Source organism: Malaclemys terrapin, chromosome 7 (assembly GCF_027887155.1).
Source record: "Malaclemys terrapin pileata isolate rMalTer1 chromosome 7, rMalTer1.hap1, whole genome shotgun sequence".
Taxonomy (NCBI): Eukaryota; Metazoa; Chordata; order Testudines; family Emydidae; genus Malaclemys; species Malaclemys terrapin.
In genome coordinates, this window is record NC_071511.1 from 32,289,567 (window position 1) to 32,405,740 (window position 116,174).

General features: G+C 55.5%; 4 protein-coding genes across 7 annotated transcripts in view; 3 read left to right on the forward strand and 1 right to left on the reverse strand.

Moving 5' to 3' along the window:
* LOC128840303 (uncharacterized) overlaps positions 1–11,656 on the forward strand; it is a 24,276-nt gene extending 12,620 nt beyond the window's left edge. Inside the window, exons 11-20 of the mRNA XM_054034132.1 lie at positions 2,702–3,148; positions 5,806–5,909; positions 6,269–6,423; positions 6,853–7,021; positions 7,343–7,466; positions 7,708–7,826; positions 8,604–8,821; positions 9,296–9,404; positions 10,015–10,218; positions 10,634–11,656. Of these exons, the coding sequence (XP_053890107.1) occupies positions 2,702–3,148; positions 5,806–5,909; positions 6,269–6,423; positions 6,853–7,021; positions 7,343–7,466; positions 7,708–7,826; positions 8,604–8,821; positions 9,296–9,404; positions 10,015–10,218; positions 10,634–10,706 (1,722 nt within the window). The 3' untranslated portion in view covers positions 10,707–11,656. The remainder of the gene's footprint in view (positions 1–2,701; positions 3,149–5,805; positions 5,910–6,268; positions 6,424–6,852; positions 7,022–7,342; positions 7,467–7,707; positions 7,827–8,603; positions 8,822–9,295; positions 9,405–10,014; positions 10,219–10,633) is intronic.
* Positions 11,657–16,433: 4,777 nt separating this feature from the next.
* On the forward strand, positions 16,434–54,625 carry ATG2A (autophagy related 2A). Of its 4 annotated transcripts, none has more exons than XM_054034752.1 (42): positions 16,437–16,719; positions 22,949–23,111; positions 24,118–24,261; positions 25,273–25,375; positions 25,798–25,960; positions 26,311–26,457; positions 26,703–26,799; positions 27,991–28,155; positions 28,708–28,850; positions 29,074–29,158; positions 30,137–30,374; positions 30,865–31,024; positions 33,034–33,132; positions 34,180–34,353; positions 34,511–34,763; positions 35,483–35,585; positions 35,909–36,068; positions 36,517–36,659; positions 37,335–37,495; positions 37,842–37,999; positions 38,584–38,734; positions 39,594–39,787; positions 40,280–40,360; positions 41,473–41,579; positions 42,254–42,346; positions 43,181–43,251; positions 43,780–43,856; positions 44,249–44,419; positions 45,632–45,758; positions 46,077–46,300; positions 46,582–46,811; positions 46,900–47,035; positions 47,293–47,487; positions 47,977–48,078; positions 49,816–49,900; positions 50,282–50,468; positions 50,969–51,041; positions 52,108–52,190; positions 52,472–52,593; positions 52,960–53,114; positions 53,648–53,800; positions 54,018–54,625. In XM_054034752.1, the coding sequence occupies exons 1-42, from the start codon at positions 16,549–16,551 to the stop codon at positions 54,252–54,254; spliced, it is 6,084 nt and encodes a 2,027-aa protein (XP_053890727.1). In that variant the 5' UTR covers positions 16,437–16,548; the 3' UTR covers positions 54,255–54,625. The 4 variants fall into 4 exon arrangements, with proteins under 4 accessions (XP_053890730.1, XP_053890727.1, XP_053890729.1 ...); XM_054034754.1 differs by having other exon boundaries at positions 46,116–46,300; XM_054034753.1 differs by lacking the exon at positions 16,437–16,719 and adding an exon at positions 17,561–17,734.
* Positions 54,626–57,950: 3,325 nt separating this feature from the next.
* On the reverse strand, positions 57,951–69,086 carry LOC128840520 (inositol-trisphosphate 3-kinase B-like). Its single transcript, XM_054034612.1, has 8 exons — positions 69,001–69,086; positions 65,423–66,010; positions 62,087–62,171; positions 61,291–61,504; positions 60,810–61,014; positions 60,282–60,383; positions 59,864–59,935; positions 57,951–59,488 (listed from the first exon to the last, which is right to left on the reverse strand). The coding sequence occupies exons 2-8, from the start codon at positions 65,861–65,863 to the stop codon at positions 59,249–59,251; spliced, it is 1,359 nt and encodes a 452-aa protein (XP_053890587.1). The 5' UTR covers positions 65,864–66,010; positions 69,001–69,086; the 3' UTR covers positions 57,951–59,248.
* A 7,480-nt stretch (positions 69,087–76,566) lies between these two features.
* On the forward strand, positions 76,567–92,627 carry LOC128840688 (atypical kinase COQ8A, mitochondrial-like). Its single transcript, XM_054034988.1, has 15 exons — positions 76,567–76,670; positions 82,320–82,465; positions 83,582–83,866; positions 84,178–84,244; positions 84,749–84,826; positions 86,056–86,178; positions 86,464–86,549; positions 86,697–86,837; positions 87,302–87,383; positions 87,728–87,821; positions 88,172–88,313; positions 88,633–88,740; positions 89,722–89,787; positions 89,978–90,064; positions 90,594–92,627. Exons 2-15 carry the CDS (start codon positions 82,328–82,330, stop codon positions 90,870–90,872), a joined length of 1,776 nt encoding a protein of 591 aa, XP_053890963.1. The 5' UTR covers positions 76,567–76,670; positions 82,320–82,327; the 3' UTR covers positions 90,873–92,627.
* The last annotated feature ends 23,547 nt before the right edge of the window (positions 92,628–116,174 follow it).

Consider the following 116,174-nt stretch of genomic DNA (forward strand, 5'->3'; position numbering starts at 1 on the left):
TTCCACACCCTAAAGAAGTGGGTCAAGTGCTGGCTACTAGCAGAAGGGAGAGGGGTGTCTGGTGATATAAGCACACCCGTGTTACCCCTGTGCTGTGGTAGGAAATGAGATCCCCTAGGGGGACGACTGGAGGGGACAATCTATCCCTGGATACCAGGTGAGTCTCCTGTTCTGATCATCCCAGACAGTAATCACCAATCTATGTGGGGTGGCAGGGCTGCCGAGAGCTGGTGGACAGGTGTAGGGCTAGGGAGGGGTAGATTGGGGGCACCCCAGGGATGGGTGGTTGGAGGGGCAGAGATGGGTGCCCCAATGGCTGGGGTGGGGCAGAGAAGAGGGATGTGCAGTGATAGATCAACAGACCCACAGTTTAGGTTGCAGGGAGAGGTGAGAAGTGCATGTGGGTTTTATCCAGGGTGATTTTAGATGATCTCCCAAGTTTGCTATGGGGCTGGCCCTGGACTGGAAGATCTCCTTGGGCTGGTGCCTGCAGGGGCATTCCTGGCCCCGATCCCTCCTGGGGGTGTAGGAGGTGCCCCCTGCCCACAGAGATACCACACTGCCCACCCCCAGGGTTGCCAGCTGGAGAGATGACACGGCCAGCTGAGTGCTGTGGATGCAAAGCAGAGCAGAGCCCTGACAGAAGCGAAGTGGCGATGGCCTACCACACAGGAACAGAGCCCCAGCTGTTCAGCAGCATGTGGGCTGGCCGATAGGGCAACGCCTTGAACAAAAGGGGCCACTGATGTGGGGTGCCCAGAGTGACACCCTGGCACTCCAATATTCACCACTGTCATGTAATTAGGATATGTCTTGTACAAAGTATGCCGTGTGAGGTATCGTTCTAAAAGTCTTGATCCGCCAGACAGTAATATCTCGTTGGATTGTATGTTCTATCGTCATATGTGAGTTCTGAAGCTTGGCTATGTATGTGTTACTGAAACATATCCTGAGGTTGAGAACACCTACAAGCAGCCTTTCAGGTACAACAGTAAAAAGGCCAAACAATGTTAATGGCTTATTGAGAAAATACACACAAGCACAAGGCTTACCCCAGGAACTGCGTACAATAGAAACCTCTCAGAGATAGCACTACACAATGGGAACTGTTTGACCCAGGTCACAGCAAAGGAGCTTTCCAGCAAGTGGGGAGAAGATATAAAAGGGGGGAAATGACATTATGAGGGGACCTCACTCTCTCTACAACAACACACCTGGAAACTCCTGAGGAACAAAGACTGAACTGTGGGAAGTGATGGTCACAGGCTAGAAGGATTTTTAGACTGTGTATGAAAGCCTGGGAAAGCCAAAGCAACTTGTGCCTAAAGAATTTGCCAGCCTATTTATCACTCAGGGTAAGAATTTGCTAATTTATATCCTACCCATCTAGTGTGTTAAGCTCAGTTTGTGTTTTTGTTTATTTACTAAAGTAATCTGCTTTGTTCTGTTTGCTATCCCTTATTATCACTTAAAATTTACCTTTTGTAGTTAATAAACTTTTATTTCAAAACCCAGTTTGTGCAATTCATATCGGGGGGAGGGAAGCTGTGCATATCTCCCTCCACATTGAGGGAGGGGGCGAATTTATGAGCTTAGGCTGTACAGATCTCTCTATACAATGAAAGACAATCTGATTTTGGGTTTACACCCCAAAGGAGGTGTGCACTTGAGTGCTGGATAAAGTCCTGAGCTGAATCCTCCCACAGAGCTGATTTCAGTCTGTGTCTGCAGCTGGGTGTGGCCTCACCTGTGTGTGTGCTGGAGAAGACTTAAGGGCCTGGCACAGCAAGGACAGGTTGAGGAAGCCCAGGCTGGTGGAACGGGCGGGCTCAGTGGAACTCCAGCTCATCAGGTGGCATCCTGGAGGGGGGGTCCAACCCGTCACAGGGAGAATAATCTGTTTGGATAGTCAGGTCTTCTAGACCGGGACTATCTTTCACTGTGTGTCCATGCAACATGATGGGGGCCCTGATCTCGGTTGTGGTCTGTGATGGACCTGGCACAATGGGGCCCTGATCTGGGTTGGGGTGTGTGGAGGACCCGGCACAATGGGGCCCTGATCTCAGCTCGGGTCTGTGCCGCGCCTGGTACAGGACCTCGCTCATTCTCAATCCAGGTCTCTAGGCTCTACCCACCCACAAAATTCAGTGCCAGGCAGGGGGAAGGCTGCGATGGGGGTCTGCTCCCATTCTGGTTAAATCCTCTCCCACCAAACACAACGTTCCTGTCTGTTGCCCATTGGGTCTCTGTGGCTCATTAATGCTGCATGCTCTCAGAAGCGTCCGTGACATGGGGGAACTGGAGCGGGACTCAGTGGATTCCACAGCTTCCGATCATGTGAGCCATCACCTGGGAATGACTATCAGTCACAGGGGCAAATCAGAACCCAAGCCCTAGAAGGAAATGCCCCAGTATCCCATTCCCCACTGCCCCTACCAAGCCAGCACCCCGCCCTGGGACTGGATTGCTGCGAGCACCCCCTAGAGAGTAAAGGGTCTGTGTCCCATTTACCATTTCGTGACCCGGCTACTTGCCCATCCCCCCAGCACCTTAGTAGATGAGTAATGCTTCTGAGAAATATGTCCTCTGCTGGACCTTGTTCCCTTTCCCACTTCCTCCACATTCTCAGCCTCCCACCTGACTCTGCCCTTGATGCTGGTCAAAGATTTACCAGGGCCAAAGGCTGGGCTAGAGAACATAGACTGACTGCTATACGAGTCAGGGGCGCTGGAGAAGAAGAGCAACCAGGCAGTCAGGAAGAGGTTTCCTCACAGCCTCCATGCCCCCTCGTGTCCAATCGGAGAAGGAGCAACGTATGGGCTTCTTCCAAACCATCCTTGTCATCCTGGTCTTCCTCCCTCTCCTCATGGTGGCCTCCCATAATTTCCTGCAGAACTTCACAGCTGCTGTCCCCAGGCATTGGTGCTACATTCCGGCGGGAGACAATGACACCACAGAGGTGACTGGAGACCTGCTGAAGATCTACATTCCTATGGATGGCAACCAGGAGCCAGACAGGTGCCTGCGGTTCAGCACCCCACAGTGGCAGCTTCTGGCCCCCAATGGCACCAGCACCAATGCCACTGAGCCCTGCCTGGATGGGTGGACGTACGACAGGAGTGTCTTCAACTCCACCATCATCACGGAGGTACAGAGCGGAGCGTGAGGGATCATTCTAGGGGAGCGGGGACCTGGCTGGTTATCTATCCATCCACCTATCCATTCACCGACCCATCTATCTATGTCCCCATCGGTTTTGTGCTCTCACCCATAGTATCTGAGCCTGTCTCATGCATTAGACTGGCATAGCAAGGTGCCTACTGGAGTACATGGCATCTCTGGCTCTCCTTCCTCTTGGGGGCATACAGACTGTGCTCGATGTAGGGGGCTGTTGGATCAGTTTGGTGGCAAAGCGTTATCTAACAAGCAGTGGGGCTATCGGGCTGTGGCTTAGCTTCATGTCCTCTGGAAGTTCTCCCCTGGGCCTGAACCACAGTCAATGCCAGCCAGGAGGTGACCCAGGGCGGGGCTTCTGAGACAGCTGGAGGTGGAAGGAGCTAGCCTGGAGGCTGCCTGGTTGGCCAAGCTCCATGATGACTCAGTGAGACCCTGAGATGCCCTCTCAGAGGTTTCATCACCTAAGCAAGGCCCAGCTAGTTCAGTAGTTGGATTGGAGACCTTGACGGAGTGCCCAGCTTCTCTGGGGAGCCAGGCTGGGGGCTCACTAGGGGCTGCTATTCCTGTGGAGTCTGCACTGATTGTGCTGCTGCAGGGAGAAGGGGAGTGGCTCCCTAGGGGGTGCTCTCAGTGCTGACCCCAGCAGTAGGGGACGCCGTGCCACAGGGAGCCAGCTGGGTGGCTCAGCAGGGGGCACTCTCCCCTCTGAATTGGTGCTGGCCTCAGCGTGGCACCAAGAGGCTCTGTGCTTCAGGGAGCCGGGTGGGGGGACCTAGTAGGGGGCACTGCCTCCTCGCAGGCCGTGCTGACTCCAGTACCCCAGCACAGTGCTAGGGGGTGCTGTGCTGCAGGGAATGGGGGGGGGGGGCTCAGCAGGGGCTGGTGTGCCAAGGAGCAGCGCCCGGGCTCAGTTCTGCTCTACAGGGTGGGCACTGGCCAGTCACCACTAAAAGGGGGTCATGAGGAGGGAAAAAACTTGTTCACCTTAGCCTCTAAGGATAGAACAAGAAGCAATGGGCTTAAATTGCAGCAAGGGAGGTCTAGGTTGAACATTAGGAAAAAGTTCCTAACTGTCAGGGGGGTTAAACACTGGAATAAATTGCCTAGGGAGGTTGTGGAATCTCCATCTCTGGAGATATTTAAGAGTAGGTTAGATAAATGTCTATCAGGGATGGTCTAGACAGTATTTGGTCCTGCCATGCGGGCAGGGGACTGGACTCGATGACCTCTCGAGCTCCCTTCCAGTCCTAGAATCTATGAATCTAACCGCACAAGGAGCGGGAAGCTTAATATCCCTCCCCAAAAGATGGCACCTCTGCCTTGGCATCACCCCTCCTGGCGCTACCCAAGGGCCTGTGCCTCTGTGCCCCTCCTGCCAGCCCACAGGGGCCTGCTGTGGCAGAAATTCAGCCTGAGTCACCCCTCTGAGAGCCGGGATAATGGATGACAGTCCTGGTGTTTTCCTTGGCGCGGATCCTGTGCCAATCCCTTCTCCTGTTCTTAGCGCACCCGTGACATGTCATGCTGCCAGCTGCCCCATGCCAGCTGGGTTACACAGTAACCCGCTTGGAACAACACATGAGCCCCTGGTCCCGGCCCCACCCATCATTCCAGACCCCAGATTTGGCAGGGGAGGAGGGACGCTGTCCTGTCCCCCCAGCCCTTGTGCGGGGCTGTGGAATCTCAGCTCCAATCCTGGCTGCGTGGACAGCGCCACGCCAAGGCGGGGATAAGGGTTTTGTTGGCAGCAATGAGTGGTACACGGGAGTGTGGTGGAATCAGCAGGGCATAAAAGGGACAGAGGGCATTTAAAGGGCATGGGTGCTGGCAGGCTTGGGCAAAAGGTGTGAGGGTCACAGGGCTCAGGTGGGCATGGGAGCTACAGGTGGGCATGCAAGGAAGGTTTTGGGTGGCACAGATGGGCATGGACAGCATGGGCAGCTGGGATGGCACAGGTGGGGGTGGACAGCAGGGGTGGCACAGGTGGATGTGGACAGCAGGAACTGCAGGGGTGGCACTGGTGGGGATGGGCAGCTGGGCTGGCACTGGTGGGGATGGACAGAAGGAACAGCTGGGATGGCCCAGCAGGGCTCTGACCAAGTGGGTCCAGGTGGGTGCAGGTGAGCTCAGATGGCCCAGTGGCAAATGGGGAAGGGGCACAAAGGGGCACTCAGAAGCCATCAGTGGCTTTGGATGGCACAGGAGGGTGCTGTGGTTTGGAGACCAGAGTTGGGCTCAGATGAGGCTTAGGTGGAATGGGGGGAGCTCAGAGGACGGAGGTGGGCTCAGGTGGGCATGGATGGCACAGTTGGGGATTCCTGTCATAGACAGGCATGGGCAGCACAAGTGTGTGTGGGTGGCACAGCTGGGCACAGACTGATGTGGGAGGCTCAGCTGGACATATGCCTGGCACAGCAGGGCCCTGGCCTCTAGGTGCTGCCAGGGTACAGCTACTAGCCAGGGCTCAGGTAGCTCAGGTGGGCAGAGGAGACATAGGTGTGGTTCCTGACCCTTTGTGCCAGCTGTGTCCCTGAAGCCCATCTGACTATGCAGTCAGCCCTTTGCCCAGCAGTGCAGAGTGCCATGGGGCACCCCTGGATTCACACCCCTCTCCACACTCCTCCCCAGTGGCACCTGGTCTGTGGCCAGCGCGCTCTCAAGGATTTTGCCCAGTCCATCTACATGGCGGGGGTGCTGGTGGGAGCACTGGTCTACGGGGGCCTGGCGGATAGGTGAGTAAAACCGTATCCCCCCTCCCTTCCCCTCTAGATCACCCCATGGGCTCATCCAGCCTGGTATTCCGCTCCATCAGCCCCATGGACCCATCCAGCCTGTTATCTCCCTCCCACATCAGCCCCATGGACCCATCCAGCCTGTTATCTCCCTCCCACATCAGCCCCATGGACCCATCCAGCCTGTTATCTCCCTCCCACATCAGCCCCATGGGCCAATCCAGCTGGGACCCCCTCACACATCAGCCCCATGGCCCATCCAGCCTAGTATCCCCCCATCTGCCCCCCCAGATCAGCCCCATGGACCCATCCAGCCCGTATCCCCCCTTTCTCCCATGGTGGTGTCTCCCCTGCTGCAGACTAGGGCGCCGGGCAATGCTGCTCTGGTCCCTGCTGCAGGTGGGTGTGATGGGCACCGGTGCTGCCTTCGCCCCCAACCTGGCAGCCTACTGCGCCTTCCGCTTCTTCAACGGCATGGGTACCTCGGGCTCCATCCTCAACGGCAGCAGCCTGAGTGAGTGGGGGAGGGCCTGGGGACGGGGAGCTGGCATGAGGGGGCCGAGTGTGGAGGTTGGGGGTGGGGGATTGGGGATGTGTGAAGAGTGGGGGACATGTAAGGGGAGATGTTTGGGGGGGGGCTGGTGGTGTGGGTTGTGGGGGAGCTATGATGGGGGGCTTTGTGTGGGAGGGACTGTGTGGGATTTTGGGGGGCTGTGTGGCAGAGGGAAATGTGACGGAGGTTGTTTGGGGAGGGGAGGGAAGTGTGTAGGGTGTCCTGGGGGTGGGCTCTATGTGTGGGTGCATGGGGGACAGCTCTCCCCCCACTGCCCCACCCTGGGCCCACCCAGCACAGAGGGGTGCGGGGTTGAGCCCTGCTCCCCAAGGTTGGGCAGGCAGGGTGAGGTTGGAGGGTGCCGCGTCTCACCCTACCCATCACCCCCAGCCCTGGAGTGGATCCCATCCCGGTTCCGGGCCATGGTGTCCACCATCCTCGCCTGCAGCCTGACGCTGGGCCAGCTGCTCCTGGCTGGACTGGCATACGCCATCCGTGACTGGCGCCAGCTGCAGCTGGCATCCTCGGTGCCCTTCTTCCTCTTCTTCCTCTACAGCTGGTAGGTGCCCTTGGGGCTGAGGGGCATACATCCACAGGGAGCCATGGCTCCAGGCAGGGATGGCATTATGGGCTCAGGAGCCGTAGGACTCTGTGTCTGGGAGCCCAGAGGGGGCCCACACCCCATGGCACACCCACGGTAGCCTGTCATCTGGTCCAAATGGAGACCTTGCAGCCCTGTTCCCCTGAAAGACCAACTGCCAGGGAAGCACAAAATCCCAGATCTGTTGCCCAGAGCCCTGGGGACATGGGTGCCTGGTCTTCAGCCGGCACCATGCCCTCCTCTCTCTCTCTCTGAGCCCCGGTCCAACCCCCCCCCCAGGTGGATTCCAGAGTCCGTGCACTGGCTACTCATCAACCACAGGCCTGAGATGGCACTGAGGAACCTGCAACGGGTGGCCCGGATCAACGGCGAGAAGCTGGAGGGGGAGGGCATCTCCCTGGAGGTGAGGGGCACAGGGTACCCTGTGGGGTCTAGTAGTAAGAGATGGGGTGGGGCTGGGAGTCAGAACTCTTGGGTTTTATGCCTGACTCTGGGAGGGGAGTGGGGTCTAGTGGTTAGAGGTGGGGAGGGCTGGGTGTCAAGCCCCAGGGTTCTCTCTCCCTGGATCTGCCCATCTCCCCCTCTGGAGAAGAGGTGTGATTTCTCCATCCTGCTCTCAGCTCCAACCTTCTCTCCCTCTCCAGACACTGCGGCTGGAGATGCAGCAGGAGGAAGAGAGCTCAGGGCCCTCCCAGTGCTCTGCCCTGGAGCTGTTCCGGACAGCGCCCATGCGTGGAGTCACCGGCTGCCTCATGCTGGCCTGGTAAGGGGCTCCCCTTGCCCCCATCAGTACCCCCAGGCTAACAATACTAGTGCGATGAACTGACTGGGGAGTGTGGTTGCACCATTGTCTCCTGTTGAGTGGGATTCCCATGGGCTTAGATGGCAGGGGGCAAGGCTTTGGGGAGCTATGTGTCAGAGCCACTATACTGCTGGCCAAGGAGGGGGATTCCCCAGGGCTTAGATGGCACAAGGTGAGACTTAGGAGCAGAGGAGGGGGATTCCCCTCGGGCTCAGATGGCAGGGGGTGAGACTTAGGGGCAGCTGTGTGTCAGAGCTCCTGTACTGCTGGCTGGAGGATCTGAGTTCTAGACCCCATGCTGCTTAGCCCCCCAGAGGATTCCATGGCCAGGATGGGAGCAGAGTGTTTATCCCCACAGCACTGACTTAAGCTAAGAGGAGGCATGCGGGAAGCTCAACTTTGCTTTGGCCCCCAAGTGTTTGGGTTTGTAATTAGGCAGGGAGTTTCTCCAGTGGGGGAACCCCCTGGAAGTAAATGTGGGTGTCACCAAAACCCTGTGGGGATCCCCCCATGTGAACAGGAAAGTCTCCCCCCACCCCAGAGCATCTGGAGACAAAGACAGACAGAAATGGGGAGGGAGAACCAGACAGACCGGAGGACGGGGAGAGACAGACATGAAGGGGAGACAGACGGAAGAGGGAGGGAGAGACAAACAGACGAGAATGGGGCTGGGAGACAGCCAGACTCTCTCCCCATTTGAGCCCCCCTCACCCCAGTTCTCCCCGCCCCATACGGCAGGTTCTCCAACAGCTTCTCTTTCTACCACCTGGCCCTGGACCTACAGCGCTTCAGGGGCATCAGCATCTACCTGGTGCAGCTGATCTTTGGCGCTGTGGACATTCCCTTCCGCATGCTGGTGGCCGTGGTCGTCAACCGCCTGGGGCGCCGGCTCACGCAGTCTGCCTGCCTGGTCCTGGGAGGACTCTTCATCCTGGCCAGCATCCCCGTGCCGCATGGTGAGACCAGGGCATTCGGCCAAGTCGGCATAGCATTCCCCGCTGCCCTGGGCTTCACCAGCATGCAGCCCAGCCCAGATCAGACCCAGTAGCCCCCACTCCCTGCCATCTCAGATCAGACCAATGGGCCCATCCAGCCTGGTATCCCGTCCTCCCTGCTGTGCAGGAAACTGAGCCAGTGATGGTGCGATGGAAGCTGGGGTGGCTTTGGTGGTGTGAAGGAGGTTTGGCCAGTGGCCGAGATAGTAGCCCTACAGGTGGCCCAGGGGACTGGTAAGTGACCAGTACCCCAGCCCAGCTATGGCGCCACGCAGCCCCAGCGTGGTGGGTTTGGTCCTGGGCTGCCCATCACCCAATGCTGGGTCTCTGAGTTAGTGACAGGCACCCCCAGAGCAAAAGGGGATACAGCGCATTGGGGTGGGGGCTCTTCTCAGCCTGATGCATTTTGGGTCCTCTTCCCCTCTCTCCCCCTAGACATGGAGGTGTTGCTGATTACCCTGACTGTCCTGGGAAAAGGGCTCTTCTCCTCCTCCAACAGCTGTTCCTACCTGTACACCATTGAGCTCTACCCAACTGTCATCAGGTTAGTGGGGCGGCGCCCTCTGCTGGATAGCATCAATGGAGGCAGCATTGCTTGAAGCGCAGGGAGCAGGGCTGGGAGTCTAGTGACTTGGGATGTTCAGTCTAATACCCCTGCATGGTGAGGAATGATGCCCTGAGGCCCAGCCTAAGGGTCCCATTGCTCAGGTCCAAGATGTCCCTCCCTGGGGTTCCCCCCTCATTCAGCTAGCTGTTCCAGTCCCTCCTCAGCTGGGACATTGCTGAGCTCTGTGGGTGTTTCCGCTTGTCTGTGCCCTCTGGTCCTGCTGGGGCAGATCCTGCTGAGCCTCCCCATTTGGCTGGGACACTCCTGATTTCAGCTTCCCCCACCTGGGGTCTCAAGCGGCTGCTTCAGTGTCCCATTGGGGGAGCCCTGGAACTGTGCCTGGGGCGGATCTTGATGGAGGGAGGGGAGGTGGAGCTTAGAACTGATGGGTCTGGAGTGGGAATGAATAGATTTGACTGCCAGGGGGTTATGCAAATAAACAGTCATTTATTCATAAAATATGCAAATTAGACCATCTGCTCATTTGTATAAAGTATCCAGCCTTAATGGGATTGCTCAATTCTCTGTGGCTTCCCCTTGTCCCCAGGCAGACAGGGCTGGGGGTCACCAACATGATGGCCCGGCTGGGAGCGGTGGCAGCCCCCATGATGCAGATGACCCAGGCCTTTGTCTCCTTCCTGCCCCTGCTCCTGTTCGGGGCAGTGCCCATCACAGCTGGCATCCTGGTCAATTGCTTACCAGAGACCTTGGGGGTCCCACTAGCCAACACGATGAAGCAGGTGGAGGACAGGTGGGTATGATGGGCACTGTGTGAGGGCTGAGGGCAGGATTGTGTGTGTCTGAGCATGAGTGTATGTGCGCGAACATGAGAGTGTGTGTACATGGACACAGGTGTGTGAATGTATGATAGATAGATGGATGCAGTGTGTGTGGATGGATAGAGGGGTGGTGTGTATGAGGACGGCTGGATAGATAGCTGGAGTGTTTGGGATGACTAGGGGTGTGTGTGTGTGTGTGTGTGTGCATGGCGATGGATGGATAGCTTGCTATCTAGGAGGTCTATATGGGGATGGATAGAAGGACAGATCTTAAATACTTTACACAAGTCTTGGATGAAAGGACAAAGAGTCATTAATGATTAATTGTTATTTTTAATGATCCAGCTGTTTGGTGCTTTTGTTCTTCTCTTCTCCCTTTGTTTTCAGAGCAAGAAAGAAAAGGAGCAAGAAAGAGGAACTGAGGAAAGAAGCCAGGGGAACCAAGGAAACCAAATTCTAAATACAGGCTCTTGTGTCAGGCACTGGACTGGGACGCTGGAGACCTGACTTCAAATCCTGGCTCCCTGTGTGATTTGGGGCGTGTCACTTCATTGCTTGGTTCTCAATTTCCCCATCTGTAAAGTGGGGCTAATGATGCTTCCCTGCCCCATGGGGGTTATGGGAATAAATCTATTAATGTGTGGGAGGCTCAGATACTAGCATGATAGGCCCCACTCCCGAACTAGATAGATATAGAACCAGACAACCAGCTTTTTATCACAGAAGCAAAATCTTGAAAGGGTCCTTTTTATCTAGGATTCTACAGCTTGGATTTTTAGTTTTTTGGTGTTCGTTTGCCACAGGATGAAGAGGGGAGACATTTCTTCCCACTAGACTGACTGTAAACCCTTAGAGAGCTGGCATAATTAACTCTTTCTGGCACGTATCCAATACTACCGTGGAACTGACCTTCTTGCAGTGCTTTTCACAATTGATTTACACATGGCTCATCACATGGCAAATGCTGGAGCAGAATTGGTAGATTGGACTTTGAATCAATTTGCTTAGCACATATTAACGTGACAGTGTTTTATTCTGTATACTTAACCTTTCTCCATATCCACTAGCTGCATGGAAAATCCCCTTTGCTAGGAAGGGTTTTGACATGGAAAGCCTTTTGTTTGACCTCTGTTGAAATGCACCTATTTAATATTGCTGCCCCTCAGCTCATTGGTTTCCTATCAGAGGAGAAGTAAGTGAGACAGAATCAGTGGATATTTTCTTAGTGTAGCTTGTTTATCCCCTGCGCTATATGCACCAGTCCTGGAACAGAGGTGGACACAAACAGCACTGCAGACAATCCCTTCTTTCTGTAAACTCCACCCAAACACCCATGCCCAGTTCCCTGGGAGCTGCTCTGCCCCCCAGAACTGATGCGGTTTAAAAAGATTAAAGCAAAGAGCAAATTCTCTTGCTGCTTGCAACAGCAGCATATCTGGAAAGAAAATAAGTACATCACAAAACCAACAATGATACAGTGTGGCTTCAAAGACTCAATGCTGGGGAAAATAACTTGTAAGGCTATGTGTGACAGCGCCATCTGGTGACACTCCCCCTGCCATAGCAATATCAGCTGACCAGAAGCCATGCTGAGGAATCAATGGGATGCTCTTCCTCCTGAAGTAGTACTGACTGCAATGGTCCAAGACTGGGGTTTGTATGGACTGTATGCAGCGTGTGTTTCCTATGTTAAGTAGCCAGGTGGGAGAGCCACCTGCTAACACCCTGGGGTCACAAACTGGTCCAATCCTGGTTTCCAAATGGGCACTGGTTTGTTGTGATGGGCTCCAACTGCTGGATCCCACATGCTGCTCAGCCCCCTGTCTGGGTCTGATCCCTGTCCCTGCGCAGGGTCTCCCAGGGTTATACCCCATTTCTGACACTCTTCTTGAGCAGTGGGACTTCAGCTGCCTAGACCCTGGAAACAGTGCCCCAGTCCTCCTGAGTCCCCAAGTTGCTTATATATTTCTCCCCTGGCGTCTACCTGGCTGTAGGAACCCTGGTTTTCCTAGTTACACCATTCAGGGATAACTCAGCAGCAAAGGAAGGAAATGCACAGATTTAGCAAAGGAATTTCTTATGCATGCGTGTGAGCTTGCACACAAAGCAGGGCTCATTCCCTCCAGCCGGGGGCAGCAGGGACGCACGCACACACACGCAAACACACACATACACACTCTCTCTGAAAGCGTTGGAGAGTTACAGGTCTATGGGAAACAGCAAACTCCTGCACCACATCCCCTCTCTCTAACCTCAGCCCCCTTTACAAGGCCCTGGGTTTGGTCCCAGCCCTTTGTGGAGGCAAGCGTTCCTTCTGGGCCTTGTGTCTGTGGCCTTGGGCTTCTGGGAAGAGCAATTCCCTTTGGCATTGCCGGTAGCTACCCGATTGTTTCCCCAGGAGACAGCCATTCAGTGCTGATGCCCTTTGATCACTCCGTCACAGCTCACAAACTCTCACAGCGGGTGTGAGTGTTCAGAAGCTTGCATTGGTATTTGGGATTTGCATTTCAGCTGTGCCTAGGAGCCCCACTCATAGGACAGAGCTCCATTGTGCTAGGTGCTGTACATTATTATTTCGTTGCTGGTGGAGGCCAGGCTGTACATCTGATGAGAAAGCACAGCATCATGTTACTGCCTGTGATTTTCCTAAGCAGCAGCAGGTGGCTCCACAGAGCTTCCTTTACTTGCTGCACCAAATTGGCCTTATTGTAGTGGAAACTGGGCTCTTCCGGTTTTCTGAATTTCCCCATAATCCAGAGGGTACTGCCCATTGAGACCTAGAACAGTCCCTGAAATGTTGGAATTGATTGTTCCCTTCTGGCCACTGATATTGTGATCGCTGAGGAGCCTGTGGAGTTGCCTGTTGGAGGCTGATGGAAAATAAGATTATTATGGTTAGAAAATAAGATGACTGTGACGTTCCCCTCTGGTGTTATCCGGACTGGTGATCTGCTACGTCACTCCAATCCTTGACTCTGGGAGCCAGCCTTACCCTGCCAGCCTAATCCACCACTCCTGGGCTGTTCACGCACAGCCTCTGGCATGTAAGCTGCTCCTTGGATTGTGCAACCAAATGACACTAGCCAATATCTCCGGTCCCAGACACAACCCTAGGAAACTCCGTCTTGCAGTGTCCAGTTATGCCCACTGGATGCAGCAATCTTATATGAGTTCATGAATTTAACAAAGAAATTGATATGTACCAGGCTTGTTATCCCAAGGGGAGCCTCTGACACACTTCAAACCAAACGCACTGCTTCAGGTAGAATAAACAAACAAATTTATTAACTACAAAGATAGATTTTAAGTGATATGAAGGCAAAAAGTCAGAGTAGTTACCAAAAGAAAATAAAAGATAAGGACGCAGTCTAAACTCTCAACTCTATTAGACTGGGCAACGTCTAGATTAAGCAGTTTTTCTCACCCCATTGGATATTGCAGTCCTTAATATACAGTTTGTTCCTTAAACCTGGGCCAATCTCCTCTGTTGGAGTCTTGTCTTCTTCTCAGTGTCTAAGTTGCTTGCAGCGAAGGGGGGGCAGGAGAAGGGCCCAGTATGTGTCCACTCCGTCTGTTTTATACACTCTGTCCATGTGTTTGGGGAGCACGTGTGCAGGCATGGCAGGGGGGCATTGCTGAGTCTCCCCAAGCAAGGTTGAGCAATTCCCTGGTGTGGCCTCATGCAGGTGAGTCATTGCATTGTAGCTCCCTTGCTGGATGATGGCTCTTGATGGGTTGTTTGACACCCCGCCTGTAGCCTCTGGGGAGCTAATATCTGGCTGATTCCGCAATTTACAGCATGTTTTAGTGACCATTATACAACACAATTCTCATAATTTCATATGCAATAATGATGTGCATATATGGATAGAGAAATGACTTTCAGCAGATCATAACCTTTCCCCTGATACCTTACAAGGCATGCTTTATATGTAAGATCACGATTATATGAAAATGAGAATATGGAGGTTACAGTACGCTCCCCCAAAGTATAGAATGTCACACTATTGTTATTTGTTCTCTGTACTGAAGTAGCGCTAGGAGTTGCAATCACGGACCAGGCCCAATTGTGCTAGGAGCTGTACAAACACTGAACAAGTATAGGAAAGGAATTGTCTAACCACAGCTGAAGCTGCTGCCCATCGTGAATTCTCCACAATCTTCCTGCTTTCCTTGTGGAAGATTCGGTTTGTGGGGTTTTGGCAGCTGCCAGGAGAATTTGGGGAGACCATAAGATGCCACAGCATCCCCGCCATGTGCCATGCTGCTGCCTGGGTTGTCATGATGTTGTTGTGCTCGATGCTGCAGCAGCGTATGGACACCAGCTTGTGATGCTGTGCCACAGCGAGGGCACTTTGCATGTGCTGCCAGGGTGACATTTCTGCACTACCACCGGGAGGACATTCTAGTGCAATTGGGTGATGTTTTGACAATGCCTCACTGGCTTTTATCCATGCCAATTATTGACATTTTCCTGGGGTGCAACGGCATTGTAACAACACAATGCAGCACTATGACATCACAACACAGCTAATCACAATGTGATATCAGAATGTGACATAGTGACATCACAATACAGCAATGTGACATCATGAGGAAGCACACTAACATCACAATACAGCTAGCATGATGGTATCACAGTCTCACACAGTGACATCATAATATAGTGCTAGGACATTGCAAGGCAATGCAATGACATCATAATGCTGCACTATGACATCAAAATACAGTGCTATGATATCACAATGTAACACAATGATGTTACAATGCAGCACTATTATTGTTGTTGTTCATCAAGTTTAGTATGGTAGTGCCTAAGGACCAGCCAAGAATGGCACCATTGTGCTAAGCCCTGCACAAACAGAGTAGCAGGCAGATTCTGCCTCTAAGATCTTACAATCTCAATAGATCAGACAGACACAGCACGGGGGAAGGGGTATCCTACACAGGCAGAGCAATCTATGTGATGGCAGCAAATAGCATGTTAGTTTAATGATTTTGGGGGGATGGGGAGGTTTTATTTTGGAGTGGAGAGGCTAAATGGGAAGAAAGGTGTAGAAAAGGATGATGGGGGGACAGGGCAGGGGAGGAGATGGTAAGAGAGACAGGTGTAGAGTGAAGCAGGATGAAGAGAGTGTGAGGGAGGTAGAGGGTTAGCGCAAACAGCCAATCAGCATATGGCAGAGAAAGTCCAACCAAAACTGTGGGCAGTTCTCTGGCTGTCCAAAGGTCCTTGTTTTGGCTCTTTTTGTTCCTCCCAGCTGGAGTCTCTGGTTGGTTTAATAGTTTCACAGAGTTTAAGGCTAGAAGGGACCATTAGATCATCTCTAGTCTGAATCACAAGCCAGAGATTTCACCCAGCTACCCATATATTAAGCTCAAATATTTTAGTTAACATCACAGCTAAAGCATTTCAGTCCTCAGGAGACTGAACTGTTATGTTCTATAGGCATGGCCCTGGCTGGGCCCCATTTTATTATGGCATCGCAGGGAGGTGAAATGACACCACAAAGGAGCACAATGACATCACCACACAGAATGATGACATCACATTCCACTGAGAGGACATCACAACGCTATTGCATCCTGTTAAATCCTGGCCAATGTTTAATTGAACCTTTCCCATCCCTCACCATGTCCCCTTCCAGGCATGGTATTATCTGGGGCTCTTGGCTGATGGGCCAGTGGCTAGGCTGCATTCTTAGGACTCAAAAAACCCATGCTCAAGTCTAGTCTCTGCTATTTATTTCCATGTGACCTTGGGCAAGTCACTTAGCCTCTGCCTTAGTTCCCTGTCTGTAAAATGGGGCCTTAGGAACTATTTCACTCCACTTCCTGTTATTGGCCACTTCCCGCATGCGTTGTGGGGACGGGTGGGTGGCACCTATCTGGCACTAAGGGCGTCACTTTCTAGCTCAGCCCACTGCGCCCATGCGCAGTAAGGAGGCGTCGGGATCTATTTAGCGCCCGGAGAGTCCATTTGTTGTTCTGGTCAGTGGGACGCATGCTCGGTCCGAGCCCCTTTTACAGCGGCATAAACGTGCGCACACGCAGTCTCGCTCTCTGGACTCTATTTCATTCCTGCCTGGGTCGCTTTGTGGCGCTTCCCCGCGGAGCCAATCAGAACAGAGCGAGAGGTGACGAGCTACATTCTGCCAGCCAACCAGTGCGGGGCCTGCCCTGCCAGCGGGCCAGTGCTGGGGGAAAACAAGCCGGCTGCGGAGCCGGGGGGGCAGAGTGAAGTTAAGGCGGGGAGGGCGCACCCCGGGTCGGGTAGAGCCGCCCCCGTCCCTCACCCAGCCATGTCCCGCTGGTTCTTCCCCTGGTCCAGCTCCATCAAGAAGCGGGCCTGCCGCTACCTGCTGCAGCACTACCTGGGCCACTACCTGGAGGAGCGGCTGAGCCTGGAGCAGCTCAGCCTGGACCTGTACCAGGGCGCCGGGGCGCTGCGGGACATTCACCTCGACATCTGGGTGAGGGGCAGGGATCAGGAGTGGGGTGAGGGGCAGGGATCAGGAGTGGAGGCGCTGCGGGACATCCACCTCGACGTGGGGGTTGGGGAGCTGGGAGGCCGGGGGAGCTGGAGGGGAGGGGTTGAGCTGCACGACATCCACCACGACATGGGTGAGGGGGCTGGTTGGGACTAGGGGAAGCCAGGGCGCTGGATGGGTGTGGCTGGGATTGGTACCGGGGGCTGGGGAACATCGACCTCAATATATGGGTGAGGGGCTGGGAACTGCTGGAAGGGTCCGTATCTGGGGTCCAGGACACTGTGGGATCTTGGAGAAGGACCGTGTGAGCCCAAGGCGGAAACAGGATGCTGAGGTGGAGGTGGGGGACAAGGTTGGTTGGGGTGGGGCTGGAATCTGTGCTGAGGCACTGGAGCTGGCATGGGCCTAGATCTGTAGCTGGGAGCTGAAGGGGAAGAGGGGAGAACCAGGTGATGTGGGAAGCCCAGATGGAGGTCATATCCCCTGATCCATAGGGGTTGAGGGCCTGGGATGGGGCTCAGGGAGGAGGAGCAAGGACCTTGAGAGGCATCTGCCTGGATATGTAGGTGAGGAACACAGGGCAGCGTGGCTCTGTGGGGTAGGAACCAGGTGTATGCAGGGCCAGAGAGTAGACTGGTGACTGGGAAGAGAGGGGGGGTGCGATTAGTGACAGTGACTGATCCCACCAGGAAGAACTAGCTTCAGGATGGGTTGCCACCCCTTGTGTGTTTCACTGCCTCCCACCTGCCCAGGCAGTACTCTATGCTCAGGGTCGTGTCTCTGAAATGCCCAGCTTATAGAGCAGTAACTGCACTGTGTGTTTTTGGGAGGAGGGGGGATGGACCACTTGGGAAGTGGCCTCATGGAGGGGTTGAGACAGGGAAATACCTGGTTAATCCTTAAACTCCCACCCTGTGTGCTAGGACGGTCCGGTCCGTGGGTTGCTGATGCTGGTATATTTCCATGGCCTGTTCCTTGTGGATTTCATTTTCTGGAGGTGACGTTCCATTGAGCCTATCTGGCCAGTCTCCTTGCTGATATGAGACAACCAGGAAAGGGCTGGACAGACAGCCACCCACCCTCTCCTAGTCCAGTGCTCTGTCTCCTACCCCTATCTAGGCTGATATGGAGCTAATGCTAGAAGTTTCACCCCCACTGCTGGGGAGCCCAACTCTGTAGTGTTACCCCATGTGGGGTATGTGCTTGTATTTGAGCCATTCACCCACTTAGCCCACCCTTACATTTCTTCCCCTGGTTTATATTAGCAGCAGTGCTGTGCCTCAGTTTCTCCACCTCCCTTGGAGCTGGGCCACCCTTCCTTGTCTTCTGCCCCCCTTGGGTTGGGGGAGGGGCTGCTGTAGCTGCTGGGTTAATAACCTTGCTGTCACCCCAGGTGTAGTGTCTTGGGGAAGTGGGGTATGTCCCTGAGTTGTGGGTCATGTCACCAGGTCCCAAATAATAGCCTAGCATTGTGTTGTGGTGAGTGTTAGGGCCTGGCTTCCAGTGCCCCACAGTGAAGGGAATGAGAGGACAAGGAAGCTGCATGGGGCCTGGGGTGTGTTGATCTTGGGGAGGTCGGGAGGGAGAATCAGAGTGGAGCCACTCAGTGAGGCTATAGCTTGGAACTGAGGGACATCAACAGAATGGGGGGAGAGAAGAGCCTAGGGGGCTGAGGGATGGGGTTAGGTCAGTGGTTCTCACACTTTTGTCCTGGTGACCTCTTTCACACAGCAAGCCTCTGAGTGTGACCCACCCTAATAAATTAAAAACACTTTTTAATATGTTTAACACCATTATAAATGCTGGAGGCAAAGCGGAGTTTGGGGTGGAGGTTGACAGCTTGTGACCTCCCAGGTAATAACCTCATGAGCCCCGGAGGAGTCCTGACCCCCAGTTTGAGAACCCCTGGTTTAGCTGCGTGCAGGCATGTGGGAGGGACACCAGTGCTGTGACTCACCTTTGAACTCTTGCAGAGGGGAGAGCACCCCCTGCTGAGTCCCCACCCCACTTTCTGAAGCACAAGCTATAACAGGGGAGGGCTGGGAGCTAGAATGCCTGGCTCTGAAGTGGTGCCCTCTGTGACCTTTGCCCTTCCCCTCTGTGTGCCTTGATTTCCCTGCTTGTGCTCGCTGGTGCTAGGAGGCCCTCAGATGGAGGCGCTATATTGCGAGTGGCTTGGTAATGCCAGTTACTCTTGGTTGTGCCTAGCTGGTTGCTGGGGTTAGCCTTGCACCGCAGGTGAGGCTGCTCTGCATGTATGTATTGGTGGTGTACCATGAATACAGAAAATGCCAAAGGGGGGAGGCGAGAGTGTGGGTAGGTGAGCGATCAGACCCCAGGGCTGATGAATGCCCTGGGCTCACGCCAGCCCCGGAGCTGCTAATTAATCTGCTCTGTGACTCAGGGTTTCCTGACTCATGCCTGGCTTCAAAACAAGCACAGAGCTTCCCTGTGGGGAGAGGAAGAGGGGTGGATAGGGGAGGCATTGTCTCTGATTGGGAAACTGAGGCACAGGGGCTGTACCTCCTAAGGGCACACAGTGAGTTAGCAGGAGAGCTGGGATAGAACCCAGGAGTCCTGGCTCTCAGCCCCCTGCTCTAACCCAGTAGATCCCATCAGGAAATCTGCTCCCTCTTGTTCTCTGCACTAGCCCAGCCCTGCCTTAGTTTCCTTGCCAGGTCGGGGGGTGGCGGTGGGGGATGTTGCCATTTTGGGCTGGCCAGCCAGCCCATAATCCTAGTGCCAGTGAGTACCGCCCCTTGCACCGAGGTGGTTGTTGTCCTACCTGCTGGGGAACGGGGCTGCTGGCCTTCATGAGTGGGTTATAATTAGCAGCTGCGGTCACTGTACACCTGTTAGAATGATGTTTCCCTGGCATGTTGGGACTGGCCTTCTGTGTGTCCCCACCACCACTACTGTGTCCCACTGTCCCTCCTTACGTGCCCTCCCCTCCCTGCCATGTCTCAATCACCCTCCCTATTCTTGGCTTTCCAGGAAGCTGTTCCATGAGGCACAATGCAGCCTCAGCTGGCTGCCTCTGGACTGGCTGCCTCGTTCTGCTCCTGTTGAGCTGTGTGTGACACATGGTGGCAGTATGGTCTAGTGGCTGGGGCACTGGGCTGGGAGGCAGGACGTTTGGGTTCTAGTCCCAGCTCTGCCACTATCTCTCTGTGCCTCAGTTTCCACTCACATCATTTGTTTCGATTGGAAGCTCATCAGGTCAGGGACTGGCCATCACTGTCCGTGTGGGGGCTGGTGTGATTGGGGGATCCTGAGCTTGGTCTGGGGGTCTGTGTGGCTCCCAGCCCAATGGGGGCCTCTGATTTGGGTTGAGGGGGTCTGCAGTGCTGGGGGACCCTGATCTTGTTTTGTGCAATGTTTGGCCCCATAGGGGCCTTGATCTTGGGTGTGTGTGGGGGGGGGGGGAGGGGGGGAAGGGCAGGGCTGTGCAGTCTCTGGCCTGATGAGGAGGGTCTCCGATCGGAGTCGGGATCCCAAGCATCAGAGGGGTAGCCGTGTTAGTCTGAATCTGTAAAAAGCAACAGAGGGTCCTGTGGCACCTTTAAGACTAACAGAAGTATTGGGAGCATAAACTTTCGTGGGTAAGAACCTCACTTCTTCAGATGCAAGGCACTTCTTGCATCTGAAGAAGTGAGGTTCTTACCCACGAAAGCTTATGCTCCCAATACTTCTGTTAGTCTTAAAGGTGCCATGGGATCCCAAGCGTTATTGTCAGAATAATCCAGTAGCCTTAATACTTAGCATTTCTATGAGGCCTACAATTAACTAGCTGGAAACCCTGTGCAGACAGCCTGCTACTTCCTCTGCTGAAATGGTTTTGCAACCAAGTCACCTGACCTCCCCAGCCCTTGTCACCAGAGTAGATTTTAGAACAGCAATCCATGTCATCTGGCATCAGAGGGAGGATTCCCAGATAAGAGTGCAGCATGCAAGAATCAGCTGGCCGCTGGTGACATGCAGCCAGCTCTGGAGTGGGGCACTACAGGGCATGTTAGCCTAGGACAGGAAGTGCAGCTTGAAGTGCCCAGGGTATTTGTACCCTGCTGGAATGTGGACAGGCCAGTTGGATTCACACACTTAGCCACTCACCATTGAGGTTAACGATGAGCCCTGAAGTGGAATCTGGCTGTTCCAGGCACTGGGAGGTTGTGAGCTGCCTCTGCTTGGAGGAGTGGGGAATACAGTGCTGAGTCAGCTCCCTGTTCACCAAAAGGAAGCAAACTGCAAGCCAGAACTCCTGGGCCCTATCCCTGGCTCTGGGAGGAGAGTCTAGTGGCTCAAGCGCAGGGGTGGCTGCTGGGAGTCAGGACTCCTGGGTTTTATTCCTAGCTCTGCCCTGGCTTGCTGGGTGACCCCAGACTCCCTGCCTCAGTTTACCTCTTCAGAGAATGGTAGGTAGCTCTCGTCCCCTAATGCCCCTACTCTACTTGCACTACATTGATGACACCTTCATCGTCTGGACCCATGGAAAAGAAGCCCTTGAGGAATTCCACCATGATTTCAACAATTTCCATCCCACCATCAACCTCAGCCTAGACCAATCCATACAAGCGGTCCATTTCCTTGACACTACTGTGCTAATAAGTGATGGTCACATAAATACCACCCTATACCGGAAACCTACTTACCGCTATACTTACCTACATGCCTCCAGCTTTCATCCAGAACACATCACACGATCCATTGTCTACTGCCAAGCTCTAAGATACAATCACATTTGCTCCAATCCCTCAGACAGAGACAAACACCTACAAGATCTCTATCAATCATTCTTAAAACTACAGTACCCACCTGCTGAAGTGAAAAAACAGATTGACCGAGCCAGAAGAGTACCCAGAAGTCACCTACTACAAGACAGGCCCAACAAAGAAAATAACAAACGCCACTAGCCGTTACCTTCAGCCCCCAACTAAAACCTCTCCAGCGTTTCATCAGAGATCTACAACCTATCCTGAAAGATGATCCCTCACTCTCACAGATCTTGGGAGACAGGCCTGTCCTCGCTTACAGACAGCTCCCCAACCTGAAGCAAATACTCATCAGCAACCACACATCACAGAACAAAAACACTAACCCAGGAACCTATCCTTGCAACAAAGCCCGATGCCAACTCTGTTCATATATCTAGTCGAGTGACACCATCATAGGACCTAATCACATCAGCCATACCATCAGGGGCTCGTTCACCTGCATATCTACCAATGTGATAAATGGACACAAATCTGACATCAGGAATCATAACATTCAAAAACCAGTAGAACACTTCAACCTCTCTGGCCATTCAGTAACAGATTTAAAGGTGGTAATTTTGCAACAGAAAAGCTTCAAAAACAGACTCCAACGAGAAACTGCTGAACTTGAATTGATATGCAAACTAGATACTATCAACTTAGGCTTAAATAGAGACTGGGAATGGCTGAGCCATTACACACATTGAATCTATTTCCCCCATGTTAAGTATCCTCACAGCTTCTTGTCAAACTGTCTTAAATGGGCTATCTTGATTACCACTACAAACATTTTTTTTCTCCTGCTGACAACAGTTCATTTTAATTAATTAGCCTTTAGAGTGGGTTGGGCAACTCCCACCTTTTCAAGTTCTCTGTATGTATATATATCTCCTCACTATATGTTCCATTCTCTGCGCGTCCGAAGAAGTGGGCTGTAGCCCACGAAAGCTTATGCTCAAATAAATTTGTTAGTCTCCAAGGTGCTACAAATACTCCTGTTCCTTTTGTAGGTAGTAAAGTTACCTTTAATACTTGGTATGATGCTTAACTCGTCAGTCCTTCATTAGGGAAGGTTTGAAGGGGTAGGAGCCCATGGGAGTGCAGGAGCTTAGTGGTCTTAGCAACAAGTTGGAAATCCCTTGGCTCAGAGATGCCACCAGTTTGAATCCTGACAAAATCACTTTGGGGCCTGGAGGTTAAATAAATTTGAACTCCATGAAACTGTCTGCTGAGGGCGGCTCTGAAAACTGACATCTACTTTCTCTGCTGTCTTTGGTCAAATAACCCTGTGCGACAGTGAAGGGAATATCTGGCTTCTGCACCCCACCCCAGAGGTAGCTGTATCAGCGCTGGGCAAGGGATGCTGGTATAAATAGCCCCCTCGCCCCACCCCAGAGGTAGCTGCATCTCTGTCCCAGGTGAGTGGTCTCTGTCTGAATGCTCCTCTGTTCTCCCTGCAGTCGGTGAACGAGCTCTTGGAGTCAGTGAGTGCCCCACTGGAGATTGTGGATGGCTTCATCAACAGCATCGCGGTCACCATCCCCTGGTCGGCGCTGGTGACGGAGAACTGCACCGTGGAGGTGACAGGGCTGCAGATCACGTGCCGGCCCAAGTACCGCAGTGGTGAGAGCTGGGTCTGCGGGGCTGAGGGGTGGGGCTGCTCCCAACCTCCCCCTGGTGTAGGGACATGACCACAGCAGCCTGTGCTCTGGCTAGTGCCTGCTCCCCATGCCCATTAGGGGTGTTGCTCCTTTAGCTCCAGCTGCGGAGGCCTGAGTTCTCTGAGTGTGTGGTCCCAGGGGCAGGCCTGGCCCAGGGAGTGCTGGTAGCTGGCACTGATGGCTGGTATCTTAATTTGCTGCTGTTCCTCCCTGCAATGCAGAGGTGCTCAGCATCTCTCGCCCCACTTCCGCATTTCCCATAAGCCCTGGTGATGGTCAAAGGTCACAGCGGCCAACTGTGTGAAGTGGGGTCCCCCCCATGCGAGTTTTGCCCTGCTACCTGCAGGAGAGGTGGTTTTAACAAACCTCTTGGGGATCCTGCCCCCATCCCAGCCAGGGTCTCTGCTAGCGCAGCACGTGGAGATGGGCTTCACCCGACATGAGGGCTCCGGGGTGGGGACTGACCTCACTAACTGGGGTTCCGGGAGAGGGTGGCTGCTTCTGGAGGGTCGTTAGCCCTTTCAGAGCTGGGGGCTGCTTGGATGCCAGCAGAAATAATTAATAGGGGGCTCTTAAAATTGCTCCTACAGACATCTCTCCCCACCCCCTGCCCAGGGTGAGAGTATGAGCCCCGCCCCCATCACTGCCAGGTGCTGCACAGACCCATCCAGGCCTGAGACCAGGCCCCCTGGGGCCAGGTACTGCACAGACCTAGTGAGAGACAGTCCCTGCTCGAGACAGAGGAAGGATTATCCCCAATTTTAGGTATGGAAACCAAGGCCTAGTGGCTAGGGTAGCCTGGGGCTTGGATCCTGTTTCTGCCTGAGTCCCTTTCCTGTTCTGTGCATTTGTTTTGCGCTCTGAAGTGGATGGTGATTGTGTGCTTGGCCTGCCTTTGGTGGATGGGGCTGGCAGTGCCTTCAGGGTTCACTGCCCTTCAGTAACGAAGTGCCCCTCTGTTCCCGCAGCCACCCCGGGAACAGAGTCTCAGAGCTGGTCATCATGCATGACCACGAGCATGCAGCTGGCCCAGGAGTGCTTGAAGGACCAGGCTGAGGAGCCCCCACAGCCTCTTGAGGGCCTCGAGATGTTCGCCCAGACCATCGAGACGGGTGAGTCTCTCCCGGGATCTTGTAGGGCGGGAGCCAGGGGGAATCTGATTGCTGCTGGGAACCAAGGGGCAGGTGGAGACCCAGGAATGGAACTTGGGAATCCTGACTCCTAGTTCCACCCCTGTTCTAACCTGTTAGAATCCAGTCCACTTAGAGCTGGAGATTGGGCTCGGGGGTTCTGTTTCCCAGCCTCCCGTGCTCTAACCCACACAGACCCCACTCCTGTCCCAGAGCAGGTAATAGAGCCCAGGAGTCCTGGCTCCCAGTCTAACCACTAATCTCAGGGGTAAGCAACTTTCCTTGTCTAGTATAAACTCAGAGTAACATGTATAGAGGGGTAGAACAGTGGTCTCCAAAGTGGGATGCGTGCACCCCAGGAGGTGAGCAAGAGATCTTTGGGGGTGAGTGGCAGGAGGCGTGCTTTTTATTTTATTTTTTTTGCTTTGTCAGTTTGGGCGGATTCCGAGCGCTTTTTTTTTTTTTGCTTCGGCAAAAATGGTAGAGCCGGTGCGGCAGGGGGTGCGTGCTCAAAAATTTTTTACTGATAGGGGTGTGTGATCAAAAAAGTTTGGAGACCACTGGGGTAGAAGATAGATAAAATGCTCCCAAAACATACCACTCTACTGCACCCCCAACCTCCCCAAAAGGAGTGGTTGGAGAGAGATTGTGGCAGATGTCAGTTGTGTGGCTGAAAGCCAGATAACCTGCCCTCCATAGGAACCAATATGGGACAAGGAGAGAGGTTTAGTGGAGAGATCCCTGGGGTGGGAGATAGTGTGACCTAGTGAGTAGAGCACTGCAGTAGGAACTTGGGAGACTTGGATTTTATTCCCAGGTCCGTCACTGTGACCTTGGGCAAATATCTGTGCCTCCATTTCCCCATCTGTAAAATGGGGATAACAATACTGCCCTCCTCTGTAAAGCACATTGAGAGCTACAGATGGAAACAGAGGTAATTACTGCAAGATGGTCCCTTAACGTCTCTGGTTCTCTCTGGCATCCCCTGCCCAGTGCTGCGGAGGATCAAGGTGACATTCCTGGACACCATTGTTCGGATGGAGCACGTACCCAGCAGTTCTCAGACTGGGGTGGCCCTGGAGGTGCATATTAAAAGGTAATGGGGGTTCTGATCCTGAGTGTGGAGGGGGCTATCCGATGAAGTGTGGAGAAGAAGACTGTTCCCCTGGGGATCCTGTCAGAATTTGAGCTAAGCTGAGTTAAGCCAGGCTGGTACCTGGATGGGAGACATCCCAGGAGGAATGGGGTGGTACAGGGAGCCATGTTAGGACTTCAGTGAGGGGTGCTCTTCCCTCTTTCAGTGCTTTCCTGATTCTCAGCATCCCTTGCTCTAACCACCAGGCCCCACTCCCCCCCCCCCCCCCCCCCCAGAACTGGGGATAGAACTAGGAATTCTGTCTCCCAGCCCCCCTCACTGCTCTAAGTGCTAAGTACTCAGCTGTCTGAGGCCACCTTTGGCCCAGCTCTGGTACCCATGTGGCTGTGTCTAACCCCGTCCCCTGTGACTCGCTCCCCCAGGCTGGATTACTGCGATGAGGCAGTGAAGGACCCCAACCAGGTGCTCCCAGTCGACATCCACCAACCCCCGGCCTTCGTGCACAAGATTCTGCAGCTGAGTGGCATGCAGCTGTACTACGAGGAGTTCCCCGAAAGCGCAGCCTCGCCTGTGCCGGGCCCCCAGGTACCTCCAGGCACAGCCATGGGAGGGGACAGGTGGGCCTGCTTGGGGGAGGGGAGTGGGCCTAATGTATAGGAGTTGTGGCTCCCAGCCCCCTGCTCAAACCACTAGACCCCACTCCCTTTCCAGGGCTTGGGAAGGAACCCAGGAATCCTGATCTGAACACAAGGCATGGGATTGTAAGTCAGAGCTTCTGGGTTCTCTCCCCAGCTGTGTGCGTTGGCAGCTCGGTATTGCCTGGCTACCATGCGGGGAGAGCCCACTGAATCATTTTGGGATGGGAGGGGCTGCTGGTCCCAAACCAGCCTCATCCATTTGTAGCAACCAAACTCTTCTCCTTTCCATCTGCCCAGCCCCAACCCCAGATGAGCGAGTCGTTGTCCTCAGCCAGTGGAGAGGCGCCCGAGGGTCCTGACCCTCCCCTGCAAATCGGCAGCTGTTCTGGCTACATGGAGATGAGGATCAAACTCAAGCAGAACGAGGCCTTTCCCGGGCCCAGGGTGAGAAACATTGGGTGGGGGGGATCCCATCCCCCCTCCTTTTTCCCAGCTGAAAGGGGGTCTCATGGAGATGTGGCACAGTGCACCACCTACTGGTATTCGCCTGTGGAACTCACTGCCTCAAGAACATCCTGTGGCTGGGAGGGGAGCCAGACTGGATGGGCCCATTGGTCTGTTCAGTGGGAGCAGGGGGGAAGAAGGAGGAGGAACCTGCCTAGTGAATTCTGCTTGTCTCCTCTCCCCAGCTGGAGCTGGATGGGAAGCTGGGATCCCTGCACCTCTTAGTCTCCCCCCAGCAGATTTTCTTCCTGCATGACCTGCTGACAGCACTGAGCGTCTCAGGTGAGCCATCGCTGGAAGGTTATTCCACCCTTTCCTCCACCCCGGCTAAACACAGCTCTTGGTAACACCTAGAGAGGCTCCTGGGTTTTGTCCCCAGCTCTGGAAGGGGAAGGGGGTCCAGTGGGTTAGAACTGGAGGAGGCTGGGAGTCAGGACGCCTGGGGAGAGGAATCTGGGGATCACCACCTGGTTTGCTGGCTTGATGCTCCTTCCATTGTGAGAATCTCTGAGGAGCTGCTGCTGTGATCTGGGCTCAGCTATCCATGCCTAGTATCCCTGTGCCCCTGCTTTTGGGGCTTGGCTGTCTGTCTGGGCACCATATGCCCCTTGCCAGCTCTCTGGATGCTCTGCCAGTGACAGGTGCTGGCTGGGCTGCAGCCCTGTCTGGGGTGGGTGCCAGAAGCTTCAGCCCTTTACCCGAGTTTGACCCCTGCAGGCAGTTGAGGGAAGCTTCTTCTGATTGGCTGCCTGACCCACTTGTCCACCTCCCGGGGCAGAGCAACCAGTCAGAGCTGCTGAAGGAAGCAACCTGAACCATTCCCCCAGGAGGGGAGGTGGAGTGGAGAAGAGTGGTCCTAAGGGCTCGCCCCGTGAGAAAGGCTTGGGTGAGCTGAGGGGAGGAGGGAGCAGAGAGAGCCCAGCACCTCAAGATAGCTCTTCTCCTCCCCTCTCCCTCCTTGCAATGCCCAGGCTGGGAAAAGGGGCTGGGAGGAGAACCCCAGGAGGAGCTGAAGTGAGGCCACAGCAGATGGGGCTGGGGGAACAGGTTTGATCTGGACTCTGGGGAGGCAGAATTAAGTGCTGGGCAGGGGAGGAGCAGGAGCAGCCTCTGCTGCAGGAGCTCTCACCCCCCGCCCTACGTCACCTTACCTAATCAGGGGGTATGGGCAGCGCTCTCCCTCATGCATGGAATGGGCAGGGCAAGTCCAGAGACAGACCAAAGCCGTCATCTTTTCAAACGTCTCGTGACTCTTGGGGGACTGACCTTTGCCAACTTGCTGAGATCAGTACTGCCCTTGGGGTGGGGAGATCCTCGCTTAGCGGGGCTCAGCTGTCTCTGCCTGGCAACCCACGTGCCAGTGGGATCCAGCCCAAGCCCCTCTTTCCCCACCAGTACCCCAGCTGGTCCCCAGGGGCTATCTTCTCTCAGCACCTCCCTAACCCCCACGGCTCCTCCTCTCCCCAACCCAAGAAGCCAATGGCCTACAGGAGAAGCTAAGCAAGAGCCGCCCACTGGACTCTGAGGACCTGAAGCTGATAGAACATGATCTGAGCCAACAGCTGCACGGGGGCCAGGGCTTGGGGCCGGGCCGGCTTGAGGAGGAGTTGGAGAGCTTCGTGGGCCTGGAGAACAGAGGTGACGTCTGGGCGAGGCGCACTGCGGGAGGAGGGGTGTCAGTGCTAGACTCTGCACTACATCGTGGCCTGTGTGCTGCAGACAAACCCCCACCCTGCCTGGGAAGCCAGGATGAGGAGCCTTGGCCCTTTGGCTCCAGAAGCAGCATAGGCCACTCCCACTTGAGCTCAGGGAGGATTTCCCTCAGCTGGCAGCAACAGCAGGTCTCTTATCCTTTGTGTGGCCCTGCCGCTGCAGGGCGATGGAGATTACACACTGGTGTACTACAAAACCAGAGCATGTAGTTGTGCAGCCCGGGACTCTCACTGAGCTCTTCTGGTGCCCCTCAGTCCCAACCCACCGTCTGTGTGTTATCCCAGCCCTGCTCCCCTTTTGCCCCAGCTCTGCTGGTGCCTCTCAGCCCCCTTACTGTGTGAACCCTTATATGAGGGCAGCACTTTCTGGTGTGCCTGCCCACATGCTGCACGGTCTCCCAGTACAACAGGCTGCCTGTCCCTCTGCTGGGGCTCTGCCTCCCTCCCATGACCCTGCTTCTCCCCCTTTGCCTTCCAGAGATGTTCTTCTCCATGGCTGCCATGACGAGCAGCGTGACCTCCATGCGCTCAGTCAGTGATCTCTCCGATATCGAGCTCGACTCTTCTGTGCACAGCGACTACAGTGCCTGCCCCCTGCAGCCGCCTTCCTTCACACCGGGGGTGAGAACTCGCTGGTGGGGGGCAGAGTGGGAGGGCATAGCTGGCAGCATCTGGCACTGTTCCCCCCTCGGCTCCCCCCCTTTCCCGTGTCTAGAACCAGGCAGAGCCCTCTGAAGCTGTCTGTGCCTGCTCTGCTCCGTCCCGAGAGCACCTTGCTGCCACCAAACCTCGTCTGTCCCCCCTGGTCTGGCTCTGCATCCCTAACCTCCGCTTCTCTCTGCAGCTGATCCTGAGCAGCCCCAGGCGCTACGGCCGCTCCCCCTTTGCTGCTACGCTCCCGGGCCTGCAGGGCCTGAGCAAACTGCCAGGTGAGTGGGGCCCGTCCTGCTGGGTTCGTGCTGCGCTTCAGTGGGGAGCGTGGGGTTCCACCCAGTGCTGGGAAGGCAGTGGGGTTGGGGTTTGGCCGGGTAGAGCGGCAGGGGCTGGCAGCCCGGACTCCTGGGTTCTCTCCCAGGTCTGGGATGGTAAGGGGCTCTAGTGAGTTAGAGCGGGTGGAGGCCTGGGAGTCACTGCTTCTGGGTTCTATTCCCTGCTTGGGGGGCTGCAGGCTTAGAGTCCATCCCTGAAGCTCGCTGACTGTAGAAGGCTTCCTTCACTCATGGCTGAAATCTGACTCAGCCATCTAGGGGTAAGTGTACACACCTCTGGGGTGGAGCGTGGGCGCTGTTTATACAGGGATCCCTCACCTGACGCTGAGATGCAGCTGCCTCTAGGTTGGGGCATGGGGGCTGCCACAGCCAGGTGAGTTTGAGAGAGGTAGAAGGCAATAACCCCCAACTGGAATTTGACTGGGGCAGCTAGGTTAGTGCCTCACCCCTGCGGGGGATCAACAAGCAAGAAGGGCCTCAGTTTCCCCCTCCACCCTGACCCTTCCCCTTTGGAAGACCATACCTCCATTGGCCTAACCCCTCTTTCTCCCTGCGAAGTTCTGGGGCCCAGGGCTCCTGGGTTCTATTCCCATCACTGGGCTCCCACCAGCCCCTCCTGCCCCCCCCACAACTCTGCCATTGCCTGGTAATCCCAACCTGCAGCCCCTTCTGCTGTGGGGCATCCCCTGCTTGGAGGGAAGAGTGCCCTAGCAGGTTTCCCAGAATTCTCTGGGGGTTGGTTGTAATGCACCAGCTTTACCTAGCGTGGGAGACCTGGTGTGAGCCCTGCAGTGGGGAGGATGGCCAGTTGTAGTCCCTTTGCTAGCCAGACTAGCCCAGGAGTGTTGGGACTAGCCTGGGGGGTGGGGCGCTCTCACTGCCGGGACTGTCTGATCCGAGGTGCCTGATCTGTTGCAGGCAAGGCCCCCCAGCTGCCCTCCCTGGAGAGCCTGCGGCCGGAGACGCTGCTCAGAGTTACGGTGGGCGGCCTCACCCTGACGGTCCCGCATCAGTGCCCTGGCCCGCCTGCCCCTCCCCAGCTGGCCCAGCGTTTCTTTGCCGAGTTGGCCTTCTTCAAAGACTCAGCCTTCGGTGGGCGGGACTTTGGGCATCTGCGCCAGTGCTTTGAGAAGGCCTGTCCTTGCAGTAACCTCAGGTAGGCTGGGTGCAGCTCCCTGCCCCTCGTGGGGGACACACAATACACCCTGGCTGCTCCCTACCCCAGTCTGGGGCGTGGTGCGGAGGCAGGTACCAGAGGATGTTTTAGATGTATGATCTCCAGGGGACTGGGGCATTGGGAGGTGGGGTCAGCATGGATTGTGAGGGGAGGGTACGGCACCCCTAGTGCCATGCTGGGGTATTGGGGCTAGCACTGATTGGGAAAAGGAGAGCACCCCCGTTCCATTCTGTGCAGCACAGTGCCCCCTAGTATCGCTCCTGAGGCACTGGGGTAAGCACTGACTGTGAGGGGACAGTGTCGCCCCCCCCCCCCCCCCCCCCCCCCCCAATCCTTGAAGTCTCCCATCCTTGTGCTCACTGTCCCTGTGCCTGCTTAGCTTGTAACATCTGCCTGGGCCACAGCACTGGGGCTGTCAACCCCCCCCCCCTTCACCCCCTGTAGGCTGACTCCGCCTTCCCACCCCCAGGCTTACTGGAGCAGCCCTACAGGTCACCTGCCAACAGAGAGCAGCTGGCTCCCTGCGTGTGCTCAGTTCGGAGGTGAGCTTCGGCATGCTGGAGATTCTGGAGTGCCTGTGGGCCAGCGCCAGCCCGGAGCGCAGGCAGCAGAAGCCGGAGTACACAGAGGTAATGGGTGGTGAGCGGATGGCAGAGCCACACCCAGGGCTGAGCACTGGGGTCATGGCTTTCCAGCTCTCCTCACTTCTGACCTGACCATGGCTGTTGCTTGGAGGTGTCTAGGGGGATGGGACCTCAGCCTGCAGTCATGGTGTGCTGAGCCCAGGGTCAGGGCTGGCTATGGTGGGGAGGATCTGTTTTGCCTGGGAGTGGGGGAGTGCTCCTGCTATCTGTACTCCATGGGCTCTGCCTGAGAGGAGCAGAAGAGCACGTGCAAGGCAAGGATCAGAAGGGTGTGAACCCCAAGGAGGGAGGGGAATTATTGTTGTGGGCAGGGGGAAGCTGGGCCAGCTGATACCCAGGCAGGGCTAAGCCGGTGGTATCCTAATCCAGAGGGTAAAGGGCAGGGGTGAAGTGTTAGAGCCCTGGCAGAGTCACCCCCAGTGAACACCCAGTCACCAGGCTGGTGCATGGATCCAACCTTTGGATCCCACATGTTTTCAAGCTCGCTGGGCCTGAGCAGCGTCCAGTTGCTGTCTCGGTCCTGGCCTTGCTGACACATTCCGGAGGTGCAGACTCCCTTTCTGGCCCTTCTCCTTGAGAGGTGGGGTGCTGCTGCTCAGTGCCGTGGGCCCCCAAACCAGTGCTGACGCTTGTCCCACATCTCCCCAGTAGCTTATGCATGCTGCTCCCAGGGCTCTACCTTCGTGAGCTCTCCGGTTTATAGATAGTTCAACCCTTTGGGACCATGTTGCAGTTAGAGCAAGGGACCCAGACTTCAGAAAGGGACTCCTTAAACCCCCCTCTCCACCCCCAATGCACACTCTGCTCTTGGACAACACAAGAGAGTTCGGATCTGTGGACGAACACACAACACCTGAACGCAATCCCTCCCTCCGAGCCCTGCCCACTCCTGAGAGTCTTTTGGGTTCTGGTCAGTGTCATTCAGGGAGGCCAGGGCCCTCCTGCTCCGCTTCCTGGTTCTGCAACGGCCTGGTCCCTTGGCTAAAGCATTTCTCTTTGGAAAGCCATTTCTGACACCGCTTCCTGCCTCTCTTCTCACGCTGGGCTTTTCCATGCTCTGGCACTGCTGGGCACAGGGGATGTTAAACATCCATGACAAAGAATGCCTCACTGGTGAGGAAATGGAAGCAGGGAATGATGAGTAGGCGTTGGATCTACCTGGATCCGTAGATATCTTGTGCTGTCTGAACAGTGATGGTTGCAGAAATTGTTCTGCAAGTCTGTCTGCTGCCTTCCACTATCACGTGTCCCAAAGGGTTAAGCTATAAACCAGAGTGCCCTGCCCACAGGTGGAGTTCTGGGAAAGGGCCGGTGTAAGCTGCTGGGGTATCTTGGGGGAGGGAGGACAAGGAGACTGTGGGCCTAGGGAAGCTGGGCTGCAAGGTCCCACTTCAATGGAGGGGTATCTGACAGTCTGTGCCCAGGAAGTGCACCAGAGAAGCCAAGGACAGGGATGGTGACTGAAGCCTGCACAGACCCAGGGGAGCTTAAAGCCCATGGGTCCAAACACAGTAGCCTGGTGTGTCCAGCAGGGGGCGCACTGCCTCGCCAGAAACGGTCTATTGAAAGTTGATAGCCCTGTTTCAGCTTCTCAGACATGGTCTGTTTTCTGCCACAGACCGGAAGGTCTAATCCACATGGACTGTTCCAATCACAAACAGCAAATGGAATTCATCAGTCTACGTAGACTTATTCCCTTAATGGTTACAGCGAGATCCCTGTTGCATGGTACGCTGGACTGGCTTGGAGAACAGACTGTGTGTGGGCTAAAGGAGACGAGACCTGATGACTCTGTCCATTTTTAGGAGCGGACCAGGCCACCTGAGCCTTCTGTCCCTGACAGCCACTGTGCCAGCACCTGATGGGATGAAACCCCTCCCCAGAGAAGGGTGGGTGGGTGTGGGGCAGCTTGAATCCGTTCTTGGGGAAACTGACCGAGCATCTCATGTTTGGACCTGCTGCACAAGCCTTCATCCCACCCCTTCTCTCTACAGCTAATGACCTTCAAGAACCCCAGTGCCTTCACCTATAACTCCTCGGCCCGGCCCTGCGCCCAGATCCACTACAAGCAGTCCGAGAAGCTGCCATCCAAAGTGAGCAGCAGCCTGAGGCCGGAGGGTGTCTTGAGATTCAGTGCAATTGGCGTATTTTTCTCCCCCTTTGCCCCACTCACAGGGACCAGAGCCATCGCAGGCTGCCGCTTGATGGCATTGCACTGGGTCCTCGCAGCAGGGAGGTGGGGGGATGCTGGCTGCCCTGGGTTATTGGTTTTGCTGTGATGGGAGCACTCCTGGGAGCATTGGTCCTGTCCCTCTGCCTGGGAGTGGAAGTTCTCATGAGGTCAGAGCTTTGTTGGTTCTGCCTGGCTACTATTAAATTACATTCCAGTAACACTTGGAGTCCCCAGCTGAGATGTGGAGGAGGAGGGAAAGCCCCATTGTGCTGGGCACTGCACAGTCGCAGTGAGATGGTTCCTGCCCGAAGAGCTCAGTCTGTTTAGACAAAGGAAGGGTTATTCTCATTTTACAGATGGGGAAACTGAGGCAGCAAGTGGAGAAGTGACTGGTCCAAGGTCACACAATGGAATAGTACCAAAGTGTCCAGAGTCCAATCCAGTCCCTTAACCACATGCCCACCCTTCAACAATGTGCCTGAATGGGTGGGGGGAGAGGAGGTTGGTGCTCTGTTGGCTTGGCCTGCGGATGGCAGGAGCTCTCCTGAGGTTGGTACTCCATTGGCCTGGCCTGACTGTGGCAGGAGCTGTCCTGTGGTCAGTCGGCTTGACCTGACATGTGGCCAAGTGCCAGTAGGTCTCAGTTCCACGCGCTGGGACCTGCAGGGACACGTAATCTTACACAGCCAGATTGGTGGGGCTGCATCAGCAGCAGAGGAAGCCAAGCAGGCAGAGACAGAAGGAAGCCCCAGCCTCCCTGGGTGACCCTAGAATAACACATTGGCAATTGCAAGAGACCCTACAATAATACAACAGTCTGTACAGTCCCAGACGACCGGGGCCAGCACCTGAGCTTCCCCCTCACTCCGGTGCTCTGTAGAACGAACCCCCACCCCCACATAGAGCAGCATCTCCCCTGGCTGGGGAGGCGTTCCCAGGGCTCCGATGGCTCTACCTCTCCCTGCAGAGCAATCTCAAGAAGGCTGGGGCTAAGCGAAGCTCGGAGCTGTTGGCGGAGCTGGCAGAGTTCCACTCTGATGTGGACCTGGGTGTCCTAGACCGGCTTGGGTCCCTCCTCCATCTGGCAGCATCGGCGTCCATGCAAGATCAAGCCCCTGGCCTCCATGCGGACATGCATGTGGTGAGTGTGGGGGATGGAACATCTGCCAGGAGGGGGCGTTGTTCCCAGATGGCTGCAGAGGAGGAGGTGCTTATGCCTGCAATGGGCGGGGGACCTGGAGGGAGACCAGGCCCCTGTTAATCCTTTCCTCTCTCCCCCTCTTGTGGCTGGGTGCCAGGCAGAGTCTCTCCATGCCCCCGAGAGGCACACAACCGTGCGGCTGGCAGCACCCAAGGCCACCCTGCGCTTGCAGTTCCCAGTGCCGGACCTGCGGCCCGAGCCAGAGCGTCAGCCCTGGATGGAGAAAGCTGTGCGCAAAGAGAACCTACGACTGGAGCTGACTGATGTGGTGTTCCAGACGGAGCTGCGGGCAGGGCCAGGGGGTCATGGGGAGCCCACCCGGCTGGAGGTGACCTTAAGCGACCTGCATGGTGAGCATGGGAAGGGCTGAGCTGCAAGGCCTTCTGGGAAGTCTGTCGCTGACCTGAGTGGTGCTCACTGTTCCCTATGGAGGTTAGGAGGCTGCTGTAGCCTCTGGGCTAGTAGACTTGGACAGTGGCTGCTCTGGCTCTAAGATCCATAGGTCCAGGGTTGGGTCCCTGCTGCCAACAACCCTCCCGGGGGTGTCTTGTTCCCCTAAGGGACTGGAGGGCAAACCCAGGCTGCAAGGACGAGGCACGAGGCCCACAGGGACCCCCTCTGTTCAGGTTGAGTTGGGGGAAACATGGGGCCCCATGTCTCCTGCTGTAAAATAGGAAGGGGATGTTTCTAAATGGATCCCTCTTGGTTTTGTAGACCCTACAAAAACTTGAATGCTCTAACCAGAGCCATCCTGACACCGTTCTTTATTCTAACCAGTAGACTGCCCTCCCAGTCTGCCAGATCCAGGAATAGAACCCAGGAGTCTTGGTTTCCACTCCCACCTCCATTTGCTTTAACCATTAGACCCCAGAACAGAACCCAGGAATCCTGATTCCTGTGCCCCTCCCCACTCTGCTCCCACAGCTGAAGATGGGATAGCCAGGAGTTCTGCATCTTTACATCTCCCCCAGCCCCCTTACAAAACCCTCCCAGGTGTAGGGTAGAAGGGCAGTGTTTGGGAGGGGGTGCGGGTGTGTCTGGGCACTGAGTCAAGCCACTCTCCTTACAGGTCTATACGAAGACGGTGAGACGCTCTCTGTACCCTGCATCCGGGTGAGCAAAGCCCTTGACCCTGCAGCCAAAGGACCGGGCAAGAAATACCTCTTCCCAAAGTGAGTCTGCTTTGGGGGGCTGATCTCCCCACCCCATGTGCACCCTGGTAGGAGCAGCTCCCTCCGCCAGAGCCCCTCCCATCCCACCAGCTCCTTCCCTCATCTACATCTCGGCTGATTGTCATCCGATCATACATCGTCTGGTTTCATGGAGCGCCCCCTGTGGTGGTGCACAGGGTTGGCGGGGGGTGGGGAGCTCAGATGTGTTGGGGGCAACATTTCATTGCAGCATCTGAGACGGGGGCAGGTAGCCCCGTACGGGGTGGGGGTCTACATGGTTCACCCTGTGCCCTCTGACTTTCCCTCCCACCGGCCCTGCGCAGGATCATGGTGACCCTGACCCCCCAGCACAGCCTGTCCCACTGGGACTTGGCGATGGACAAGGAGGAGATGGATCTGTCAATGGTGGAGAGTCCCTGTGAATTGCGGCGGCCCGAGCCCTCCCCCTTCTCTTCCAAAAGGACCATGTATGAAACTGAGGAGGTAAGGGGGGTGGCCCTCCCTGGCGCTCAGTGGGGAGGCGATAGTGCTGAGGGTGGGAGCATGGAATGCCCCCTGCCTGCCAGAGGGTCTGATCCCGCCAGGAAAGGCGTGAGTGGTCTCTTTGGGGCAGGTGGCTTGGTTAGCCCACCAGGATACAAGGAATGCAGCAGGGAGGACCTTGGGTGTGGGCTGAATGATCCTGAGGGAGGAGCCAATTGGGGTTCTCAACCCCCTTCCATATCAGGAACCATATCTCAACCCCCTTTCCATCTAGCTTGGGCTCTCTCCTCCCATTAACCAGTAAGGAAAGGACAGGGGGAGGTCATGACCCTTTACATGGGGGTCCCAGCCTCCATGTTGAGAACCCTCCTGTTTAGTAGTTGGTTGGCCAAAGCAGGTGCCTGTTCCTTTAAGTCTTTAACCCCACCTGTGCTGGCTTCCCCCCAAGATGGTGATCCCTGGAGACCCTGAGGAGATGGCAGATTTCCAGGCCAAGACAGTGGCTGCCTCGCAATATGCCCTAGAAGTGACCCTGCCAAGTGTCCACATCTTCCTGCCTAGCAAGGAGATCTACGAGAGCATCTATAACAGGTATCGGGGAGGGATGGGAGGGGACATCTAGCTGTGTATCCTGGCTGGCAAGGAGCAGCCACAGGGCCAGGCAGCCTCTAGGGATCAGACCCTGAATCCTCCCTGCCTGCCCCCTGGACTCTTGACCTCTGCAGAGCGGGGCACTGGCAGTGCCCAGCTCACGTGGACCCGGCCCTGCCTGTGCTTGGGGTTGGAAGAGCTGTCGGCTGGGGCGGGCCAGGCCTGAGCAGATGGATCCCAGGTGGCCCAAGGCTCCTGGGTTCTGGTCCCAGCTTTGCAATGGGCTTGGCTTCTAATGGTTGGTGCAGGGCAGGGCTGGCAGTCAGGGCCCTTGGGTTCCATCCCCACCTCTGCTGCCAACTTGCCAGGTGATCTTGAGCAAATTGCTTTCTGTGCCTGTCTCCCCACCTGCAAAATGGGAGATGGCGCCTATTGAGTGGCCCATCTTGTTCCCTGCAGCACCCTAGAGACACCCTGTGAGAATACTCGGTGGTAAGCTCTCTAAGGCAGGGGCCGTCTACTTCTGTGTCAGTACCAGGCTCAGAACCAGGCAGGCCAGGTCTATAACAAACACCGCTGGGCCTGGGGAAGGATTGGGGGTGCTTTGAGGGGCTCCTGGGCTAGGGGAGACAAAGGCAGTTGTGGGTGTGAAGCATCTTTCCTTTCCTTCCCCAGGATAAATAATGACTTGCTGATGTGGGAGCCAGCCAGCCCATTCCTTTGCTCCTCCGGGCCTGCGGGGGGCGCTGCACCTGGGACCTTCTTCTCCAGCCACCCGCCCCCTCCCAAGTATTGGCAGGACAACTTCAAGATGTGCAAGTCTGCCTTTAAACTGGGTAAGGAGCCAAGCCCCTCCCCCAAACCTAGAGAGAGGTTCCTATCACCCGCACTGACCTGTGAAGCCTTAATGGAAATGGGGAGTGAAGGATTCTAGGTGGGGAATAGCATCACGGTTGCTTGCTTTGTGATGGATGCAGGATAAGGAAAGGGGCTTGTGGGTCCAGTCCCCAGCTCTGTGAAGGTAGCAGAGGTCTAGTGGTTAGAGCAGGGGGCTGGGAGTCGGGACTCCTGGGTTCTATACCCAGCCCTGACGTGACCTTTGGCAAGACCTGCCCCTCTGTGCCTCAGTTTCCCCATGCAGCGAGAGCTGCCACTAACCCTCCTCTTCCCTGTCCCCGTCAGACTCGGACTCTGAGGATGAGGACTCTCACTTCTATTCAGTGGACGAGGCGGTGGCTCAGCGGAGGAAGGGAGAGCAGCTGAGCCTACGCCAGCAGAGCCGTTTCTCAGCCGTGGTCTCTATCCTGAAGGGCAGGGTGACGGCTCTGTGCGAGGCCAAGGTGAGGGCAACCCCCAGGGACCCACTGCCAGGCCATCTCCTCTGAGCCCCAGCTAGACAGGGCCTGGCCTGGGCACTGTTTGGATGGGAGATCTCTGGGTGCTGCAGGGAGCAGGGGAGCGGAGCCCTTCCCTCTGAGCCAGTGGGGGTCCCAGTGTGGCACTAGGTGGTGCTGTGCTGCAGGGACCAGGATGGGGGCTACTGCTTTTCCCTAGAACTGAGCTACTCCTTCTAGTGTCCAGGGCAAATTCAAACCTAGGTCATTCTCCTCTGCCTCTCCAAATGCCCACCTGTCACCCTTCAACTCCCTCTGGAATTCCAGTTAGGTACTGGGTCCTTCCCTACTGTACCATGCTGCTGTGTGCTGTTGCTGTGTGCTGTTTAAATAAGCCTTGCACCCCTCCTCAGAGTTGGCTGCATCTGAGCCCCAGGTGAGGGATCTCTATATAAATAGCCTCACATCCAACCCCAGATGCTGCTGCTCCTCGGTGCTGGGTGACTGTTGCCATTTGACCCTTTGGGATGGAAGGACAATGGTCTGCACTGGGGCGTCTGACCCTTGTCCTCCTTCCCCTCTGCCCCCAGGGTGAGGCGGGGAAGAAGCTGGATGACTCCCATGGAGAGATCGTGCTGGATGTGGACAACTGCACCATCTTCAGCGTGTCCCAGTACAAGGGCCAGGAGGAGCTTGGCTACCTCTGTATAGAGTCTGAGAGAGTCACCCTTTATCATAAAGGTACGGTTCAAACTGCGGGGTGGGGGGGTGGGGGGGAGCTGGGAGTCAGGACTCATGGGTTCTGTCCTGAGGGGGGTCTCGTCAGTTAGAGTGGGGGTTCTGGTCCTGTGTCTGATGAGCTGATGCAGTGGGGGCTGGGAGCCAGGACTCTCCCACTGAGCCCTGGATTCATACCTATCCCCATGTAGTGGCGGGGCCCAAGGTTACAGAATAGATCCCAGGGCTGCCGAGTCGTAGCCCTGCTCCCTGGCACATTGGGACCCATCTGCCTTCTTCAGAGCCCTCTGGGGGACGCTGTAGGGATCTCATGAAGTGCTGTGGAGCAGGGGTTTCACTTGGCCCATCCAGTCCAAAGGGCAGCAGGTCAGGCCTGCGCTGCCCTCTGTGCCCAACCTCGTGGTGACCTCCGGTGGGAGCAGCCAGTGGGCCAAAGAGGCAGCTGGGCTAAGGCCTGCCAGGAGGCAGTTCCCTGCAGTGGGGATTGCAAAGGATGAGGCTCTTGCACCCAGCGGACGCTCAGAGTGGGGTGGGGGGACATCTAGGGTGGAGGTGGGTCTTAAAGAGACAGAGCAATGCTGGAGAGGGTGGGGATGCAGCTGCAAGAGTTAATACAGAGGTCATATCAGTAGCTGTCGGAGTGGGTTACGAAGGAGGTCAGGATCATTACCCCCCATTTTACTTAGGGAGAGAGGGGCAGTGACTCTACCTGGCGTCACCCAGCAGGCCAGTGGCAGAGCTGGGAACATAGCCTAGCTCTCCTGAGTCCCAGGCTAGCGCTCTGTCCCACAGGGCACTGGGAGAGGGTTGGTGGGAAGGATGGCTGGCCAGCCAGCGGGCCAAACTCTCTCTGTCCCCTCAGCTGTGGTAGAGGACTACTTCCTGGCCAGTCGTTTGGAAATCCCCAGCTTCACCCCCCCTGACAGGCTGCACCCCACAATCTACTCCTCGGAGGAGGGGGTGCTGAGCGGGCTGGCGGGTGGCAGGAAGGACAGGCCCCTCAAGATGCTCTCGGCTGCCATCCGCATCAACCTGGACTTGAAGAAAAACATCAAGGTATCTTGCCTCCACTCTCAGGGCTGTGGAGGAGGGGAATCAGCTGGGCGGGCTCCCTCTGCTCCCCCTTCTCCAAACAGGCTAAGAGCCAAAGCAACTTCTCCCTGGGATGCTGCATGTATTGTTTAACTTAAAACATCTCAGCGCCAGTTTTCATCTTGACTTGTCTGTTCCTAGAGGCTATTTCCCTGTAGGATTTCCTCTGTTCCTTCCACACCTCGGAGAGCCACTGGGACGGTCCTGTCTCCCTGTGCACTGCCCCCTGTGGCATGAACGGCCATGGGTCTGGATGGGGGGGCCCAGCTGGGGTGGATTGGCATGTGGGGGTGCTAGAAGCCTGCTGGTCTGGTGGGTTAGGTGGGAGATGTCCTAAGGGTGTTCATAAATGGATTCCCCCCATCCTGCCCCTTACAGAGCCTTTCCCCATCTGGGGGGGTCTCCCTGCTTTTTAACTTTGCTTCCCCAATCTCCCCTTTTGCAACCCGAATCCAGGAGTTCCTGGTCACCTTGAGGCTCGAAGGGGCCACCATGCGACATCACATGGCGCTGACCAATCAGAGCTGGTACACACAGGTACGTCCTGAGCCGGAAGTACCCGTCCTGGAGTGAATAGCAGAGGGAGCTCTGCAGTGTAGCAGCCATGGGGCTGAGGGAGACTTGGGGCCAGGAGTGGAAGCTGGGCCAACACCAGCGTGGCTATAAGGTGTGGAACTTTCCCAGGGGACAGATTGGATGCTCCATGGCTTGGACTCGCGCCCTGGTGTCCAGCTAAGGGGAGTCAAACTCATTCATTGGGCAGGGCCCAAATCTCTGTTTAATTGTGACAATTCTTGCCCCTTGCAGGCGTAAGCCCCCACCCGGTTCCTTCCGCTGCCATAATCAACAGTGGAATAGCTGATCTGGACCAGAGGGGGCATTGCCCAGTGGTTAGGGCGTTTGCCAGGGACTTGAGGCCTGGGCTCAATTCCTGGCTCTGCCATAGGCTGCCTGTGTGACCTTGGGCAAGTCTTTGGGCCTCTTTTTCCCTACTTATAAAGTGGTGATGGAGTGAGGCTGGGTGTCTGAATGGCTAGAGCACTGGACTGGGACCCGGGAGACCTGGATTCTATTTCCAGCTCTGCCACTGGCCTGCTGTGACCGTGAGCAACTCATTTTGCCTCTCCGTGCCTCAGTTTCCCAATCTGCCATGGGGATAAGAACCCTGCCCTGCCTCCAAAGGGTGTTTGTGAGGATAAATCTGGTACGGATTGGGGCCAGATGAGAGAGTGTCAAGTGGAAAGGTCAGCTCTGAGACTAGCAGGTCGCTGTGTCACTTTCACTCAGTGCAGCTCCCGCATCTCTCAGCCATTGGTTTAGGCTCTTGGCAGACTCAGGCAGTTGCTATGAAATTGGTTATACTCTAGGCACATGGAGGAGGCTGTGAGGCCTAAAAACTGACTCCTTTTTTCATGAAAGCTGAGATTCTGGCCAACACAAATGCATTGGCCAGGCTAGATCTGTATGTCTGACACCCCTGGTCTAAAGAGAATCCTCCTAGTTCAACCACAGGGGACTGGGGCTGGATGCAGGGATCGGGGAGCGGGGGAGGTGTCCTCCAGCTCAGGGGATCGGCACTGGCCTTTCTGCCCCCATGAAGACCTGGGGGCAGGTCTGGGGTGCGCACGCTCACACTCTCGCTCTTTCAGCTGATTGACTTCCTGGACGTACTGGACGATCCGATTCTGGGCTTTGTCCCCCCAACGGTCATTACGGTGCTGCACACCCACCTCTTCTGCTGTGCGGTTGACTACAGGTACTGAGGGGAGCAGACGCGAGTGGGTCGCATGGAGAAAAGGGTGGCTGTAAAATAGGAGAGGCCCTTGGCTGTGTGTACAGGAGGAACAGAGGTGAGACAGAGAAGTTAGATTGGCAGATCTGGTTTGAGGGAATCCAGACTCCCAGGTTCTGTCCCAGCTCGGAGAGGCAAGTGGAGTCTAGTGGGTTAGAGCAGGGGGGTCTGGGAACCAGGACTCCAGGGTTCTATCCCCAGTTCTGGGAGGGGAGTGGGGTCTTTGTTAAAGCAAAACCTGGCCTGATCTCTGCTGTCTGCTCTACTTCTTATCCTGGCATCTTGGAGACTGGATGCGCTGGTGGGAGCCTCTGTCACCTTGAGATAGTCTCAGGTGGGACAGGAACAGTGGCCCGGCCAGTGAGGATCAGAACAGAGCTCCATCTGGTTCAGTATCCTGTCTCCGGCTGTGGCCAGTACCGCATGCTTCAGAGCAAGGAGTAAGGACCCAGCAAAGGGCAGCTGTGGATCATCTGTCCCCTGTGAAGGCTGCGATCCCATCTTGGGGCGGGGGGAGGAGTGTGGGGGGGAGTGGCTGTGGGATAACCCTGCCGTGCGGGGACTCTTCCTGGCTCCTTTAGCCCTCCTATCACACCCCACCCCCACACTGGTTCTGTCAATACCATCTCGCCCCTCAGGCCCCTGTACCTCCCCGTCCGTGTGCTCATCACGGCCGAGACCTTCACCTTGTCCAGCAACATCATTGTGGATACTTCGATCTTCCTGCTCAGGTAGGCGTCCTCCAGCTGGGGACAACCCAAGAGAGCTGCCCTCTCCAGGGAGGGCCTGTCTCTCCCTGGGCTGGTGAGATCAGGGGGCTTGAGACCTGTTCTCTCTGGGCTGAGCACAATAACCAAGTGTTGGCTTGTGTGGAAGAAGTTGGGGTCAGCAGCTCTGGAGCTGCCATCGTGCGGGTGCCTGGATGCCATGGTGGTGGGCGCAGTAGAAGGAGCCCAGTATGATGGAATTCTGAGTGATTTCTCTGCCTATGTCTACTCCAGTTACCTGGGGTGTAGCCGTGAACTGCTGGGCCGGGTGCGCTTATTGCAGGAGTCTTACCCCAGCTCGCACAGTCTCTTCACACCAGCTGGCACCCTGTATTCCATTCCCTGCCCCCCTGAGCCAGCCAGTCTCCCCACCCTCGGGCCAGGCAGAGCCGGCACCGCTAGAAGGCCCTATATCCAGTTCTCCATCCTCTCAAGCCAGCCAATCCCACTGTTCTGGGGCCAGATCAGAGCCAGCGCCCCTAGAGAGGAAAGGCCCGTGTGCCATTCCCTGTCTTCCCACCCTGGGCTGGATTGGCACCAATGCCCTCTAGAGGGGAAAGGACCCATGTCCTATTCCTTGAGCCACCACTCCCCAGCGCTTACTCCCTTGGCCAAGGGTGGGAGACAGGGTCTGTGTAACAGGGCCAGAAGGCCCTGCTGATACCTATTGCACTGTGTGGGGCCCTTGGGTTCATAGTTACTGTACAGTGATGGACAAGATCTTGATTGTACTCGATCCGGCTGGCATGTGCCTACTGGAGGGGCGGCAGGGTTTAAGTCACTGTCCCCTTCCCCCAGGTTTATTCTGGATGACTCTGCCATCTACCTGTCTGACAAATGCGACGTGGAGCTGGTCGATCTGCGGAAGGGTAAGAGCTGGACGGGCCGCATGTCCGTCCTTCTGCTGTGCTCTGGGCACTGAAAACAGCAGCTATTTGAAAGGCTGCTGGGGAGCAGCAGGTGTCCCTCAAGCATCATGCCCCCATAGCCCCTTAGGCTGGGCTCTCGGCAGGTCTTTCAAGCTAAGCAAGCTTGCACCTGGTCAGTATTTGGATGAGGGAGCTGGTGCTCATAGCCCAGCGTGGTGGCAGGCTGCTCTGTAGAAGACACTCCGTATTGCTTAACAATTTTCCATCTGTGGATTTCAAGGGGCTTCCCAAATGTTTGAATGGATTTAACCGTCCCCCGTCCTGGGTGTGTTAATTGCTGCAGGGAAACTAATGCCCAAAGAAGAGGGGGGAGGACATGCCCAAAGAAGAGAGAACATGGAGCAGAACCCAGGAGTCCTGACTCCCAGCCCCCGCTGCTCCAACCCACCAGGCCCCACTCCCTTCCCAGAGCCCAGGATAGACCCAGGGATCCAGTCAGGCTGAATCTCTGCTCTCCCTTGGCCTCAGATTACGTGTGTGTCCTGGACGTGGATCTACTGGAGCTGGTCATCACCACGTGGAAGGGGAGCGCCGACGGGAAGCTGGTGAGGCTCAGCCCAGCCAGAAAGGGTGGGGTGGGGGCAGGCCTGGTAACTGCAATGGAAATCCCAGGAGAGAACACCACCCCCCCCCCCCTCTTTAAGAGGTGACTGCGCAGGGTGGGGAGGACACTCCATGTGGCCGAATGCAGTAGGCGGGTGACTTCCCAGCCCTTCTCGTCCGTCGCTGTAGCCTTGCGGTGTGAGAGTCTTCTCCAGTGCAGCTTCTGGTGTTTTCAAAGCAGCCTTGCTGCGTTTTGAGCCTGTGGGACCTAAGCTGCCCCACCTCCCCTCAGGAGCCCTGTGCTGACCTTTCCCAAGGATCTGGGATCCCATTGCTCTAGCTCCCCACCCCAGTATGACACGTGCTGTCTCTCATTTGCTTTGTTCCACCCCAGACCCAGCCGCTGTTTGAGCTGCGCTGCTCCAACAACGTGGTGCATCTCCATACCTGTGCCGACTCCTGCGCCATGCTAGCCAACCTTATCCAGTACGTGGTCAACCACGGGGACCTCCACCCGCCACCCCGGCAGGACAGCCCAACGGAGATCGCTGGCCAGAAGGTGCAGGTAGGGAGAGGAAGGCTGGACTGGTGTCATCCCTAGCTGAGAAGGTCAGGCTGGCTTGGTGCCTGGATGGGGGGACCTGCGTGGGGATCTTCCAAAGCTCTAGCTAAGCAGGGTCACGCCAGTTCAGTGCCTGAATGGGGGGCATGCTCAGGGATCTTTTGTAGTTTAGGTAGGTGGGGCTGAGCCAGTTTGGGGCATGGCTGGAGGACTGAGATCCAATACCTGAAGCTGCACCAATCAGAGGAGAAATAAGGCACACTTTTTTTCCCTTCTTTTTTAGCAGGGAGAGATTCACCATTGCAGCAACTTATGCGGGGTGGGCTCCAGCCCTTGAGGGTCTTTAAATCAAGACTCTGTGTTTGTCTCTGAGCTACACTCTAGCTCAACCATCAGATCTGGGCTGGATGCAGTGATCTCATGGGGAAGTTCTCTGGTTTGCATTTTGCGGGAGCTTGGACAGGATGATCTGATGGTCGGACCTTAACAGCTGTGAAGGAAAGGCATATGCTGGAGGGACGGGGGCAGTTCAGTAGGTGGTGCTCTGCCCTAGCAATCAGAGCAGACTCTTGCGGCGCTAGGGGGCACTGTTCTGCAGGACAGCAGGGCCCAGGGAGTGTTTCCTCTAATTTTTTTACGTCCACGTGCGGAGCGAATTTTATAACAAAATTCATGTGGTGGGGGTGGGACCGAGGGGTTCAGAGTGTGGGAGGGGCTCAGGGCTGGGGCAGAGGGTTGGGATGAGGGCTCAGGTGGGGCTGAGGATGAGTTTGGGGTGCAGGAGGGGGCTCAGGGCTGGGGCAGAGGGTTGGAGTGCGCGGGAGTGCAGGCTCTGGGGTGGGGCCAGGCATGAGGGGTTTGGAATGCAGGCTGCCCCAGGGCTTTAGTGAGGAGACAGGACTCCCACCAGCTCTCTCTCCCCAGCTGCGGCAGCTCCAGCTGGGCTGGGCTGAGGGAGGGGTTCCTCTCCCCCCAGCCGAGGCAGGTCAATGCTGGGGCCGGTGGGGCTTAATAGGTGGCTGCGCAGCTTAGAGAGAACTTGGCGCAGTAGAGGGTGTCTCCCCTGGCCGTCAGCACAGACCCAAGTGCCCCCGCACAGTGCTAGTGTGTGCTGTGCCCCAGGGAGCAGGGTGGGGCTGCTCTCCCTTGGCAGTGCTGATCCATGGGTACCCATCACTCGGTACATAACACCCCCTGGTTCTTGTTGGCCCCCAGCTGTCAGAGAGCCCGGCCTCGCTGCCCTCCTGCCTGCCCGCCGAGACAGCCACCATTAACCAGCGGGACCTGACTGACGCCCTCATCGACACCGACCGCAGCCTGAGGGACCTTACATTAGAGTCTGGTAAGGGGTGCCAGTGAGAGCCTGGGGAGCCGAAGGGACCGTGCTGTTCCCTCGCTGCCTCTTCAACTCCTTGGGGGCCGCTGGGCACGGTGGGGGGCAGAGGGGAAGGGTTGGAGGCTGGGTGGCATGTGGCTGCATCACTCCTGCTGCAGGGCTAGAGAAATGTCACCCCTAGCTCCCAAATCGTCAGCTGGCTGAATGGGCTAATCTGGGGCTGGAGGGACCTGTTGGCCTAATCCAGGGCAGGGTGGATGTCGGGTGGGATGGCAGGAGTATCTCATTGGGGTCGATCTCACCCATGTCCCTCTCCCCTCCCAGGAGAGGCCGGGCAGTTGCATCAAACCTCCCCCGTTTCAGTGTATCTCTTCCCAGGGGAGAACAGTGCTGGGGGCAAGCCCTGCCACCCACCCCCTGCAGCCCTGCCCCCGACCCCCATGGAAGTGGGGCTAGATTTCTGCTCCTCGGAGGGCAGCGAGGAGGAGAGCGAGGCCACCGACAATGACGACTTCTGCATCCTGGACGCACCCGGCATGGGCATCCCAGTAAGGGGAGGCAGAGCCCATGGGGGCCGAGGGCAATGGGGATGGGAGACCGAGGGGAAGCTGTGAGGCCTGGGGGGCTATGACTGATATGGGGTGGGGCTTTGGGGTCCATGGGGAGCTGGGAGGGAGAGGTTGGGGGTGGGGCAGGGCTGGGCTGGGTCCAAATGCCTGGACTTTTTTTTAGGAAGGATGAAGTAGTGGGATATTGGGGGCGGGGCTTGGACACCTGGGTCCACTGATTGCTCTGAGGCTGCCTCTGTGTGTGTCTCACCCACCCCCAGCCAAAGGACGGAGAGCCAGTTGTGACAAAGCTGCTGGAAGGGCCAGTGCCCATCAAGGACGGCTACTTCTCGCGCCCGCTGGGCAGCACAGACCTGCTGAAGGCCCCGGCACACTTCCCATTGCCCGAGAGCCGGGTCATGCTGCGTGAGATCTCAGTGGTCTGGCACCTTTATGGAGGGCGGGATTTTGGGGTTGGGCGTGCCCCCCCAGGACATGCCCACTCACCCAGGTGAGACCTTGCTACCTGGCAGGCACAGCCTGCCCTGGGGCTGGGCTGGGCTGAGCAGCTCTGACCCTCTCTCTCCCCCACCCTGCAGGATGAGGCCCGGCCTGTCGAGCGCCCGCAGCTCCCCTTCCCGCTCCTCCATGGCCAACCGGCCCCAGAACACCTGGCGCACACAGGGTGGGACCGGGCGCCTCCATGACCTGCTCATGGAGATACAGCTCACCAAGGTGAGGGCGGGGGTGTGTGCGAGTGGGTGGGGCTTACGTCCATCCCACAAAGGCTCTTCTGAGGATCTCCCTACCACAGGATAGCGGCTGGGTAGGCCCATTGGTCTGACCTCCTTGTCATAGACATGATGTTCAACTCCCCCGACGCTATAGAGCCGCATTCTGCTCCCAGCCCTTCTGCAGGGGGGTGTCTGGCTTGGCAGGGACCCCCCCCCCACATGCTATCATCAAGCCTTAGCCTCTTCCCCTCCCTCCAGGTGAGCTTCCAGCATGAGACCTATCCCAGTGGGGCAGAGAAGCTGCCCACGGAGCTGGAGGAGCAGCCAGTGTCGCGGCAGGTGTTCATCGTGCAGGAGCTGGAGATCCGGGACCGGCTGGCCTCCTCCCAGATCAACAAGTTCCTCTACCTGTACACCAGCGAGAAGATGCCACGCCGGGCCCACTCCAACATGGTACTGCCAGGGGGCTGACAGAGGGATGGGTAAGGGGCAAGGGGTGGGGGCTGGGGTGGGATGAGGGCAGATACTAGGGAGTTGACATGAGGTGAGTGCTGGGGCTTAAGGAGAGGTTGTGGGGTAGGATCCAGGCCTGGGTTAGGGGGAGTTCTGAGGGCTGTTGATGTGGGGCAGCCACTGCAGCTGGGGGATGGGGAAGGTATTTGGGGTGGGCATGAAGAGAGGGGGTTGGGGTGGGGTGGGCACTGCGGTTGGGAGGGGGGCAGTGAGCTCTGTATAGGGGTGGGCTCTGGGGGGGAGGGGTGGGATCTGGGCAGGGAGAGGGTTCTGGGGGGAGTGTTTTGGTGTGGGATGGGTGCTGGGGCTGGGTGTGAGATCTGAACTGGGGGAGGGCTGGGGTGCTTGCTCCATCCCTGCTGAGGGAGGGCAGTGGACCGTACACCTCCCTTCCTCCCCCCTGTGAGTGATGGACATCTCCCCTCACAGCTCACCATCAAGGCCCTGCATGTCTGCCCTGAGGCCGGGCTGGGCGGCCCCGAGTGCTGCCTGCGTGTCTCCCTCTTGCCGCTGCGCCTCAACATCGACCAGGTGAGGGGGGGCTGCAGATAGCTCCATGGGCCCTGCCTAGAGACTCCCTGCCCTGGCCCCACACCCTGGGGGAGCCCTGATCCAGATACATCTCCCCTCCCCCTCCCCCCCCCCCCCAGGTCCCTAATGACCTGGTTCTGGATTCAGACCAGCACCCCCTCAAGGGGAAAGGCCTTGTATGCCAGTTCCCTGCTGTGGGGCTGGATCAGAGCTGGTGCCCCCTAGAGCAGAAAGGCCTGTGTCTACAGGTATGAATGGATCAGCTTTCTCTCCTAGAACTCAAACTTCCTGGGCTTCAGCATTGTCCCTCCCCACTCCCCAATCAAGGGTTCCCCCACCTCCCACCCCCTCCTTTCTGAATGATGGGCTCTGACTCTGCCTGGCGCTCCCTTGGCCTGAGCGATTTTCCAGCATCTGGTGTCTTTCCGAGTTATCGTCTCCAAGAGGAGGAGAAATGGATGATGCGAGGGGGGGCAAGTTCTCTGTTGCAATCCTGTCTGTTTACAAAGAACGTCCCCACAGTCAGGGGTGAAAGTAATATTAAATTCTTACCGGTACGGGGGCCAGCTCCAGCTCCAGCCCCCGGAAGGGGCAGGGCCTCAGGCAGAAGGGGTGGGCTGGGGGATCAGGGGCTCCGGCAGCAATTTAAAAGGGTCTGGGGCTCCAGTGCTGCTGCAGCGGTCGCTAGGAGCATAGGCGCCAACTTTCCCCGGCGCCGGTGGGAGCTTGCGCCCTCCTGGCCCTGCCCCCCACCCCTGCCTTGCCCCCATTACAACCCCTTCCCCAAAGTCCCCACCCTAAGTCCGCCCCCTCCCTGCCCTATTGGACCCCTTCCCCAAATCCCTGCCCTGGCTCCACCTCTTCCCGAGCGCACCGTGTTCCCCCTCCCTCCCAGCTGTGCAAAACAGCTGTTTGGTGGCGCAAGCACTGGGAAGGAGGGGGAAAAAGTGGGCAGGCGGTGCGCTCAGGGGAGGAGGCGGAGCGGAGGCGGAGGTGAGCTGGGCGGGGAGTTGCTGGTGGGTACTGAGCACCCACCAATTTTTCCCTGTGGGTGATTCAGCCCCGGAGCACCCATGGAGTCGGCACCTATGGCTGGGAGTCCCGGGCTCTATTAAATCGCTGGCCCCGGGGCAGCTGCCCCTTTTGCCTCCCCCATCGGCGGCCCTGCTGGTAGGATTCCTACCGGCAGAGCTGCCGACAGGGAAGGGGCAGCGACGTTAAAACACTGCCGCAGCAGCGCTTTAACATGTGCTGCGTACGGGATGGTACCGGCTTCTTACCGGTATGCCGTGTACAGGCCCGCTTTCACCCCTGCCCATAGTCCTGTGTCCCTGATCACAGCAGGAACGAACAGCTGGTTCCTTGCTCACAATTTCCAAGTCTGTCTCTCCAGCTAGCCCGATGTCCAAGGAGCTCTGTCCCCCTCCTGTCTTCCAGGGCCACACTCACCTCCGCTTCTCTCGCTGTCTCCTGGCTCTCTGCCTCGCACACACACCCAGCTTGCCAAGCAATCCCCCAGCCCCTACATTTGCAGGCGGTCTGGAAACCCCACAGGGCTCAGGCCTGCGGCCTTGGGCAGTGGCTTCTATTGTTTCCAGCTCTTTCCCTCATAAAGGGGCTTAACTTCTCCTTCCATTTAGCCTGAAAGAAGGGTAATTAGTGCAGCCAGGTCTGTGACTGAGGGCTGTCCACCGTCCAGTATAACACTGCCTGTTGCTGCCTCTCCCCCCCCACCAGGATGCCTTGTTTTTCCTGAAGGATTTCTTCACCAGCCTGGCTGTCAGCATTAACCCTGTGTTGCCCATGGAGGCTGGGACAGAAGGTAAGTTGAAGAGTAGCCCAGAGGTGCTGGCTGGCTCGGGAGGGATAAAGCTTCCTCTTCTGAATCTTTGTAGCCCCGGCATAAACCTTCCTCGTGCTGGGGAAACTGAGGCAGGGGGACAGACTCTCGGGCCACGTGAGCATCTGGCCACACCAAGTGTTACAGTGACTATAACCTGGGCTCCTGACAGCTTTTCATGGGCTTTGCCCGCTACACTACCACCTGTCACCACAAGATGGGGGTGTTGCTAAGGCCTGAGCTGCCAAGAGCATGTACAACCTGCTGAGTTAGAGGAGGAACCTGAGATGGGCGGGGGGGGGGGAAGGGAGGTGAAGCCCCTGCTCCTTGACCACCTTTTTTTCTCTCCCCTCCCCCCAATAGCCCGCCCAGATCCAGGGGTCCGAGCCAGCCCAGCCACCGAGTCCGAATCCCTGGGGAAGGAGCAAGAAGGGAGCCGGGGGCCAGGGTTGGTGGGGGTAGAAATGACAGCTTCTGTGGAGACCACACTGAGCGAAAACAGCTCCTCCTCCAATGCCTCGTCCTCCACGGACCAACCCATCTACTTCAGGTATGAGATGCTGCTGCCTCTGGGGTGGGGCGCAGGGGGTGCTGCGAAGGGGAATCTTATTTCAAATTGAAGCGGTGGGTGGAGGAACACGAGGGGTGAAGGAGGCAGAACAGAAATGATGGAAGGTAGAATTACGGCCTGGATCATGGGGTTTCCCACCGCCTGATCCGTAGAGGAGGTACCGGGGGGACCATCAATGACCACGCAGCAGCAGGACCTTAGTTACACATTTTGTCCGGCAGAGTGCTTCATATTGATCTCTGCTCCCTGTAGCACAGCGCCCCCTAGCACCGCGCTGGGGTCAGCACTCACTGCAGGGGGAGAGCGCCCCCTGCTGAGTCCCCACCCCGCTGCCTGCAGCTCCAAGATTTTGGTGGTCTCCATCCAGGCTCGGGCCCTGCTTAGCATAAGATCTGTGCCCATGAGGTGGCCCGGCTGTAAGTCCTGCCCCCTCGTCTGCCAGTCTCTCTAGCTCTCTGTCCCGATTGGTTGATCCCCAGGGAGTTCCGGTTCACGTCAGAAGTGCCCATCTGGCTGGACTATCATGGGAAGCACATGACCATGGACCAGGTGGTAAGTGGGGCTGGGGCAGGGAGATGCCAGTGAACCTCTGGGTGGGGCAGAGGTGGCAGGTAATCCCAGACCCCCGCTCCCTCCACAACTAGCCAAAGCCTCCTGCCTCCTGCTGGAAGGACTGGTGGTGGAGAGGGATAGTGTTGGATGAGCTCTGTGGCTTGAGTGCAGGATCTGGCCCTGGGTAGGAGTGGGCTTGGGGGTGGGGGTTGGTAGTGGGATGGCATCTGGCTCTGGGGGAGGGGTGGATCTGGCCCAGGGTGGGGTGGGGAGCTCTGGTACTAGTGGGGGTTGGCGTGGGGCAGGCTCTAGAGTTTGGGGGTGGGGCTGCTGCTCCCTCTCTGCTGGGTCTGGGGGTGCAGAATCCACTCCTTTGGCTTATTGTCAGGTGGGCCTTAATGTAGCCCCAGGAGCTGGCACTAGAGGGGGCAGTGGAACCCTCTGTGATGCCTTTGACCCTTAGGTCACTAGTTTGAATCCTGCTGGGGTCAGGGTGAAGTTAACTGGTGTGGAACAAGTTAAGGTGGTGTCAGTTGAGATCAGACTGGCCTAGGGAGACTCCATCAAAACTGACCCTGGTTGCCTGGGCTGTGGGGACAGAGCTAACCTCTCTTGTCACCGGGGGATATCTGGAGGGTGGGGGTGGAGACATGCCTGCTTTTGGGGAGGAGGTGGCGGTTCATAGGAGGTGTAATCCCCATTCTACAACTGGAGAAACTGAGGCAAGGAGGGCTGAGTGTGGGAACCAGGTTTAGAAGAGAGGAGTGCCTAGCTAGCAGCACTGCTATTGGGGGGAGGACATTGTGGGTGGGTGTGTGGCACTGTGGGGTAGGGCAGTGCAGGGGTGTGGGAGTCATACATAGATGGGAGCAGGGGAATGCAGGGTACACATGATATGAGGGGAGTGGCGTTGGGGGGCTGTGCATATATGGGGGAGCTGGATGGAGGTGTGGGGGATGGGTTTGGGATAGGGAGTGTTGGGGAGGGGGGATGCAGGGGTGGGCTGTAGGGAGGGGTGTGGGCCGTGCATCAGCAGTGCTTTAACCCTTTCTCTCCCCCTCTTCAGGGCACCTTCGCCGGGATCCTCATCGGCTTGGCCCAGCTCAACTGCTCTGAGCTCAAGCTCAAGCGCCTCTGCTGCAGACATGGGTGAACTGGGGGGCCTGGGATGTGCTTGGGGGGCAGAGGGAGGCGGAGTCAATGCAGGCAGAGGGTGTGGTCTGTGCCCGTGCAGGGCTCAGACTGTGGGATGGAGCTGTCTGTTTCTGCCCCGCTCTCTTACCCTGACTGGCACTGCTGGGGCCTGCTAGATGCTGGGGAGGGGGTGGGGTTCAGTCTGTAGCGTAGCTCCAGGGCTTAGTCCTCTCTAAGAGGACATGGTGGGGGCGCCTCATTCTTTCCCACAATACCCTCTGTCTGTTCCCCACCAGGCTCCTGGGTGTGGACAAGGTGATCAGCTACGCCCTCACTGAGTGGCTGACGGACATCCGCAAGAACCAGCTGCCAGGCATCCTGGGTGGTGTGGGGCCCATGCACTCCGTCGTCCAGCTCTGTGAGTTCCTGGCACAGCCCCCCCTACCCCCTCCTTGCACAGGGCCCCCCAGCTTTCTGCCAAGCCCCTGTGCAGGGAGAACCACCTCACTCTAGGTCAGGGGTGGAAGGCATGGGGCAGGAGGAAGGGAGATGGGGGCTGGGGTGAGCGTGGAGAGGTGGGAGGTAAGGGAGATGGAGGCCTGGAGCGAGTGTGGAGTGGGTGTTGGGCATGGGGGGGGGGGCCCCAGTGTGGTGGGGGTGATGGAGGTGGGAGGAGAGTGGGAGGGTTGAAAGGGTGCTGTGCCCTGGGGGGGCTGTTCTCCTGTGATCTCTGCCCTTGGGGTTCCCCCACTTCAGGCTAAGCTGGCCTCTTTTCCTTCCCCAGTCCACGGGCTGCGTGACCTGTTCTGGCTGCCCATCGAGCAGTACCGCAAGGACGGGCGCATCATTCGGGGGCTGCAACGCGGGGCTGCCTCCTTCGGGACCTCCACAGCCTCAGCCGCCCTGGAGCTCAGCAACCGCCTGGTGCAGGCCATACAGGTGAGAACCCTCCCTCCCATCCATCCATCCATCCGTCCACAGCTTGGGACAGGCCACTCCCCACCCTGGCACTTTGGGGCGGGGCTGCAGCATGGCCCTATCCAGCCAGCCTCGAAGGTGGGGGTGGGGAAAGGAGCAGGGGTCTGCAATAGCATTGGAAAGGGCTTTTCACGTACTAAGCCCTCCATCCTCTTGTCATGAGGGAAACTGAGAGGGGAAGGCACTTGCCCAAAGTTAGTGGTAAAGCTGGGAACAGAACCCAGGAGTCCTGGTTCCCAGTCCCCCACTCTCCTCTAACCAGCTAGCCCCTACTCCCCTTCCAGGATACTTTCTTCTTGCCCTGAGTCCATTCTGGCTCATAGGCCAGATCGGGGGGGGGGGGCGGGCAACTTGGAGAGTGCGTGTGTAGTGGAGTGGGGACTATGGGTATCTCTGGGGGGAAGGGGTCTGTGTGTATGGGATGTGGGGGGGGTCTCAATGGGGCGTGCTGTTGGGATCTCTTTATCTCTTAATGTACCTACCCACCTCCCCAGGCCACAGCTGAGACAGTCTATGACATCCTGTCTCCAACCTCCCCTGTGACACGGACCCTGCTGCATAAGAAGCACGCCCGGAAACTGCGCCGGGGCCAGCAGCCAGCTGACCTCCGTGAGGGTGTGGCCAAGGCCTATGATACCTTCCGAGAGGTATGGTCCCTCCCTGCGCTAAGGCCCGTCCCCTTCTATGCAGGGGGCCAAGGCTACTCCTGCCGCTGGAGATTCCCTCCTAACCCTGCCGGGTGATGGGCCCAGAAGCATTAGGGTTGGGAGTCTTACCGTTCGGATTCCAGTTAGAGCTGGTGTTAGGTACTTCCACAGACTAACCCTGACCCCCCACTAACCGCTCCCCTTTGCTCCCTTGCAGGGCGTGATTGACACAGCCCAGACCATCTGCGACGTGGCTGCCCGGGGCCATGAGCAGAAGGGCATCACAGGGGCGGTGGGCGGAGTCCTGCGCCAGATCCCTCCCACCGTGGTCAAGCCCCTTATCGTGGCCTCGGAGGCCACCTCAAACCTGCTGGGGGGGATGCGCAACCAGATCAAGCCAGATGCCCGCAAGGAGGAGTCTCTCAAGTGGCGGCTGGAGGAGAGCCAGGACTGACAGGGTACAGACTGTGCCACGGAGGCCAGCCCCCCAGACGTTGCGACAGCCGGCCATCCCCTCCTCCTCTTCTGGGGGGGGTGCCAAATCCCACCCCCTTCCAGGAGCTGCTGGCCCCTCTGACCAGGCCATGCCAAGGACACAGTGCGGCAGGGACTGCAATTCAAACCAAGGAGCCGTAGTGCGAAGGGGGCATGTTGTCAACTTGAGACAAGGGGGGGGCCCTAATTTAACTCCCCCCACTCGTGGTCGCTTGGGACTTGCTTTTATACTGATCAGCCCCTTGAGTCCTCCCCTGCATGATCCCTGCAGCCCCCTTCCCCCAAAACCAAATGAGGAGACTGAGTATTAAAGGAAGTGAGTGGTTTTCACTTGGTCCCTTGGCCCAGCTTTTTCCAGCCCCATATCCTTCACCAAGGGCCAGGCAGCCTTTGCGCGGGGCTGGACATCAGATCACAGGGAATTAAGGACCTTAGTCCCCCTCTTGCCTCAGTCCCCAGCCACTGGCATTGGGGGTTAACAAGATCCTTGGCTGAAACCATGTGCCTCACCTGGCCTCGGGTGGGGGATGGTGGCCCTATTCAGGGGTGGGCGGCCCAGATGCCTGTCCTGCTGCTGGCAGTGCCCACATGAGGAGCTATGTTCTCTTCTCCCCCCCCCCCCCCCCCAACTTTAGTAATGCCCTGCTTCCTCCTACCTGTGCCAGCCCCGTTGTCGCTTTGTTGTGTTGTGGAGCTGGCTGTGCAGCCGCTGGCACGTGGCACCGGCTGGTGCCACTGCGCTGCTTTGAAAGAGTCACCCCCTTCGCCCTCTTGGGCTGATACCGAATAGCCTGAGTCTGTCACTGCAAGGCAGGTGTTCTGGGCCTCAAACTGTCCTGGCACCGCTTCCCTGCCCCCTCTCCCATTTGTATCCCTCCCTGGAGCGCTGCAGAAAGGTCCCTACAGACCCGCCAGCCCGTGGAAACTGGTGCCTGGCTTATTTTATCCCTAAGGGGGTGCAAGTAGGAAACAAATCTGGCACCCCCCACCTCCTACAACGGGCTTGTACCAATTGAGTTAAAGGAGTTTCTCTGTCAGCTGGCAGTGGTAATAGGCTCTTATCCCCTAAAGGCCTCATTTGCACCTTGCCCAGGCTGAACGGGGTCCTATCTTGCCTTTGCCTCAGGCATTGGGGAGCTCTGCATTGAGGGGCAGGGCCTATGCTTTGGGACAGAGTCAGTTTCCTGGGGAAGCCAGGGGTAAACGGAAGGGGGGTGTCCCATAATTCTGTCAGTGCATGAAGGTGACTGAGGGAGATTGGAGGGCCCTGCACCTTCCCTTTCACCCAGCTGAACAGTCCAACACTAGAACCCTCTTCCCCCTGTCTGTGTAATACTGAGCTTCAGCCGCCAGGGGGAGCAGCGGTGTTCTGTGCTGTGGGCCTTGGCTGGATGGTGGCTTTGGGGCTGGATTACCCCCCCCCCCCCCCCAAGCAGGTGGCAGACTGGCACGGTGGAGGTGGCTGCTACCCTGGGTTGGTGCTGGGGGAGTTGGACATGGTGGGAGTAGGTAAGGATGCACCCTCTAGCATCTTTCCTGGCTCGACTGCTGTCAGCAGCAAGAATCTTGCAAGCCCAGGCCCCAGTTCAGCGCCCAGGAGTGGAGAAACCAACACCCCCACTTTAGAAATCCGGGTCTGCCCTGTGTGGGTGCTTCAGCTCCCAGGCCCCATGCCTGCTCCCTACAGTGGTGGTAAGAAACTGCAGCTGTGTCCTAGCCTCTAACCTGCCCTTGGTTAAGGGTGATTCCCCTCTCCTGGTCGCCGGGTTTCATGGTGTGTAACACACATTCCCATGCCACGGGTGTGGAAGTACTGAGTGTCCTGTTCGATGAATCAAGGGTGGGAAGGGTCAGCCCTGTGTCATGGTCAGTTTAGGGAAGAGACTGTGAAGGGATAACTGCATCATGGTCAACAACATACGTGGGGCTGGGAGGTGGGCACCCTGGGGGTGAACCCCTGCTCTGGCATAGGAGCTTGGGAAGTGCCTGCCGGTCTCTGCGCCTATAGTGCCCACCAGCACTGCCAGAGGGCTGAGGATAAATCCTGGAAAGATGGCGAGGGGCCCAGATACTCCAGGGAGTGGGGGGAGGGTGGATAGGGTCTCTGGTTGGTATTAGCCAGGAGCCTCAGACAAGATGCCCAGCAGGGTCCTTTCTGGTCCCAGAAATCCTTGTGTTCCTTTCTCTGGGGTCTTTGTCCAGTGGAAGCGACTCCCCTTTCCAGGCAGAGACCTTTAAGCCAGGAGGCAGCCTGAGGAAAATGGCCCTGGGCTGGGAAAAGCAGGTTTGAGCCTGAAGGGGGCAAGAAGTTTTTAGCACTGGGAGCTTAGATGGTTTGGGTAGATGGGGGGGGGGGGGGGGGTGGCACGGCAGGTGGAGTGTGCCCACACTATGCCTGGGGGGAGCTGTGTCTCCCTGGCCTGTGCCAGCTGTGTAAGGGCGGGTTGATGGCTCCAGGCACCTGTATGCACAGCTCTGGAATGAGCTCGTTTCCCTGGGTTTTTTTTCTCTCCCTAACCTGTAACCTTGGCAGCAACAGTCTCCATGGCAACACAGCCTGTGATTGCAACCCTCCCCCATGCAGCTCTAAAGGTGGGGGGGCCGGCTCTGGGGCCGTGTCTCCAACAGGGGCAGGCATGAGAACAGCCAGCGCTGAGAGCAGGGGCCCCCTCCAGCCCGGGGGAGAGGATGGCTCTTGGTTAAGGAAGCAGAGGTGGGGCTAGAAGCCAGGAATCCTGGCTCTGCTGCTCTAACCACTAGACCCCTGGCAGGCATAGAACGCAGGAGTCCTGGTTCCCCAGCACATGCAGGGAGGGAGCCCTTGGCTGCTTCCCCCACCTTCCCGGCTGCCCTTGGGCAGCTGCTGGCACAGCCCTGGGTCTGGGTTTGTTTGGGCCTTGGTATCCATGGTGACGGGGTGGGGAATCCTCTGGAATGTTAGCCAGCCCTGACCACACAACATGCCTGCAGGGAACCCCACATGCACACAGAGAGAAGCACTTAGGGGGAATCCTCACACACTGCTCCACAAAGCGGCCCAAGCCCCATCTTCCCACAAAGACTCTCCTGCTGCACTGTGCTAGGGGGCCCCCAGCACCCACCCCTTGCATGTGATGGGCTAGTGCATGCAGACCTATGCACCCGTTCAATCTCTGTGGGTGTGAGAGACACAGAACTGTGTGTCCTGGGGGGTGAGAGATGATAGACGCTTGCTAGGTGTGGCTGAGGGACAGCACATGGGGCTGATAAGATTGAGATATGCGGCTGCGGTGGGGAGCTGGGTGGCTGACAACGGAGAGCAAGTGGAGTTGAGTCTGTTGAAGTGCAATTTGTGGTGTGACTGTGTGTGTGTGTGCGTGCACAAGCATGCCTGTGCAAATGAGAGGATAGGGAAAGTGATTGTGTATCCCCCACTCTGCTCACAGCTGTTGCCAACATTAGAACCCAGGAGTCCTGACTCCCACCCCCCTTGTGTGCTAACCCCTGGACCCTACCTCTTCTCCTTGCACAAGTGCACACACACACCCGTCCCCCAGAACAGCTGGGCGCAGATTTACCACCTGTTAATTAAATGTCGCCCCACCATTCCCCCTCAGCCAGGGGCCTCAGGTGCCTCTACGCAGGGAGGGGAAAGCAGGGGCTGAAAGACTGCTGCTGGGTTAAGATACACTAAGGTTTTATTAAGGGGATGATGCGGCGAGCTGGGCTTGAGGGATGTAACCTCCACAGATGGGGCCACCTCCCCCCGTGCCACCATCTCCTCCCTGGTCATCATGATCCTGCATCACAGCACCTCAGGTGTGGGGATGTGCCAGTCCTGCTCCCAAGGGCTCCTGGCACTTTCTGTGGGTGCATCAAGTCTAGCCCCTTGGGTAAGGTGATTGGCACCTGCTTGGCTGGACTGACACCTCATTAATTTCCCTCCATGGGGGGTGACCCCTCCTGTTGTGGCTGAAGAAGCAACATGGGGAAAACTAGCATCCCTCCCCCCATTCTAGAATCACAGAATTTGGGCTTAAATTTAAACCCTGCCCTAATTTCTGATCCCCTGAAACTGGAGCAGCACCGGATCCTCCCAGCTAACTGGCTGGGGCTTTAATTGTTCCAGTTTTTCTTGGTCAAATTCTACCTCCACCCCTTTTTGTTTGTCCACCTCCCCTCTCCCCTTCCCAGCATGAGGAGCAGCCACCTGTGGTGGGGCATGCAGACTGTTTGTACAGGGACCCCTTGCCTGGTGCTGAGAGGTAGCCACCTCTGGGGTGGGGTGGGGCAGGGCACGGGAGCTGTTTATCTGCACACTGCATAACATGTTTTTTTGTATCCAGTTCAAGTTTCAGCACAGGGGGCTAGTAAAGGCTGCTCAGAGCGGCACAGCCTCAGGGCTGCCTGGGGCAGCAACTTCACAGCAGAGAATCTCCTTCCCATTCCAGGTGCCCAAGGAGGTTTTAGACTCCCTCCCCCTCCTCCAATTTGGGTAACCAGATCCATGGCCAACACTGCCTGGTGCTTGTTGGCAATTGCTACTAAAGGGGACCCCGGGCTGTGGCTACTGGTAGAAGCAGGGCCAATCTGGGCCCTGACCCCACCGCCCATCCCCTCCTGGTGCTGACTGGTAGGAGTTAGCAGCATGAGTCCGGGCTGTGGAACCCTTCTGCCTGAGAGCCGGGTCCCAGATTTCAGAGGCTGGGCTGATGGATATACTGCATCCTGAGTGTGGTGAGAGTGTGATCTCCTGGGGTGTCCTATGGAGGAAAGACCCACTGAGCCCTGCTCCACCAGGTGAGGCTCCATCAATGCCAGCGGAGATACACTAGGGTCCTGGAGAGCCCCACACAGCTCCCCCACAACGGCCCTAGAGAGGAGGCGGGTGAGTCATGTCCAGATGAGGTCTCACAGGGTCCCACAACGTAAGGCTCAGGGTGAGAGCAGTTCTGGGGCTTGGCTGCCCAGTCCTCAGGGCGCGCTGGGGGCTGGCATCTCCTCTGGCCCCAGCCTATGCTGCGCAGCCTGCAGGGTGTGGGTAAGGTGGTGCAGGCCTATCAGGTAGCCGTCCTCGTGGCTGCCGCGGGTCCATGGCACATCATGGCGCAGGGCCAGCTGGGGAGGCGCCGGCAGCGTCTTGCCAAAGTCAATCATCCACACGTTGGCCCGGCCCTGGCGGTCGTGGACGAAGAGCAGCGAGCTCCCAATGACCTGTGGGGAGAGATCGGGGGCATTTGTAGCTAGGGGGCGCCAGCTTTGCTGCAGCCCTATGGAGGTGGGGAATGGGAAATGCATTTCCCCTCTAGGGAGCGTCAGCTTCAATCCAGCCCCAGGGTCAGGACGCTGGCTGACGTGGGGGATCCCTTTCCCCTCTTGGAGGTGCAGGCTCATAGCTCGGGGGCGTTGTCACCTTATTAGGGGGGGTGGGTTTGGCCTCACACCCCTCTGCTCTATGAGGGGGCTGCTTTTCCCTCCTCTCTCTCTTTGCCGAACCTCTTCCTTCGCCCTGCACCTGGTGCTGTGGGTCCTCTCAGACTGTGCTGGGGGAGGGGGAAGTCCTGGATGCCTGGGTTCCCCTAGACTCACCTCATGGGTGCGGAAGAAGGCTGATTCGAGCAGTGCGCTCCGCATGCTCTCCAGGCGGCTCTGGTAGGCTCTCTGCAAGGTAAAGGTGGAGGGAAGTGGTCAGAGGGTACCCAAGAGAGAGGGGGTGTCTCTGCTCTGTGGGGCAGAGGGGCATGGAGCAGGGCAAACAACCAAGCTGCCTCTCCCCACCTGAGGGCAAGTCCAGCATAGCATGACCACGCTGCCCCTTGCTTTAGCCCCAGCCCTCTGTGAGCTAGCCCCAAGACTCAGGTGAAATTCCCCTATTACTCTCCAAATACCACCAACCAGCCTTGTATCACCCACTGCCCTTCCCTAGCCTCCCCGCTCCCGCAGTGCCATGCAGTGGGTGACAGGGGCCCAGGCAGTGACCCCATGGGACCTGGTGCCCATCCCTTACCAAGATGCTCCCCTGTCTCTTGGTGAAAATCAGGAAGGTGTCGATAATCTGCTCCTGGGTCCGGGTCTGTTTGAAATCCTTCTGCACAGCTCCCCCCTCTATCTGTGAGACACACGGCAGGGTTCAGGCAGACAGGCAGCCCAGGGGAGACTTCCCCGTACAGCAGCCATCCAGTGAGAATATGCAACTGCCTTAGGAGTTGATACAGGGTCCCTTCACCTGGTGCGGAGATGCAGCCACCTCTAGGGTGGGGCGCAGGGGCTGTTTATGCAGGGCCCCCTCGCCTGGTGCTGAGATGCAGCCACCTCTGAGGTGGGGCACAGGGGCTATTGATGCATGGATCTTTTGCCCAGTGCTGAGATGCAGCTTCCTCTGGGGTGGGGCACAGGGGCTGTTTATACAGGGATTCCTCGCCTGCCGCTGAGATGCAGCTGCCTCTGGGGTGGGACATGGGGGCTGTTTATACAGGGAGCTGCAGCCTGGAGCAGACCCTGTAGGGCTGGGAGCCCCTATTTCCCTCTCACTCACTGTCACGCCCTCAATGCGGAAGCCCAGGGAGGCGGTGGAGCTGATGTGCTCGCGCCATTGCATGTAGCGGGGCTTGGTGACCGCCTTCTGGCTGTGCTCCTCGGCCGTAGCAGCACTTGGATCCACCTTCACCATCTTCTGGTACATATCCTTGCGGGGGGTCGGCTTCAGCAGAGCCTTGGTCAGCTCTTCCTCCAGGTATGTCCTATGGGCAAAGGCAGAGGAGTGGGGAATGGGATGTGGGGGCCTTTTGCTTCTAGGGGGTGCCAGCTTCAATTTGGTCCCACGGCAGGGGGCAGGAAAGGGACATGGGGCCTTTTGCTTCTAGGGGGAACCGACTCCAATGTGGCTCCAGAGTGGCGTTCCAGCTGGCTCGGGTGGGGAATGGCACAGAGGCCCTTTCTCCTCTAGGGGGCATTGGTTCCACTCTTCACTGGCAGGGGGTTCCACAGGCATATGTCCCCCCACCCACTGCACTGACCTCACCCCCATCTTGCAGTCCATGATGCTGGGTGCGTCGAGGCCACGCAGCAGATCGTCCATCTGGATGTAGTGCTCGCCGTCCTTCACCACCACACCGTGGTAGGCAGGCACATAGGGCCGCAGTGTGTCACCCATCAGCGCCTCCAGGCAGGTGTTCTCCACGGTGCTGAACTTCTTCAGGATCTGGCCCCCCTCACTAGGCTTGAAGTTACCTAAGGAAAGGGGTGGGGGTAATGAGGGCCAGGCAGGAACCCTGGCAGCCTGGGGCTAGTTGGGAGCAAATGGGTGTGGGGCAATACCTGGTGGCAGGGAATTCCCCTAGCCAATCATGCTGCCACACTGGGCTGGTCTACTCGGGGGGAGCGGGGGAGGAGGTGTCGATGTAAGATACACAACTTCAGCTACGGGAATAGCATAGCTGAAGTCGATGTATCTTATTTCGACTTACCTCGGGTCCTCATGGCGCGGGATCGATGGCCGCGGCTTCCCCGTCGACTCCGCTACCGCCGCTCGCCCTGGTGGAGTTCCGGAGTCGATGGGAGCGCGTTCGGGGATCGATATATCGTGTCTAGACAAGACGCAATATATCGATCCCTGATAGATCGATTACTACCCGCCGATTCAGCAGGTAGTCTGGACGTACCCACTGAGAGACAGTGGCAAGGAGTTCCCCAGGCCACCACTGTCCCCAGGCACCTGGACATCCAAGCCACCATAAAATGGGCTAAGAACCCAGCAATTCTCATTCTGCAGTAGGGAGCTGGCCTGGAGTGCCCCCTGAAACCTCTTCTCACCTTCATGCCCTGCCAGCTGCACCCAGGAGCTGTGACGCCGCAGGGACCAGTGCACCATGGTGAAAAATGTCTTCCATGACTTGGTCTAAAAGGAAAGAAGGCAATTGTCAGCCTGGCAAGGGATTGTCCCCCAAGTCTATTTCCCTCCCCCTCTGAAAGTGAAACTCTCATCCTAGCACTGGCCTAAGCCTCCTAACACATAAACAGCCCCTGAGCCACACCCCAGAGGTAGCTACATCTCAGTGCCAGGGGAAGGATCACTGTATAAGAGCTAATCTACAGCAGCAGTGCTTTAATGTGGCTTGTGTGGTCGCAGCGCAGCTCTAAGAAAACCACCCCCACAAGGGGCGTAGCTCCCACCACTGGTGCACTGTCTACACTGGGGCTTTACAGCGCTGAAACTTGCTGCGCTCAGGGGGGTGTTTTTTCATACCCCTGAGCGAGAAAGTTGCAGCGCTGTTAATTGCCAGTGTAGATCAGCCCTAAGTCCCCGTGCCCCACCTCAGAGGTGGCTGCATCTCGGCAGTGGGCGAGGGAGCCTTGTATAAATAGCCCTTGTGCGCCATCCGAGAGGCGTCTGCATCTCCAGCTTGTGGTGTCCCCAGGCGAGGCAGTCCCTGCCTCAGACTCATTGTTGTGTGAGCTGCCTGGCGCTGAGTCACTCTGGTGCTGGGGCTCAACCGTCCTTCCTGCCACCGGAGCCGGCTGCAGCTGCCTTACTAAAATGCGCCTGGGGGTCAGGGAGGGGCTGGTGCTTGCATGAGGGATGGTGCACGCTTGGGGGAGCAGGTGTGCTCCCATCTCCCATAGAGGGCTGGGCAGTCTCCCATAGTGCTAGGGGGTGAAGGGCTGGTTGGGTTTCAAAGGGGAAAGTGCAGCTCTGCCAAAGAGGTGGAGGGGCTGTTTCCTGGATGTGTGTGTGTTCACAAACATGCTTGAGCGACTCCAATCTCAGCTCAGCAACCTTGGTGGCCCTAGGCCCACAGGAAGGGAGCTCCCAGCTGCCTCGCACGCATGCACGCAACTACACACACTGCAGGTCTAGTGGGTCTGGTGTGTTCATGCATTGCACCTGGTGTGATGCACTGCTACACACACACACAAACTGCAGGAGGGCTGAGCTGGGCATCATGCCCTGTTGCTCACACTGGCATGTTGTGCACACACTACAAAGCCCTGGAGCCAAGGCCCCCTGCAGTGATGCAACCATGCACACTGGATGCAAACGAACCCCTAGAAAGCCCCTGAGCTAGGTATGGAGCAATGCTGCATATGAATACATGCTTTGCGGAGAGCCAGAGCCAGGGGCAATGCATTGACACACACACACACACACTTTGCAGAGGCACAGAATCAGGCACAATGCATTGCTGCTCTCTCACACACACACTTTGCAAGTGCCATGCACTGATCCCAGCCTTGAAGCTTGGCTGCAGTGCCCTGTGGGGAGAGCTTGCACTAGGCACACTTATGCAATCATGTGGGTGCCCTGTGCCCTCCAGGCAGGGCGCTGGCCCTGCTCCAAGCAGCACCCGCTCCCAACCGGTTTGCAGGCTGCAGAGGAAACCCAAGGCCTGGCACCCACCCAAAAGAGCTCACTTTTTCCACAACAGTCGGCTCCAGCCAGCCCCTGGTTCTGTCAGGAGTCAGATTAACCCTTCAGCGGGTGGGGGAAGCTGGGAAGGGGGTGGGGGGGGGGGGTAGATTCTGGAAGCAGAGGAGGCAGGTGTCCTGGGGAGCACAGGCCAGGCGGGGAGCAGGGAAGGTTCCTGGGGGCATGAGACATGGGGAGCACAGGGAATCCCAGCGGGGATAGCGGGGGGAGAACTTTCCAATCCTGTCCTCCCCCAGCAGATCCCTGGGGAATTCATCTGTCCAAATCTGAGTGTCTAGTGTGGGTGGGGCTGAGCTGGGTGCTGGTGGGGGAGAGGTGTAGGGAGGGGACGTGGATCCCCCTCTACACCCACCCCCCACTTCCTTTCCTGACATGCTAAGAGAAAGGCTAGAGCCAGGATGCACCCTCATATCCCTCCCCTACCCCCGTGCCGGGGGGGGGGGGGGAGGAGGATGGAGCCTAGAGACCCCTGCTCTTCCTCATTCCCCACCCTCCCAGGCCAGGGCAATGGGGGTGTGTGGTAGCAGATACAAGGGAGGTATTGACTTTCCAAGTGCCTGCTCAGGATGGGAAGGGAGTAGAGGGCTGGGGAGGGAGGTTCCCTGCCCCAGCAGGCAGCTGGCACCGGTGCTCAAAGACGGGGACTGGCATGAGTCCAGGGGGATGGGCAGGGAACAAAGCCCTTGGCCTCGGTGCTGGCTACAGGGGACCCCGGGGCCTTTAAGGGCAGCCAGCACTCCCCCCCCACCCCCCCACTGCCCCATTAATCACTGCTTGGCCTCCGCCTCCATGGCACCAGGAGGCAGGACCCAGGCACTGATCCAGCTACCAGGGGGATGCCCTATTTCCAGCTGCTGAGCCAGCCAGCCCTCCCCCCAACAGTTTCCTGCTCTCTTGACTCGCGGGAGGGGGGGCCATTTGCTCAGCCAGGGCTGAGGAAACCACAAACGGGGAAGGGAAGTGATGTCAGAGCCCAGAGGGGAATCCTCCTGCAGATACTGAGAGACTGAGCAGGGAGAGACAGGCAACCCCTGCATAACACAATGAAGGCCTGCACCACGCCCCTCTCCTGCAACACAACACAACCTGTATGCACAGCACAACCCCATCCAACACAGCCCCTCTGTGCAGCATGCACAACACAACCCGAACACAATATAACCCCTCTGCAGCGCAATCATAACACCACACAACCCCTACCCAACACCGCCTCTGCAATAGCTCCTCTGTGCAGCATGCACACACAGCACCACACAACATCTCTGCAGTAACCTGCACAGGCCTATCCCCATGGGAATGGCTGTGTGTGTAGGGGAGTGTCACTGCACAGGCAGGGTGAAGCTAATGCGCCCAGGGACCTCCTCCCGCCCACGCCTGCAGCAGGGCCAACCTCATGGCCGTGGGCAGGAAGGCGTGGGAGGCAGCAGAGATGCGGGGGGAACGGAAAGGGGCCGCTCTTCCCACCCGCCTCTCCAGCTCCAGCCAGGCCTGAGGTGTTGGGGGGAGGGAGTCTGAGAGTCACCTAAGGGTGCTACAAAAGCTGGTACGCCTCAATCCCGACCTGCAGCCCCCTGCTATCCCAGCTCTGGGCTCCCCCACCAGCTCTGCCGGTGCCCCTCAATCCCAATCTGTAGCCCCGTACTATACCAGCCCAGTTCCCTGGTCAGACCATCACACACCAAAGGCAGCATTTAGCTCCACCTCCCCAACCTTTGTCTCACCTTCCTCAGCATCTTCCTCCGCCCAGGCTTCCCCTCTTCCTCACTGAAGACCTCGTCAGACTCCTGCGAGGACTCGAAGGAGGAGCAGGTGGAGGAGCTGGAGACAGAGCGGTCGTGGCCACCGCTAAGCCCCCTCATGGCAAGGTGCTGGAGCTTGGGAGCTTCTGGGGGACCTTCATTCCCCTTGGCCCCATGAAGAGATGGGGCCTGGACGCCTTTTGGAGAGCCATCCTCAGGAGATGCCTTTGCCCCATCCAGGGCCGGCCCCTTTCCCCCCACATCCATGGGGAGCCCTGGGCCCTGGACCAGCTCCCCTCTCCACTCGGGATCCCCCGGGGCACCCTCCTTTGCCACGCAGGGAGCAGGGCAGCCCTGCCCTCCCTGAGCCAGGGCCTGGGAGATGCCTTTTGGACAGGTCTTGAGGCCATTAAGCCCCTCCATGGCTGATCCCGTTCCTAGATTGTCTCCCCAGGGCACTCCGATTCGGGGTTCAGCTCAGACTGACTGCGGGTGGCATCTCCTTGCCCTGGGGAGCTCGACAGAGAGCGGGTTGGGGCGCTGCATCACTGGAAAAGGGTGGGGTCTGCCCTGCGGAGAAAATAGCACAGAGATGGAAGGGTTAATCTGATATGCGGGGGGGGATCTTGGTGGCAGCCCTTAGGAGCACCTTCCCCCTACACTCCCCCAGCCAGCCCAGCTCCAGGCCTGTGATCTCTGCCTGGCATGCACCCCACGGCCCAGAGAAAAGTGATTTCACAACGAGCCTGAAAGGGGAAGAGAGGGAACAGAAAAGAGCTGTGAGGGAATTTTCCTAACCAGCTCTGCACCCCCAGAGGCCCAGCCCATCTTGGGTAGGGTGAACAGACGTCCTGATATTATCAGAACCGTCCCAATATTAGGGGCTTTGTCTATTACCGCCCCCCCCCCACAGGGCCCTATTACCCCCATCCCGATTTTTCACATTTGCTATTTGGTCACTCTAATCTTGGGGATGCCAAGATCCCCCTTCTCCAGGAGATGCAGTGTTACAGACCAAGCTACGTTTCCCCATTTGGCCAGGAGAGAAACTGAGGCACAGAGCAGAGTGAGGGGGTCTGTCTCCATGATGCAGAACTCGAGTCCTGCTCTCAGCCTCCTCTCCACTTTAACCCACTAGACTCCACTCTCCTCCCAGAGCTGGGGAAAGAACCCAGGAGTCCTGACTCCTAATTTCAGGTGGTTGCTTTTGATTCACTATGATCTAGTGTGATTGCTTGTGATCCACTACAATTGTGATCCGTAATCTAGTACATCTAGTATGATTTGTCATGATCAATTGTGATCTATGTCCATCAACGTTCAGCCAGTGTGTGAGCTACTTCAGGATCTAGCCTGGTCTCTCCGGCTGTACTGTGATCTGCTGTGGTCGGGTCAGCTCTATAGTTATTGATTGTCATCTACAATTTTGTTCTGTTAGGACCTGTGGGAAACAATTTTGATTGGCTGAGAGCCACTAAGCTTTCCTGTGATCCATTCAGATCTGCTGTGAAGCACTACTATGTGGTGTGGACTTTGTGAACTGCTGAGAGCCAATGAGATTGTGATCTACTTAAATGTGCTGTGAGTTCACTGACACCTGTTGAGATGCGTTGTCATGTATTGTGATTTGCTGGTATATATTGAGAATTACTGTCATATACTGTGACCTGCTGAAATGTCCCCACAGATCAGCTGAGATGGGTTGTGCTCTGCTCTGGGGTTTACTGAGATCTGCGGGATCTGTTTTTATCTGCTGTAATCTCATTGTGGTCTTCTATGATCTAGTGAGATCTGATGAGATGTGTTGCAATCTCATTTTAAGGGCTTCAGCCGGGTTACCTGCTGGGGTCAGGAAGGAATTTCCCCCCCACAATTCACAACCGAACAGAGGGATTCAGGGCGGGGGCAGAGGGAGTCACCTTCCTCTGGAGCATCAGAGATCAGCCACAGATGGAGAGGGGACACTGTATGGGGTGGACAGTTAGTCTGAGATGGTCCAGAGACTCCTCTTAGCTCCTTGGCTGGCAGGTCTTGCTCCCATGCTCAGGGTATAACTGATCGCTAGATTTGGGGTTGGGAAGGAATTTCCCCAGAGGTCAGATTGGCAGGGGTGTCTTTGGGGTGTCTGCTGGGATTATCTGGCTATATCTCACCTCGCCAATTCCCTGCCACCACAGGGGCCTTAGACACCGATGACTCCTGGCTCTGTCCTGTTCTCTGCCTGGGGCTCAACAGTTTGGTCTTGTGAGGACTGAAATGCTTCAGTCTAACTCAGTCATTGAGCTTAACAGAGAGGTATCTGGCAGAAGTTTAATGGCCTCTGATACACAGTAGGGCAGACTGGATGAGCTAGTGATATCTTACGCCCTTATGGGAACTATTATGATCTGATCTTCTGATGTGACCCATTTTGATCTGCTGGATCTATGGAGACCTGCTTGTATGTGTTGGGATCTGCTGCGATCTATGGAGCTCTACCAATATGGGTTGTGATAGAACGAGATCTGTTGTGGCACACTGGGATCTACTGGGACAGTCCACCTGGGGGAAGGCCTTCGATCCTTAGCTCTTTGTTAATTGAAAACTAGATCCGCACAGATCCCTGGGTAATGGACCACAGGGACCAACACTGTCCTGAGTCCAAGAAGGGGGACAAGTAGCCATGCTGGAGAGTGGGGGAAGTCAGGGAAAGGTGGGTTAAACACCACCACCGCCCCACGCCCTGCCTCTCAACAGGGTTTTCCAGCCTGGCTCCAGGCCCAGCACTCTCCCTGGCAGAGTCTCCTGAGGCTTTTCAGAAGGGGGTTGGGAATGAGATGAACAAACTGAATCCCAGCCCAGGGGATGGGAGCCTGCTGGCCTGTAGCCATAGGGCAACAGCTGGGAGGCAGGAAGGGGGACACAGGAGGGGGTGAAGGAGGCTGGGATCGCTCACTATGAGCCATGAGACTGTGCGCCCCCTGCTCTACCCACTAGACTCCACTGTGGGGCAGAGAATGGCATATTGTTAGGGGACGCTGTGTGTGTGCGGAGTGTGTGTGTGCAGAAAGGGGGCTGGGGGGAGCTCTCCCTGCCCCAGAGATGCACAAAGGGATGAGGAGAGGGGGTGTCCTGCTGCCCTTCCACAATGATTCGTGTGCATGGAAAATCTCATGGGCAGCTGCAGCCATCGATGGGTTCATTGTCCCAAGGGGACGCTATGGGTTTGGGGGAGAGGAGGAGGATGATCGGATGTGGGGACTAGAATCCAGGAGTCCTGGCTCCCAGCCCCCCCTCCAGCCTAACTGATTAGACCCCACTCCCCTCCCGTTCCCGGAGTAGGGGTTGGGGTCCTTTCCGCCGTGTGCACCAGGAAGTGCTGCAGTGACCCTTACCCCAGGGCATTCCCGCGGGTCGAGGGTGGGCGTGGATGGAGGGGGGGGGGAACGGCGTCCATGCCCCATCCCGGCTCCGAGGGGGGGGGCGTCCTGCTGCAGAGCAGACGGGGCATCTCCCCTCCCCCGATTTCAGGTGTCCCCACCCCGAGGACCCTCCCACCCACGCTGCGCGATGTCCCCTACCTTCCGAGCCGGGGTCCGGGCTAGTGTGACACAGGCATCCCCGCGCCGCGAGCCTGGCCGCGGCAGGGAGAGGGCGGGGATGGCGGGGGAGGGGGAGGGAGAATGGCTGACAAATTGCCCCCATAAAATTAATCCTGCGCTGCCCTCTGCTGCTCAGCCGAGGGACTGACTCCGTCCAGGCCCGGGGGAGCTGCAGGGGTGGGGGACGCTGCGCCTGGAGGGAGCGCTGGAGGGTGGCTGTGATGTGGGGGGGTGAGTGTATGGGGGCGGGGTCCAGACGCGGGAGGGAACCACAACGGGGCATGGATCAGAGCTGAGCAAGTCCAGAACCAGCTTCAAGTGTAACAAAGCACAGTCAACCTGTGGAACTCTTTGCCAGAGGATGTTGTGAAGGCCAAGACCATAACAGGGTTCAGAAAAGAACTAGATAAATTCATGGATGATGGGTCCATCAATGGCTATTAGCCAGGATGGACAGGGATGGTGTCTGTAACCTCTGTTTGCCAGAAGCTGTGAATAGGCAACAGGGGATGGATCACTTGATGATTTCCTATTCTGTTCATTCTCTCTGAAGCACCTGGCACTGGCCACTATCGGAATACAGGATACTGGGCTAGATGGACCTTTGGTCTGATCCAGTAGGGCTATTCTTATCTTCTTAATTCCCCTATAGCTGAACACCAAACCCTAGGCATAGATCCATCTACCCACCCATCCTCATATACACCCACCCATCCCCAGAGCCACACATCAACACCCCCGCATCAATCCATCTATTCACCCAACCATCCGCATATAAACCTATCCATCAACCCAGCCCCAAATACACCCATCCATCTATTCCCATGTCCATCTGTCGATCCGCCCATCCCATGTACCCCCACCCATCCATTCCCATATCCATCTGTCCATCCACCCATCCCATGTGCCCCCACCCATCCATTCCCATATCCATCTGTCCATCCACCTATCCCATATACACCCACCCATCCTTTCCCATATCCATCTGTCCATCCACCCATCCCATGTACCCCCACCCATCCATTCCCATACCCATCTATCTATCTCCATATACACCCATCCATCCAGCTATCCACCCAGCCCCATATACACCCACCCATCCATTCCCATATCCATCTGTCCATCCACCTATCCCATATACACCCACCCATCCTTTCCCATATCCATCTGTCCATCCACCCATCCCATGTACCCCCACCCATCCATTCCCATATCCATCTGTCCATCCATCCATCCCATATACACCCATCCATCCTGTGATGCTGCACCCCATAATGCTTTATAGAAATATGCTTATGAATGTAAATATGACATACCTGGAATATGTTTTATGTTAGATATGCCATGTAACATATCTTTGAAAAGGTTATGATCCACTGAGTGTGTTCATCCTATTTGTATAAATGTATCATTCTTGTTTCTGAAAGTAGGAATATAAAATATAACTTTGAGGTCCTATTGTAGTTATGCAAAGTGTGGGCCATTAATGGTGGTTTGGAATCTTGATGGTTCCCATTAACCAGGACAATTGGTTGTAAATGGCTCTGTTTACATGTAAGTCTTCCTGTATACGTGTGTGCTGACAAATGGGTAATGAAGTCTTACAGTGACATGTGATCATGTCACCTGAACTGGACTCCATCTTTAACCTGGTGCTTTTCCATTTAGAAGGAGGGGTGGGAACCTAGAGGGGGACAAAGGATTCCCACCTTGTGCCAAAGATATATAAGAGGGTGGAACAGAACAAAGGGGACTGCAGGCATGAGAAATCCTCTAGCTACCACCTGAGCTGGAACAAGGACTGTACAAGAGGAAAGGATTGGGCCCAGGCTAGAAAGGAGTCTAGTCTGTGAAAGAAGCTTTCTGAGGGTGAAGTTTCATCTGTATTCAGTTTCTTACTATATTAGGCTTAGACTTGCGTGTTTTTGTTTTATTTTGCTTGGTAATTTACTTTGTTCTGTTTGTTATTACTTGGAACCACTTCAATCCTACTTTTTATATTTAATAAAATCACTTTTTGCTTATAAATTAACCCAGAGTAAGTAATTAATTCCTGGGGGAGAAAACAGCTGTGCATATCTCTCTATCTGTGTTATAGAGGGCGAACAATTTATGAATTTATCCTGCATAAGCTTTATACAGAGTAAAACAGATTTATTTGGGATTTGGATCCCATTGGGAACTGGGTGTCTGGATGCTAGAGACAGGTATACTTTCTTAACCTGTTTTTAGTTAGTCTGCAGTTTTGGGGGGACGTGGTTTAGACCTGAGTCTGTGTTTGCAGCAGGCTAGCGTCTGGCTCAACAAGACAGGGTATTGAAGTCCCAATCTGCCAGGGAAAACGGGCTCAGAGGTAGTTTCAGCACACCAGGTAGTGGTCCCAAGGGGGTTTCCAAAACTCAACCCATCATACATCCACCCAGCCCCATATACATCCATCCATCCATTCCCGTATCCATCTGTCCATCCACCCATCCCATATAAACCCACTCATCTATCTCCATATACTCCCATCCATCCGACCATTCCCGCATCCTCATATACACTCACTCATCCATTTCCATACCCATCCACCCATCTCCACACATACACATCCATCCACCTAGCCCCATAAAGACCTACACACACATTCATCCATCCATCCCCATAGCCACTCATCCATCTACCCATCCCCATTCACCACCCATCAATCCCCATATCCATCTTTCCACCCATCCATCCGCATACAAGCCCCTTCATCCACCCATCCACCTCCATATCCATCCTGCTGTCCCTATATGCATCCACACACCCATCTATCAATCTATCTATCTAATTCATTTCTTCTTTCATTCATTCTCTCTCTCTCTCTCTCTCTCTCTCTCTCTGGATTTATAAACTTCAGACCCCTCCATGTCCCCCCACTATCTCAGTTTTTCTCTATCCCTTTTTACATAATTTCTTCTCGAAGTATCTCAAAGCTTAGATTCCTTCATACACTCTTCCCTCCACCTTCCCCATCCACCCCTCAGTGATTCCCCACTTCAGTCCCCTTCCACCCTCTTCCCCCATTCCTGCATCATTGACCCTCCATCCCAATCCCCCATCACTTGCCCCTTGCCTCTCCCCACTTATTCCCCCTATCCTCTTGCCCCATGTCTCCCACAGTCCCACATCCCATTCCCCAGCCATCTCCCCACAATGCAACAGCACCAGACAGACCAGGCTTTCCAGTCCTTTATTATCCCTTTAGTCAGAGTCCTCTGAGATCTCATAGACAGTGACATGCAGCTTGTCCACGTTCCACTCTGGCGGGCAAATCTCCTCTCCCTGGGCCCCCCAAGTCCCCTGCAGCCCCCGAGTTTCCAGCGCCTCCCTGCGCCTCCGCAGCTCATTCAGGAAGCCCTGCAGCGCCCTCTCCATCTGGCTCAGTCTTTGTAGGTGTTTCTCCTTGGCCTTCCTCGGTGTGCATGCAGGGCGTGGGGGCGCAGCCATTGCCTTGCTGCCCACCTCACTGCCTACCGTGCTGCAGCCCTCACTGGCCTGGCCGAGGGGAGAGAGTTGGGGGTCAGGGCCAGGGCAGTTCCAACTTCATCTCCCCTGGGGGAGTCCCCACCACCAGGGATGGATGGATGGATAGATAGAGGGGGATGTGTATGAGGATGGTTTGACCAGTGGATAAATACATAGATTAGTATGTATAGAGCTAGATGCGGGGATGGGAGGGGAGCATGGGGGGGATAGATGAAAGAACAGGTATGGGAGATGGAGGGGTGTGGGGGGATGGATAGATGGCGGGGTATGTATGAAGATGGATGGATAGAAGTACATAGTGGCCCCGCACATTCCCCCATCCTCCCCCACCCTGCCGTTTGTAGCTGTCTCCCTGGCTCCTCCAAGGACCCCATGGCAAACCCTCCCTGGCAGCCCAAGGGCAGTATGGCTGTCTCATGTTGTGTGCCCCCCACTCTCCTCACCCCAGTCTGTCTCCGGCTGTGATGACCCTAGGGGCGGTTTCTCTGCATGCCTGGCCAGCAGTGTATCTCAGAGACAGAAGGCAAGGGCCTGGGCCTGGGATGTCCAAGGGAGTCCATCACCTGTGTCAGCAGGATCCCAGCCCAGGATACAGGGACCATGGGAGGGTGTGTGATGCACTGGCCTGGAGACACATGTCAGAAGCTGTTAGCTGAGGGACATGTACTCCAGGCTTTAGTCCTGTCCTCTTTGGCAGACTGATGTAGGCTCTCATCCCCTTTGCTGGACTGGTGGTCCTGCCCCCTCTCCCCTTTGCCAGGCCAGTTGCCCTGTCCCCACCCCGTGCTAGGCCAGGTCCACCTCCTTTGCCAAACTGGTGTGCCTGCCCCTATTCCTGGCTAGGGTTCTGCCCTCTTTGTCAGATTGGTGTCCCCACCTCCTTTGCCAGGCTGGCATCCCTGCACCCTCACCTCACTCTGTGCTTCCTCGGCCTCCTCCTCTTCCTCGCAGTCGGGATCCGATGCCACGGCCTTAATGAGGCCATACAGCACAGCCACAGCCACCCCACACACCATCACCACCTGCACTGGGCTCCCTGCCCGGCCCTCGGCCCCAGGCCCCTCTTGTCTGATGCGGAATTGCTTCTCACAGGGCCCCTCGGCCCAGCCAAGGGTCAGGGTCCCACTCAGGACAGCCCAGTGCAGCAGGAAGGGCAGAGACCACACCTGGGCAGCCATGGCCCGATCCCCAGGGAGTTGCCACAGCCTGGCATATGGGCTGCTCCGGAACCTGCCACGACCTCACAGCCATATCCCATTGTGTCCTCACCACTTGGGGACCTCTCAGCTAGAGTGGCTTGGGGGGAAGGCACCAGACTGGGAGTCAGGGGGTCTGGATTCTGCCATAAGCACCCCTGACCTTGGGCAAACAATTAAATCCCTCTGCTCCTCAGTTTCCCCATCCATCAAACAGGGAGAATAATCCCTCCTTTAACCATCTAGACTGGGAGCCCTTCAGGGCAGGGGCCGCCTCTCACTGTGCATCTGCGCCCCACCTGGCACAATGGAGGCCTGATCTCAGTTCGGTCCTCTAAAGTACTGTTAATCTTCTGGTCTACCCAATACTCTCTTGTTTAAGGTCACCCGGAATTTGACATTCCAGACAGCAGGAGGGGTGTGTGTGTGTGTGTGTGGTATATACTAAAGAGTTAAAACAACGAGGAGTCCTTGTGGCATCTTGGAGCATAACACATTTATTTGGGCATAAGCTTTCATAGGCTAAAACCCACTTCATCAGATGTATGGAGTGAAAAATACAGTAAGCAGAATATATATTATAGCACATGAAAAGATGGGAGTTGCCTTATCAAGTGGGGGGGGGGGTCAATGCTAACGAGCGAATTAAATTAAGGTGGAAGTGACCTATTCTCAACAGTTAAGAAGAAAGGGAAAATACCAAGAGAGGGAAAATTACTTTCATAGTGCTAACGCAGCCAATGCAATCAAGGTGGCCCATTTCAAACAGTTGACAAGAAGGTGTGGACACACATCAAATTAGGCCTGAATAAAGACTGGGAGTGGATGGGTCACTACAAAAAGTAATTTTCCCTCTGCTAATACTCACACCTTCTTGTCAACTTGTCAACCTTAATTGAATTAGCTTGTTAGCACTGACCCCCCACTTGATAAGGCAACTCCCATCTTTTCATGTGTTATATATATTCTGCTTACTGTATTTTTCACTCCATGCATCTGATGAAGTGGGTTTTAGCCCACAAAAGCTTATGCCCAAATACATTTGTTAGTCTCTAAGGTGCCACAAGGATTCCTCGTTATTTTTTTTCTGATACAGATTAACACGGCTACCACTCTGAAAACTAAAGAGTTAGGTCGACATAAAACAGCTTACGTTGACCTAACTCTGTAAGTGTCTACACTAAAATGTTCTTCCCATCAACATCACTTGACCACTCCGCTGCATTAATAACTCCAGTTCCACAAGAGGTGTAGAGTCAATGTTGATGTAGTTAGATTGACGCAGTGTCGGTGTAGACACTGTGGTGCTCACATCTGCTGTTGCTGCCTTTCAGAAGCCATCCCACAATGTCCCACACTGAGAGTTTAATTGGTACAAGTGCTCCTGGCGAGGACACGTCACAAGGAGCAAAGTGTAGACATGCACAAGTGGTGTAATTACTGCAGTGGCTGTATGCCGACATAAATTAGCTTGACAATTCTGTAGTGTAGACATGCCCATGGTCGCTGACTGTATGTCACACACACACAGTCTTGCACAAGCATTCAATCTCTTATACACACATATACTCTCTCCATCTCACATAGAGTGGCTAATACACAATCACTCACTCATACATTTGTATTTCTCTTTGTATTTCTCACAGTCTGTTTCACACACACACATGCACTCACCTCTCAAACACAGTCCCATACACACTGTGTCTCTCAGACATAGTCTAATATACACACACACAATCTCACACACACATTCTGTCATGCACGTTCTACACACACTATCTTTTAACACATGTACTATCTGTCATACATGCACACAAAACCTCTTTCGCTCACACATACCCTGTGTCATGCACACACACCCAGAGTATGCCTCTCTCTCTCACACACACAATCTGCGTTCCACACACACAATCTTCATCCCTCTTTCAAACTCTCCTTTGTCATGATGCCTACAAAAACCAACAGTTAGGCTGCTGGTGTGCAGAAACCACTGTCTATCATGCTGACTAATAATGCCTCATTGTTTCCTTGGGCTTCCTCCTCTGTCCCTGTCTGGCTCTTGTCTCTTGTCTTATTCTGGAAGCTCTCGGGGGCATCTTTCGTTCTGTACAGCGCTTAGCACGATGGGGGCCTGGGCCATGAGTGGGGCTCCTAGGTGCTACCACAATACCCATAATAAAAAGGAAGCACGTCTTGTGTTTTGATTCAATTTTTGATGCTTTTTATTTCTCTTGCTAGGAACTTCTCCAACCCCCATGCACCCTGCACATCCAGCATCCCCCGCCCCCCCCCCACACACACACACACACACACACACACAGCACCTGCACTACGAAGGCTAGCTGGGCACCCTGGGGGAACATTTAACCTAATGTCCCCCTGGACATCCCACTGCAGGCTCCCCTCTGTCTCAGGAGCAAGCGAATCCCCTACAAGGAGCTTGTTGCCACCTTGAGTCACAGGTTGCCGATCCAGCCTGCCGGTCTAAGGACACAAACAGCTCCCGCTTCCACCGGCCCCTCCTTGTGAGCAATGAGCCTTTGGGTGACACTGTAACCCCCCCCCCCACACACACACACACAAACCAATAACCCAGCGGAGGGTTGGTGATGGACAGCGAGTGGCTGGCTTCGGGGCGCTCTGTGGGCACCATGCCAGCCCCGTGCCATAGGGCAAGCCGGAACGCTGGGATGCAATGGGGGGGGGGGGGACGCTAGGTGAGGGACACGCCCACTTAGCTCCTATTGGCCAGGATCTACGGAGACGTCATTGCACGGGCTTGGGGAGCGATGCGGGCAGACAGAGATAGGCTGGGAACAAAAGCGCTCGGGGAGCAGCAGCCGGGCCAGACTCCGGGGCAGCGAGTCCAGCTCCAGGATCCGACAGACTGAGACCCCCCCGCCCCTCTGGGGACCACGGAGATAAGGAAGCAACCTTTGGGTGCGGACAGGGGCGGGAATGGGGGGAGTGGGGCTCGCGGGGGGCTGGAGGGGGGATGCCCGAGCGGGAATGGGGGGAGCGGGGCTGGAGGGGGGATGCCCGGGCGGGTTGGCGGGAGCGGGGCTCGCAGGAGGTGTGGGGGGATGCCCAGACTAGGGGAGCTGGTCTGGCGGGGTGTGTGTGCTCCGGCTGGGGTGCGAGGATCGGGGCTGACGGGGGTTGGAGGGGGGATGCTCCAGCGGGGTTGGCGGGGAGCAGGGGTCTCGGGGGACTGGAGGGGGATGCCCAGGCTAGGTTGGGGGGAGCGAATCTGGCGGGAGGGTGTTCTGGTTGGGGTGCGAGGATCGGGGCTGGAGGGGGGATGCTCCAGCGGGGTTGGCGGGGAGCAGGGCTCTCGGGGGACTGGAGGGGGATGCCCAGGCTAGGTTGGGGGGAGCGAATCTGGCGGGAGGGTGTTCTGGTTGGGGTGCGAGGATCGGGGCTGGAGGGGGGATGCTCCAGCGGGGTTGGCGGGGAGCAGGGCTCTCGGGGGACTGGAGGAGGATGCCCAGGCTAGGTTGGGGGGAGCGAATCTGGCGAGGTGTGTGTTCTGGACTGGCTGGGGTGAGAGGATCGGGGCTGGAGGGGGGGATGCCCGGGCGGCGATGGGGCTGGAGAGGGGATGCCCGGGCGGTGATGGGGCTGGAGGGGGGGATGCCCGGGCAGGGATGGGGGAGCGGGGCTAAAGGGGGATGCCCAGTCCGGAATGGGGGGAGTGGGGCTGGAGGGGAGCTGCCCTGGCGGGTTGGCGGGAGCGGGGCTCGCAGGAGGTGGAGGGGGATGCCCAGACTAGGGGAGCTGGTCTGGCGGGGTGTGTGCGCTCCGGCTGGGGTGAGAGGATCGGGGCTGACAGGGGGCTGGAGGGGGGATGGGGGAGCGCGGCTGGAGGGGGGATGCTCGGGTGGGGGTGGAAGAGCGGTGCCGGGGTTGCCCCGGCTGGGATGAGAGGATCGGGGTTGGGGGGGGGGGCGCCCGGGCTGAGATGGGGCGGGGTTTGCAGGGGATGCTCCTAAGGCATGAGCCCCGCCCCTCCTCCCCCCGCTGGTGGGGCTGGCGCTGGGTGCCAGGGGACGTGGTGGTTGCCCATGCGAACCTACGTGCATTCCTGCACACAAGCCCCGGGCTTGTGCTGTTGCAACGCCTGGGCTGGGCTGGACTAGTGGGAGTGAGCGGGCTTGTTGGCTGCAGCACTGGGAAGGGGGGGGGACGACGCTGTGATGCACAGATAGATCCGCAGCAGTGGGGTCTGAGGGAGTGGGGAAAGACAGGGCTACAGACAGAGGGGAGGGAATCCGAGCCAATAGCTCTGGGATCCAGCCCAGGGCCCAAATTCTGTGCTGCATCCAAATTAAGCTAGTTCCCTGGGACCAGACTAAACTGCCCTGACCCCTATGTCCATAGCCTGGTAAGTCTCCTAACCCCATGGCTAGGGAGTGAGGGGCAGCAGCGATGACCTCTGATTGCTGGCTAGGAGGGTGTCAGTTTTAGCTTATTGTAAACTGCAAGGGAAATGAGCGATAACATATATTTATGACATGGGAATGACATTGGGATGCAGGGCCTTTCCCTTGCAGGAGGCACCAGCAGATCCAGCCCCTGACTGGGCCTTTGCCCTCTAAGCGGGTGGTTCTCAATCTTTTTTCACTTGAGGACCCCTAACAAATTTCAAATGGAGGTGCAGACCCCTTTGGAAATCTTAGTTCGCGGATCCCTGGGGACCACAGCTTGAAAACCACTGATCTAGGCCACCCGTTCAAATGCCCAGACTAATTAGACCAGCAATCAACAAATATCTCGTAACAGCAAGATCTCAACCCTGTAACTAGCCTCACAAAGATGTTTATTTGTGGTAGCCCCTAGGAGCCCCAGTCATGGACCAGAGCCCCACTGTAAGAACATAAGAGCTGCTATACTAGGTGAGACCATGCTCCATCTTCCCAGTATCCTGTCTCCAGCAGTGGCCCATACCAGAGCTTCGGGGGTTGGGGTGTACAGACAGGCCAATTATAGTGTGATTCACCCCTGTCTTCCACTCCAGGCTTCTGTTAGTCAGAGGTTTAGGGTCTCCCTGAGCATGGGGTTACATCTCGGCTAATCCATTGGCTGACCATGAATGTAGCCAGTTCTTTTTTGAACCCCATTATACTTTTGGTCATCACAACATACCATGGCAATGAGTTCCACAGGTTAGTTGTGTGTTGTCTGAAAAAGTACTTCCTCTTGCTTGCATTAAACTTGCTGCCTATTAATTTAATTGGGTGACCCCTGTTTTTTTTGTATTGTGTGAAAGGGTCAATAACACTTCGCTAGTCACTTTTTCCACACCATTCATTATTTTATAGACCTTAGTCATCTCTTTTCTTAGCTGAACAGCCCTAATCTTTTTAATCTCTCCTTGCATGAAGCTGCTCCGTACCCTTGATCATCTTTGTTGCCCTTCTCTGAACCTTTTCCAGTTCCACAATATCCTTTCTGAGATGGGGAAACCAGAACTGGACATGGTATTCAAGGTGTGGGTGCACCATAGAATGGCATTATCATATTTTCTTTCTTATTTCCTATCCCTTTCCTAATAGTTCCTAGTATACTGTTAGTCTTTTTGACTGCTGCTGCACATTGAGCAGAAGTTTTCAGACGACTATCCACGGTGGCTCCAAGATCTCTTTCTTGGGTGGTAAGCTAGGGAAGCTTTCTTGTGCTAGACACTGTAGAAACAAAAAGATGTCCCTGCCCCAAAGAGCTTCCAATCTAGCCGTGGAGCCCCAGTGCTGGAGTATTAAAGGCTTCTGGGATGGGGTGAGGTGGGAAATAGACTGTATGAACCTCCTCCCCACCCCAATTTCCCTCGATAACCTCAAAAATTGTTTAAATGGAAAGAATTTTACAAATCAAATTTACATGGAGCTCTGTGTGTTTTCCCTAGATTGATAGATTTTTAGGCCAGGTGGCACCTTTCCTTCCTCTTAGCGCAGACACTGCAAATCTATCTGTCAGTTTCCACTTCTGATTATGGAGTCAGTTTCTAGTCCATTTCACCCTCGGGGTCTCATGTCCCAGCTCAGTGCTGCAATGTTTGATTACAAATACCTCAAGGCCGGGAACAGATTTTGCTTTGCTTTGGTTTGAAATAAAAATGATCCCCACTGGAATTTTAAAAATTCCCAACCCCTTTCAGTTGGTCTCAGGTTTTGTGTAGAGCCAAATTTGACTTTACAGCAAACTCTATAAAATCAGAATGGACAAAATCCTAAACTGTTTTGTATAGTATTGTTGTGCACCATTAAACACATGCCATGTTCCATCCCAGAGGTGGCTGCATTTCAGCACTGGGTGGGGGATCCCTGTATAAATAGCTGACGCGATCCCAGCCCACAGATGGCTGCGTCTGAGCAATGGGCGAGAGATCCCTGTTTAAATAGCCCCTGTGCCCCACCCCAGAGGTGGCCGCATTTCAGTGCCAAGTGAGCAATCCCTGTGCAACATCGCGGTTAATAATACCTAGCTCTTATATCACTTTTCATCTTTAGTTCTCAAAGGACTTTACAAAGGAGGTCAGTATCATTAGTTGTATTTTGAAGATGGGGAAACTGAGGTACAGGGAGGTAAATGACTTGCCCAAAGTTACCCAGCATGCCAGTGACTGAGCTGAGAATAGATGAACTCAAGAGTCCTGGCTCCCAGCCACCCCTTCTCTATCTATTAGACCCCACACCCTTCCCAGAGCTAGGAATAGAACACAGGAGTCCTGACTTCTAGTTCCCCCTTGCTCTGATCAGTAGTTACCTGCCTCCTGCCTATATGCCCTGGAGAAAAATTCAATAGCAAGCTTGTGAGACTTCTCCAAAACTGGATGTGGGGGCGGTGGGGAATGGAACCCCGGATGCCCTGTACTTTGCTTCGGGTTGTATTCCTGACTCCGGACTCCTGGCTTCATCCATTGCCTGTTCCTTCTCTCTGCTCCATGCCTTGTGCTCTGTGGGTGTCCCCGAGCTGAGGGAACAAATGAGTGGAGGGTCACAGGGTGTGCATGTGCATCTCAAATTCCCTGGCCCCCAGCACGTTTCAAACGTGCTCCTGCCTGATGGGACTGGGTGACTCAGAGGAGCAGCACCGCCTTTTTCCTGACCACAGTTGCGTCTTCCAATGCCGAGGAAAGGTGCTGACTCAGCAGCCTCTGGGGACATGCTCTGTCTGGGGGTGCTCTGAGTCGGGGGGCTGCAGCAGAGAGAGCCACCCCTCCCCACAAAGCCACCATGCTACCCGTAGCAATGGATCTCTGGTGTAACCCCTCTGGTGGTAGAAGGGAACTCGGTCTCTGGCCTGTTAGTCCTTAGCCTTTGTTGAAGAGAAATGGTGAGGCCATGGGAGACTGGGAACCAGGACTCCTGGGTTCTACTCCTGGCTCTAGAAAAAAGATAGTGGTTAGAGCAAGGGGGACTGGGAGGCAGAACTTCTGGGTTCCACTCCCATTCTCTGAAAGGGGAAGGTTAGAGCTGGGAGTTAGGCTCCTGGATTCTGTTGCAAACTCTGGGAGGGAAATGGGGTCTAGTGGTTAAAACACAGGGAAACTGGGAGTCAGGACTCCTGGGTTTTTATGTGAGAGAGGGGCTAGTGGATTAGAGTAGGGGGAGCTGGAAGCCAGGAGTCTTGGGTTCTGGCCCTGGAAGGGGGTGTTGTTTAGAACAGGGGGGAGGGCCTGGGAATAGGTCTCCTGGTTCTCTCCTCAGCTATGAGCTGTGATCAGAGCTGGGTGTCAGGATTCCTGAGTTCTGGCCCTGGCTCCGGGACGGCAGCGTGAATGCTTCATACGGAGGGGTTGGTCAACTAGGGGAGTCAGCGGGCTAAGGGTTAACATGACTTGCTTCCAGGGCAGTGGCCAGCCAGCCAGGGGCACCCAGATGGGCTAGGCCTCTTTGCTGGGGTACACTGTAGCCTTATGCTAATGGATTAGCAGTGTCTGTAGCCTGGGGCGCAATGGCTAATGGCTAAGTGCGGCTGGCAGCTGTCCATGTTGCCTCCTCTGCAGGTCCCCAGGGGATTAGCAGCAGGGTTAACCCCAGAGCTGTCTGTGGGAGGAGGGCTGTAGGGCAGGGTGGAGTGGGGTGGGGTATCTGGAGGCAGGATGCCAGCCTCACTGTCCGGCCTTTTAAGGGCTACATAAGATCAGTTGGTGAGGTCCTCTCCTGCACCCCTGCTACTTCAGAGGGGCTGTAGTGATTAGAGTGGGGGAGCTGGGATTCAGGACTCGTGGGTTCAATGCCCAGTTCTGGGCAGGGAGTGGGAGTCATGACTCCTTGATTCTTTTGCTGGCTCTGGAGCAAAGTGTATTAGGCTGGTGACCCAGTGAAGATTTGTAAATAATCCTGGATAATTTAATATTAGATTTTGTAATATTTATTAACAGAACCCTGGAATCCTGACGCCCAGCGCCCCTGCTCTAACCACTAGCCCACCCTGCCTGTACACTCTGGGACCACCCCAGGTCATTCCTTCACATGCTGGGTGTCTGTGTCCCATCGGTGGGTTCAGGACATGTCCCCGGCCAGGGCTGTGTGTGTCTCTGTGCTGCAAGCTCCCTGCCCTGAGCTCTTAGTGGTTCCCTCTCTGCAGAGCCCTCCATGGCTGAGATCATGATGAAGAAGGGGCTCCCCCTGGCTGGCCGGACCCTGGGGGAGTGCCCAATATCCCCTCTTCGCTTTGTGTCAGCATCGGGGGGACGCCAGAGGAAACTGGACCGCTTCAGGAGAGGAGACAAGGTACAAATGGGTCTGGCCAGAAGATTAGAATCATAGCAATGTAGGGCCGGAAGGAGTCTGGAGGGGTCATTAAATCCAGCCCCCTGTGCTGAGGCAGGGCCAAGTAAACCCAGAGCATCCCTGACAGGTGTTTGTCCAACCTATTCTTAAAACCCTCCCATGACGGGGATTCCACAGCCTCCCCTGGCAGCCTGTTACAGAGCTTAACTACCCTTAGAAAGTTTTTCTTAATATCTAAACTAAATCTCCCTTGCTGCAGATTAAGCCCATTCAGGGCCGGCTCTGGCTTTTTGGCAGCCCCAAGCAAAAAAACAAACAAACAAAAAAATGGGGCGGCCAGAACAGCAAAGCAAAAAAAAACCCACCAGTGATCTGTGCGCCGGAGCACGGGTGCAGGGGGACTGACTAATGGGGGGGGGGGGAGCGGGCGGGAGAGAGAGAGAGAAGGGGGGCGGCCAGGGCTACAGCGGGGCGCTGCCACGCAGCCCCTCCCGCCACACCGTGTGCCGCCTGCCAGGAGGGCTCCGCTCCGGTCGGCGGGGATGGAAGGACGAGGACTGCCCTGCCTGGCTTGCTGCAGGGCGCTCCCGTCCTCCACGACGACGCCCCCTACAGGGCGGCCGGAGCGGAACAAAAAAAAAGAAAAAGAAAAAAAAAAAAAACGGCCTTGCCGCCCTAGGATTGGGCGGAATGCCGCCTCGTTCAATCTGCCGCCCCAAGCACCAGCTTGCTCAGCTTGCCCATTACTTCGTATCCTGTCTCCAGTGGACACAGAGAACAATTGATCCCCGTACTCTTTATAACAGCCCTTTACATATTTGAAGTCTGTTATCATGTCCGATTCTCTGACGGGAGTGTGTGTATTGGGAATGGGATACGGGGCCTTTCCCCTCTAGAGGTGCGAGCTCCAATCTGGTCCCAGGATGGGAGGACTGGATGACCCAAGGGGGCTAGGAATGGTGCCTGGGGCCTTTCCTCTCTAGGGGACACCGTTGCTGATCTGGCTATAGGGTGGGAGGGCAGGCTGGCTTGTGGGGGGAGGAGACTGGGACAAGGGGTACCAGACAGTATCCCAGCCCCCACCCATAAAGGGGTGATGTTTCTCCCCTTTCCCAGACTTGCAGCTCTGACTGGACCATTACGCCTGGTGTTATCCCAAAATCCTTTGCCAGTCCCAGACCTGCTCGCCCAGGGTGCTGGTCTCCTGTGCTGGGGCAAGGGGCTGGCTCTCTGCTCTGGACACCACAGCTGGACCATGTCCTGTCTCTCTTCCTGGTCCGCTCCATGGGCCCCTGGCGTTTGTACCATCAGAACTCTCCTGCAGTGGGCAGGCTGACAGCTGAAGACGTGCAAAAGGCCAGAGACACCAAGGTGCCACCCATCCGGCCCTACAGACATATGGTAAGGGGGTGGGTCTAGTGGTTAGGGCAGGGGTCTGGGAATCAGGGTACCTGGGCTCTATTCTCAATTCAGGGAGGGGAGGAATGTAGTGGTTAGAGCAGGGAGTCAGGATTCCTGGGTTCTATCCTCAGCTATGGGACAAGAGTGGGGTCTAGTGAGTTAGAGCAAGGGGGCTGGGAGACAGGACTCCTGGGTTTTATTTCTGTCTGAGACCAGGCAGTGGGTAGGAGTACACAGGGCTTTCTGCTCCCATGCTGCCATGGGGGGAGACAGGCGCTGTCTGGGAGAGTCACCCCTGCTCTGTTTTGCAGCTCAGTGACAAATCCTGTGAGCGGAAGGTCCCCGCAACTCGGCTCGGCAGGCTGGCCAACTTTGGGGGTAAGAAGCATCCAGCACATGCCCTGATAAAGGAAAATCTTCCCTGCACAAGGGCCCCAGCTGACCCAGGGGACGGGACATGGGGCATTTCCCCTCTAGGGGGTCCCAGCTTCAATCTTCATTGTCAGAGGGGCCCAGCGTTGAACAGGTCATGGAGGCTGAGTTGGCGGGGGATGGGTCCCTGTGGGGTCAGGAGAGGGAGCTCAGCACGGGGTGCTGTGTTGTGTATAGCACGAGCCCTGCTGCACCCGGTCTGGACGGACACACCCAGAGGCTGGCAAGCTAGTCTCCAGGGGAACAGGAGACAGTAGATCAGGAAGGAAAGTGTTCCCAGGGGCCGTGTCAGCAGCTCCATGGGGTTTAAGGGGTGACTTGTTGGATGCTTTGTGGGGCGGGTGGCTCTGGAGATCAGTATGTGAGTGGCTTGGTACTCCCCCTCCCCCAGTGGAGCAGTGAAGTAGGGCTGGTTGGCCTGGTGTGTTATTCCTCCACTCTGTCCCCTAGGCTTAGCCGTGAGCGTCGGGATCGGGGTCCTGGTGGAAGCTGCCAAGAAATCCTTCCGGGCAGAAACAGTTGTGAAAGGTGAGTGAAGGACACTGGTGGCAGCCCATTCACACAGTTGGACAGGCACAATCAGAATCTCCCTCGCACGCTCAGACACACTGGTGATTGGGTATGGACACAATCAGAATCCTTCTTACACATTCAGATATGGTCCTGGTCAAGTACAGAGATAACTGAAATCCCTCTTGCACACTCAGACACTCCTGTGGTCAGGTACAGACACAATTGGAATCCCCCTTGCACGCTCATTCACATGTACACATGTGGACACACATGTGCTCTTGTGAATACACTTGGGGCCCTTTTACACTAACTCACCCCCAACAGTAGCAGTGTTGGAAGCTGCCTTGGGGGCAGGGGCTCAATGCACAAGTAATCACGCTTGGGCACCTGCATACGTAGAATCTCACACTCCCTGGCTCACATGCACACTCAATGTCTTGCACTATTGGACAACCATCTCCATGGTGCACTGAGGCTGCCTGGAGACCCCTGCCCTGTGTGTGCGCAATGGGAGTGGGGCACATCTTTCCTGTGACCTCATTGTCTCCTGTGGGGATTGGGGGAGAACAGCAGGTCACAACCCAAGGGCTTGAACCAGTGGCTTGGGCTGGAGGGCAGGGCGCCAGCTGGGCCAAATGGCTGGTGTGATTCTAGCGCCAGAGGGAGCAGGGGATTTGGATGTGGCCGCCAGGCAGGACTGGGCCCCTTGCCAGCAGGATTTTTCCAGTGATGTGGGGGGCAGGGGCAGTACTAGCGCTGGCTGGTTGGAAAGTATTCATTGCAGGGGGGGAGGGTGAACAAATCGTTTTGTTTGGGCTTCAGAGCCTCTGGAAACGATTTGTCACTGGTAATGGAAGGATGTGTTAGATCAAAAAGTCGCTTCAAGTTGCAAAATTGCAACATTTTGTTTCAGCGCTGGCCCAGCCGGCCCCTGTGATTTCTCCTGAATTGTGCTGAAGGATTGAAAAATGTCTTTAAATGAAAAAAGTGGCAAAATCCACAGGCCTTTGGGAGAGGTTTGGGGGTCATGGAATTGCCGTTTGTCAGTGAAGTAACAGGTGGGGTGAAAAGGGTCACCCAGTGAACAACATCCCTCCCTCCCCCCCGGAAGGGGGTACTTGGCTGCCAGATCTGTGATGCTGTGGTTGACAGGTAGGGATCCATGCTGTTAGTGGGGGTCTCCCCAGAGGTTATGGGGGGTTAGCTCTGACCTGACCACTCCTTTGTTCTCCCCCCACCCCCAGGTGAGCCGTCACCCTCGAGCTCAGGTGCCCTCCTGTCTGAAGCCAATGCAGAGCGGATCGTCAGGACCCTGTGCAAGGTGCGGGGTGCGGCCCTGAAACTCGGCCAGATGCTGAGCATCCAAGGTGAGGAGGTGGGAGGATTGGGAGGGGGGCAGCCAACACCCCAAATCCAGGGCTGGATCATTCCCTACAGCCTATTTGCCAGGGCTCCCTAGCACTGAACTCCACTGCGTCCCCCAAGTGTGGGGCTTGCTGCGGGGACAGTTCCCCAGCCAGACCCCCCTTCGCTCTGCCCAGTGTCACCCCACTGCTCCTTCCCTGCAGCCTGGCGTCATGAGGAGTGGCATCCCCAATGTCACATCCCCCCAGCGCAGCCTCTGATGCTCCCCCCTGCTTTGTACCCCCCAGATGACGCTCTTATTAACCCTGCGCTCCAGAAGATCTTTGAGAGGGTCAGGCACAGCGCTGACTTCATGCCCACTAAGCAAATGATGGTGAGTGGGGTGTGGGAGGGGACAGACTCGGAAGGTGGGAGGACTGGGGGGGGCCCATGGGAAGGTGGGGGGGCAAACCTGAGATGTGCGGGGGCAAGAGGTGGGGGTGGTTGGCACTGACCCTGCTATTCTCCCTTCTCCATGCAGGGGGTGCTGCACAGCGAGCTGGGCCCAGACTGGCGCAGGCGGCTGGCCTGGTTCAAGGAGCGCCCCTTCGCTGCTGCTTCCATTGGGCAGGTGCATCTGGCACAGCTGCTGGATGGGCGCAATGTGGCCATGAAAATCCAGGTATCAGCAGGGCTCAGGCGAGCCCAGATCCCCCTGCAGGCAGCCCGAACTCCCAGCAAGCAGAGCAGCGGCCATGTGGAGGCTGGTCTTCCTGGGTCGCTGGTGGCAGCCATCTTAGAGGCCGCTTCCCCTGGAGCACTGGGCAAAGGTGGCCATGTTGGAAGCTGGTTTCCCAGGGCACTGGGTGGCAGTGATTTCACCCCATCCAATTGGCCGCCATGTCCCAGTCTGGCCCTCTGTGGCTGATGCCTGTTTGCCCAAGGGGCTGATGGGAAAGGTCTTGGCATCTGTATGTTTGGACTGAAGGAGCTTCCCTCACCCACCTGCCAGTGGCTACATTTAACTTCCCACTCTGGCTCCTTTGAGGACCTCGATACCCCCATGTGCCTCCTTTGGTTCATGACATCTGTGCCATGGGCAGGCCCTGTGGCCCCTGGGTCTGACTCCGTTTCCCTTTCCTCCAGTACCCAGGCATTGCCCAGAGCATCAACAGTGATGTCCGGAACCTCATCTCCCTACTGAGTCTGAGCAACGCGCTGCCTGAAGGTACCAGGTCCCAGGCCCAAGGGCCCACATTTCCCCTGGGTGCTACCACGCCTTGCCCCCTCCTGGTCCCAAGAGAGCCCAAGCCCTCCTAGGCCTTCCCCCAACTCTTCTAATGACATTCTGCGAGCGTGGTGTGTGTGGGGACGGAGCTGGGAGACAGGACTCCTGGGTTTCAAGCTTGACCATATGTGGCCTTGGGCAAGTCCCCTCCCCTCTGGGAGCCTCAGTTTCCCTGTCTCTGGAATGGGGATAGTGACAGAGGGTGTGACTCACTCTGGGCTCCTACGTGCTGGGCTGAGCTGAGCGCTGGCACTGATGTTCCTTCCTTGCTCGCTTCCCCGCAGGGCTTTTCCCTGAACATGCCATCGAGGTAATGAGCCGTGAGCTGGCCTTGGAGTGCGACTACAAGCGGGAGGCTGCCTGTGCCACGAGATTTCAGTAAGTGCCCATGTCAGTGTCACATCCACACTGGCCCAGTCGCCCAGGAGATGGTACAGTCAGCCATTCTGGCACATTTGCCTGGGGGTTGGTGTTGTCAGCCACACTGGCACAATCACCTGGAAGAGTGGTACAGTTGGCCACTCCGGCACAGTTGCCCGGGACATGGTACACACTGGCCCAACCGCCTGGGAAAGGGATGGTACAGGCAGCCGCTCTGGCACAGTCACCATGGGGATGGTACAGGCGACCACCCAGGCACAGTCCCCCAGTGTGTGTGTGTGTTGGGGGGGTTAGGCTGGTACAGAGCCCACACTGACACAGCCTCTCCTGTTACGTTGCCCCCACAGGCAGCTGTTGCAGGGTGACCCGGTGTTCTATGTGCCGTCGGTGATCAGTGAGCTGAGCACCCAGCGGGTACTGACCACGGAGTTGGTGCCCGGCTTCCCCCTCGACCAGGCCCAGGGGCTGGACCAGGAGACACGCAACATGGTGAGGGGGGGAAAGACACTTGCATGCACACAGGATCCCACGCGCTGGGACACACTCCTAGTCTCTCTCTCACCCTCTCTTGGGGTCTCCCTCTTGGATGCCCTCTGCTCACGCCTGCCTCAGGATCCTGCACCCGCAGACCCCGTTCCATGCCCGACCCTTTTCACCTTAACTCTGGGACATGGAGCCAGTGCTGCTGCTATCGGAGGGGGGCAGTTCCCAGCCTGATCCTAGTGAGGGAGGGGGCCTGTCATGGGGAGGGGGAGAGCAGGGCTGGGGGCCATTGTGTTCAGCGCTGGGCTCTCTCTCGTCCCCACAGATCTGCTCCAGTATCCTGGATCTGTGCGTGCGGGAGCTCTTCCACTTCCGCTACATGCAGACCGACCCCAACTGGTCCAACTTCTTCTATGATCCACACAGCGGCAAGGTACGGACACCTCCCGTTGCCCTCCATATCAGAGCCAGCCAGCAGCGACCCCTTTCCCCGAAGGGGGAGACCCTCTACAGCACCCCTATGTCAGAGCCAGCCAGCCACGACCCACTTCCCTGAATGGGGAAACCCCTACAGCCCCCCCATGTCAGAACCAGCCAGCCATGACCCCCCCTATTTGGAGTTTTTTTTAAATGGGCTCCTATTACTCCCCCACCCCCGTCACAATTTTTCACACTTGCTGTCTGGTCACCCTACCCTTCCCTGAATGGGGGAGCCCCCTACTGTCCCCTGTGTTGCTGCAATCCTCTTCCCAGCATAGAAAGAGACCCACCACCCCACACATCTGCCCCCTCCCCACTGCGCCTCTGTCTTTCCATGTCACAGCCTGCCAGCCATGCCCCCTCCCAATATGGGGGGATTCTCCCCTGCATCCTGTCTCCCTTCTACAAGCAGTGATCTACTACCCCCACCCCACATGTCCCCACACTATGCCCCTGCCCCCCATGCCACAGCCTGCCAACTGTGCCTGAATAGGCTGAGGCCCACCCTGCATGGCTGACACCCCCACTCCCTCCTTCCCATCAGCTCCCCCTCCCCCAGCTGCACTCCTCACTATGAACCCCTCAACCATGTCCTACCATCCCGCCACGTGCCTAGCCCATGTACCCCATTCCAATCATGTGGGAGATATGGTCTGGATGCTCAGTGCCAACCTGCCCCACAAATGTAACACGTCCAACGGTACTGTCCCTAGGGCACAGCTTGGGGGCTTCCCCCTGACCACGGGCAGCTGCACTCCCTTCCCCCAGTAGTGTCACTCACTGGGTCCAGGCAGCCCAACTCCTCCCCTGGCCAGCACTTAACAGTATGATTTTTGGGGGAGGGTGGGCTGATCCCTCCCCAGCCCCCACAGCCCATCCCAGACCTGGGTTTCTCAGCTGATTCTGACCCACTCTTCCCTGTGTTGGACATCAGGTGGCACTGCTGGATTTTGGAGCCACCCGCAGCTTTGACAAGGCCTTTACGGATCAGTACATTGAGGTGAGACTACTGCTGTCCAGCAGGGGGTGCTGCAGGGAGGAAGGCAGGAGCTCTGGCTGTTGGGGGGAGCCCCTGGCTACTCCAGCCCTGGCCTCTCCCAGCAGAGGGTACTATAGGGAGCGGGGCAGGAGTGTTTTGAGCCCTGTGCCCATCTCACAAGGCCTCTGGGCTGCTCTGCTAATGGTTCCAGATCATTAAGGCTGCGGCTGAGGGCGACCGGGCTGGGGTGCTGCAGGGATCCATTGCGCTTCGGTTCCTCACGGGCTATGAGACTCAGGTGAGACCCTTGGGCCCCTCCCTGGCCACAGCATGGGGATTGGGGGGCCAGTGCCCAGATGATGGGGGGCAGAACCCTGCTCCCCCCAGCCATCTCCATGCCTCCAACCTCTGCCCAACTTCGCTGGCTCTCCTAGCCAGTTCCCTGCACCTACTCCTGTCTGCCTGTGTGCTCCCCTCGGTAACCTCTGTGCTCCCGGGTCCTGCCCACCTCCCCATACCTCTGCACCCTCAGCTCCCTCTGTCTCCCCTGCTACCTGACCCCACCCTATGTCTCCCAGGCCCTGCTCACTGCCTCAGTCCCCTCTATGCCCCCCACCCTATACTCTAACCCCCTCCATGCCCGCCTCGGTCCCGTCCACCATGTTTCCCTCCAATCCCTGCCCACTCACTCAGCCCTCTCTGTGCCCCTCAGGTGCTCTCACACCACCCTGACCCCTCATGTCCCCCAAGCTCCCAGCCTACCCCCCCATGCCCCACCTGCCCCCAGGCATCCTGTCCTGGGCCTATCCTATGCTCCTCTCCCCCAGGCAATGAAGGATGCCCACGTAGACGCCGTGATGATTCTGGGCGAGGCCTTTGCTGCCGACGGCCCCTTTGACTTTGGGGCCCAGAACACGACGCACCGCATCCACACCCTCCTGCCCATCATGCTGCAACACCGCCTGACACCGCCCCCTGAGGAGACCTACTCTCTCCACCGCAAGATGGCCGGCTCCTTCCTCATCTGTGCCCGGCTTGGTGCCCGCATCCCCTGCCGGCCCATCTTCCGCCAGGCCTATGCCCGCTACTGGGGCCGGGAGGGCTGAGACTGCAGAATGTGGGTGGCGTCCTGGTAGGGTGGGGGGCCCAGCAGACATTTCGGGGTGTGGCACCCACAGGGGGATCCGGGGGGCTTACGGATGCCATCATGGAGAGTACGTTGGGAGCCCCTGCACCTTTGAATGATTGGAGTTTCAAGGAACCTTTCTGGGCTGGACTAAAGGGATTTTTTAGGGAGACTTCATGGAATGATGGGAATTTCAACGGAGCCCTCAGGTTCGTGACAGTTTCAAGGGGGCTCTGAGAGACTGGAGAATTTCAAAGGGGCCCTCATAGAAGGGTGGGACTGGGAGTTGCAAGGGACCCTTATAGGTAGGTTTCAGGTGAGTTTTGAGGGAGCCCTCATAGAATGAGAGGCGTTTTGAAGGAGCCCTCATAAAATGAGAGGAGTTTAAAGGGAGCCCTCAGGGATGTGGGAGTTTCAAGGGACCCTTATTAGGAAGTCTTATGTGAGTTTCGAGGGAGCTCTTACAGGATGATAAGATTTTTGAGGAAACCATTAAGAAAGTGAACACCAAGCAGAGGGAGCCGGGGAGGGGGTGATTGGGTAATTGTCATGGACTTGAGGAAAGCTGGGGGGCTTCCCCTTTCCCACCCTGGTCATGCTGGTGAATTCTACACAGGGGAGCCCAAGGCCTGTCGCCAACTGTAACCCCTCCCGCCGCCATGAGCTTGCCCTCCATCCATCTCTGCACCCAACTGGGATCCCCCACCCAGAAACAGGCCCTGCGGCTCCATGGGGAACCCTCCACTTCATGCTGGCATCAGAGGCGGAGCAAAGGAGTTGATGTCATGACCCTCCCACAGCAGGGGAGCGACCCCATCTGTCTCCCAGTCTGCACGTAGCTCCCTAGCCAATGTAGTCCATGTGCATTGTGGTGTATGCCTGTCTTCCCCTAGGGGCAGCACCAGGCATTACACCCCATGAACACTACAGGGTGTGCGCGTGTGTCCTCACCCAGAGCCTGAGCCAGGCATTACAGTCCATGCATTTTACTGTATGGATATCTTCCTCTGTCTAGGGACAGCACCAGGCTGGGTGTTTGTGCATGTGTGTGTAACCCCTTTGGGGTTTAGAGAGCATGGCCCCTTTAAATCTTTTTCCTGGGGGGAGGGGAAGAGTAAGAAAAAAAGGAGAGAACCTCCGGGGGCTGGAGCTCCAAAGAGAGGTGGAGGCAGCCTGAAGGCCCTGGAAAAGTGAAGCAGCAGAGAACCTTCCCGAGGCCTGAGACGGACAGGGTGGATCGGGGACAGCCCAGGACAGGAGCCAGGAGGAGCACTGTGCCAGGGAAGAATTGCCCGAGAAGGACAGGCCGGACCCAGTATCACATTCACTGCTGCCCAGAGCTGCATGGGGCTGTGAGTACTGGGGCTTGTGACTCTGCATTGGGGACAAGGAGGGAGGTTGCTAGCTAGTTAAGTGGGGAGGTGGTCACTCTGTGTGGCTTTGCAGAGAGCAGCAGAAGAGGGCACCGGAGGGGTTTGTTGGGGAAAGTTCACTGGTGCCGAAGACGACCAGGAGCACCCAATACTCACCACTGGACTGGAACTTTGCTCAGGACTCCTGAACTCTGTGTGCAGACACATTGCTCAGTGTCTGCCCTTCCAGACTGTGCTACCACTGGGCCTGTGGGGCCTTGGTTTGGATGCAATCCTGTTTTACTCTCCCTTATATTTCCCCTTTTTGTTTTTCTCCTCTCATCCCTCTGTAAATAAATATTTCCCTTGTTGTATCCACTGTACTTTTCCTGTGGGTGTGTGTGTTCACTCTGGGGGGTTTGGAACAGGTTCCCTGGGGTGGAAGGGATTTCTCCTGCTGCATTCCTGCGCGCGCCTTCTCTTGGCCAGAGCTGCCTGCAGAGCAGACTCCATCTTGGCCATGAGGGCGCTAAAGTTACACTTGGTGGCCCGTATGGGGACTTTGCAGTACACACACACACACACCTACGTTTTGCACCCTGGGCTCTTCTTCACAGAGCAAAGAAACTCCTGAGTGACTTTCATCTCAGTTTAAAAAAAAAAAAATGGAGAGAGGATTACTAGAAGACCTGTGCCGAGGGGTACGAATCCCAGTAACCAAAGCTGTGCTGGTGGCGGGGTGCCCAGAAGAGATGGAACCAAATGAAATTGAGGAGAGCCTAGATGCAGCTGAAATATTGGGGAGGGTAAAGGTCCACACCCATATTTACAACCGCAAAGTGAAGAGCCTGGTAGCACTATGTACTCACTCCAAGGAAGCAGATCTTGATAAAGTGCCCAAAGAGATGCAAGTAGAAGGTATTCCCTGGACAATTCTGGGGGCAGAGCAGTCCCCTCCTAGTGTGCCTGTGTCACTTGAGGTGGATTCTTTAGTGCAGAAATTGCAAGCTCTGATGGTGGATGAGAAGCGGACAAGAGAAGAATTAATTTTGGCATTAGGAGGGGCTCCAACACCTGCAGCACCCAGCCTGGTGGGATGGGCCAAAGAGCTGGGAAACGCTCTCAAAGATGCATTGAAGCCGGTATATGGAAGTGCTCCATACAAGCGGTTACATTCATTCTCGGGGGTGTCACCTGTATCCTCAGAGGAGGATGATTACGAGATCTGGAGAGATTTTACAGTGCCACTTGTCCAAGAGTGGGAATGCTCTGATGCTGAGGAGCGGAAACGTGTGCTTGAGAGTCTGAGGGGACTTGCTATGTGAATTATCTGAGCCCTGAAAGACTCACAACCAGCTGCCACAGTGCAAGACTATTTAACCGCTCTTGAGAATGTCTACGGTACTACTGATAGCAATGAAGACCTGTATTATCGTTTCTGCCATACCTATCAGGAGCCCCACGAACGATTGTCGGATTTCATCAGGAGACTAGAGGATTTGCTACAGCAAGTAGTGCGGAAGGAGGGCATCCCCACCAAGCGCATTGATTCCGCTAGGTTGGACCAAATCCTTTGGGGCACCCGACAAGATGGGTTGATGTGGCGCCTGCAGCTGAGGGAGCGGGCCCAAAACCCACTCCCATTCCACAAGCTCATTTGAGAGATACGTGAAGAGGAGGAGCGATTGTTGCAAGTGGATGCAGTGGTGCAGCCGAAGATGGCAGGGAGTCGCACCACCACAGTGCTTGGAGAGATGGAAGACGCCCCGTCAGTGGCAGCAGCGCTGAGAGATTTGACCTGAGAAGTGGTCATGATGAAGGCTCAGGGACATACTGTGCCATCCTCAAGAGGGGAGAGTAGCAGGAGGGGTGATAGCCAGCAAGAAGGTTTCTGTTATAACTATGGAAGAGATGGTCACTGTGCCTTGGACTGCCAAAACAAGACAGATCATGCAAGGGTATCTCAGAGATTGCAGCAGACCATTAGGAAGCTTCAGGGAAACACCAACAGGGCTTGGGGAAGGAGCAACCCAAGACCCTGAAATTCCAAGGCTCCCCAGAAAAAAACAAACAGGGGTTACATGTGCATTTCCAAGTAAGGGCTGAGACAGACGTTGCAGCCCATGTACATTGCTGTACAGTTATCTCCCCCTAGTGGGAGAGCCAGGCACTGCAGCTTATATACATTGCACTGTGTGTATGTCTCCCCCTCGGGGCAGAGCCAGGCATTGTAGTCCAGGCACATTGCAGTGTGTGTCTCCCCCTAGGTGTAACTCTAGGTAATGCAGCACATGTGCATTGCAGTCTTGGTGTCTCCCCAAAGAGGCAACTCTGCGGATTGTAATCCAAATGCAGCAACCAACGTATCCCCAATAAAAAGAATGAAATGCTGAACTGGTGTGTGTGTGTGTGTGTGTGTGTGTGTGTGTGTGTGTGTGTGTGTGTGTGTGTGTGGCAAAGCCTTTGGTGGGGTGGGGCAATGAATGGGACTTTACAGTGGTGTCCAGAAAAGCTCCTGCCCAACAGCCCAGTGTGAGTGGCTCCCTGAACTGGTTAAAGGCATGTCTCCCCCTGCGAAATGGGGAGGGGAAATTAGACCTGTGGATTCAAGGATGCGCTTTGGCTATTACAGGGCCTTTTCTGGTAGCCAAGTCTGGGAGATGCAGGTCGGGCAGGCTTTTCTACTCTGCTACCAATTGCTGCATGGGCTGAGCTATAGATGGAGTGACCCCTGCTGGCCAAAGATGAATAGCAGAAGGGAGTAAATTCCAAGCATAGGGGAGAGGAATCAGACTTGTGCCTCAAAGGTGGGCAGTGGATCTATCCTGAGGAAAAGATGGGTTAGGCCTCAGCAGTTGTCAAACTGTGGGTTGGGACCCCAAAGAGGGTTGCAATCCCATTTTAATAGGGTCACCAGGGCCTGGGGACATGGGGCTGAAGCCTGAGCTCTACCCGCACCCAGAGTTGTGGGGCTCTGTCTCCGCCCCCTCCCCCAGGGTCATGTAGTAATTTTGTTGCCAGAACCGCTGGGCTAGGGTATGGAGCTGAGGGGCTATGTCTGTACGTTGCACTACTTGCAGTTAGCCTGTGGGGGGAGAGTGTCTCAGCCCCTTCCATTCATGCACCTTTGTTCCTGGTGGCAGAAGGGGATAGAGCACTGGGGTACAAGGAATAAACTCCCAATCCCTCCCCTCAGCCACATGGGGAAGATCAAGGACAGGGCTCCAAGGGGGAGAAGGCTAAGAAGCTGCATTTCTGCCAACTGACCACTAAGTGGCGCCCTCATCCCTCGGGCTGATTCGCCCAGTGCTGAGATGCCACCGCCTTTGGGATGGGGTGCAGGGGCTGTTTATACCAGGACCTCTCCCCTGGGGCTGAGATGCGGCCACCTCTGGGATGGGGTGGGGAATTGTTTAACAATGCTGCCCAATAGCTTAGTGCAGAAGAATCCTGTATCTCACTGAAATGGCAGGGGGCATTTAGGGAGGGAGCATGGAGTGTCCCTGAATTAGCATTTGCTCTGGACACATGACATACAAGATCATTGATGATAAGAGGTGGCCAGGAGCTGAATTTCACTTTGAGGCAGGGCCCTGGAGGGTTCAAGGACTGTATAGCTCCCACTACAGCCAAGGGCTCTGATCCCCAGGGCTCTGGTTGTGAGGGTCTCCTCTTTCTAGGGAGGCATTGGGAAGAAACCCTTTGTCTAGCAGAGATACCCCTCTCTTAGGCCAAGCTGCGCCCACTCCAGCGACCTGCATTTAAGAGCAAAGTGCTGAGCGACGAATGTGACTGACCATTTGGAAAGGAGGACACATGGAAAGCCAGGGCATCTATACATCCATACATCCATTGCTGTCCACTTCCCTCTCCATCCATCCCCCCACTCATCTACCTATCGGTCTGTATCCACACCAGCTGGCCAGACACATACCCTACGGCCAGCCATTTCCGCCCTCCCCTCTCTCTCTCTCTCTCTCTCTCTCTGACTGGGACAAGGTTCTTTCCAACATGCCCTGACTCTCAGTGCAGGGCTGAGGTTTGTGGCATAGGCCGGGATTCCTGGAAACTGATTCCCTTTGGGATGGGCTCATCACGCATTTCCCCCGCCCTGCCCCATTGTATCTCCAGGAAGTGGGGAGCTCACATGCACACACACACGCACACACCCTCCACGCTGCCCTTGGCCCTGACACGCCACCCAAACCGAAAGTTCTCTCCCCAGCGCCCCAGGGACCCGCCCTGCAGGCCAGGGAACTGCCTGGCTGCTTTCTGGAGATAAGGTGGGGGAAGAATTCACAGCCTGGGCCTCCCCACTATCTGGGGCACATCCCAGAGACATGGGGTGGGGGACCCAACCTCCCCTGCATAGGGTCAGAGCTGCAGGTGCCAGGGCAGGGGAGCCAAAAGTCAGTATCTGTGTAGTGCCCACTGCAGGCTGGTGTACAGCAGGGGTGTGTGAGCCCTTCTAGGGGGAGGAGGTTTGCACATAGCCTGGGCTTGGGGAGGGGCTTTTCAATCATGATTCTGGGTGGTGGGATTTGGGTCCAGATGTTATTCTCAGAATGACTCCCAGCTCCCACCCACCTGTCCGAATCACTAGACCCCACTCCCTTCCCAGAGCTGGGGATAAAACCCAGGAGTCCTAGTTCCTTCTGGGGTGTGTCCCTTCCCCCCTCACCACTCCCGGCACAGGAGTGTTTATCTTTAACCTTTGCCAAGCACTATCTCCGAGCTTAATTGCCCCTCTAAGCATGGGTGGGGGAGGGAGCAGAGCTTGCTTCCTTTGCCCTGGTCTCTGACCCACCCCCCAGATAAGAGGGTTGATGGGAATGGGGATATAACGAGTAATCCTGGAGTTCTTACAGGGGTCAAAGCCAATGCAGGAGGGGGGCTGGGTGGGTTAGAGCTGGGGGCGCTGGGAGCCAGGACTCCTGGGCTCTATCCCGGTGGTTCTCAAACTTTTGTCCTGGTGACCACTTTCACACAGCAAGTCTCTGAGTGCGACCTCCCCTTATAAATTAAAACCACTTTTTTATATATTTAACACCATTATAAATGCTGGCAGCAAAGTGAGGTTTGGGATGGAGGCTGACAGCTCGTGACCCCCCCCATGTAATAACCTCGTGACCCCCTGAGGGGTCCTGACCCCCAGTTTGAGAACCCCTGCTCTATCCCCAGCTCTGGGAGGGAAGGGGGGATCTAGTAGGTGAAAGTGAGGGGGGCTGGCAGTCAGGTCACCTGGGTTCTCACCCCAGCTCTGAGAGGGGAGTGGGGCCTGGGGTTAGAACCAAGAGGTCACGGACTAAGCTAATCTATTGACATTTAGCCCCCAGACGGGGTCCTTCCAGGGCAGGCCAAATTTGGCCTTTGACTCCTCCAGGGGGGGCTGTTGGGGCAGCCCCTCCTTGCTGTGTGGGAGGAGGGCTGGGTTGTGGCTGGCTGTACTTTGAATCCCGAGGTGCTTATCAAATATTTACAGCCAGACTAATCATTAACCTACTGGTGCTTTATGGGCCTGGCCTCTTGGTGAAAAGATAGCCCAGCCCCGCCTGGCCCATCAGTCCCTCCAGCCCAGGCATGGTACGGGCTGACGGGGGCACAGCGAAGGGGAGACAGACAGACAGACCGACCCTAGGGAAATGCCGAGGTAAGACCCTTTCCAAGCTTTTTTTTTTTTTTTTTTCAATCCACCTGGTACCCTCCTCCATTTCTCTGAACCCAGCATTGATCTTTTAACCCCTTTGTCTCCAGACAGGCTGATGTGCCTGCAGGGCAGGAGTCTCACCTGCCATGTCTTTTCCCCGACCCCCTTGGAGGGACTCAGGGGCCATCTCCGTGGCACCCTGGAAGGTGTCCCTGAATGCTTTACCTGGCAGGGAGATGCAGGCACCTATGGGCTGGGGCGCAGGGTCTGTTTACTACAGGGGGCCCCTTACTCAGCAGTGAGATGCACCTGCCTCTGCAGAGTGTGCGGGGGCTGCTCATACAAGGATCCCTTGCCTGGCGCTGAGATGCAACCACCTCTAGGGTGGGGTACGGCTGCTGTTTAACAGCACACAGCAACACACAACAGTTTGGGACGGGCAGCGAAGGGGAATCTGGTCTCTCATTGACATGGCATAGGGGATAGAGGAAGGCCGGATGGAATCAGCCCAGCTGGGATGTGTCCATCACGAAGTCCTAGTGCAAAGTAGCTTGGGATCTCAACAAGCCGCACAGGCTTCGGACCGCTTGGCCTTGTGATGTCATTGCAACCCCCCCAGTGGCACAGCAATAGGGAGGGACAGAGCCCCAGGCTGGAGTCAGGACTCTCCTAGGTGTCTGAACAGGAAGTAGATATGGCTTTTCAGTCTGCCATTCTGGGAGTCAGGACTCCTGGGTTCTGTCCCTGAATTTGAGAGAAGAGGGATCAAGGGGCTGTTGGGCATCAAGACTCCTTGGTTCTAGCCCTAGCTCTGGGAGGGGAGTGGGGTCTTGTGGTCAGAGCAGGCAGGCTGGGAGTCAGGACTCCTGGGCTCTATCCCAGCCCTGTGAGGGGAATCTGAGGGGAACGGCGGGGAGGGGGGGCTGTTGAATGTCAGGAATCCTGAGATTTGCTGCCCCCTCTCTGCTGCTCCCATGTGAATTAATTTGTCTTATCAGAATCTCTGTGTTTCTTCCTCTATTTCCCTACCCAGCCTGGCCCATGTTCCTGTGTGCCCCTGTGTCCCCTCCCTGGCGCTGGGTCCTGTCCCGACCGTCGCCCAAGGGTGTGGGATCCAGGCACAGTTTATGAAGGAGAAAGGTCTGGTTTATTTCTTTGCTCCTTTCCACACTTCTGGCCCGGGAGTTATTGGTTCATGGGGAATAAGGCTAAACCACCCACCCACTGGGAACTCCTCCCTAGAGATTAACTGGGCATGGAAGCCCCCCACACCACTCCCTACAGCACAGCGCCCCCTAGTGCTGCACTGGGGCACTGGCTGTGTGGGAAAGTGCCCCCACCCTGCTCCCTGCAGCACCAGGAGCTTTTTCTATCTTGATCCCTGCTGAGATCCAGTTAGGTCATTTGGGGTCTGGTGCAATTAATAAAATCCTTAAATCTTTTTCAGAGTCCCTCCCCCCCTGTACATTTCCTTGAAACCCTGGACCTTTAGGCATCCAGCCCACAATCTGTCAGAGATCTTGGGTCCCACTGGATCAGAGTCCTTTTATTATAGCTCCTTATCAAGGAGTTGCCTTTAACAGCACTTGGCACCCCAGATGCCAAGGGGCGAAGTTCAGCTCCCAGCCTGGGTGCTGCAGGCAGTGCAGATCGTAAAGCAAGCAGGCTTCATTGCTTTATTGCCCCACATGCCTTATCGCCCCAGCTTCCTTATTGCCGGGGAGCTGGGCTAACGATCCCATGGATGGTGAACTTGTGACTCTGTGCCAGTTTCCGGGTGGCTCAGTGGGGAGATCTCTCCTCTCCCTGCCAATGCCCCAGTGCAGCACTAGGGGGCGCTTTGCGGCGGTGAACAGGGTGGGGAGCTCAGAGGGAGCGCTCTCCCCTTGCAGCCAGTGCTGCCCTCAATGTCCCAATGCCATACTAGGGGTGGCTGTGCTGCAGTGAATGGGTTGGAGGGCCATTAGGGGGCACTCTCCCCTCACAGTCAGTGCTGATTTAACACAGTCTGGGCACATTGTAATTTGGGTAACTCCATTCTGCATCCTTTATTCATTTTTCAGCAAATCTACTTCTCTTCCTGTCCTAAATGTTTGTGCAGCTGCATCTCAGCGCCGGGTGAGGGATCCCAGTGTAATCAGCCTTTGCATCCCACTGCAGACAGCTACATCTCAGCACCGTACAAGGGCTCCCTGAATAAACAATTTCCATTTAGCTCGTGTTACAACTTCCAGATTTCTGACCAGAAGTTTGAAACCACCAAAGAAAAGACTGTCCTACTGTGAACCAGTCCCTGGGTTTGTATTGAGTCCAGTGCTTGCTGGGACAGGATTCTGGAGTACTGTGTAGGTACATATGTAGTGCAGACATGATCAAGGCTTGTGGCTGTGTATCTCACTAGCAAGTCACAATGTCTTGATTTAATTTACTCCTAGTAATTTAGCCCAGAGATGGCTGCATCTCAGTGCTGAGGAGCATGCTCTGGTATGCTTTGGGATGCCCTAGAAATATTAGTATGATTTATTATTAGGCTAATATCAGAAGGAGGGAGAAACAACCCAGGAAAGGAGAAAAGACAAAGCCGTATCTGCTCCTGTGTTTGTATGGCACCTCGCATGTCAGGGGCAATTCCTGGCTGGTCCCAAAGCACTTCCATGATAAACATGAAGATAAATCAATAAATAATGCTCATAATTGGTACTGGTTTCCTTATTCCTTCAGGTGCTCAATTCAGGATCCCCTGTCCCTGGCAGGTGACTATCTCCATCCCCACCTGAGTCCGGCACACAGCTATCACCTCCTGCCAGCGATGGACTTGTCAAGCATCACCTGGAGAAACGCTTCCCCTCGAACTCGGATCCCGGAGTGCAGGAAGCCCCCATTGCACATGATCCCCTGGGGCTGGAAGTGACAGACCCTGCAACACACACCGCCTCCTGCCTAGTGGGAGACTGCCCCCTGCTGGAAGGTGATGCCTATTGGATGTAACAGCAACTCCATGTGGAAGGTTTCATCCCTTTTCCAGTGGGGCTGCTGTTATTTTTGATAGGCTGTCAGGAGCGTCGCATGGAGCAGGGGGCAGGAGGGGGGAACTTCAGCTAGAGAGTGCTTGTGGGGGGGTAGGAGATGCTGGGTCGAGCCCCATCCCCACCCCCAGAGGGTGTACACCCCCAGAGCTAGAGCCTCTAGGTATTACTGTAATACTCAGAATAATGCACACACCATAATGGGGATCCTGAGCTCAGTGGGGGCCTCCGGGTGCTACCATAATACTATTAATAATGCACACATAATAGAGCCCCAATCTCAATCAGGGCCTCTAGATGCTACCATTCTACCACTAATAATAATGTACACTCCAGAAGAACCCTGATGTGGGTTAGGACCTCCTGCTGTTACCGTAATACTGCTAATAATGTGCACCTCACAATGGCATTGGGCCCTCTAGATACAATTTTTATACTACTACTAATGTGCACCCCCTAATGGGGCCCCGATCGCAGTTTGGGCCTCTAGAAGCTACCATAATATTACTAATAGTGGGCATGACATAATTTTGTTCCCCCTCCAAATGGTGCTGTAATACTGCTAATAATGCACAAGCTTTAATGAGGCCCAATCTCAGTTATACACTTAACACAGGCTGACAACAGCCAGTCCCATGCTGGGAGTCAAGTTGGAGATTCAGAGGGCTCTGGCCAGCTCTCCTTTGTGTGTTGTTCTAGCCAGTGGGGCGGTGGGTGAGCAAAGACAGGAGGGGGGCTAGGGAGCCGGTTTCCCACCTGCAGCAGGGCTGGAAGGCAGCTCTGGGACACAGTGGCTTTAAGACCGGATGGGGGAAGGGCAGATAGGGAGCAGCCCCCCAAGACCCAGTGCACAGGACTATGACCTATGAATTGACAGCCAGTCCTTCTGTCGTGCCCTGGCTGTCAGTTCTGTAGGGCACAGGTATGTTCACCTCCATGACCTCGGCATGGCGATGGGCGGGTGTGCCAGGATGCGAGGGGTTACGTGAGGCTGGGGTGGGAAGGATGGGGGATGATGGGGTGGACGGAGAAGACCTGAGGAGGGGAAATAAACTGGATTCCCAGCGAAGACGTGTGAGGCTCCTTATTGGCTCTACAATCCGTTGCGGAGGCTGGCAGGAGCTTTTCACCAGCATCTTCCGGGCACCACAAGGTTAATGGTATAGCAGGAGTCCCTGATACCAGACCCCTACCTCATTAGCTGCACACTCTGGGGGATGGGCAGGCGCCAAGCTCTGAGCCCCTGGGGGAGCTCATATGGGAACATAAGCATCAACACCCATCCCAGGACCACAACTACCTGCCCCAGCCTGGAACTCCTCCATCCTGAGGGCTGGTGCCAGGCTGAGGGGGGTGCCAGGAGCTATGGGTCAGGCCAGGCTTGGTGGGAGTGTGTGCTAGGAAGTACAGGCGAAGCCAAGCCTGGGAGGGGTGTGTGCCAGGAGGTCTGGGTCAGGCTAGGCCTGGGGTGGGGGGTGTGCCAGGAGTTTTGAGACAGGCCAGGCTGGGAGGCGGGGGGTGCCAGGAGGTCTGGGTCAGGCCATGCGGTCTGGGTCAGACCAGGCTGGAAGGAGGTGTGTGCCAGGAGGTCTGGGTCAGGCAAGGTGTATGTGTGCGTGCGCCAGGAGGTCTGGGTCAGGCCAGGCCTGGGGTGGGGGGGGTGCCAGGAGTTTTGAGTCAGGCCAGGCTGGGAGGGGATGTATGCCAGGAGGTCTGCGTCAGGCCATGCGATCTGGGTCAGAACAGGCTGGAAGGGGGTATGTTTCAGGAGGTCTGGGTCAGGCCGGGCTGTGTGCCAGGAGGTTTGGATCAGGTTGGGGGGGGGGGGGGGGGCAGGACGTCTGGGTCAGGCCAGGCTGGGTGTGTGTGCTAGCTATGCCTCCGGCCAGGCTGCTGCTTGGAGGGTTTCCAGTCCCGCTCCCCCCCCCCCCCCCCCCCCCAGTCATGATAATCCGGTTCCCCCTGCTAGTGAATAAAGTACACAAAGCCCTCCCTGCAGTAACCAACTGTATCCACCAGGAGGCGCGCTAAACCCGCTTTTGGACAAAGAGCTGAGGTTAGAACCCAGGCCAGGAGTCCTGACTCTCAGGTGCCCCTTCTCCCGCTCTGACTCACTAGACCCCACTCCCCTCACAGAGCTGGGAATAGAACCCAGGAATCCTGCTGTAAGCAGTGGGGAAGGCTCCCTCCCAGGTGACACAAAGGGGACATGTGGCCCCCGCCCAGGCTGGAGTTTAGCTGCCCCCCCAGGCGTGGCTGGTGCTCCCTGGGATGGGAGGGTTCCCTGGCCAGCACCCCTCCCCATGGTCAGCGGAGGCTGTCTGGGCTAGGCACAGGGAGAAGGATATGAGCTCATGGGGTGTTGGCTGCTCTCTTCTGCCAGCTGCTTTGCAGTGAGCTCAGCACTGGGCTATGACAGGCCACGGCTCCGGGGATGGGAGTGGCGAGGGGTTTCATATGATGGGAGGAAGGGGTTGGGGCTGGGGCTGCAGCTGCTCAGAGGCTAATACACGTGGCTTCCTCCTTTGGACTCCAGCCATGCTAGGGAGTGGGGCCTAGTGGGATAGAGCTGTGGCTCGCAACCTTTCCAGACAACTGTACCCCTTTCGGGAGTCTGATTTCTCTTGCGTACCCCAAGTTTCACCTGACTTAAAAACTACTTGCTTACAAACCCAGACGAAATACAAAAGTGTCCCAGCACGCTGTTACTGAGAAATTGCTCACTCTCATTTGTACCATATCATTCTAAAATAAATCCAATGGAATATAAATATTGTACTAACCTTTCAGTGTGTAGTATATAGAGCAGTATAAACAAGCCAATGTCTGTATGAAATGTTAGTTTGCACTGACTTCGCTAGTGCTTTTTGTGTAGCCTGTTGTAAAACTAGGCAAAGATCTAGCTGAGCTGATGTACTCCCTAGAAGACCTCTGTGTACCCCAGGGGTATACATACCCCTGGTTGAGAATCACTGGATTAGAGCAGGGGGCTGGTAGTCAGGACTCTTGGGTTCTATTGCCAGCTCTGGAAGAGGAGTGTGGTCTAATGGTTGGGGGGGGGTTGAGAGTCAGAGCTCCTGGGTTCTGTCCTCAGCTCTGGGGGAGGAGTGTAGTCTAATAGTTTGGGGAGGAGGGGGGAGACTGTGAGTTAGAAACTAAGATTGCCAACTCTCCAGGAATTAAAGATTATGTCATGTGATGAAACCTCCAGGAATACATCCAATCAAAATTGGCAACTCTAGTCAGGACTCCAGGGTTCTCTTGCTAGGCTCATGTGAGTATGACCATGAGACGAACTGGGGGTGAGTAAAGATATTTGTGTAAGTGTTTGCAGGACCAGGGCAGATTTGATTTAGCAGAACATATGGTAGTATCTAGAGCAGGGGTAGGCAACCTATGGCCGTGTTCCGAAGGCGGCACGCGAGCTGATTTTCAGTGGCACTCACACTGCCCGGGTCCTGGCCACCGGTCCAGGGGGCTCTGTATTTTAATTTAATTTTAAATGAAGCTTCTTAAACATTTTAAAAACCTTATTTGCTTTACATACAACAATAGTTTAGTTATATATTATAGACTTATAGAACGAGACCTTCTAAAAACATTAAAATGTATTACTGGCACGTGAAACCTTAAATCAGAGTGAATAAATGAAGACTCGGCCCACCACTTCTGAAAGGTTGATGACCCCTGATCTAGAGGCCCTGACCAAGATTGGGGCCCCAATTGTGCCAGCACTGTCCAGAAACACAATCTCTGCCATGAAGAGCTCACAGTCTAAGCAGACAAAGGCAGGATTATTCTACCCCATTTTACCTCTGGGGAAATGGAGGCACAGTGTCTGACCCAAGGTCACACAAGTAGTTTTTGACAGAGGTGAGACTAGAACCCAGCTTGTTTAAGTCCCCGTCAAACACCATAACCACAAGGTCATCCTTTAATAGCCTGGGCATAGGGCTACTGTCCTCTGCCGGTGCTGACCATGGGATGAAAGCTGTCCTGAGAGATCATCCGGAGCCAGGATTTTATGGAGGAAGCAGCCATTCTGCTGGGCAAACTTCCCAGCCTTGTTTACAAGGTGTAACCAGCCAGATGGGCTATTTCAACAGCTGGGGAGAGGGGGCAGTAGAAGCAGGAGCAGAGCCAGTGAAACAGCTGAGAAGAGGTGGGTGCTGCAATGGAGAAGGCTCTTGCACCTTGCTCTGTGCTAATACCCCCCTCAGACCCCTCTGCATGCACTGTAGTGTCCCTCTGCTCGCATATCAATGCTCTCCACTTTCTCCATCTGCTGCGGCGCAAGAACCCCTTCTCTGGAGCTACAGCACTCCATGCTGGGGGAGGAGGGCATGCAAGAGCTTCTTTCGCTGCAGCCCCCACCCTCTTTCTCTGGGATCTGGATTATTTAACTCCGAGAGGAGCTGTGAGTTTGGGGCTCTGCCAGCATCACGTTGAGGGTTAGGGCTGGGTCTCCCCCGTTCCCAGAGAGGAAGCATATTAGCATGTTACATGATCAGCGGAACATTTGCTGTTCGGGCAGGGAAGTTTCCTGGTTTTCAGAGCTTGTTAGAGAGTCTAGATTCCTGAGTTCTGCCCTCAGCTCTGGGAGGGGGAAGCGTCAGGACTCCTGAGTTCTAGTCCCAGGTCCGGGAGAACACTGCTTACCCCCTACTGAGTGCATATGGCCTACAGGAGCCTAGCTTCTGAGCAGATGTTGTAGGGGTCGGGACTCTGCCTAAGACCCTATTGTCTGAATCTCACTCCATTGCCATTTTCTAATTAGATGGAGTCTTCCGTCTCCCCTGAGCTGGTACTTTCCCCCACAGGTGGGGATGTTAACCCCAAAGTCGAAGCCAAATCCTAACACAGTTCCATGCTGCCTCCCTTCAGTTGGACACAGGGTCATCCTTCACTTCCCGTCTCAAACTGATGCTGCATGCAGCAGCCCCCTGTCCCCCACCCCAGAGGCTGCTGCATCTCAGCATTAGGTGAGGGGCCCCTGTGTAAACAGCCCCCCACATCCCACCCCAAAGGTGGCTGCATCGCCTCACTGGGTGAGGGAATCCCTATATAGTCACAGTGCCCCACCCCCACGGCTGGGATCCCTTTATAAACAATGCCCCATGCCAGAGGTGGGTGTATCTCAGCCTCCAACAAAGTTCAGCTGGATCCTTGAGGGGGCGGGAGAGGGGAATGACAGGGCATGAGAACTGCAAAAGCCTTTTGCAATCCCTGAGGAGTCAGTGAGAAGCACAAACAGGGAGTGGTCAAGCCTGAATTCTTTGGCTGGTTGGAATGTGAGCCAGGAGGGTGCATGGCTGGGCAGGGTTTGAGGAATCAATGCCATGATCCTCTCCCTGCGAGTCCTTGCTTTTTATTGCCTGCGTCTCCCCTCCTTCCCCAACTCTGCCATGAGCTACAGTTTTCCTTTGCTTGGGAGCCCAGACAGCAAACTTTTAAGAGCGGAAAAAATGAGGCGCTGGCCCCTTAAGGGGAATCCGCAGCCTCTCTCCTCCTGTTCTCCCTTATTTGGGAGGACAACTGGCCTGATTTTGTTCTGGTTTCTTGGCTTGGGTTCTCAGAGGCATTTTTAGCCATCGGTATTTAATCCCCAAGCAGCCCAATGGCATCCCCCATTCCCACAGCCGGCTGGACAAAGGCTGGTGCAATGAGAGCACTTTGGAGTAGGGCATGGCAAAGAGCATTGCTTGCAAAGCTAGCCCTTTAATGCGGTTAGAGACATGGATATGGCTGGGCTGGATCAAACCCATGGGCCCACCCCCCACCCCAGTAGCCTGTCTCCAACATTAGCCACATCAGATGCTTTGAGGGAAGGTGCAAGAAAACTCTCTAATGCACAAGCATGGAGCAGCTGGCCCCGTGGGCCAACAGTCAGGTCAATTCTCTTTCCATTCCAAGGGACAGTAATAAATGTAACCCCAGGGTGGGCAGTGGAGTGGGGAGCCCCAGCACAGGATTGTTCTATATATCCTCACGCCTCCCGAGAAGGGCAGTGTGGTCTAGTGGGTAGGGCTGAGGTTTGGGACACCTGGTTTCTATTCCTGGCTCTGCTGTGCGACCTTGAGCAACATTCCTTTTCCTTTTTGTATCCCCTCCTGCTGGTATTGTAAACTCTTCGGGGCAGGGACGGTCTCTCCGTCTGTTTGTGTGTGCTGTGCCTGGCACAGTGGGGGCCCTGATCTCCATCAGGGTCTGTGCAGCACCTGGCCTGACACTACTCCAGTCTCAACTGAGACTTCTAGTTACTACTGTGATAGAAACAATACTATAGTAATGTAATTATCATGGACCAGCTTTCTAGCACCAGGACAGGGCATTTCCAAGAGACTTGATCATCTTAGGTCCACATCATCAAGCACGCAAGAGTTACAGATCGTTGCATAATAACAGTCTGCTCCCGTGCCCCAAGTCTGATTTCACCCCTTCTGTGAGTATGAGGTCTGGTCACCATTTCAGGTAAGGCAGAGTCCCTCCTGGCTTCTCTTCTCTCCAGCCTGTTGTGATTCCTGGCAGCCATTAACAGTGCTAGGCATAAGCAGACTAAGCAATTGCTTAGGGCCCCAAGCAGCTCAAAGAAACCCCCTATTCATATTTTTAGTACGTGTTGGAGAGGCGGGAGGAATATTCCTGCTTAGGGCCCCTAGCACTGCCTCTGCTGGCAGTGGATGGCCCTTTGAGGATATCCCTGCTTAAATATAGGCTCTGACCCTGTGCCCAAAGTGGAAAATTCCAATCCCCAGCCATGCCTTTTTTGACCTACACAGTTAGCCAAAATTCAGGTTGTTTTGGTTAGGTGGAGAAATTGATGTGGAGTCAGATTGTCTTTGATGCAATCTTGTTTGTTTATAAAGAATGTACAAAGTCCTGTTCCCCTGAATCAAACAGCAGGGGGCAGTTTCTTTGCTCAGAGTTCCAAGCCTTTTTCCAGCCAGTCCTCAGCCCAAAAATCTCTCTTCTCTCTCTAGGCTTTTACTCAGAGCCAGGCTCCTAATGCGTGTTCTGTCTGTCTCCTGGCCTTTTCTGTCTGTTCTCTCGGCTTCTTCAAACAAACAAACTGGCAAATGACACAGCTGCAATCAAATCAATTCCCCCACCACTGAATTTTGTATCAGATCTTAATGGAACCCCAAAGTATTGTCTCCTGAGGTGGGGTCAGTTGAAAGTCATTCAGAGTTGATGGCCCTTGTTGGCTCTCTCATTGATAGGTAAGGTTAAGATTTTGTCATGGTTATTTTTAGTACAAGTCAGGGACAGGTCATGGGCAATAAACAAAAATTAATGGAAGTCCATGACCTGTCCCTGACTTGTACTAAAAATAACTGTGACAAAATGGGGATGAGAGTCTGAGCCCTTTGGCGTGGGGGGGGAGGTATGGGGGGAGGTCCAGCACCCACCGCCACTGTGGCTGACAGCTCTGGGGTCCCCCAACCTGCCCATGGCAGCTCAGAGCTCCGGGTCCCCCACCATCCATGGTGGCTGGGAACTTTGGGGGCTCCAGGGCCCCGCCGTCTCACAGCTCCATCCCTGCCACCCCGGGGCTGAAGCAGAATATGTCACAGAGGTCTCTGGAAGTCACGGAATCCGTGACCTCTGTGATGTAATCTTAGCCTTATTGATAGGCCTCTTCAAGAGGCTCCATATCTCTCCATCTGGAATAGACTGGCCTTGTCAAGGTTTCACTGGCTTTTCAACCCAGAACAACAAAATGGCTGATAGGATGTAAAATGGGAACCAGGCTATAAAAATGGAAGTCATTTCACAAAGCAGACTTCACAATGTGATCCCCCCTGTCAGTCAGGATGCCTGGGTTCAGTTCCTGGCTGTACACCAGACACTTATTTTGGGCCAGGGTTTCAAGGGCTTGGGATTCCTCAGTCCTGATCTTTATGGAAAATCTGGCCAATTCTTTCGGTGCCTAAAGGAGAGCCCATAATTGCTCTGTGACTCAGTTTTCCCTCTCTGCAAAATGGGGATAATGGTACATCCTTGTTTCACAGGGAGGAGTGCAAGGATAAATGCACTAACAATGGCAAGGTGGTTAGATGCTACAGTCACGGGGCCATATAAGTACATAAGAACGGCCATACCAGGTCAGACCAATGGTCCATCTAGCCCCGTATCCTGTCTGTGACAGTGCCCAGTACCAGATGCTTCAGAGGGAATGAACAGAACAGGGCAGTTACAGAGTGATCCATCCCCAGTCATTCAGTCCCAGCTTCTGACAGTCAGAGACTTAGGGACATGGGGGTTGCATCCCTGACCTATCCTCCATGAGATTATCGAATACTCTTTTGAACCCAGTTATAGTTTTGATCTTCACAACCTCCCCGGCAACAAGTTCCTCAGGTTGACTGTGCGTTGTGTGAAGAAATACTTCCCTTTGTTTGTTTTAAACCTGCTGCCTATTAATTTCATTGGGTGACCCCTGGTTTTTGTGTTATGGGAAGGGATAAATAACACTTCCTTATTCACTTTCTCCACATCATTCATGATTTTATTTATCTCTATCATATCCCCCCTTAGTCGCCTCTTTTCCAAGCTGAACAGTCCCAGGCTTTTTAATTTCCCTTCATACAGAAGCTGCTCCATCCCCCTAATCATTTTTGTTGCCCTTTTCTGTACCTTTTCCAATTCTAATACAGCTTTTTTGGGATGGGGTGATCAGAACTGCACGCAGTATTCGAGGTGTGGGCATCCCATGGATTTATATAGTGACATTATGATATTTTCTGCCTTATTACGGTTCCTAACATTCCATTAGCCTTTTTGACTGCTGCACATTGAACTATCCACAATAACTCCAAGATCTTTCTTGAGTGGTAACAGCTAATTTAGATCCCATCATTTTGTATGTATAGTTGGGATTATGTTTTCCAAAGTGAGTTACTTCGAATTTATCAACATTGAATTTCATCTGCCATTTTGTTGTCCAGTCACCCAGTTTTGTGAGATCCCTTTGTAGCTCTTCGGAGTCTGCCTGGGTCTTAACTCTCTTGAGTAGTTTTGTATCATCTGCAAATTTTGTGACCTTACTGTTTACCCCTTTTCCAGATCATTTAGGAATATGTTGAACAGCACTGGTCCTAGTACAGATCCTTAGGCGACATAACTATTTACTGCTCTCCGATCTGAAAATGGACCATTTATTCCCAACCTTTGTTTCCTATCTTTTAACCAGTTACTGATCTATGAGAGAACCTTCTCTCTTATCCCATGACTGCTTACTTTGCTTAAGAGCCTTTGGTGAGGGATCTTGTTAGAAGCTTTCTGAAAGTCCAAGTACACTATGTGCATTGGATCACCCTTGTCGACATGTTGTTGACTCCTCAATGCATGCTAATAGATTGGTGAAGCACAATTTCCCTTTACAAAAGCCACATTGATTCTTCCCCAGAAAACAAATCATGTTCATCTATGTGTCTGAAGTTAGGCTTACTGGCCTCTAATTGCCGGGATCACCTCTGGAGCCTTTTAAAAAAAAATAAAAAATTGGTTGTGATGGGTTGGGTCACAGAGACCCTCTTGGGACTGCCACCTGATGTGCTGAGACTACCTCTGAGCCCGTTTTCCCTGGACTTCAGTACCCTGTCTTGTTGAGCCAGACACTCTAGCCTGCTGCAAACACAGACCCAGGTCTGAACCACGTCCCCCAAAAGCTGCAGACTTAATTGAAAACAACTTAAGAAGTGCTCCTGTCTCAGTTCCCAATGGGATTCAAACCCCAAATAAATCCATTTTACTCTGTATAAAGCTTATACTGGGGAAACTCATGAATTGTTCACCCTCTATAACACTGATAGAGAGATATGCACAGCTGTTTGTTCCCCCAGATATTAATTACTTGCTCTGGGTTAATTAATAAGTAAAAAGTGATTTTATTAAGTATAAAAAGTAGGATTTAAGTGGTTCCAAGTAATAACAGACAGAACAAAGTAAATTACAAAGCAAAATAAAACAAAAACATGCAAGTCTAAGCCTAATACAGTAGGAAACTGAATACAGATGAAATCTCACCCTCAGAGATGTTCCAATAAGCTTCTTTCACAGACTAGACTCCTTTCTAGCCTGGGCCCAATCCTTTCCCCTGGTACAGTCCTTGTTCCAGCTCAGGTGGTAGTGAGGGGATTTTTCATGCCTGCAGCCCCCTTTGTTCTGTTCCACCCCCTTTTATAGCTTTGGCACAAGGCGGGAATCTTTTGTCTCTGTGGGTCCCCACCCCTCCTTCTAAATAGAAAACCACCAGGTTTAAGATGGATTCCAGTACCAGGTGACATGGTCTCATGTCCTGTGAGACTCCAAGCCTTCATTCTTCCCAGCCTGACTCACAGGAAGGCTTGCAAGTAAACAGAGCCATCTACAGACCATTGTCCTGGTTAATGGGAGCCATCAAGATTCCAAACCACTATTAAGGACCCACACTTTGCATAATTACAATAGGACCTCAGAGTTATATTTCATATTTATAGTTTCAGATACAAGAATGATACATCCATACAAATAGGATGAACATACTCAGTAGATTATAAGCTTTGTAATGATATCTTCTTACAAGAGACCTTTTGCATGAAGCATATTCCAGTTACATTATATTCCACACTCATTAGCATATTTTTATAAAATCATATGGAGTGCAACGTCACACCCTCCTCCTGAACTTACTGCCAGAGACTTGGATACTGTCCATGGCGGGGGCAGTATATCTAAAATTCCTCTTTGGGCTCCCCTCTGGGGCAGACAATCCTGTGTCCCCCAAAAGGGAAGGTGACCCTGATCTAGCTGTGGGCTCACAGCTACCAGCTATGACAGACCCTTCTCTAGCCAGAAAAATCCCACCCCACCCCCACCTTCACTCAGGTTGGGCTTGTTTTCAGGTACAGAGTCCTTGGGGTCTGTTCCCACCCAGGGCCACCCGGGGGAGGGGCAAGTGGGGCAATTTGCCCCAGGCCCCGGGCCCCGCAGGGGCCCCCATGAGAATATAGTATTCTATAATATTGCAACTTTTTTTATGGAAGCGGCCCCAAAATTGCTTTGCCCCAGACCCCCTGAATCCTCTGGGCAGCCCTGTTCCCACCACAGCAGTCACCAGGACCCCAACTTACAGCTCCAGTATACATGTCTCTGTGCACCTCTTCCACTTCATTACAGCCAGTTCATGCTTCTGGGTCTCAATTTGTCCTTGTCTCTGGGCCTCAATTGCTTTGTCTTTTAAGTCCAGGGTTTGCTGGTGGGCAGCCTTTTCTTTTTCCAAGGCAGCCTTTTCCCGGGCAAATTGCGCATCAATTTCCATTTGTCTTCCCTTGAGACCATCACTCGATGAGCTGGGATACCATAGAGAATGCCCTCCTGCCAGAACAGGCGCCCCTCCACTCCTGTCTTGCTGAGTTAGACACTCTAGTCAGCTTCAGCAGAGACCCAGAGGTTGGGCCACACCCCTCTGCAGTTCACTGAAACTAAGATGCACTCAGCTCAGGGGTTTCTTAGTCAACAGAGACTTTCCCAGTGCTCAGCACTCATATGGAGTGCAACATCACATTGGTGTCAAGTTAGCTATCCTCCAGTCTCCTGGTTTAAGTGATAGCTTACAGATTAATATTTGAGTTCCTTCAGAACTCTTGGGTGAATACCATCTGGTCCTCGTGACTTATTACTGTTTAATTTATCAATTTGTTCCAAAACCTCCTCTACTGATACCTCAATCTGGAACAGTTCATCAGATTTGTCATCTAAAAAGAATGGCTTAGGTGTGGGAATCTCCCTCACATCCTCTGCAATGAAGACTGATGCAAAGAATTCATTTAGCTTCTCCACAACAGCCTTGTCTTCTTTGAGTGCTCCTTTAGCGCTTTGATCATCCAGTGGCCCCACTGATTGTTTGGCAGGCATCCTGCTTCTGATGTACTTAAAATATATATATATATTTGCTGTTAGTTTTTGAGTCTTTTACTAGTTGCTCTTCAAATTCTTTTTTAGCCTGCTTAATTATAATTTTACACTTGACTTGCCAGAGTTTATGCTTCTTTCTATTTTTTTCAGTAGGCCTTAACTTCCAGTTTTTAAGGATGCCTTTTTGCCTGTAACTGCTTTGTTGTTTAGCCATGGTGGCATTTTTTTGGCCCTCTTTCTATGCTTTTTAATTTGGGATTATACATTTGAGCCTCCTTTAGGGTGTTTTTTAAAAGTTTTCATGCAGTTTGCAGGCATTTCACTTTTATGACTGTAACTTTTAATTTCTGTTTAACTGGCTTCCTTATTTTTGTGTAGTTGCCCTTTATGAAGTTAAATGCTAGTGTGAAGTAACTATGTAGACGGTCCCCAGAAGATGAACTAAAGGCTTGATCCAACACACGTTGACTGATGATTCCCAGCGACTTGATGGGACTCTTTTCACTGGCTTCAGTGGACATTGGATCACATCCTAAGTGAACTGCTTCCCCTTTGGAACAAGCAGTTTGCCAACACTTGGAGCCTTGCCAGGCTGTTTCTGAGAATAGGAGGAAGAAGAGGATGTGAGGTGGGTATGTTCTCTGATGCAATCTTATTTATTTGCAAAGAATATCCACACTGTCCTGTGTCCCTGAGCACAGCAGGAACAAACAACCAGCAGTGTTCGTGCTCACAGTTTCAAAGTCTGCCTCTCCAGTCAGTCCTAGAAGATCTGTCTCTTTGCTGCCTCCCAAGGCCACGCTCACCTCTGTTCCTCTTGCTGTCTGCTGGCTCTCTGCCTCTCTCACATGGTCACAGACTAAGCTTGCCAAGCAATCCCCCAGCCCCTGCATTTGCAATCAGTCCCAGGGAAACCCCGCAGCCAACGTGGCTTAGCCATGCTCATGCTTTTCCAAGCAGCTGTTTGCCTTGGGTGGTTTCTGTTGTCTCCAGCTCTCCTGCTCTATGGGACTTAATTGCTCCTTGTGTTTTTCCCGAAAGAAGGGTGGTTCACACAGCCAGTGGCTTTAATCAGGCTGCCATTGATACCTGCCAGCATGAGTAGAATTGTCCAGGAGGAGGATCTGAAAGGAGCTGGGTGATGGGGCATAGCAGCAAGCCTTTACCTAACAGCGACTCATTCCAGAACTTTGCTGACTTCATCTGTGATGCAAGAGCCCATTGACAAAGCAAGGTTCCAGATTGGCTGTTAATGACGCAGAGGAAGGTGAAAGGAGCGGCCAAAGGGGCGGAAATGGACGAGGGTAGCTCGGGTGAGGGTTGGGCGATCTCTCTTTGTGTATATATATATATTTCGGGAGCTATAGACAGAGGTAATGATAAAGGGGAAAATGTGTTTGTCCAGCAATGAGAGTCTCCAGGAGGAGAAATGGCAGTGACTGGGGGGAGGGCATGATTCATTCCCAGACAGGAAACTCCTCAAACACTAGAATAGAAATATGAGCATGATCCTCCCTCAATCTCCTTAAATCTTTCTTTCCACCCATTTTCTCTTCCCTGTTTCCTAGAAACATCAGAACAGATCACTCCAGGATTACTCCCTTCCCCAGCACACTGAATCAAACCAATGGGCCCATCTAGCGTGATATCCCTCCTTCTTCCCACCTAAGATCACCCCACTGGGGGTAAGCTAGCCCAGTATTCCCCGATCCCTTTTCCCAGCAGCCCCAGATCAAACCCATGGATCAATCTAGCCAGAAGACGGTGTCAGGGGATTTGATGGGATGATGTCAGCCAATTTGGGGGATGATTTGGAGCGGCAGCATCCAGCAGGATAGAGTCAGAGGGCGACTGGGGGAATGGTGTCAAAAGATTGGGGGGACAGTGTCTGAGGATTTGGAGCAAGGCCAGCCTTAGGCTGATTCCCCCGATTCCCCGGAATCAGGCCCCGCGCCCGCACCTAAGAGGGCCCCGTGCCCTAAAGAAGAGCGCTTAACTTAGGCACCTTTTAATTTTTTTTTACTCACCCGGCGGCGGTCTGGGTCTTTGGCGGCACTTCGGCAGCAGGGGGTTCTTCACTCGCTCTGGGTCTTCGGCAGCATTTCGGTGGCAGGGGGTCCTTCAGTGCCACGGAAGACCCGGAGCGAGTGAAGGACCCCCTGCCGCCGAAGTGCTGCTGAAGACCCGGACCGCTGCCGGGTCTTTGAATCGGGCCCCGCAGTTCCTAAAGCTGGCCCTGATTTGGAGGGATGGTTTCTGGACGATTTGGGGGTTAAATTGGGTGGACTTGGACGACAGTGGCTGGGGGGCTGGTGTTGGGGGAATGGTATTCAGGAGGCTTGGTGTTTAGGGGGATAGTGTCAGAAAGTTGATGGGTCATTTCAGTGGACACTGCTGCAGTTGAGGTTTGATTTCAGTGAATAGTATCAGTGGCTGGGGGTTTGATTTCAGTGGCAGTGTTGGGGGTTGAGGAGTTGATTTTGGTGGTCAGTGTTGGGGGGTTAATTTTGGTGATTAGTGTTGGGGGTTAATTTTGATGGGCACTGGGGGATAGGCAGGTTGATTTCAGTGGGTAGTGTCAGGGAGTGTGGGGTTGACTCTTTTGGGCCATATCATGGAGTTTGGGGGTTGATTTTGGTGGTCAGTGTTAGGGAGCTGATTTAGGTGGGCATTGTCTGGGTGTTGCCGGCCCAGAGGGCCCGAGGGGAGCAACAGGGTTCGTTGCCCAGTGTGCGTCGCACCAATAGACACACCAGGGTGGAGAAGCAAGCCAAATTTATTCAAGAGCTCTGAATAGGCACTAAGAGACCAGCATGTCTCAAATCAAGTGCAGCAAATACAAGCAAGTGTCCCATTTTATATTCCAAGCTGTTTGTATGCAAGCCTTTGTTTTGTCCTCCCTTACCCCTCCCTCGGTTACAGCAGGCATTACATTGTGGCATATTAGAAAAGTTCTCGTCCGCATGCTTATCTTCGACCTTGCAAGCTCTACGTAGTAGGCCTTTCCCTCCTCCTTTCCCCTTGTTATCACTAAAAGTTCTGTAGTGTGAGCGAAACTGCAGCTGTCTGCTAAAAAGCTGACCATTACATATTCTGCTTTTACGCTGTCAGCATGTAGATAGGTAAGGTTCACAAGATGGAGTTACTGTGGCTCACTTAGACCCAGAGCAGGGAAGTTTCATCGACACTTATGGCCTTCCACTCCCCCGAGTTACCTGGTAGCTATGCCTAGTGACGTCAACATGGGGATGGGGAGTTGATTTCAGAAGGCAGTGTTGTGGTTGGCAGGTTGATTTCAGTGGGCAGAATCAGGGCAGTGTTGGGTAGTTCATTTAGGTTAGGGTGACCAGATATGCTAA

What these genes read in the sequence shown, in the direction of transcription:
- ATG2A (XM_054034752.1), top strand. Translation starts at nt 16,549, where the DNA reads ATGTCCCGCTGGTTCTTCCCCTGGTCCAGCTCCATCAAGAAGCGGGCC. An exon ending in CGCCCAGACCATCGAGACGG is followed by an intron (nt 24,262 to 25,272) that starts GTGAGTCTCTCC and finishes TCCCCTGCCCAG; the next exon opens with TGCTGCGGAGGATCAAGGTG. An exon ending in GGACATGCCCACTCACCCAG is followed by an intron (nt 46,812 to 46,899) that starts GTGAGACCTTGC and finishes CCCACCCTGCAG; the next exon opens with GATGAGGCCCGGCCTGTCGA.
- LOC128840520 (XM_054034612.1), bottom strand. Translation starts at nt 65,863, where the DNA reads ATGGAGGGGCTTAATGGCCTCAAGACCTGTCCAAAAGGCATCTCCCAG. An exon ending in GCAGCTGGCAGGGCATGAAG is followed by an intron (nt 61,505 to 62,086) that starts GTGAGAAGAGGT and finishes CCCTTTCCTTAG; the next exon opens with GTAACTTCAAGCCTAGTGAG. An exon ending in AGAGACAGGGGAGCATCTTG is followed by an intron (nt 59,936 to 60,281) that starts GTAAGGGATGGG and finishes TTTACCTTGCAG; the next exon opens with AGAGCCTACCAGAGCCGCCT.
- LOC128840688 (XM_054034988.1), top strand. Translation starts at nt 82,328, where the DNA reads ATGGCTGAGATCATGATGAAGAAGGGGCTCCCCCTGGCTGGCCGGACC. An exon ending in GAGCAACGCGCTGCCTGAAG is followed by an intron (nt 87,384 to 87,727) that starts GTACCAGGTCCC and finishes GCTTCCCCGCAG; the next exon opens with GGCTTTTCCCTGAACATGCC. An exon ending in GCCTGTGCCACGAGATTTCA is followed by an intron (nt 87,822 to 88,171) that starts GTAAGTGCCCAT and finishes TTGCCCCCACAG; the next exon opens with GCAGCTGTTGCAGGGTGACC.